This window comes from Sinohyriopsis cumingii, unplaced genomic scaffold (assembly GCF_028554795.1).
Source record: "Sinohyriopsis cumingii isolate HCF-2022 unplaced genomic scaffold, ASM2855479v2 utg001621l, whole genome shotgun sequence".
NCBI lineage: Eukaryota > Metazoa > Mollusca > Bivalvia > Unionida > Unionidae > Sinohyriopsis > Sinohyriopsis cumingii.
Window position 1 is genome coordinate 845423 of NW_028316027.1, and position 144179 is coordinate 989601.

Here is a 144179-nt window from a genome sequence, read left to right on the forward strand (position 1 = left end):
AGTGGTCAACCATGCAATGCGGGAGCTGTATGGATTTTAAGATATAGAAGAAGTTAGTAGGGTTTTAAACTAAGTGTTATACAGTATGTATTTGTGTCTCTGTTTTGTCTGTTTATGTTCTACATGGCGTGTTTTCAAAGACTTTTGATGGGCCTGTCCACTTCGCTTAGCGCCATGTGACTTAGCCCCATGATGTCATCGCTATTTACTTCCCCCTTATATTTTCCCTGTATCCCTTACTATATATGTCTTTAGAATTTTTTTTTCATAGAAAGAAAAAAAAAATAAATTACAAAATTCTTTTATTGTTTTCTTTCTTCCTTTCTTCCCTTTTCTCTTTTAAAAAAAAGTTATATGGGTTTCTTTGAAATATTTGAAATATAATTTGAAATTTTCTTTAAAATATGGCTGTTGTGGGGTGCGAGGAGGGGGTATGGGTATGGCATCAGCTCGCAATTGCGCTACGCGACCCTTCGGTCTGTCATACCTATTCCTCTCTCCCCCAATTCCAACATCAATTGCGTTATATCAGCCTGACGGTAAGTATCTGTTCGTCGTAAGACGTACTGAGTTCGTATTGTGGTTAATATTCTTATTTTTACGGCGTATCCTATTTAAAAATCTTTATCACCTGTTCACAGGATATCATCGTAGTTACTATATAGTCTATACATTTTTAGAACGATTTTGTTTTCGTAGTCTACATCTATGAATAAAATGTTATTTTTGTTATACTTATATTTTTTTTGCAAATTTCCATTATTAACTTTATCCTATTATGTTTAGTTTTTTCACATTGGGCAATCGTATGTAGTTTGGTGAAGTTCGCTGTTTTACATAAAGGGCATTTCGGCATTATCCTGAGCATACGACGTTTGATTGCTTCTTCGTCTGTTAGCCAGGTGTTGTGCAGGTATTTAAAAAATTATACTTTGTGTTTGACAGATCTTATTTTCACCAATTTTTCCAAGTGTTTGTCCAATTTACCCCCCAGTTGTCCTGCTCTCATCTACATTTTATATTTTTGGTTACCTCCTCTCTAATCCAAGCGTCACTTTTACTTATTTCTATTTTCCATAAATCTGTTTTGTCCCTATATTTTAAAATTAGTTCTCTTATATGTTTAAATTTGCGTGGCACTTCAATTTTTTATATTAATTTGTTATTTTTGTATATCTCTGGTCGGTTTCTCAAGGTGAAGCCGAACCAGTAGATGTACAGTGCTTCCCACGCTGTAGCCGGGTCTGATTGCAATTTTTTAATCTATTGATTATGTTAGTTAATTATAGTAGTAGGGGGCTCGGCAACCCCAAGACCCCTTTACTTTTGGCCCTATATAATGTCTCTTTTTTTACATAATGCATTTTATGATTCCATATATAATCTATTATTTCCTTGTCTGTTTTGTTTAAAATAGTATTATCCGTATATATGGATTTAATTATGTAGTTAATATTTGAGTATAAATAAGTCTTGGCCACTTGGGCCCGCTCCATGATATGTAATGGCGCCATGGCCAGATTTTCATATTTTCTCTTATTTTGTTGATAATATGTTCATAGTTTTCTACAGCTTCTTTTCTTTTTTACCAAAGTAAACCCTTAGAGCCTTTACCGTGTCTCTCAGTAGGTGTGTGTGTGTGTGTTGGGGGGGGGGGCAATCCAGGGTGGTTGCCCCTCCAGTTAACTATTTTTAAGATTTCGTGCTTGTTGTGGTTTATTTTGGAACCCGACGCTTTACCAAATTTTTCAAATTCTTCTACTAGATGCATATAGCATTTCCCCTCTCTTATAAAGTTGGTGCAATCATATGCATGTTAGAGCATTTTTTATTCTTTTTTAGGTTTGGTATTTGTATGCCTTGCATTCAGGGGCGGATTAAGGCTCACTGGTGCCCTAAGCACTGACAAATCTTGGTGACCCCCTCCTTTCAACGTACACCTGGGAAGATAACCCTAGGGTGTACCATGATCAAGAAACAGAACATTATGATCAATTGGCACTAGTTTTATCAATTTGTTTTTACAAATCTTCATTCGCTTTTTTTTTTCTTTTCACCCTTTTCTCAACTTTGTGGTGCCTCCTTTGGCCCTGGTGCCCTAAGCAAGTGCTTAGTCTGCCTAATGGTTAATACGCCCCTGCTTGTATTTCTGGGTTGTTTCTTATCGTGTGACTTAGGATTTCTATTGCCATTACGTATTGTAGCATTGATAGTGGACATCCTTGTCTCACTGATCGTTTTATTTCAAATTATTTCGTGCATTTCCCGTTTAATTGTACACATGAAATTATCCCAGTTTGTAGGATTTTGGTCCATTTCAGAAACTGGGTCTGAAACCAAATTTTTTAAAAACATTCTTTATATAGTTTTGTTCAAATCGGTCGAAAGCTTTCTCCTGGTCGAAGAGTACCATAACACTCATCATACATGTTTCATTTATGTAGTTAATTATAGTTTTAATGTTTAAAATTTTGTTTTGTATATCCCTCCCCCACAAGTTTGATTTACAATAATTATTTTGTTTATCCTACCCGTTACTCTATTTGTTAAAATACTACTTAAAATCTTATAGTCCGTGTTTAAAAGTGATATGGGCCTCCAGTTTTTAATCTCGTCTCTATCCCCTTTCCCTTTGTATATAAGTGTGATAACTCCCTCCCTCATAGATTTAGTCATTTTATTTTTACTTAAAAATATATTGTTATACAAAGCGTTTAAGATCGGGGTCAGTTCACCGTGGAACTTTTGATAGAATTCCACGGTGAGTCCATCGTTCCCTGGCGATTGTTGTGAGTGTAGATATACTTTTTGTGATTTCTTCATCTGAGATGACGTCATCACATTGGTCTCTATGTTCTGTTGATGTCATCTCACAGTCGACATTTTTTAAGTAGCTGTCGATTGTGCTGAAGTATATGTTCTGTGTGGTGTATAGTTCTTTATAATATTGGGAAATATTATTTAGGATATCTTCTTTTACAGTATGGGTTACATTGTTTATTTTGATTTTGTTTAAAATTGTATCACCCCCTTTTCTAAATTCTTCTCGTTTATATAAGTTTTTTGCCTTGTTGTAGATCTCTATAAATTTTCCCGCCCTTATTATTCCCCCCTGATTTTCGTCTTCTTCAACGATTATAATTTTGTCTGTCAATCGTTTTTTTTTCTCCATCGTCGTTTGTTGTTTTGCTTAGTTCAAATTTGAGTTCGTGTTTGTCTTTTTTCTGTTTTTCCGCCCTCTATTTGAGTACTGAATATATATTCTTTTCATTATGTTTTTCAAAAACATCCCAATCAATTATTATATTAATATTTTCTTCATTTTTGAAGGTTTCAATTTCTTTTTTTATTTTATTATTTGGCCCATATTTTTCCATTATTTTTTTTTTTTCATTTTTAGGTCAATAGTGAACATGAAATGGTCTGATAGTTTTTGGTTGGTTATTGCAGCATTAATATATATTAATGGATCATAAAAATTCCCGTAAAATTTATAAAACCTGCTAGACTGGTTTTATTTATAGTTAAAGGTAAATTCTCTTCTTAAAATGTTCAGTTTTATATGAATGTCATGTAAATTGTGTTTATTTAATAAATTTACCATTTCAGTTCGGTATATTTTGTCACTTGTTAGGTCAGCCGTTCTGTCAATTTCGTCCCCTACCCAGTTGAAATCTTCCCCTATGATTAGATTTTCCATCGAATATTGTTGTAGGTAGGTATGTAAGTTTTCTTTAAAATTAGTTTCTTATTTTTATTAGCTGGCATGTACACATTTATAATATGGCAATTCAACATTTTAACATGTAGCAACCGTCCCTTAAAAAAATTCCCCCACCTCTAACCTTTACTAGCTTACTGCCTGTTTTATTAAAAAATATTATTGTTGCAACCCACTCTAATATCATTGTTTGTAAAATTGTTGCATATCTTTATTGCGTTAAGTTTGTCTTCTACTAAAATTTTGAATTCTGGCTTAATTCCATAGTGTGTTTCTTGTATCATTATTATCTCAAAGTTTGTTTCTTTGGCTATTTTGTCTGCTTTCGCTTTGTATATCCCCTTGCTGTTGATAGTAGCGATCCGGAAGTTTGTTTCTTCCATTTTTGCTTGACTCCCAGGTGCCGCATCACTTTTAAATATAATTTAATTGTATATATTTCAGTTAAAGTTATTATATTTACACACACACCAGCACGCTCGACAAAGAGCGCTTGAGTAATATACAGTTTGATACATCCTACATGGTAGTGGGCAGGAATATATATATAGGTCGCTATCCTTCTGGACCGAAGTAGTAATATTGTTCCAATGTTACCACTCGACGTCCTCGATTTGTGCTTCATCGTATTTGCAGTCTATACACTTAAAGTTACAATGGAAAAGTGTACATGAACATATTTATACCATAGACAGAGCCTTGAAGTACTATTTATTTCGGTTTAGAAATGTAAATTAAAAAAAAAAAAAAAAAAAAATTATAAAAATAAAATAAAAACCCGGCTTGTGATAGTTCATTTCGATACATTTGCACAAGAGCATTTGACGTTCATTTTGATGTCAATATTATTTATATCGACTAAGTGCGATTTGTTTTCAAAGTTACTTTATTGCTGGTAGTGCTTCTGTTTTCAAGTTCGATATATAATAAAACCATGGAGCAGTAGTAATAAAACAAATCATGAACAGCAACCATCATCATCATCATCGGGATTATTATTATCGTATATGTTGGTCACAGCTATGATCATTAATAAAAAGCGGTTGAAATATGAACAAGATTCCATCTCTTTAAATAGCAAATACCCTAGTAAAGTGTGTGTGTGTGTAATTTTTTACGTAGCTTTAAAAAAATGCAATCATATCGCTACCATGTCTGCATTGTGACAGTTTATAATGATGTGTAGCAATGTGGCATCATGCCACAAACATACAGCATTTTGTCCCACCCAATCCCATTATCCTGACACCTGTCCGACCAATCCGAACACTAACCTCTTAATGATGGGCGCCAAAAGAGGCAGCTGCTAGTGCCATTTTTACAAGTCTTTAGTATGATTCGGCCGGGGTTTAAATCCGCGACCTCTCGCATCCAAGGCGGACGCTCTGTAGAGACACTGCACCACCGGAGCGATCGCTTAACAAAGAATGTACGATATTGGTTCCTGTTGTTCTTGACAACTCGACCTGGAGACCTACCTGAGGGAAAATGAAGGCGCATTATAAGGTTATAATATACGAATCCAGAATTTTTTTGATAATTATAATTTTCAAGAAAGTTAGTGCCTGTTAGAATTTGACAAAGTGTGCTTGCAGTAGCGTACTAAGGGGAGGGGGAGTTTACAACATACTTCGATGCTGACACTACTGATTTCAAGCATAAAATTAAAGCTAAACAACAGCATAACATGTTAATATATTTTATTAAGTACGTCTTCATTTGTCTTACCGTGCGCCAAATGCCTTCCTACACGAACATGTTCCACATAGGTAAATAAGTTGTACCAATCGTAAACGACCACCGATTTCGACATATTTTATATCAATTTATAGGTTTCTCATCAGTTTAAATCGATCTATGCCACACACACACACACACACACAATAAAAAAATATGGCGAAAATGAATAACAAAAAGTTGCTATTTGTGACTCATTGTCGCTTGCGACTTTACCGATCTTCGTATCCTTGATGCTTCCATCCTTGCCGTTTAGGATGGTAGCACATAATTGGATGCTAATACTATAGATTTGAAGCATATAATTAAAGCTGTATAACAGTAAATAATATGTGTATGTATCTTATTAAGTAAGTCTTCATATATATGTTCGTGCGCCCAATGCCTTCCTATACGAACGGTTTCGATATAAACGAATAAGTTATACCAATAGTAAACAAACACCAATTTTGACAAATTTCATATTATTTGATACGTGCCTCTGCCATTGCAGTTTGCCACGGTACCACATATTTCAATTTTAATATTATAGATCTCAAACATATAAGGAAAGCTATACAACAATATATAATATGTGTATGCATCTTATAAAGTGCATCTTTATGTGTCTGTATGTCCGCCCAATGTCTTTCTCAAAGAACTTTTTCATACAGGCAAATAAGTCATAATAATAGTTTTAAAACTCCGATGTTGACAAATCTGATATCAATTGATAGGTATCGCATCAGTCTAAATCGATTTGTGCCATAGAAATGTGTGAAAATGCAAAATAAAAAGTTGGTATTTTTTACTGTTTCGATTTAGACCTTGCCGATCTATATCCTTGATACTTGCTCTACTATTGCCGTTTGCCACGGTACCACATACTTCAACGCTAATACTATAAATTTGAAGCATATAAGGAAAGCTATACAACAGTATATAATACGTGTATCCATCTTATTAAGTAAGTCTTCATGTGTCTGTCCGTGAGCCCAATGCCTTCCTCAAAGAGTATTTTTCATATAGGCAAAAAAGTCATACCAATCATAAACAACCACCGATGTTGACAAATTTGATATCAATTGATAGGTTTCTCTTTAGTCCAAATGGATCTGTGCCAATATAAATGTGTGAAAATGCAAAGTAAAAAGGTTGATATTTTTCACTCGGTGTCACTTGCGACATTACCGATCATCATATCCTACCTACGTGCCCTCTACCCTTGCCGCATTGCGATGGTACCATATAATTCGATGATAAGCATTTGTCTGTTTTGTGCGCCTAGCATTTTACAACACGAACGTTTACCTTAGAGGCGAATAAGTCATACCAATCGTAAGCAAACAAAGATTTTGACAAATTTGATATTAATTGATAGGTTTCTCATCAGTCTAAATCGATCTTATGCCTATAGAAATGTGTGAAAATGCAACCTAGAAAAGTAGGCATATTTTACCCCGTATCCTTTGCAACGTTACCAATCTTCATAAACTGGATACGTACCTCTATCCTTGATCTTTTGCGAAGGCATCGCATACTTCGATGTTTATACCAATGATTTGAAGCATATAATTAAAGCAATACAACAGTAAATATTATGTGTATCTTATTAAGTACGTCTTCATGTGTCTGTCCGTGCGCCAAGATCCGAACGATACATTGTCCATATGGGTGAATAAGTCATAACAATAGTAAATAAACCCGGATTTAGACAAATCTGATATCAGTTGATATTTTCTCATCAGTCTAAATCGATTTGTGCCAACATAAATGTGCGAAAATGCAAAATAAAAAAGTTTATATTTTTGGCTCGGTATCGGTTGCGACTTTAACCATCTTCATATCCTTGATACGTCCATCAACCATTGCCGTTTGCCACGGTACCACCTACTTCAATGTTAATAGTATAGATTTGAAGCATATAGGGAAAGCTATACAACAGTATATAATATGTGTATGCATCTTATAAAGTACATCTGTATGTGTCTGTATGTCAGCTCAATGTCTTTCTCAATGTGCGTTGTCCATATAAGCAAATAAGTTACAACATTAGTAATTTTTTTAAAAACGCGATTTAGACGAATTTGATATCAATTGATAAGTTTCTCATCAATCTAAATTGATCTGTGAAATATATAAATGTGTGAAAATGCAAGTAAAAAAGTTGATATTTTTTACTCGGTGTCGCTTGCGATATTACGGATCATCAACGGATCATCATATTCTACCTATGTGCCTCTACCCTTGCCGCTTTGAGATGGTACCATATAGTTCGATGATAATCATTTGAATGTTAGTGCTCCTAGATCTTTACAACACGAACGTTTATCTTAGAGTCGAATAAGTCATACCAATCGTAAGCACACAAAGATTTTGACAAATCTGGTATTATTTGATAGGTTTCTCATCAGTCTAAATTGATCTATGCCTACAGAAATGTGTGAAAATGCAACCTAGAAAAGTTAATATATTTTACCCATTATCCTTTGCGACTTTACTATTACCAATCTTATATTCTTGTTACGTGCCTCTACCATTGATGTTTTGCGATGGTATCACATATCTCGATGCTGATACTAATGATATGAAGCATATACTTAAGCAATAAAACAGTAAAAGTTATGTGTATGTATCTTAAGTACATCTTCATTTCTCTGTCCGTGCGCCTATATCCTTGCAACATGATCGTTTTCTATAAGGCTAAATATGTCATGTTAATCGTAAAAAAAACCCAAAGATTTGGACATATTTGATATCCATTTATTGGTTTCTCATTAGTCTAAAACGACCCGTGTCAATATAAATGTGTGAAAATGCTACCTTGAAAGTTGCCTTTTTTGTCTCGGTATTGCTTGAGACTTACCGATCTTCATATCTTTGCCACCCGCTTCTACCCTTGCCGTTTTTTGATGGTTTGTATATAATCAAATAAGTCATGCCAATTGTAAAGAACCACCGATGTTAACACATTTGATATCAATTTATAGGTTTCTCATCCTCCAAATCTTTCTGTTTTTAAGAAACGTTTTTCTAATTCAACTAACGGGTCATCACGCTAAAATTATGCTACTGACAAATGTCATCTTAATATCCTACATACTAAACTTAGATAAGCAGGTAGTCTCCTGAATTCCGACCTTTACATGGTGAATTTAGTTAACTCTTTCACGTGTGCATGTGCTTATGATAATGAAGAAGTTGAGCACTTTGTCTATTGCCCCTTACCTAATGCCAAAGATCCCAGCTCTTTCGCTCTACCTTTCAACACACTTCTTGGTTAAGTCTAGATTTATCATTGAAAAGTGACGTGACTACCCAGCTACAATAAGATGTCTTTCTGCTTGTGTGATGACCCGTTAGTTAAATTAGAGAAACGTTTCTTAAAAATAGAAAGATTTGGAGGATTTCGGATAGCATCAGGGAGAGAGTTCTAAAGACGAATCGTATATGGTAAAAGGTCGTGTGAAAATATAAAGTTTCGTAGAGATTGGTGTGATACTTTGAGAGTAACGTAGACGATAATTAGATGCCTCATATCTCCTTTGTGGAAGAAGTTCGCTTAAATAGTTAGGTACTTGAGTATTTATAATCGAATACATAATGCATAATCTCTTCCTTTTCCTTCGTTGTGCAAATCAAAGAGTTTCCGCATAAAGAGACTATCTAGAAGAATTAATGGGTATAGATCTGGAACGATCCGTGCATCTTCCATCTGATTTTCCCCCCTTTATTCTGATCTTTCCGAATCTTCAATAGAGCAATTATCCCAGACTCCAGAAGTATATTCTAAGGTTGGACTTATGAATAGTGTATATAATTTAGCCGAAGTCAACAATTAGTCTGTATTTAGACGGTAGTGTTTTATCTCCTTTCTTATACATCGGTATGTCATACGCTAGCTTGCACTATGTTAGGAACACGCTGGCTGGGAGTGATTTATTTAAAAGTATTTGCAATGGAACATACATTTCTTCAACTATACTTGTACAAGTTTATTACTTATTGGATTGGTTCCAGCGGTTTTGTTTAGGTCAAGACTAGTTATTACATCAATAATTTCTTGTTTATATATAATGATGGCAGAAATAAAAGTTTGATTTCTAACTTCAAAATGCGGTAACTGTTTATCATAATTTTTTAAACGTGTAACATATCAAACTTGCGAGTTCAACAGATCGCACTTCTCCTGATCACTTTTGGCAAATTTAGATGATCATTTCGTACGTTTCAGTGGAAGTAATAGGTTCCATGTCTTTGTAGAATGTACTTGTTATCTCATTATTTTCCAATAAGGTCGAGGATTGATCCGATGGCAGGGGTTGAACCTGCATCCTTTCGGTCGCAGGTCTGAGACGCTAACCACTGAGCCAATGTGGCTCCTCTTAAGATTAATATACCCATATGATATTTTCCAGTATCATACGTAACTATATGATACGTTTAATAACACCCAATAACTCAGCAAATGCCGGCATGACGACATATGAATTGAAGGTGTAATGACGAATGTAATTTAAAGTCAATTATGTAACCTACTTTTATGCTTTTTATTGAATATCATTTCTGTCATGTGATACACATAACATAATCTTACATTTAAGATTATTTCAAATGAAATTTATGAAATTCATTAAATAGTTTCAATCTTTTGCGACTCTCGTAAAAGATCCTTCATTGTTGTTCATGTAATTTTACATGTCATTATATTCCTTTATTGATTTGCACTTTGGTTATACAAAAGAGACAACTTTGTTACAAAAGAGACAACTTTGTTACAAAAGAGACAACTTTTGCAATTTAAAACTTATTTCATCTATACTACACTAGTATAGCTCATGAAATGAAGGCAGTTTACTTGGCCTCTAATTCATCTATAGGGAATGATACCTGCGGGAGACTGCTCTATCTGATCAGTGTGTAACTATGGAAACGGTAATTTAGTGACCTCTTCTCCAGCATCGAGCTTTAGGTTAAGACTGAAATTCGTTGTCTTATGTAATGTTCTGTCTCTGCAGTTTAAAGCTGGGAGAATTATACAAAGAGAAAAGCAAGTAAACCCTTCTGTAAACGGAGCAAACTCGCACTTTTACATTGTAAAACTAATTTCTCTTACAATCATTTATGAATAATTAAAAATTACTGAGTAGTAACTAAGAATATATAAATTCTTTAGATGGAGACCCAAATTTCATTTTTTAAATTATCGTATTTTTTTATGTTTACTTTCCAGATACATTTTAAAAAAATTTCTCAAGAAAATATGAAATCTAACAAAAGATGAACGAAAGTCTTATTATTTTGATTTTTTGTAAAGAGCAAAGAAAGAAAACTATTGATGACATAACCTTTTATCATGACATATACACACTAGCCTCCACAGAAGTACTTTTATGACAGTACGGTTAAAATAGAAATAAATATGCATATCCAGTTGTAAACTTTCCCGATTTATGACTAAACATTTATACTGTGATAGGGTATTCTTAGTAAGTAAAATGTGTATTATACAATAAATGAATAGGAGGTATTCGATGAATGGACTGCATGCATTTCAGGTGCAGTGGCTACTCAAGATTATTTACTGATGCACAAACTAGTTAGAGTTGTCATACTGGTTGTCATTCCAGGGATACTGACAGTCAGTGATTTCCACCTTGTAAAATCTTTCCTCTAGGGCGGACAATAATAATAGTTTCTGAAGCTGATTTTATTAGCAATGGTTTGCAAAACAACAACAAATATCCTTGTGTTTTATCAACTCATTATGGTTCCGCTGCTTTGATAGAACAAAAAGGAATGCTCTTTATTGTTTTATGAATGTTATGCCCTGTGACAATGGCCAACATTATGCAGGTCACGATCACTTTGGCATAAACTTATTTTATGCATGGCAGTTGGAAACTACGAAAATCTTCTTAGAGGCGAGCTGTATAATCGGCAATTACATTGTTATTCTGAAAGAGTTCTGATAACTAAATAAAAAAGTAAATAAATAAAAACACCAACTTTTCTCATTAAAAGTTGCCAAGTGTTGTTTATACATTGTACGTGGCGTAATTCGTAAGTTTACTCGGCATCTTTTCAACTCAGTAACGCCTGGTAACGGTCATAATTTTACCTAAATATGTGGGTCCTTTGAGAGCATCGTAAATGTATGGAGGAAAAGAAATTGTCTTTTATGCTCATCTCAAAAGATTTGTTTGTATTTCTGCGAAATAGTCATGCCTAACCAAAGAACAGCAAAGAAAATCCCCCCCCCCCATTGTAACTACAAAACCTTGAACAAGTGCGAAGTTACCAGTTAATTTTATTGTTTGTTTCTATTTTTCAAGTTGTCTTCGTGTGTGTAAATTGAAAGCTTGTTATTACTAGTCAATATCGTCAATCATATTTGCTCCATTATTCCATGCAGATAAGAAAGGAACTAATTTTGTGTTGAATTTGTGCGCCCACCCCCCACCCCACCCCGGCACGGTACAATAAACAAACACTTGATTGAAAATAAAATAAAAGAAACTAACCTTGCATTGTTATAATGTATTCCTTCTTTTTTTATCATGCGAAATTTAGAGAACAAAATATATCAACGAACTCCGTAAATGTAGCGGATGCCGGCATGCGTATGCATCCTTACTGTGTGTGTATCGCTAATGTCAAATAAAAAAAAAAATATCGCAAAAGAAACGAAAATATCACCAGATTGCTTGAAGGCGCCTGCCATTCACGCATGATAAGTTACAAGGTGCAAACGGACCAAGATTGTATTGTATCCAGGTTAACTATACGACGATATCTCGCAAATAAAAAAAAAAATCATTATTTTAAAGAACATACAATGTGACTGCAAATGATAATCTTTCGCTAGTATGGGTTACGAAAGTATTATTATTTATTTATTTATTTTTTTTGGGGGGGACGCACCAGACAGATGCACCCCCCACCACAAAAAATAAAGTGTTTTCATGTACTCTTGTATACCCCAAGATGTGTGTGCTTGTTTAAAGTTTTAAAAAAGGAATTTTGATCAAACGTTTAGTTTATAATTAGTCCCAGTGTTTTCTAAAGGGTAGTAGTCTGAAACATGGGTCTTATTCCCATTTTCAGATTTCATATCCTTGATTTTTAGTGATCTTTGCCAAGGATTTCCTATGTTCCGTGTATGCTATGTGTATCAATGCTATGGTGTGTGTATGCTACATAGTCTGTGTATAGGGACAGCAATGCTATGTCAAATTTGTCCCTGTTGTCTTAATATATATTTTTCTATGGACTTTTCAAATTTATTTGTTTGTCCTGGTATAAATTTAGTTGCTTTTGAATTAATTTCAATTTAGAATTCCGGCGAGATGAACGGTATACTACCAGTTGAAATTAAAATAAAACCTATTGTTTTATGTGAGTGACTATGGTGTGGCGTTTCTCACATTAAAGTCTATTTTCAAAATGAGGCAGGTTGTATTCGAGTCAGGGTCCGCACTTTCTTTAATTATTTGTGTTTCTCCCAATTCGAGTTAGGCCTCCTCTCTAGTATTTCATTTATAATGTAAAAGAAGTAAATATCCAACCCAAAACCCCTTAGGAAGCTTTATACATTTACGGGTTTGGTTTTAGCATGAAAAACATAAGTGACATCTACAAAAATAATAAACTGGTAAAAAGACTAGAAAAACCAAGGACCTTTAGAAGTATAAAGGAACTTTTATGTAAATATAGGGAAAATGAGGAACTTTGGGGAATTGAAACTAAGGAAACATATAATTGGATAAGGGAAAACTTAACCTCTAAAATTAAAAATAAAGTAGAGGAGGAAATATCTCGGTTAATTGGGACAGACCTTGGAGGTACTGGACCAACATCGGCTCTCCAAAAATACAAAGCTTGATATTCAGATATCTACACGACATATGGCTGACTGGTAAAGTGGCACTCCGAAGGAGAATGATACGCAACATGTAAAATATCTCATGTGCAAATGTGCGAACTCCACAAAATATCATGCGATAGCACAGTGCGAGTTTAGGAAACAAGACAGGATACAATTATTATGGAGATATCCAAGAAATAAGAATACAGAAGAAACCAAATTTTATATCAAGACGGCAACTTTAACAAAAATTTAATAGGAAAAATAACAGATTACATAACTAAAACCATGATGGCATGTGACCAAGTCATAAACATAAAAAAATGAATAGGCCAATTTTTTTGTAATCCTTTCAAATTAATTAGAAAAAAGACCTTCTAGGAAGATTTGTGAATGGGAGGGACGGGGCTGCAAAGGGTGAAAAGAAGGGGAGGGAGATGGGGCAATGGATAGTCTCCCCTTAAAGGGGACCACCACAAAGTGAACCCTTGCCCCCATACCCCCACCCCGGATTGGAATCTGCTGTAGCCGCCACCCTTTTAATTTCTTATAAATTTTCCTAAAAAGCTTCAGTTTCTTTTTATTATCCATTAAAATTAAAATTAAATAATTAAATAGACTTTAATTATATTACGCAACCTATCACAAATCTTAATTATCGGGACAGAGAAACTATATGGGAAAAGTACGAGATAATGACGTCATGGGCTATGAAAGAGTCGGGGAAAACACCCCATATAGGAAACTTTACATACAAACACGAAAACAAAGGATCTAATAAGTCTCTCTTCTAATTCTATTCGCTCTAAATGTGCAGCTCTCGCACTGCACGGTAAATCCCCACTGTGTGTGTGTGTGGGGGGGGGGGGGGAAGAACAACCATTTTTAGAGATTTTGGCAGAAATCCAATGAATAATTTGAGACGGCCTAACTCTAGGTGGGAGAAATACAAGCAAATAAAAAAGTGTATGGACTCCAACTCGAGTACAGCGGATTTCAATTTACAAATTCAATATGTGAATAATGACACAATATATTTGCACACAGAACACATTAAGGTTTTTTTTTTCTTAATTAAATTATAATACACCGTTACTTCGCCAAAATTCCAAAATATATTAAATAAATAAAAATAAACCTTTTCTTGATCCGATTATAAGGTCCTAAGATTACTGGGGAGATTTGGGAAAAAAAAATATAGGATATCCCAACATGGAAGCAAAATATAGCATACACAAACTATAGCATATATACATATAGCACACACGGGATATAGGCGACCTCTAGCCAAGGTCAACCAAGAGTATAGGGAAGGGATTTCAAGTCAGGTGATGGAAAGATGGAAACCTACTCGGAAAAACAACCCTATAGATAAAACTAAGTTTAAAAAAAAATACCCCGTTAAAAATTAGAATTAAATGTTTTTTACCTAAATTCTTTTGCATAATATAAAACATACAACACATGGGGGGGGAATAAATACACATAAAACACCATAATTTTTTGGAAAAGTGGGGGGGATCTGTCTGGTGCCCCTCACCCCCCACCCACCCCAGTACTTCGTCTTGTGGGGATAAATGTACGTCATTTCCTGCTGGCGTCCTCTATAGGTGGAAAATCGTAGCTAAGTAACAGTGATGTATACTTTTATTTCGAGAAATTAAATTATTTTTTCTGTACACTTGATAGTTTTTTTTTTTGGTTCTTTTTGTTCAAGTATAACTACTTTTAATCATGTTATGCAAATCTGATGCAAAAAGAAAAATGTTGGTGCATGGCCGGTAACTTTTATTCGTCATGGCAACGGAAATTAAATTCCGCGCATGCGCATTTTGTGTGGGAGCACAAAAAACCCCACACAAAAACAAGCAAGTGAATGCAAACATCTACTAAAACAAGCCATTATGTGAGAACTTGGCCTGAAAAGAGCAAATATAGGTACTATAAAATGTTGTCTAGTCTCGGATTTGACAATCCTTATTTTTTTATGCTGATGAAACATTTTTCAGTAGAATTTTTTATCCTACAGTTTAAATGCCTATATTTACTGTTTATAATCATACCTGTTCAAATGTACTGGTCACATATAATAATATCGTCGAAATATTAACTAATACCATGCTGGATTTAAATAGAATGTCTAAATAATCATAAAACTAAAGGTGTAATTGATTATAACCAATATATATTTTTTGCAATAACAAGATAATGAGATCCGAACATTGACCAAACAGTACTTAGAGAAATTCAATATCGATTAGTTCATCCTCAACCTCCAACTGATATACTTTATTGCAAGGGGTAAATGGTACCCTATTGAAATGGAACCGTATTGAAAGACGTGTTAGGATAAAAGATACCATTGTTAAAGAATATTCTGACCGACTGAGATCTCAACATCGTACATCATAGCTGAAAACAGTGCAAGCCAGTATACATATTTGCATTATGCTCACGCAAGAAATATTGTATCAACCAAAGGGGTTTCTTGACCGAGCGATGTCAAGCCCTTGCGCGAATCCCGCTACGAGTCATAAGTTTCCCCTGATTCAAAGGAATCCTGTACAACTACTTCTGCAAACTGGAAAGTCCAACGCGTCCATTCTATCAATAATGTTACTCTAATTAATACATGACCACAAATCCCAATTTCCCAATTGAATGTCAAGGTCACAACTGCAAAGCTTCTCTTCGTTAACTTTCCGTAACTTACCACCAGTATTTCACGCCGTGAAACTATACAACTCAACAACCTAATACAGGGAACCGTTTTTACTACGCCACCTTAGGCCATTTAAATCATGATTTTTTTGCTTAATTACGCCTGTAACTTTGTAATATATTTACCACCATAGCAACAATAAATGGCGCCTGCCGACGGCGGAACAGTCCTTTCCTGTTGATTCCATTGTATAATTTACCAATCTCCAGTCATAAATACTGCACCTGGAGTCACACGATCAATTCACGCAACTAGATTTGAATAGGGACTACTGAGTGACAGGGACACTCATGCGGCTCTGACCTGAATTCACCAAAAGTAAACCATGTCATCTTGAAACTCACTTACACTTCACTCCGTAACGTTTGCCCCTAGTAACTGGCTAATTATTTCGGTCTAAAGACTATAATCCCAGCACCGACTTCCCATATTCAAGCAAGTATATAATGAATCCTTAAAATGGAGAGCTGTAAACAAATGCGCATACTCCAAAATATATTACAATATTATACATACTTTGGAATTTTATTAACTATTTTTGTTTATATATTTTCATTGTACTCGTGAATGGGCAATGTGATTTTGCGTTCTGCCTTGCTTATAAAATGTATTGTCTTTGGTCAACAAAAGTTGATTTAGAGTGGATAAGAAAAGAAGTCTTGTTAAACGATGATGGAATTAAATAAACACTGGGGACAATATCGTACGTTGCATCAAAATGATAACACATAAATCGCAGAGATTAACTGAGATTTTGCTTAACGGTCAATCAGTCCGCACTCGCAGTAGGGAAATAAGTGAATAATGCAAAAGCCGACCATTGTCTGATAATCGACGTACATCTGCCACAGCCATATATTGTAAAAATCCCATTACTACAGGGAAAAAAGAATTAACTACAACTGCTTATTTGGGGCGTCATGTGTGACCAGTGTATATTAGTATTGTGTTAGAAAAATATTGCGACAAACCAAAGTAAAGAAAACAGTCACTTTTATCAATCAGTCCATATCGTTTTACAAATTATACTGAATAATTGACTTCAGTAGAACTCAGAAGAATGTATTCCTGTAAGCACATCACGATTGCGGTGTTTGTACATTTATATAAAGTGGGATCATTTTACAAGCAAAGTATACATTTAAAAATTAATACTACAAATGAGACAACACATAAGTACATACGGATTATAATCGTGAGATGGCAAAGAATGGTTCATATGTTGAGAGGTAACCAATACACCAACAAAATAAGAGTTCGTAAGAACATCTTATTTCCTTCTAAGATATACTTAGCCATAATGCAAATTGTTTCATAATATGAAACATTTAAACATATTCCGACCATGCTGGAAACAAAAATAGTAAATTTAATTTAGTTTAGAGTAAAGTGTAAGTTTGTTCTTTCCTTTTGGCATGGTGTCTGAATAAAAAAGTATATTTCTCAAATTTGCTAACCACTACACTGTCATTATGTAATTAGATACCTAATTGTTGTACCATGGTTGTATACATATATCTATAAATATATATAGTTTTGTGGACATGTACAGTTGAATAATACCATCCCGTGTTTGTGTAGGACAATGCGTACATCACAATCGCACTCATAAATTTGAATCAATACCATCTCATGAATGGTTAGGGGCCGTCCATTTAGTATGTACGCATAGAGGGGGGAGGGGGGTAACCCAAATGCATAGGCTTGCGTATGGAGGTATGCTGATAATAAATGTACGCATTTAAGGGGGGGGGGGGCGCTGAAACGTCGAAAATAAGTTGTATAATACGTATCCTGTTCGACTTGGTTCAGTAGGCTTTTGCATTTTAGCGGACACAAGACAAACTTGTCCCACCCAGTCACACTATCCTGACAACAGGCCGGCTAATCCGAACACTAACCTCTTAATGATCGGCACCAAAAGTGGCAGCTGCTAGTACCATTTTTTATGTCTTTAGTATGATTCGGCCGGGGTTTGAATACGCGACCACTCGCATCCGAGGCGGACGCTCTATAGACACATTGCACCATCGGAGAAGTCGCTTAGAAAAGAATGTACGATACTGGTTCCTGTTTTTCATGACAACTCGACCTGGAGACCTACCTGATGGAAAATGAAGGCGCATTATAAGGTTATAATATACGAGTCCACAAAATTATTAAAATTATAATTTTCCAGCAAGTTAGTGTCTCTTAGCATTTGACAAAGTCTGCTTGCAGTAGCGTACTAAGGGGAGGGGGGTTACAACATACTTCGATGCTAATACTACTGATTTCAAGCATAAAATTTAAGCTAAACAACAGCATATAACATGTTTACATATATTATTAAGTACGTCTTCATTTGGCTTTCCGTGCGCCAAATGCCTTCCAACACAAACATTTTCCATATAGGTAAATTAGTTGTACCAATCTTAAACAACCATATATTTCGACATATATAATATCAATGTATAGGTTTCTCATCAGTTTAAATCGATCTGTCCCCCAAAAAAGTCGAGAAAATTAATAATAAAAAAGTTGGTATTTATGACTCATTATGGCTTGCGACTTTACCGATCTTCATATCCTTGATATGTGCATCTACCCTTCCCGTTTAGCCATAGTATCACATACTTGGATACTAATACTATAGATTTGAATGATATAACTAAAGATGTACGACATTAAATAATATGTGTATGTATATTATTAAGTACGGTTTCATATGTCTGTTTGTGCACCCGATGCCTTCCTATCCGAACGGTTTCCATATAGGTGAATAATTTATACCAATAGTAAACAAACACAGCTTTTGACAAATTTCATATTAATATATAGGTTCTCATCTACCTACATCGATTTGTGCCAATAGACGTGTGTGAAAATACAAAATAAAAAAGTTCCACTTTTTACGGAATATCGGGTGCGACTTTACCGGTCTTCATATCCTTGCTACTTTAATACACCCTTCCCGTTTTGTGATTGTAGCACATACTTCGATGCTAATATTAGAGATCTGAAGTATAGAATTAAAACTATACAATATTATAAAATGTGTGTATATATTTTAATAAGCACGTCTTTATTTGTCTGTCCGTGCGCCTAGATCCGATCTATACGAAAGTTTTTCATATTGGCGAATAAGTCATAACAATCGCAAAAACAAGGTTTTGACACATTTGATATCAGATGAAAAATTTGATTTTAATTGATATGTTTCTAATCATACTAAATCGATCGGTGCCAATAGACATGTGTGAAAATGCAAAATAGAAGGTTTTGTTCTTTTTACTGAATATCGGGTGCGACTTTACCGATTTTCATATCCTTGCTACGTGAATCTACCATTGCCGTTTTGCGATCGTACTACATATTTCGATGCTATTGCTATATAGCTAAAGCATATAATTAATGCCGTACAACTGTAAATAGTATGTGTATGTATCTTATTAAGTATGTCTTCCTTTGTCTGTCATTTCGCCTAATGTCTTCCTATACGATCGTTTTCCATACAGGTGAATAACTCATAACAATAGTAAATAAACCCCGATTTTGACAAATTTGATATAAATTGATAGGTTTCGCATCAGTCTAAATCGATCTGTGATAGTAGAAATGTAAGAAAATGCAATATGAAATTTTTGGTATTTTTGACTCTGTATCGGTTGTGAATTTAACGATCTTTATATCCTTGATACGTGCATCTACCATTGCCGTTTGCCTCGGTACCACAAACTTCAATGTTAATGGTATAAATCTGAAGCATACAAGGACAGCTATACAACAGTATATAATATGTGTATGAATCTTATTAAGTACATCTTGATGTGTCTGTATGTCCGCCCAATGTCTTCCAAAGCGAGCGTTTTCCATATTGTGTATTGTTCCACTTCCTATTTTTACACTACCTAATTTTGACCTTGTTTAATAAACACCCATTTCTACAGAGGACACATCTGTCGCAGCCTCGACATTTGTTTTACACATATCAGCATTGAGTCACGCAGACAAAAAGATTTGTCAAAAGTCATATCATTATTATTAATGAAGTGAAACAAGGACACATACGATGAAAAAAATAATACATTTCTCCAATTCACTTTTTTCCAACCAGGAAGTCCTCTTACAATCTTTACCAACTATTCTGACAAGGCAAATACAATTCCTACCATACCAAGCATCCAGTCTGCTACTCAACATGTGTTAGCTATGTGACTCACAGCTGATAACTGCATCTCCAACACTTTTTTAGAATTGTGTTTTGTGTTTTACATGAATATGTCATTACTGATTTTCTGAGGTGGTTCTTGGATATTTTACTTTGGAGTAATGAACATGAAACACACGTTTATGGTATATTTCATAAATAAATCAGCATCCTCTACATTACTGTTAATTTAAATAAAAGTACATGTATTACTATTAGGATTTTTCTCTCAAAAATAGGCAATTTTACTTTAATACTAAATTTTCAAACGTCCATTAAACTAATCTTGATATTTAACTTATTTTGACAAATTAATTCTTTCTAACTGTCTTCTGTCTCCTATTATTTGCACTATTAGATAAATAAGTTATGAAGTATGCAAAACAGTTTTGTACCTTAAACAGTACATGTACATTACTAATTAGCATTATTGAAAACTTCTTAGATATCATAATAAATAGTATATATGTAATTATGTATGGTGCTTTTTGGCGACATTGGCAGATTATTCACTCCACATCCTGGTTCCCGGGCAGTTGTGATCTCTCACAATAATAATCACGGGCACAGCGGCTCGTTACAAAGAAAATCAACAGATGTGGGTTCTAACCTGTAACAATATTAACATATTATATTGTTACAGGTTAGAACCCCATCCCTTGATTTTCTTTGTAACGACCCCTGTCATCATGGGCAGTAAATTTGAAACATACTACTTCCGGGTCAATCTATTTTTACCATGTAAGAAATGCTTGTACATAATGGGAGGTAACTCAAGTTGTGCTATTCAATTCAATTCATTAATGAAAAAATGGAAATAAATAGGTAAAAAGGCAATTATTTATTTTGCAGATGAATATTTATCGAATATTTAACATTCAGCAGCGTAAATATGCATTTATTTTATTTATATTTGTGCCAAGAGTGCAGAAAAGGACGACGTGCTATATATATAAATTGAGGTTTTTTGTTACTTTTTCCAAAAAGATTATTTTATTGCATGCTACTATAATGTAACATTGTATGATGAATATGATCTGGTCTATAACTGAATTTATTTCTGCTTGACCTGATTGACTTTTTTATTTTATTTTATGTAAAGAACTAATGCATGGCTAAATTATTTTCTATGACTACGGGCTAAATAACTGGATCTTTGTTAATAGAAGTAAATATGTTTATTTGGGTCAGGATTGTAGACTTTCCTAAGTGAATTTTACAGGTTATAGTTTTGATTTTGTAAATATGGATCATCTAGATGGTTGTTTTCTATTAGATATTTTTTTTCAATGAAAATGCTAATTGTGACCTGTGTTCAAGTAGAATACTATATAATCTTGTAATTGTGAGGATTTTGTCATTTGTATTTTAACATCTAGCACTATCAAGTTGTATATTATATGTTGTGACCAGTAGTTTTAAGCTGGAATCTTTTTTGTTCAAATTATTGAATTCAAGTAACTATTTTCTCTGGAAATAAAAAATATTCTGATTTAATTCTTAGATAGAGACATTCACAGGAATTTATACTGAATTCAAACCTGGAATTATATTACTGTGATACAACGAAAGACTGTTGACACATCAACACTTCAATAGCTACCACAGACATGTCATCGACTTCAGTTTTAAGATTTCTTCAGGACTTTTACTGAATTTTATTCGGGCCTTTAAATTACTAGGACTTGTGTATGTAATTTTTGGATTTTTGTTGGATTTAATTCGCAATACCGCAAGTTGTTTTTTTCTCATTTCCAGTTGTGTATTGTATAAAAATAGATTATGTGTTAAATGTTATAAAGCTTGTCATCTTTCACTCTTTTTTGTTACTTAATTTAAGAGCATAGAATATATATATATATATATATATATATATATATATATATATATATATATATATATATATATATATATATATATATATGCAATAAACTGACCACGAACAGTGCGAAACTAGTATCTAGCTATCCTCAGTGGTGTCTACTCTAACAAGTCTTTCCAAAGGCAAATACAAAACATGGACAAGACAAACAAATAAAACAGAAAAACGGTTATGTTTGCGAAACTTTACATGTCTGTTTCTACAGGAATTCAACCTTCTAACTATATTATGTATCAGCTAGTTTATTTCAGCTTGTTGTTGATACTGGGAAATGTTTGTTGTTGTTGTTGTTGTTGTTGTGGGGTTTAACGCCATATTTCAGCACACGATAGGCTATGCATGGCGGCCAGTATTAAGAAGAAGAACCCGGGAAAACACCGGGAAGAACCATCGACCCACGAGAAGCTACTGGCAAGCTTTCTCACATTCCAACGTTAGAAAATATTTGTATTTACCTATACATTAATTAATCATAATGACATCTATTATTTTATGTAAAGTTATGTAAGCGCAGCTTATGTCTCGGATATTTCATTGCTACAGTAGTCATAGGCTATTAAGCAAATTTAGAGAATCATTTAAATGAAAATGTGTCGGTTGCAAAAGATTATTTTATTTGTGCATGGTTGTCTTTTTCGAGTCTTCTTGATTTAAACCGCTAGTTTCAATGTTCTAAGTCGGCGTGTCCAGTAAGATTCCTGTTCTTTCCTGGTTTGGGACCCCAGTTTGGAATGTGAGCAATAGCAATAAGTGTTATATCACTGAAAGTGTGGCCAGGGGAAGAGACGTATTCTGCGAATGGGCTTCTGTACAGCTTCTTTGTTATCAAATCAGATCTAAGGAGGTTGATGGCGCTTTTCAGTTTTTCTGACATACTGAAGGCTACAGATCTTACATGAGATGAGATAAATGACATTCTATATTTCGCACATTTTCTTTGGACCATGTATGTTTAATCGTTCTCTAGTCACTGTGCTAGAAAATGTGTTGGTCTCTATCATATATTGACAGGTTTTGCACAGGGGCTAGATTGACTAGGGTAGTCTTGATTTGTGACTGGCGTTAGATTTCCCCCTGACTAGGATATCCTTGAGGTTTTTTGGTCTCTGGAAGGTGACTACAGGTTTGTTAGGGAGGATTAACTTTAGTGCGTCTGACGATTCCACCATGGGCCAGTGTTTCCCGATGATTTTGCCTACTTTGGGGTTATCTGGATGGTAGTACAGGATAAATGGTATCCTTTCAGCCTTTTCCTTCTTTCCATAGTTTAGTAGATCATCGCGGTTTGTTTGTTTAGCCTTTTGGGTTGTCTCCGTAAGCAGGTCTTTGTCGTAGCCTAAGTAAATTAAATGTGTTGACAGCTCTTCAGGACTTTTTAAGAATGTTTCATCGTCAGAGCAAATTATGCGTATCCTCAGTGTCTGACTATATGGGATGTTCCTAATGCAGTGTTTTGGATGACAGCTGCTTGGGAGGAGATTGAGGTGTTTGTTGGTTGGCTTGGAGTAGATGTCTGTATGTTTGTTTTCTACCAGTCTGGTTGTTGTGTCCAGGAAGACATGGTTTGAGTTGGAGATTTCTGACGTGAATTTTGCTGAGGGATGGAATTCGTTTCCCTTTGATATGAAATCATCCAGACTTTCTCTTCCATGTTGCCAGTTCATTTCTATATCATCGATAAAACGTACCCACTGGTATGGTGTAAGTTCAACCAATGTTAAAAATTGAGCCTCCAGTTTTCCTATAGAAATATTAGCATAAGAAGGAACCATTTTTGTACTCATTGCGGTTCCATTAATTTGGAAGTAGTTTCTTCATTAAATTCAAAGTTCTTAAGTTTTAGGACAAGCTGCAGGAGTTGGATTTGGAAGTGTGGAGGTGGATTGTATATAGTTCTAGTTTCCCATTCTACTCTACACGCCTGTATCCCTTCGTTGTGAAGTATGTTAGTATACAATGATGTGACATCTAAGGAAACAAGGAATGTATCTGGCAGTAATGATTCGCTTGCTTTGCTCTTCATGAGGAAATCTGTCGTGTCCTGAAGATATGATGGTTCTTTGTGGACATGTGGTCTCATACAAAGATCCAAATATTCTGATATCCTGATTGGTTTTCTGGGCTTAAGTAGTTTCCCGTTTGCTGGTCTATGTGCCCGATTTGGTACGCCTCGTTAATAATATTAGTGATGGTTTTTGCATATTCCAGTGTTGGATCATGGTCTAGTTTTTGGTAAAACCTACAGTCACTTAGTTGTCTACTTGCTTCACTGATGTAGTCTTCCCTATTCATAACGACCACAGCGGAACCCTTATCTGCAGGATTAATTATAATGTCAGTTCTGCTTTTCAGTGAGTGTAGGACATATGTTTCTCCCTTTGTCAAATCAGAGTATCTGTTACTATGGTTGATGTGTCTGGAAGTATCATTTTCAACTGAGTTGATAAAGGCTTCTACATTTAGAATTAAACTTTTCGTCGGGTCCAATTCCTTTTCCTTCTTATATTTTCCTCTGATTTATTTATTGGCTGCAAGGCGAAATGGGCCGTAAGTCTAAATCCTCGGCTAAACTCTCCGGTCTCCATTTTTAGCTTCCGTCTGTCATATTTCGTTGGTTTCGGACAGAAACTCAAGCCCTTCGAAAAATTGTTTTATTTCTGCCTCCGTAAGTTCTCACTTAGAGCTATTGACCACTGAGTTAGTAACAGTTGAATTAAGTTATGATATGGAGTGCATGCTATTCTTCCTTTTACGGCGATTTTTCTTCTTCCGTTTGTTTTTAGAAGATATTTCGTCAACTGAAGTTTCTTCGCAACAGTGATTTGGCTGTAGATCATGACTTCTAAGTCTTCTTTCTCTGACTTTGTATAGTTCTGTAGAGAGTCGTTTTTGATCCTTATTTAATTTATAGTAAAACGTTTGCAATTTTTCCTCTGTGGAAGCTGAATTCAGCTGCTGTTTTAATGATTCGATGGCCCCTGATTTGACTAGATGTTGATGATTTATGTTTTCCATAAGTAGGGCTGTGAGTGTCTTGGACGCATCGTGAGTTATTTTATTCTATCTCTTGCTGAATCTGTTTGATCTCTTGCCAATAATTTGCTGCTTGAGAGGAATCTGAACCTGTAGTGACTGTGTTTGTTTCGAGGAAACGATAACGATCAGTAAAATATTAATTAGAGTCGAAAGAGCTCAGGCTAGCTAGATACTAGTTTCGTTGTCAGTTTATTGCATTTATTTTAATCAATCCCTGCCACATGTGATCCCTTGCTGGATCCAGTGCACTTGAAAGGATTGATAGTCGCTATATGATTTGTATTTCTTAAATATACATTTATATATACAGTAGACAACTAAGTGCCGGTAGGTTCTACAGAAATCTAGACCATGATGCAACACAGGAATATGCAAAAACCATCACTATATATATATATATATATATATATATATATATATATATATATATATATATATATATATATATATATATATATATATATATATATATATATATATATATATATATATAGATAGATAGATAGATAGATAGATAGATAGATAGATATAGATACACTATTGCATCAGATTAATTGTTTTCTGGAAACTGATTATCATTCTTTACTCAATAAATACATATATAAGATTGCATTTTAGTTCTTTCCATTCTTTCTGTTAAATATTCTTAGGAAACGATTCATATTTGAAATGATGGATAAAAATGGCATGATGTAATACTGTAATATACAGGTATTCATAATAGTGTCAGACTGGAAAAGACAAATTTGAAATTACCTAATACGTCTGAACGTTCATCTATTTATAGAACTGAGGGAGTTAATGTTAGTTTCGCTGTCGTAAATTTGCTGTATAGGCAAACTGTTGCATGAAATATATACATTTACGACATAACCATTTTCAAATACTCAGAAAAACTCGTTATTCACATTATAACACACCTTGGAAATATTTCTGAAACAAAAGCATACTATATAATTGTCTTTCGCACAATATAGCAGAGAGGATCACGACGTCATAGTGTCATTGAAAGTTTCAAACAGTTTCTGTTAAACTTTATTGGCGCAAAATGTAACAAACAACTAATCTGAAAGAGCCTTTCTTTCTTTTGTGTTTTAGTATTTTATATCAATGACAACATATTTACCTAATAATGGGACTTACTTGAATTAATCAATTTTTGGAATTTTTCTAATAAAATTTAAATTATTAGTAGCGTTTGTGCTATAAACAGTCTTATTAAATAAATCATTTCAGAAAGAATAGGTACTGTTGTGGAAAAACAGTTTAGGCGCTTTAGATGCCAAGAGTAGTAAATATATAAACAATGATCAGATTTTCTCATTAAATTATAATTTCATGTTGTCTTATTTATATTTATATTTTTTTGAAGGTTTTCACAGAAACACAGACGGGCAAAGTAAAGGCGATTCACGCGATTTTACCTGGTTAGATGGAAGACCTTTAGTATATTCTGCATGGTTAGATATTTATCCAATAAAATTGCATTGCTCTTTAAAGGCTTTATCTTTAAAATACATTCATTGTTTGTTACTATGAACTATAACACTTTTCATAAGACTTTAAAAGCAATCACAATATGTGTGAATCTTTGCCTTTGTATATATATATATATATATATATATATATATATATATATATATATATATATATATATATATATATATATATATATATATATATATATATATATATATATATGTACGGGCTTGTCTTCGCTAAGCATATAGCTAATTTCTTTCTGACTTGTACAAACACTCATTTCATAATTTCAAGCGGAATGAACAATGAATGCTGGAGAATGCCATCTTTTGAAACATTAGAGCTTGGCGCCATATATGAACATAATAAATGTTGCGGATGGCATACAATTCACGAGCCTCATCTAATCACTAATAAATGCGCACATTTGCACTTGACCCAGTATCTTTACTCTTCATGTATGATTTCACTCGTGGCTGTACACGAATTATCAATTTTTATGTTATGAGTTATTATAATCTATACTAAAGTAAAACAACAAAGTTAAATGCATATATGAGAACACATTCAACCAAGCCGGAAATAACATAGATGCATTTAGACAAAGTGGTGGTAGAGACAGGTGATATTATGGATACTATGAATGTAATTTATAGATATCTGATTTTACGATTTCCATACAGGGGTGACGGATTCCCAAACAGGTTACCAAGCTGGGACTGTGCAATATTAAATGGAGAAAACGCTGATGAGAATCCTCATATAGAGAACACATTATGCACTACACGCGTGACAGAGATGTTTATTTGTGAAATCAATTCATCAAATGCCAGTGCAGGTCAGTACACGGTCTAATGTATTTAAATCTTCAAACCATTTCAGTTTATCTTCATGCACAAATAATCAACAAGATACTTTACACTAAAGTTTCTTGTTTTCAATACAAATGTGGCAATTTACATTATATTTTATTTTCTGATTGATATTTTTGCACTTAGAATAAAGTACTTGTATCTGGTGACAAACAATGGTTATTTTGAAACAAAAACAGTTATCTCAACACACATGAAATCATCTAGTAAAAGGTGACAATTGTCCTTTGCGTGAATTAGATGCACGATCTTTACAGCATATATAAGTGCAGCCGTACACAGTATTCTTTCAAGTGTTGTATGTATAACACCCACTATTATTATATTGTGAACGTTATTACGTTTATTAAGAAGGCATTTGCATGAAAATTAAATATTGCCTGTAACTGAATATTTTCTGTTTGAAAACGGTTTTCACCCTAATAGTTCTTTAAAAAAACTATTAAATGACAATCTTTGCAAGAAACAGATGATCATATTTTATATAACTATATCCTGTAGTACTAGAAACTGTTATACTGAAATAAACTGAAAGAAGTATGTAATAATAATAATCAACCACCTTAAATAACCATACAATATCTCTAAAAAATCATTTCTCTTTGAAATTAAGGGCGGTCTGAACAAATGAACCAGCATGTTCATCCCGGCGAGGAGAGAGGCATGAATTTATCACATGCATGGAAATGTAAATCCGGAGAATATATTTTTCTGATTTACCATTGTAATGGAATTTCTAATTGCTTTGATGCAAGTGATGAGCAGGATTGTATTAACACAGGTATAATATACAAACATGTGCATACGATATTTCTCGCTAACGAATATTAGACCAGGCCAGGTTGTACCTTAAAATCTTATACAGTAATATCTTTCCTTTGTATTATCCTTTTTGTGGCAAGTATTTTTCTTTGACATGTGATCTGTGATGTATTTATATCCATTTTTTAAGTCTGAATGATGGAAGGGTTTCGCTTTTGATCAAAATAATGGGATATCTGTTATACATATTTGAATCCCCAAATATATGTATATAAACCTTGCTCACTAAATGAGAATTTAACAACGAGATACCCATTAAAACAGTATGTTGAACCTGAGCAAAAAGTTAAAATGCACTATGATCTGGAAATGTAAGGCTACCATTGGAGACAACAGGAACACAATTATTACCTAATACCACGAAAGTCATTGCTTAATTTTAGCAGTTTCATTATGTGATGAACTTGTTTATTATCGGAAAGGAACATTGATCTTTATAAGCTACAAAACCTGTGAGAACCATGGTTTATGTTCGATATTATGACAGTATTCTTCTCTTTCAATTCAGACATAATCCTTGTAGACAAAGCTTCATTTTTTTTTCTTGAATATTCTGTGAGTTGTGGAATTGGAAGTTCCTGTTTGATAATAATAAAGCACTTTGAGTATTTAAAATAACCTATTAGTAATGTTAAGCAACATATAACTATTGTATTCGTTTTTATTTCTAAACATTGCACCAATATATTAAAATAAGGCACTCAGTGTTTTCGGATTACAAAAGATGTAATTAATGCAATAAGAAAATGTCATGGCGTTCAAGAAAAGAACATAATGACATAAAATGATTTTCAAAAGTGTATTTTATGAGTTGCGGCACAAAGTAATAATTGGATTAATTCGATTTCCATTTTAAACTATTTTTAAGCAGACGGTAACCACCAATGTCCCGACGATACTTTCCAGTGTTCAGATGGAAAATGTATCAAGGCCAGCCAGTTTTGTGACCATATTACAGATTGCAAAGATTCCTCAGATGAATCTTGTGGTAATACCATTATAAAGAAAATCATGGATACATTTTAAAAGGTCTCTCTTTCAGGTGGCAATGTCACATGAAAATGATTGAACGAATTAACTATAACAGAGCATATGCTGCATACGAGAAGTATATCATTCAAACATTCATAGATATTTTGTAAATTCAAATATAACAATTGTTATCTGTAATATATATATATATATATATATATATATATATATATATATATATATATATATATATATATATATATATATATGGGGGTGTATAATTTCACAGCAAACTGTGGGTAAGTGTTACACAGCATTATAATGGAAGGTGATGGAAAAGTTCCTATATACAGCAACTTTACATGTTCATCGTGTATTTGATTAAATTGTTATAATTTTAATTATTTTATTATATATATATATATATATATATATATATATATATATATATATATATATATATATATATATATATATATATATCGGCAACGTCAAAACACGTGCCAAGCATACAAAACTATTGCGACTTTATCACTATGCCATTTCGTGAACAGGTATTATGCAGTTTACTACATAATCAGCATCAGTTCATATAACTCAAAAGTCATCAAAGATATAACACGTCGATCTATTTGCATTCATGATGCAATATTATTTACATTTAGACTACAGAATATGTGGGACTGATGAGTTTCGCTGCAAAAACGGGCAATGCATATTAAAAGAACAACTGTGCAATGCTGAACGTAATTGTTTCGATGGCTCAGATGAAACGTTTTGCCGTGAGTATATTCCTTTTACTACTACTACTACTACTACTACTACTACTACTATTACTACTACCACTAGTGATAATGAAAGAATGTCATAAAAAGTATCAAAACCAATTTCTATTTATATTATATGTGATGGCATTTTAAACGAGCCTGAAAGAAATAGGAAATACATTTGAAGCTGAAGAATAAGTGGGGAGCATCAATTTGACAACAGAATGCATGGAATTTGAATTTCGTAGAACACAGATCGGAGCAACTACTGATGATACACAGTGGCAGGCAAAAGTGGTTAAAGGAATGACAATGAGATAAAACCTTTTGATGGAAGATGAAGACCAGGTAACGAGATGAAAGTATGTACACAATGTCTTACAAAACTGATCTGACCAATCGAAAAAGTAGTTGTCAACTACTAGTAAAAAAACTTCAAACTGGGGAAGACGTTTATTACACAGAATATTGCGCATATGTCTGTGGCGGAAGAGCCCGGACACGTATTCCTAAAACTCCTCAACTGAAGTGTTTACTCAGATTAGTAATAACCTTTGTCACATATCATTTGATTAGAAAACTATTACAATATATGATATAAATAGTTGACTGATATCTGTAACTAAATATATTCCTTTTATAAAATAGATTTTCTTTCAAAGTTAATGTTTTCATGTGCATTTAGAAAGAGGGGTTTCATTAATAGCAGATTACTTCAGTATATGCAACAATCATGCGAAGATTGAATACCAAAATTGACAAGACAAACGAATCTCGTCGATATACCGGGATATTTCTCAGACATCTTAGTCAGTGCACACCTGATTGCAAGATCTTGTGTTTGACAAGATAAAATAAATTAAAGGAAGAACACTTGTAGGACTTCAACATCCAAGCGAACATGATGATAAGGCTAAAATGGCTAGATTATATACTGTCTAACGGTAACCCGTAATAGATTATATAAATTTCAGCACCAGCGCACTCTGATACCGGGCATAAATCAAGACTCAACAATCTATCAAATGTGGACGACATTGTTGATATTCGGAAAGCACAAACATAAAGGATAATCTAATGTAACTCTGTGTAGTTGGTTGCATTGTGAGTTAATGTATTCACAATAATAATAATAATAATAATAATAATAACAATAATGTCAGAAGAGGAGCACGAATATCTAGAAGAGGTATATTCGTGGATTAGGTCAGATAAGTATTTTGCACTGGAGGCAGTTCACAAAATTTTGCATAGAGAACAGATTTTGTGATTGATTCTGGAGCGAACGAATAGCTGTTTGAGGGTGAGGTGTAATAGGTAATGTATGGTTGACCTTATCAGTTTTGAACGTTTACAAGTTTCCGCATAAAATACTGAAAAACCCAGATGGAAGAGAATTACAATAGTCCTGTCAAGAAAGTAGTAAAACAAACTCAAATAAGTAGTTTAGTGGCATCGACTGAAACTTTTGCGAATGCTGCTGAGGCGTCTTAGTTGCAGATATGCAGTATTTCATATGTTCATGACATTTTCATATAATGAGAGAGTACTGCCGATAGTGAAACCGAGATTTCGTACTAATTGTGCGAACTTGATGTTGGTGTTGCTCATACGTAATTATTGAGATAAAGGATAGAAATGAAAAAGTATTTTTGTGGTGATTCGAATGGCTTCAGTTTTATTATCATTCCTCTGTAACCTGCTGCATGTGAACAGTATGATTATCTATTTTTTTAGCACAGAGATATAATGTGTATGGGTGACACTGTACTAGATCATTTGAGATCATTTCTTACCCGACAATTCTGTCAGCGTTGTAAATTATTCATTGTTATAGATTTATTTTGTTTATCAGTTGTACAGCAAGAGGAACAGACTAGCTCTGATCCTCCACTTGCATTTGTTTTTTGACGTTAGAGTAAGCACGGCTGACTAAAAATTGTTGATTTAGAAGAAATGGTTTGTTTGGTATTTTTTACAACATCATTACTTTGACTAACTTGCTGACTCTATCGCTCTCTTTCTAAAGCTTTTGCTTGGCACATGAAAACTTATCCAAAGTTAAATGTAAAGGCAGAACAAATTCTTTTCTCAACAAGTACAAACAATCCATGTACGATGTGCTGAAGTTCTGCAGTTTTCAAACTCGAATGTAAAATTTCACGTTCTCCCTCTCCCAAAATATGGTTTACGACAAAGTATTATATCCATATATTACTGTGTAACGAAAGAAACTGACACCGTTTGAGCAAATGTGTAACAGTGTACCCTGGCTGGGACGGCAATACTTTACAAAATATTAATTCTCGTTCCTTTTCATGCAATTAGAATCACGTTTATAGAAACAGCGAAAATGATTTCTTTACAACGTCAATTAGTCCATTACAATGTCCTTCAGCTATACGTTTTCAAACTCAAACAGAAATATTCAACTTTCCTCTCTCTTTTACTCCGGTACGGTGTATATTGGTTCAGCAGTTTCCAAATTAGAACAGAAACATGTACTTTCTCTATAGCGTATCGGGAAAGGAGTGCAATGTTTCCTTTCCAAATCGTTGTTGCATTGATGTAAGTCTTCCTAACGCTCTAAAATAATCGAAAAGGATTATCACTTAAACTATCCACGATAAAAATAGAGTCTAAATTTTGAATGATATCTAGAATCTCGGTGACACAGGATGTAGGTATATCTTTGTGTATGTATATTTCTAAACTTTCATATTTCTTTTGCGCATTATTGGTATTGTTATAGAACTAATAAGGGTGGTACGGAGTGTTAGTATTGTCAATGACGGATGATATAGAAGTTAACGGTTAATAGGGATTTGTTTTTGTTAATAATGGGATAAAAGGAGCGTTGAATGGGGATAGGAAATTAAGTTTTGTTTAAAAAACCAAAAGTCTTGCGTATACCACTTCTTCTAAATCCTACCCTGTGTGGTCAGACGTTGAATGAGTGTTGATCAATTCAAACTGCGTGTTGTAATCTTATATTGTTCCCAAAGAGTCCCGTTCACATCAGTTGTTCCCATGTCGCCATAAAGGCCCATAATGTGAAACCTATGAACGTTTCTAACGGTACTTTTTCGCTTGTCGCCAGACAGATTATTAATGTGAAACTAATGAACATTGTTACATTACTTTTACATTGTCCCAAATCCCCGAAATGGCTGACTAATATAAAAAGAACGTTTCAGCACCTATGCGTCATTTTTGAGAATTGTTATAAATATAATACATTTTTTCAGCCCATAACTATGATCTCTACTCGAGTATGCAAAACTACATGTTCCACCGTAACCATGTTTTAACAGTTACAGAATGTACAACACGATCCAAGCAATTTTCTTGCAATCTTTTTTAGTTAGGAATTCTGCCACATTGCGTGCCTACCATAAATTGCTTTACTTGTTCTAATCTCGTTTAAGTAATATATTATTCCTTATTAAGTTATATTCTGATAAACAACAATTTAATGGCTCTTATTCCGTTTATTAAATTTAGTTTGTCAGGATAAACATGTTTCATCATTGAAAAGAATAGTGTTGATAAAATCATTATATTGAACATTCAGCATGGATATGTGCTTATTGATTACAGTGTACAGCGTTTCATGTTTGATTAATGTTTGCATTGATTTTAAAGCATAATGTGTAATGTTGTAGGCAGCTGTTCCGAGGAAGGCAAAACAACGTTTAGATGTGCTGATTTCACATGCATAAGCTTGGAGAGGGTCTGCGATGGATTTGATGACTGCCCTAACATGGACGATGAGAAAAATTGTACAATTGAAGCAATAGGCTGCCAGGACTGGTGGAAAAATGGCAAGCGCGTCACGGGAATTTACGCAGTGAAGTTTAACAATTCATCTTCACCAATGAATGGTAAACTTTTTAGATGCAATGTAACAAATTCATAAGAAAAAGAAATTAGAATGTGTTGGTTAAAATAAATATCGGATGCTTTACCTAATATTTTGATTTTATGATTGCTAAACATTGCACTTTTCACATGGCAATAAATATGAACTCTTCTGTTTGACATATGAAACATAAGATTCTTCATTTAAAGTTTTTATAAACTCTGAACCATCGGAAAAAGGTTAATAATGAAAATTATACTTCCGCTTACATAATTTTCAAGGATCTATTTTTATATTGAAGAGACCAAGTAACCAGAATATTGTATTAAGTCAACCAAGAGGTACGAACTAATTATTCCCGTAACTTATGCAATAAAGATATCGACAATTCAGCCATGTCTTCATCAAGGACATCGATTGTCGCTTCAAAAAGGTTACTCGGGTGATCTAATGTATTTCTTGAACTTATTCAATCCGTTTGATATGCACACACGTATTTTCCTCTTTTATTCACATTAAATTTCCCATATTGCGATTTTATGTACGGTTTGCAGTTAATGCGTCAAAGTAAATGTATTCTAGATCAACAGAAAATTGTCAATACATAGAAGAATGTATTCAATAATAGTTGAGACATAACTTGAATATTTTTGTTTTACTTACAGTGGAGTGCAACTTCAACCATATAAATGAAAATGTGCTGCTAAGTACAGTGTATAATGTAGACTATGTGAGGATATTTCGTCGGTTTATTAAACACGACGGCAACACATTTCGAATTCATCCATACACCTACAAACTTATATACCCATCGGACGAACCGGAGGTTTTCCGATACAGTGTGAATACGGGGAGAAATTGCACACAGTCGATCCGGCTCGAATGTACTGTAACAAGACAAAAAATAGCCGATACCATAGGAAATTCCGTGTATCCTGAATGCATATGCAGGAAATGGACAGGTTACACAAGTATTGTATCCAACGTCATGAGGCAAGGCTCTATATACAATGCGAACTTGGAATTATTTTAATGTTACCATCCTTTACTCACTATTAGATATATTCTGACGTTGTTCAAGTAAGATGCAGGAAACGTCTACACAATTGTAAATGTTATGTGACGTTTCCCTTCTATCGAACCTCTACCTAATTATAATAATGTTTGTATTTCTGTTTGTGAGGGAGTGAATGTTCTCAGCTTAATGATTTATTATATCCTATATATTTGTGTATTACACCCCAAGACCAATGAACCAACTTATGCTATTCAGCCACATTAATACGAACCATATTTTTTCATAGAAGGCGTGTGCATATGGATAAGAAGTGTTGAACAACGCCTTCTAACTGAAAAATAATGATTTGTTTATCATCAATGTCTTTTCAGTTTGAAACAAATCGAAGGGCCCTGCTCTGAATCTGGTTCAGATTCTTCAGGTGAAGGATATCAACGCGTCATATATGGAATCATTCATCAGGGTATTAACGACATAACTAAATACCCGTGGGCTATAATTTATCTTTACATAGGCTCTGCTTACAGACAGAAAAGAATAACAGTGGGACCTTTGGTATGTAACGAAAGTGAGTATGGCAGTTTCAGTTGTACTTATATGTATGTGCGCATAATCATTGTAATAACTGATAATACTTGCATTCATCTAGCCAGTACCCAAATTAACAGACCTTATGTTTAAAGAATAGAATGCAGTTTGTGCTATTTCGTGATACTATTTCATCGAGGTTCCATAAAGTATCACAGATGATATGTTTGAAGATTCTGTCTCCAGTACATGTAGCTTGCTCGGTATTTTTTAAAATTATCTTGAATTTTGTTACAGCGTCTAATTTATATAGATTGTTGCATAACGCATGGCAATGTGATTAAAAGGCCCGAACTAAACATGAAAGACCTCTAAATGTTGATACATTACGATCTTCCAATGAAGAGTATAGTTTATAAATGATGTGAAAAATATAATTTTGATTTATGTTCAGTGCCCAATGATCCTAGCGAATAAGTTTAACCTCTAAAATGTTTGATAGTTTCCAACCATTTAGCATTTTATCCAGACGACGCAAGAATACCGTGTGACACGGGGCACCCTGTATTGAACACAACACGTTGCCTTTATGACGAGGATTGTTTTGGTTCGCCAGTAGGTTGCGCTGATATGTCTCATACCAAGCATTGTGGTAAGAAGTACTTCACTTTTATTTGTTTTTATATTTTGCTCCAGACGTAATAATGATAACATATGTGGTTCGTTAGTTCTACACTTACCAGTGTTATAAATGAGTATACATGTTGGATATATCAACATTTTTAAATGATTATCATACATAAGTACATATATTTAATTGTCAATGCACATATATATGCTTATTAAGTTATTATTTCACTTTTTATTGATATTCCTTTTTATTCATCTGCATTGTTTTGCTATCAATATTAAAGTGGATGACAGTTGTGCTATCATAACGTTTATAGTGGAATAATATCGTTACACCATGATGTTCTAACATATCTTTAATGTCCAATGGTAAATATAATCATCCTAAATTCGAAACAAATATTTCTTGCAATTCCTCGCACATAGCAGTTTAGTGGCTACTATTAAACAAATTCATTTTTGATAATGAGAATATTGTAAGTGGCAAATTCTTGTAGAAACTCAAAATTATACAAAGAAATCTCTTTCAGAAACGTTCATTTGTCCAGACAACTTCATGAAATGCCCAGGATCATATTGTTTGGCAGTACGATTCTTGTGTGACGGTTTGCAGCAGTGTCCAAATGGTGAAGACGAAGCTGAATGTGGTAAATCCATTGTTTTTAGTTGTGTCTTATAATACAAATATAGAAATATTCATGACAATGATCATCACCATTATTAAAATAAGATGTTATGGGTCTGATTTTTATAATTTTCAGTATCTCAAGTGCTCTGCTTGCCTTAAGAGATGGTAGTAGTTTCAAACAGTTCTGCGCATGCCAATTGATACGTTAGCACCGTATATGCTCGCTTGAACGTCCAGTCCATACGCAAACTGTACAGACCCATATATGCCGTCACATTACGCGATAGCAGATCAAAGTCCATGTTGTTTCTAGTTGGGTACCACTTATAAGCGAGGATAGGAGGTAAATGTTTTCATCTTAAGTGATGAAAACGTCTGATAAATTTACTTTCACACCTTTGATCACAACACATTACGGTAAAGCATACAATTTTCAGATGAATTTTATTCATGGCACAAAAATATATGTAATATTTCCTACAACTGTGTTCGTCCGTCATTTTTAACAGGTTTTCTTGTGACATATGTAGTTTTTTCACCTTCTCAACATGTCAATCTCTACGTATGTAAAAATGTTTGGTTGAAAGAATTTTGCAAATTACTTTTAAAATTAATAGTAAAATATCTATACTTATATATACCAATTACACTTATTTCTATAATCTTCCTGTTTGCATATAGGATATCGAGGAAGAGACTGCCCTGGATATTTTCGATGTAATCACTCTAATATTTGCCTTCCTCCGTCTCAAGTTTGTGATGGGTTTAAACATTGTTCTGCGGGAGATGACGAGACATTTTGTAATATAAGCTGCCCTAGTGCATGCGTTTGTAAAGGGACCTTCGTGGATTGTAGGGATGGTCGAATAAATGCTACAGAAATTGCTTTACTATCACAACAGTCAAGAAAAATATTCTTCAGCAACTCCACTATCGGACAAATAACTGTACCTTTCATCCTACCGATGGCGTTTCTAGTTAATTTATCGGACAGTGGAATCGATGAAATACAACCTGGGCTATTCGAGTCCATGACGAATTTGAGGACTTTAGACATTTCTTACAACACACTTACAGTCCTTCATGAAAATACTTTCAAGGGATTGGCAAGGCTTCAAGAATTGGTACTGGACAATAACATATATCTGAAGAAGATAGAGAGAGGAGCTTTTCGAGATTTAAACAACATGTTGGAAATCAGCATCACACATTTACATATTTCATTCCTAGAAAGCAACACATTTGAAGGTCTTAACAAATTGAAGATACTTGACTTAAGATTCAACAGAATATCTCATGTAGAAAATCGCGCATTTTATGGACTTGAGAAGTTAGAAAGTCTTTTGATAAGTTACAATAAAATAAAGGTCTTTGAGAGTGAAATATTCGGTGGACTGACATCTCTCCATTATTTAGAAACGGACGAATATGAATTATGCTGTTTGAAACCGAGCAGTGTAGACGAAGATAATTGTCATCTTTCACAAACATATGAATTTTATTCATGCAAGGACTTGGTGCGGAATGTAAGCTTGCGAGTACTGGTATGGATAATAGGACTCTTATCACTAGTAGGTAATCTTGCCTCATTCATATACAGAAAATGGAAGTTAGGTCTGCAACTGAAAATGGGCTATGGAATGTTTGTAACAAATTTGATAGCCGCAGACGTTCTAATGGGAATATATTTGTTGATTTTGGCTGTTGCTGATACATATTTTCGAAACGAATTTGTCTCAAGCAATGAATGTTGGCAAAGCAGTGCATATTGCAGAGCAGCAGGAGTTTTATCGACATTATCAAGTGAAGCGTCCATCTTCTTCGTAATGTTTATTACATTAGACAGGATTTTAGTGGTTAAGTTCCCTTTCGGACAAGTGAAGTTGACGCCCAGTATGTGTAAAGTTGTGTCATTTCTTGCTTGGTTGATTGCCATTGCATTATCAGTGTTACCAATGGGACTGAACGTGTACTTTAAAGGGAAATTCTATTCTAGAACATCCATTTGGTTTGTTCTTCCTCTAACAAGAGACGATGCGCCTGGATGGGAATATTTATTTGCAATAGTCATCACTTTAAACTTCCTCCTTTTGTTTCTGTTAGTCTTTGGACAGATTCTGATTTTCAAAGCGATGCGAACAAAGAGTCCACTTTTAGATAGGCAGAAACATTCACGTGATCAGACTTTGACTGTGGCCAGAAATCTCTTACTGGTAGTGTTTGCGAACTTTCTCTGCTGGTTTCCGATAGGAGTAATAGGTAAATGTTTCTGTATTCTAGAATGAACACAAAACAGATAGACTTATCAAATTCTAGTTATTTTATTAATTGGAAGATATTGTCCTCAAATTAAACTTTTAGGCCCACTTTCTTATCTATTAAAAGAGATATTAATAACTTTTTATATTTTAAAGTAAAATACAAATTTAGTAATTTAGTGAATAAAACACTACGAAGAGACTTGGCAATGAAAAGGGCTTTTCAATATTTTATATTAGACGGTCCTTAAGTGTTTCAAAGTATAGTATTTTTTAAAGTAAGAACGGACAATTAAGTTAATTACGGTGTTACAAAGACACATTTAATTCTTTACACATCATGGAAACTAATAAATATTAAAATATTAAAAAGTATGTAGTGTCCATATTATGGGAATGATTAATTGACATACTTTATTATGTTACATTTATATTCATGGAAAATCGTCAAAGGTATTATTATCTTACTCTGTGTGTGTGTGTGTGTGTGTGTGTGTGTGTGTGTGTGTGTGTGCGTGTGTGTGTGTGCAAAGAACACCGATCATATGGCGAATAACATCCATTCAGGTGTACTTGATCCAGCTAGACGCATTATGTGTCAGAAATTGACTAAAATAATTGCAAGAAATTGACAACATAAAGTGCAAACATTGTTAATTAATTAATTTTAATTACCCTAAGCGCTATTGACTCTCATCGAGTCATTGTCAAAGGGAAAATTACGACAGAGAAACAAATTAAATAAACATTAAACATCAACAAGAACACTGACGTTACAAAATTTTACACGTTTATGAAATTGACAGAAGTATTATCTCAAACTTTTGAAGCTTTACAAATATACGGCGTTATATCCACAAATTTTTAAATAATACTTATATTAAATAATACTTATATCAGATCCATAATTACTTAAAATCGTATAAATTCAACGTTTTCTTTGCAAGTTCTTTGTCTAGTTTGTCTCTGTTTCGTAATTGTGACTCTAATAAAAAAAACTCATCGTGAATCGAAAGCGCTTATACTAGTTAATACATATTCTTTGCACTGTTTGTTGTCATGTCTTAGTTCTGAACTGGTTTCATAAGTACGTGCAATTGAAAAAGTCCCATCTGAAAAGATGACTAATAGTTTTCCGTAGAGACATTCCAATGATTTTAAACAGTTGATGTATTTATTAATTTGTTTTATCTGTTAATTTGGAAGGCATCCTGGCTTTAATGAACTACACCATTCCCTTGGATGTGTATGCATGGACATCCGTCGTTATTCTACCTATCAATTCTGTGCTGAATCCGATCCTATACACGCTTTCTGCTGTGATCAAGAGAGAGGTAAAATCACTTATTGTTTGTGACATAACTATAACAAATTGGCATGAAGATTTCTCTTTTTCTTCATCTCAAAATAATGATTCAGTTATTTGCAAGCTCAACAAATTATATAAACATTTGTTTAGGTTCGTATCGTGGTCTACTTGGAGCGTCCATGTAACTGTATGTTTTCGTCATTTTACATTTCCTTATATTCGTAATTCCGTTCTCACGTTGCATGTTCTTATTCTCTAGAAATTTGTGCCGCCAACATCCGAACAAGACATGATTTCAAAAGAAGGTAAGCTCTCGACAATTAATTAGATCATTTTAAGAGTTTTATATTACATTCTAAATCACTATGATTATAATATTGTTTCTCAAAACGGTACAATTTTAAACGCTCTAACATAAATAATGAAACAAAAGATGGTGTAAGGTTCAATAAAATTTTCAAAATACATTTTTTAACTTACAGAAGATATTCAGTTGATACAAATCTTTGCTTTAAGTGTGTGTATCCCATACCATAAAGAAGATAAGATACTGTAAATATTTATTTTTTTCGCATTAAAATTGATCTACCTGTATAAATATCGAACGTTCCCAGATAGATATATGACAACTTGTCATCAACATCTAATCATTTTGTCTACGACAACTTACTCCATGTGCATGTTTCTCTCTCTGTCTCTCCCTCTCTCTCTCTCTCTCTCTCTCTCTCTCTCTCTCTCTCTCTCTCTCTCTCTCTCTCTATATATATATATATATATATATATATATATATATATATATATATATATTGTAACTAAAAATGTTATTGTTATGCCCTCTTCTCGTTTAACCCAGATATTAGAAGACTTGATGAATTGTTCAGTTATGATGTTCTACATGCTAACGATGTTAGGAAGCTGACATGCGCATTAACTTGCATCGAGAATCGTACCTTGAACTTGAACCAGATAGATCTTGTTACAAGGAAAATCGCAGAACGCGTTGATCTCCTGCACAAAAGAATGATGTACTACGGCAATCTGACAACGGACAACATATGGATTTTCCATGATAATGACGTGAGATAATATTATTGTTATTATTTTTATTATTATTATTATTATTAGTAGTAGTAGTAGTAGTAGTAGTAGTAGTAGCAGTAGTAGTGGTAGTATTACTATTATTAATATTAGTAGTAGTATTAATCTGAATTCTTGTATTATAGGCCAACAACCCAAATTCCATACATTTATGAAAATTATAATTCAAACACGAAACAATAATTATGGCGCTAATACACGGACTTAGTAACTTTTAAAGATTTTTGCTAGATAGAGAGAAACATTATGTAAGATATTAATATATGAATAATTATCTGTGTCAGGGCATAAAACTTAATTTATTTTTATTAGATTAAACGTTTGAAAGTAAGTAATCATTTCTCAAAAGGGACATGTACCAAAAACTTAAAACTCATCTTCTTTATCTGCGCAGAAAGGGAAACATTTATTGAATATAGCTGATATATGAAAGGGAACTTTCTATTTTTGAAAATACGTAGTAAGCGAACACTACGAAAGAGTCTAAATAATTTATATAGTATTGGAAACGCCCGGTCAACTATATATTATAGACTTTCTCTATTGGGAATCTTCAACAGTAACCTTTATTAACATGTACCAGTACTTAATAATTCTGCTATATCATAATACTTGCAATTTGCATTCTACCTGAATGAGTGTAGATAAAAACCTTTGGTGTGTTTTTCGTAATGACAAAAACATATTTGCAAAGTTACATAAGCACAGCTTGCTTTCTACAACGTCAAACGTCTGACCCATAATTCAAAGTTGGCCATATTTGTTTCAAATACTTTGAATATATTTTTTGTAGACAGTCTACCGAAACGATCGAATATGTTCTTTAGGCTATAAAGTGTCTTTTCTGCTTATGCTGCATATACGACGAGGATGTAGAAGCAAAATTAGAAAACCGATATATTTATCATGAGATGAAGTACCAGTGAGGCTATCATAAACATATGAACTTTTGTATCCTCTCAGATATCATCTTTTCAAAGTGCTATGATTTAAGTCTTTTCTAAGTTTCACCATAACTTTCATGAACCTAGTTAACTATTTTTTATTTTATTTCAAATACGTTACTGATACATGTCCTTTTCAATATACAACCAATACCTGGTTTGGTTTGGCAGATCACGCTATAAGATTTGTTACCCTCACAGCCTTTCTGTTAGTCAGAAAGACATTAGTGAAGTAAACATCCTCCTGACAAACTGGTTGTGTTGATTTCAATGAGAAGTAAATACTCTGCTGAGGACTGCTAAAGGCTTACCACTTTGTAATTTACAGACATGTTTATATTCCCTTTTTGTGAAAGTATGCGATAAATAAAACAGCTGTTCTTCACAACTTCGGACAGTGTTTGAGATCAAATATGGTATATAAAACAAATCTTAAGATAGGTCTTAATTGTTTTTAGCTGCCTTGAAAAAGATCACAAAATAACACCAATGCCACCATATTTTCCGGGGCCCCGAGTGGCCGAGTGGTCTAAAGCTCTCTCCGTCATGGATCACTGCCATCTCACGTCTGTCTGCGTGGGTTCGAGTCTCGGGCTTTGCAAACGTGGATATGTGAGAAAGCTTGCCGGTAGCTTCTCGTGGATCGGTGGTTCTTTCCGGGGTTTTCCTGGGTTCTTCCTCCACCATTAATACTGGCCGCCATGCATAGCCTATCTTGTGCTGAAAAATGGCAACAACAACTATAACAACCATATTTTCCGTCTTTAATCTTATTAATATATTGTACTTCTTCAGTGTTATTACCATTCGGGATTTGCCTGACGAGTGGCACTTGCTTGATATGACCTGAAATTAGTATCTACCTCATGATCTATATCAGATAATCCTGAAAAATAATGGTATCATCCGTTCAGTTTTTTTTTTTCCTGTCAACGTAGCGTTATGACACATTGAAGATCCCCAGAAGAGGTTCGCATCTATCCATAAAAGTGCTTTTTCAAAACATGCTCCCTCCTTTGTTTTTATAAGTTGCTTTGCAAAGTGTAACAATAATATGATTATATACCAGATTGACACGATAAATAAGCTATAAATGTTCTTTTTCAGGAAATAAAGGGTGTGTGGCTTCAAGGCAAGCCAAAACGTGCTGTCAACAAACAAATGCAGTCCGCAGATATTCAGTTTCTGGAATCTGTCCGTGGTGCCCTTCTGCAATCATGCAGACATATCGCGAACGAAATCGAAGAGCAAGAATGATATTTAATTGGGATGTTTTCATATTTTCTTTTTACTGTTGTTCAACTCTTTGGCAAGTCTATGAATATTACCATAGCCTTTTGATTCTTCGAATTGCATTTAACGTATATGGCTTTCTAAGTACAGTATAAGTGTATGTGTCTATGTTATCCTATTATCGTCGTCATCAGTGTCGATGATATTCACCTGATTTGATTATGCAGTTTATCTATCTTATCCAAAGTTGAATTATATTCAACATACTGAAAAAAATTCCCGCTCACTCAAATATCACAACCTTGTATCAATTGAACAATGACACGTTTAAGATACAATTTTTTAAATGTACAGTGGTCATAAACACAAAACAGTATGTTCACAAGACATAATATTATTCTTTTTGCATAAAGGAAGTTAAAAAGATAATTCAATCAGTCACAATTGAAAAACCTGAGTTTTTTTACTAGTATGTAAATAAAGATAGGTAAGGTATGCCCTTATATGCGTACTAACACACTTTGTAAGAGTCTTAATATGGGTAGGTAGGTAGATATATGTTTTATTGGCAGGTAGGTATATATGTTCAAATTCATTTAGTGCATTGCTGTACGTTTTCGTTGTTATTGAAGTTAAGGTGAAATGTAATAATTGCAATGAGTGTAAATCAATTATAATGAACATGCAAAATACACAGACATGTTATCCAAAGTTAAATTGACACATTATTAGAAATTGTTTCAGTCAACAATTCTATATAAAAGCTCATATAAAATTAAAACTTGATCAAAGTAATCATTCATTATATTTGTGATCCCATTATTTAGAGCAGCACTTATTCCACTGCATGTGTATGTATATGTTTCTCTTCAGTAAAATAAACATAGATCATTATAGAAAAAAGTTAAATGAAAACTTCAGACGATATTTGCAAATCATTTTCCAAGCAGTTTCGACATGTTATATTAACTAAGAAAATAACTTCTTTAACAATTTTACAAACAAACATAGGTATAATATAGTTTCTAAGCCATTGCTTTCAATAAGACTGAAGAACGCATCAGCTCTATAAATTAAAGAGGCTTTGCAGTGTTCAGAAAAGCATAAAATGAATAACCAGGTTATAGAATTCTCATTTTAAAGCGTTGCGTTAAAGAAATCCTTGCACAGAATTAGTATTATGTCCAGCTCACCTAAATAAACATTTCCAACATGACAAAATCACTCCTGATAAAATCCCACAATAAAACACGGATATAAAACACAGGTAAAATATAAGCAAACTTAGATCAATGAATTTATAAGTCTTTATTAAACATAATTAATGCGCAGACGCTGTAAATGTTTAGTTTAAATGCATTATAGTGTAAACATTTGCTACAAATAAAGAATTTTATATTTATGCAATATAACAAATTACAACACCTTAGCCATGTCATGAAAGCTAATTTTACACTCTGCTTAAAATAGCTATTGTACCAATATTATCAGAAACAAAAATGTATTACACTGAAAAAGATTATTTTACATAAAAACGATTAAACTTTTCCTTTTATAATTACATTTTCAGATATGACTAACTTGGTTGTATTAGCAGACAGAGAGCAAAATGATAGATTCGATTTAGGCAGAATCAGATTTAAAGGGCAGTGTGGACTATTATTCCTTGGATGTCAAATATCTTATTCATATCTAATATATATAAATGTACCAGAGTTAGTCAAATCAACATGTTACTTTCACTTCTACATTGAAATATACAAATTCAAATCAGCGTCAGAGTATCTGTAATTAATGCTAATGCATATTATTAGAATATAAATAATTTTATCTGAAACAATATACCTGATTGATAATAAATGTATCATTCCGCCTAGTGTTGATTGGAGATAAAACAAAACGAGGAACATATTAAAATTAATAATTAGTACAGGAAAATCAATCGATGCGACTAAAGGAGACAAGAATTATAAAATGTATGAATGCATTTCTACCTGGTTGCGTTGATATAGTAAGGTGTAAAACAAAATCATACTTTGTTTTACAATAATACTAATGATACCAATATAGTTATTGGATGGACATGTGTTGTTTATTCACTATACCAGCTAAGAGACAAATGACGTTATACAAATACAGATGAGGGAGAGAATATGATTCCATGAGCTTATGCACAATCTCAAATAATTCGTTAAATGCTAGGAAAAAAAATCAAGGGTGAGTAAGAAATATGCCGAAACGACGGACCAAGTTGTGACCGTATTATAAGTACAAATACATGTGCGTTCAAAGACAAAGATTAGGAAGCAAACAACAGAGGCAGATTGAAATTTGGGGCAAAAAATTAACTTTATCATAATTTTGGCTATTAATTCCTTAAGCGACTGAGTGTGCATGTGGCAACACCTTTGCATACAATTGTAAACAAAGCAACTAACACATTAGGAAGTTAAATGTCACGATCAACTGGGAAAGAAACAACCTGTCCACATATAGGAAAACAGAGCTTACTATATTAACAATTATGCCTGAAAAATATGCTGTTGTATTATTTTACAGGTTGAACAAATAGAAATATTAGTATGCCGCGATTAACAGTATCATCTAACGACTTTGTATCACGATAATGTCATATATATACCAATACTAACAATGGAAAATGTTTTCTACTTTATTTAATTGATAGGTTAAGACTTTCTTCAAGTGGGAATTTACTGTTAATTTGCAATTCCTTTCACATTTAAGAAACAAATATAAATTAGGTGTGACCGTAACGCTTTTTTATTCACACTGTTTTCATCGACATCACTTAAAACATCATCCGCAATGGCACATGTTTTATTGTATTTGTTGTGTTTGTATCACAGTAAGTTCTTATTGACATTTGTTGTCTTTGTATCACAGAAACGCCAATAGATATGTGTTGAATTTGTATCACAGTAAAATCTAATAGATATGTGTTGCATTTGTATCACAGTAAGTTCAATGGATATTGGTTTTTAATGTATCACAGCAAATTATAATGGATATTGTTTGTCGTTGTATCACATAACTTTATAATAGATATACGTTGTCCATGCATCACAGTAAGATCTAATGGATATTTAATGTAGTTGTATCACAGTAAGTTCAAATAAATATTTTATAGGTTGTCAGTTTTCTGTATCCACATGATTATCCACATTTCCCTGAAATTAATTTGGTATGAAGGAGTGGAAACTATCTTAGTCTTGGTTACAATTTAAGTGATAATTAGGAAACAGGTTTAGCAACTTTTTAAAACTAATTTGTTTCTTCAACTGCACATCAACCGCTTATCGAAAATTATTTCTTTTCTTTTCTTCTCTCCTTTGCGATATTTAAACCGTGTTTTCACTACTGTCTTAAATTATGTGTTTTCTTTAATATTAAATATTATTATCAACTTATGTTGTTGTCGAGTTGTATTTAAAATCTCTCATTATACACATTATTATCATTAAAGGTTTGAAAAAATTCATCAAAATATTCTCTATAATGTTTAAATCTGCAATAGTAATTTATATATAGTCATTTATAATTATATATAAGTTATTAATTACTAATGCATCTTCCGCCACATTTTGCTATTCTGAAATTATTTGAATGTTAGATTAAATCAATCTAAAAAGTAGGTTTCATTGAAAGATCAAAAGCAAGTTAGTTTACCATGAAATATATAAAAAAACAATACAAGCATTTTAAATCAATATGGTAAGTCGAAAACACGATACGTTCATGGTACGCTTTTGATTGATAACGTGCTGAAAAAAGGACATATATATATATATATATATATATATATATATATATATATATATATATATATATATATATATATATATATATATATATATATATATATATTACCAATGGCAACGATGGAAGAGTTGAAGTAGTACAAAAGTCGCAGGGAAATGTCTTGCGGAGACGACAGGAAATCAACTCAGCTAAGCTAAATTGAAGGCATCCTCTTCTGAAAGAAGAATACAAGCTACAGCGGCAGTGTTAGTCGTATCCATCTTACTATCACCCGAAAACAATGCATTCTTTTTCTCAGGTATTGGACTCAGACTGTTCCGCAGTGATAAGCCGTAGGAGTGCTAGACGCATATATATTGATAGTGACAAAACACTTTCCCTCTAGTCTGATTGGAAGAATGACCCAACGCTCTTACTGAATTTTGTATCGCGTTTTATGATTGGTGGAACATCTCAATCAGTTTTAGTTCATACTTAGGCTAGATATCCAATCGCATTATCCTACGTTGATTCACCTGTTCTGAAGATAACGCAAGCAAGATCTGGGTATAACTAAAGTCATTGACCGCCATTTCCAAAGTGATTTAATCTTGTGAATGTGAAGGCGTCTAAACTGGAAATGGCTTTATCGTTTCTTGCTAGTGAAAGGTGCTTATTCAGTTTGCCTGAAAAATCATCTCCACAATAATAAGAACAAACCTATACTGCATTGTTAAGTTTCTGACGAGGCTCGGGTGGCCAAGTAATATAAGACGCTCATTTGTATTGATCACTCAAGTCTCATCTCTGTACGCAAGGTTTCGAGTCTCCGCTAGACCAGCGTAGGTATGTGCGAAAGCTTGACAGAGACTTCCCTTTATTTATTTGTTCTTATCTTACCTGCTTCTTCCTCTAAATGTATTGGCCGACATGTATGTACTCCCGACATGTACTTATTCCCGATTCGATAAGGAATAATTAACCAGTTACTTATTCCCGATTCAAAAATGTTCACGTACATTTGATTACTTATTCCTTATTCGCACCGAGTTTTCTTTCATTATTCCCAATTTAGTATGTTATTGGTTACCACTTAATGCAGATGAAAGCTGTTTAGGGCATGCATTGGTGTAATTCTAACCTGCTTGGAGAAATACGAGCGTTATATAAAGCTGAATATAGACTGATGTAGGACTGGTTTAGGATATTGACAGGAATACGTGTTTAGTAATTTGATATAGGATTAATTAGTTGTGTTAATGACTCAAGTAAAACGGAAACCACAAACAACCATACAAATGTGAAATTGGAGATTTCTCTTGCGCGGTCGTCTTGTCCTTAGAGGAGTCTTGACGAATTTCTTCGTGTGGTAAGAGCGAAAAAAAGAGTTTTGCGACGGGTACCGGTTGTGAAAAACACTAAAATATTCATAGATTGTATTAATAGTTTGTACTATTTGATTTTGACTTAAATGCCTCTTGGACATTATCTAGTTGTGGACCCGTTCTAACAGCAGGAAAATACAGATAAGGTTGCTCAAGCTAAATTTGAGAGATCTGCGACTAAAAAATGGAGATCGAGAACAACACATGCAGTAAGATTTTATATTACGTTACCTTTGGAACACTACGTAACATTTTCATTGAGGCTTGACATAGACACTACTTTGATATTTTATATCTCGGGGATAGAGGCCACCCACAAAGGAAGTCCTGATGAATTTCGTCGAAAGGAAACAGCGAAAATGGGGCGCCCTATGGGTACCGGGTATGAAAATTACGAAATGTTAATATATTGTATCATTACTTTGTACTGATTATACTCCAGTTTGATATGGATCATTCTTTGATATTTTACTTCTTTACGATAGCGACCACCAATGATGAAAGTCCTGGTATATTTCACTGAGACGAAACAGCGCAATAAGGGGCGCCCTGTATGTCCTGTGTATGAAATATACGAAAATGTTAATACATTCTATCACTAGATTGTACTAAGAGTACTCCAACTTAAATGAATTTCATTTCTACGTCCCTTGGTTGGTATTTTAATTGGGACCAGTTCCAACAGTAGGAAAGGTTTGAAGAAAATTCATCTCTCGGATTTTGAGAATTTTTCGTGTAGATAGGGGAATTCGAGTACAACGAATGCCTTCGAAAGATGAAATCATAAATATATTGTTGGGCCATAACGTCCACTCTTAAGAGTTTTGACATGGACCTTTCTTTGATATTTATTTCTAGGGGACAGAATCCATCCACGACAGGTGTCCTGACGAATTTGTCAAGAAATCGGAACAAAATAAGGGGCGAACGATAAGTACCTGGTATAAAATCACGCGAATGTTAATAGATTGTATCACTAATTTGTACTCATTGTACTCCAGTTTAGAGGATTTTGATTTCAGTATCTCTTTTACAGTATCAAATTAAAGACTCATTATAACAGTTAGAAAAGTTTGAAGAAAATTCGTCAAGCCGATTTCGAGAAATTAGCGGCTAGATAAGACAGGTCAAGCATAACACGCGCCTAAAGATCATATATTACGTTTACTATTGGGCCATTACGTCACCACTTTGTACTGTTTTTACATGGACCTTTCTTTGATATTCTACCTGTATGGGTTATATTCCACCTACGAAGGATATCTTGACGAATTTCGTCGAGAGTAAACAACGAAATAAATTAGTGATCCAGTCTAAAAGTAGCAAAACTTAAAAGAAATTTCGTATAGCCAGTTTCGAGAAATTCGCAACCAGATGAAGGATGTCGAGTACAATACATGCCGCAAGAAGATGATATCTGACGTATCCAGTTGGGCTATTATGTCTCCTCTTAAGTACTTTGACATGGGACCTTTCTTCGATATGTTATCTCTAGGGAATAGAGTCCATTCACGATGGAAGTCCTGACGAATTTCGTCGAGAACAATCATGGAAATAAGGGGCGTCCTTTGGGTACTAGGTATGAAAAACCTCAAATCATAATATAAATGTATCAATAGTTTGTACCAATTGAGTTTCTACTTAGAGGATTTAGATTTCAACGCATCTTTAACCTTATCTAGTTAGGAACCCGTTCTTACAGTACGAAAAATTTGAAGAAAATTCGTCCAGCCCATTTGAGAAGTTCATTGCTAGATGAAGGAGGTCGGGAACAACACATTTCATAAGAAAAATTATATCTTATGACCACAGTTTGGCCATTACGTCCCCTTTTTAGAGTTTTGAGTTTTGACATGGACCCTTCCATGATATACTATCTCTAGGGGATAGAGTACATCTACGAAGGAAGTCCTGACGTATTTCGTCGAGAGGGATCAGCGATATCTGTTGGAGAAGGCTGTACGAACCGTGTATAAAAAACACAACAGTTAATTGATTGTATCATTAGTCTAATAATTGAACTCCAATGTCAACGTCTCTTATATAGTATCTAAATCGGGACCCTGTCTAACAGAATGAAATGTTTGAAGAAAAGCCGATTTTGAGATTTCGTGGCTAGAGACAGGAGTTCGAGTGATATGTTGTCTCTAAAGGATAAAGACCACTAAAGAAGTATGGTCCTGACGACTTTCGTCGACAAGAAACAGCAATATAAGGGACGCACAATGAATATATATATATATATATATATATATATATATATATATATATATATATATATATATATATATATATATATATATATATATATATATATATATATATATATATATATATATACGTGCCAGTTCTTGCTGCTTATTGGTGTGTTATTAAGCGGTATTGTGCAAAAAAAAGTCCCTTTGCAAGTGAAGCAGCATAACCGCCCGCCGGAGCAAGTACATTTTGTTGTACTTCGTCGAAAAGTAAAGGCTAGGCTGATGAATTTAACAAGTGTAAGGACAAAGACTTTCGTCCACCAGGATACAGGCGCTACAAGGCTTTTCCAAGAAAAGCAGAAATCTGATGACCATACATATTTTAACTGATGATATCTCTTGTCTCAGCATTTCGCACTTTTTCGTCTCTCTATGTGTCGATCTTGATCGACTAACGACGCGCTACCACGACCCTGCAGGCAACAGTCAGCGACTGTGCGACCCAGTCAAGGACACAGCTGATGACTCTGCGACTCACTCGGGGACCCAATCGGAAACTTTGCGACCGAGTCAGCGACATAATAGTTTACTCTACGACCCAGTCTTCGAATCTGCGACCAAGTCTTAAGACCCTGTCGGAAACTATGAGACCAAGCTGGCGAACAAGTCGGTTACTCTGCGACATAGTCATCGACACAGTCAGCGATGTTGCGACCCAGTTGACGACCTTGCGACCAAATCTGCGACCCAGTCGGCGCCTCTGCGACACAGTTAGCAACACAGTCGACGACTCTACGACCTAGTTGGTGTATCCGAGATCCAGTCGGCGACCCGACGACCACAGGACACCCAGTCAACGATGATTCTGCGACTCACAGGTGACCCAGTGGCGACTCTGAGACAGGGTAAGCAACGCAGTTGACGACTCTGCAATCCAGTCTCGACTCTGCACACAGCCAGCAACACAGTTGACGATACTGTGACTCACTCAGAGACCAAGTATGCTACTCAGCGACCAAGTCGGAGACTCAGTGACCCTGTCAGCGAATAGTCGGTGACTAAGCGACCCAGTCAACGACTCCAAGACCCAGTTCGAGCTCTGTGATCAAGTCAACGACCTGGCGATCCAGACGACGGTCAAGTCGACAATTCAGCGTCTCAGTTGACGACCCAGTCGCCAACCACTGGACACCCAGTAAGCGACTCAGCAAATCAGTCGGCGACAAGAAGCCAGAAATAAGACGATATCCCGCTAGGGTACAAATCTGTCGCACGCTGGAGCACCAATCTTCAGAGAGATTCAACGGGGTATCAATCCAAATAAAAAGACATTTCCTAAACAAACCCGAGACAGCTAGACTCGGTGTATTGTAGACGAGGGAGTTTCTGCTACAATAATTTGACCCAGTTGAAAACCTACTTAGAGGATTTTTATTTCAAAGTTTCAAAGAATCTTAACCGTTTTCTAGGTAGTTATGTTCCAACATTAGGCAAAGTTTGAAGAAAATTGGATGAGCTGATTTAGAAACATTTGCAGCTGTATAAAGAGGGTCGGGTAGAACACATGCTGTTAGTCGATTTTACATTACATATTCTGTTTGTAAATTACGTACATCTCCCCCCCCCTTGAATAGTTTTGACTTGGACCCTTCATTGATATTTTATCTCTAGGAGATAGAGTTCACCTACGAAGGAAGTTATGACGAATTTCGTGGAGACGAAACAGCGAAATAAAGGTCACCCTGCGGGTGCAGGTATGAGAAAAACACACATAATGTGGATCAATTGTATGAATACATGTTTACTAACTGAACTCCGACTGAGATATTTTTATTTCAACGCCTCTTCGGGAATGTCTAGCTAGGTATGTGTTCCAACTGTAGGAAAGTCTGACGAATATTTGTTTAACCGATTTCGCGAAGTTGTCGGCTAGATAAGAAGATATTTATATATTTTTGACATGGACCCATCTTTGACATCGTATCTCTAGGGATCAGCGTCGACCCAGGAGGAATTTCTTCGAGAGAAATCAGCGAATTACGGAGCACTCAGTGAGTATCTGGTGTGAAAAACACGCTCAATGCACATCAAATATAGCAATCATTTGTAGTACTTTGACCACTACGTACAGGAATTTAATTTCAACGCCTCTTGGACAGAATCTATCTCAGGATCTGTTGCAACTGTAGATAAACATAAAAATTAATTCGTCGAGCCGCTTTCGAGAAATTCACGGCTAAATAAATGTGGCCGGGTACAGCATATGCTGTGAGAATATTGTATGTTACGTATGGAGCTGTGCCCTTACGTCCCCTCTTTAGGCATCTTTGACATGGGGTTTTCTTTGATATTCTATGAATATGGAATAGAGTCTAGCCACGACGGATGTCCTAACTAATTACTTCGAGAGGAATCATCGAAATAAGTTGCGCTTTTTCGATACCAGATATGAATAACAGACACTGAGGATAGATTATCTCAATACCTTGTATTAATTGTACGCCTACTTAGAAACTTCTGATTTTGGATTCTCTCAAACAGTATATAGATAGAGGCCCATTTTAACAGTAGAATTTTTATGTGAAATTTTTGAGCGGAGTTCGATAAATCCAGAGCTCAATACACGGTCTTTATAATGATGACCACTAGGAACTAGCCTCTTCTGTCCTGATGTGGATCCTACGGTTCTCTCTTAAATGCATCGGGATCGATCTTTCATTTGAAAGTTTGTCCATATGGATATGTTTGATTCCTACAAGATGTATTGACAGCATTGATCGAGAACAATGGGATAAATAGGAAGGTTGTTATGGATACCGGCAGTATTGAAGTGTTACAGTTCTTTAGCAGATTTTCGTAAAACTTTGTGAAGGTGAGAAATTTGGGGGTAAATATATGATGGGGGGAATACCTCTATAAAAAAATTGATGTCTACATATAGCTTGTATATGCATGTGATGCCCTACAAAAAAAACATTTTAAAGTCCTCACCCTCTAAGAATTGGAGAAACTTGCTACCAGGAAGATTGGCCGGGGTGACAGTTTGCGGTCCAGTTCTTACGTCCAATAATGCTTAGGGCCACCCAGGACACACATATACAGGTGGCCCGCAAAGCAATTGTCCATGCCGTCTTCGATCGCAAAGAAGTCGGTATCTTTTTCTATTTTCCTTTTTGCTCGTCTCGCGTCCTTGGCTATTTCTGCTAGGACAGCGGTAACCACGGAGTATTTAGCTACCATCAAGGCCGCAACTATGCGCCCTAGCTGGACTGGCCCTAAAGTTCATCAACCGCAGCGTTGGGGGCAAGGACCTGGGTTAACGGCGAGCACCATCTCCAACTTTAACAGGCTCCGGCTAGCTCAACCCGAAAACAATTTTTCTGCATACGCGACGAGCTGACGCGTATGCCACGGCGAGGTGTACAAAGGTCGGCATTTTCAACCACGGCAACTCGCAAAACTGCGTGACCTATTGGATGGTTTTTGCTCGTAGAGATGGTCGCGTGCCTCCGCCTTTCCCGCGGCGCAGCTGTTAATTGAAACAGGTCGGATCACGGCATGTAGGCCATGCCGATGGACAGCTTCACATGCTCGCACATATATAGACTAAGCTCTCCTAAGCGCTCTGGCGAACCTTGCTCAGTACGTGAGAAATGTTGAGCTATTGAATTGCGCAAATCTTTTCGACACCATAGACATAAATGACCTTATTGTGTTCACCGAAGCCGCCAGTAGACCAAAATTATCTGACAGATTCTCTTCACTCCTACTGAGGTCTGGCGTAGTGGTGGAGTAAAGACTGCATAAAGAGTGGACCTAATGGCCAAAATGTGAAAATGTAAACTGTACAAAAAAATAACATGGACAAGACAGGAATGTACAGTGCACAAGCACAAAGTAATAACTTGACAGGGATTTTGGGTGGCAAAGATCTTGAATTGGGAGACTTTGTCACGCCAAAGAAAACTGGAGAGCCCGTACTAAGCGACAATGAAAGTGGCATACTAGCACTTAACCCTTTCAATCTCCTAAATTTAGGAGAAGATGATATCTCATCGGAAAACGATGAGGAAGAGATTCAAAGTTCCTCCCAGAGAGGATAATTAAGCTCACAAGAGATATAGAAGAGAAATAAAAGAACACAATCGATAATTCATCAAGTAATGGCAACGATACCGTATAAGAAAACAAAGAGAAAAAAACAGACGGACCGAAGACACTGAGACGCAAACAAACGACAATGACAATGACACAGATTCTGAAAAGGAAATTGAAAGAGAAAATAAAAACGAAATGGAAAGTGAAGATAAACAAGGCAGGAATGCTAAAATAGAAATAGAAAGCGAATTGACACAGAAATTGAGGAAATAACGGAAAAAGAAATCCTAAACTCAAAAGTGGCTCTGGAGGGACTCCGGAGCCCTGCTAACATATAACTAAATAAATAACTTTAAATAACAATCTATCAATTAATTAAAATTTAAAAGAATTAAGTGATGCGACAACATGGTCTAGTGTGGGAAAAATGGAAGGAATAAACTTCCGGATAGCTAGGATAAACAGCAACGGGATAGTGAAAACGAAAATAGAAAAACTAACCAAATAAACGAATATGATATAATAATGATACAGGAAACACGCAATGGTATTAAAACGGAAATAAAACACTTTACAGAAGAAAAAATATATTCAATAATTATTATCAAGAACTACGTAAATGATGATATAAGAAGAGGAGTAACGATGATAATGAAATATGACCGGGGAATGAGCTGGGAAAAGTTTGATGAGGGAGAATTTTTCAAAGGTAAATCAATACACATAAAGATAAAACAATGGCAAACAGAGAATGGAAACAACCTTTTATTGAGAACCTGAATGTATATTTACAAAATTACTCCATGGAAAATGTAATCATAGGAGGGGATTATAATAGGATCGAGAATGAAATAGATAGAACAACCGAACTAACACCAAATGATAAATTATTCAAAGAAGTAATAACAAATTTATGATAACAACATAAATTACATCATATAAACAGAAATTAAACTTATTAAGATGAGAATTTACCAACGATTATAAACAAGGACAGGTACCAATTATAATGTAAGAACTTACGAAAATGTAAAAATAACATATTTAAAGTTGTCGGGTCATAAAGTGGTATATATCGAAATAAAGATAGAAGATAGAAATAAATGGGAATCGGGACAATGCAAGCTCAACAACAAAATTATAAACGATATATAATTCACAAATACTATAAAGAATGAAGTAACAAAATGTATTAACGAAGAATGGGATATCCTAAAAGGTATAATAAAAAGAAAAGCCATTCACTACTCAAAAATGAGGATGTAAAAATTAAAGAGAGAAAAATATGAAATCAAAATCATGTTAAGTAAATCGACAAATGAAGAATTTAATAAACAAATGACAAAAAGAGTTAAAGAGATAGAAGAAGAAGAGAGTCAAGGAAGACTAATCAGAGCTGGAAAGTTCACAAATAATTATAAAATAAAAGCTCAAGGTTTGTATAAAAGGGAAGAACTAAGAAAGGGGGGGGGGGAGATCCTGGATTTATTTTATAGGGTAAACGATATAATCCATACAGAAAAAGACGATATGCTAAATAGTATCTATGCAAGCTATTACACAACGCAAAGTATTGAAACTAATATAATAGACACTTACTTACAAGACGTACAATGTGAGGTGATATCAACAGAACACAGAGACAAAAATTCCAGGGTGTATAGCTAATGGAAAAGAGTTTATGGTACCACCCGACCTTCAAGAACGAATATAGAATTATCCACTTAATGTATTTTGTTTTCCTGGCATCGTCAGACTGGCATTACGTTGTCAGAAATCGCCTGAAGTGGTTGAAGTTAATGACAAGAACTAGGATATGCAGAAAACTTTTCCTAGTATGATAATATTTACCACTAAAAGCATTGCCCAATTGGTGAATGGCAAATATAGGAATGAAAATAGCAATGCTTTCTTCTACATCTAGAGAGAGAGAGAGAGAGAGAGAGAGAGAAGTTAATGGCAGCTGATACACATTTAGAAGCTATCACTTATAATTCTTAATTTACCCGCCAATTCGTGTTTCATTATTGTTGGAAAAAGACCTATATCAATTGTATCATGTTTAAACACATACTTACAGCAGCAAGTCATTAGTCATGTTTAAACACATAAAAGAAAATTATAAATTTTGTGTCAACTACGGACTGTCGAACATTGCAGCTTTCCCTGTTTTGTCAACACGGATACATTTACTGGAGAAAAAATCCGGACACTAAAAGAAATTAGGTGGTCGCAATATGTTAAGTTTCTTATCTTGCATGTTTTGATTGATATTGTTTATCTTCGTGTATGCATTTATAAAGAAGATTTGGTCTAAATTAATTGATGTGCAGTTCAGTTCACCTTTTTCGACCTTTACTTTAAGAGGGCACCATATATCCACTATTGTGCAGAGGTGTCGTAAAACAGGAATTAATTTATGATATGTCATTCTTATTTTTCCCTCGCTTTCATCTATTTTCAGGGAGTTTGGCCTGATTTTATTATGGATGAATCTTTCTCTTCCTCAGATACAATGACGTAATATGTCGAGAGAATATTTTCCTATTAATTAATAACTGACAAAATCATAAATACGATATTTCATTAATGCAGAGAAAACAACTTGGTGGTGAAAACTGCAGTCTGTGAAGAAGATGTGACTGCAAGATTTATTCCCCTTACTATGACAGACGCACACGTCAAATACAAACCTTTGCCAGACACGCTATCGATTTAACGGTGGTATATTCAATGACGATTAAAAAAGGTTATATTTAAAAAGTCAAAGATGTGGTTTATATTTGGAGCCTATGAACTTATAGTGTACTAAATTGTCCACTCTCATAACTACACTGGCTCTTCAGCTTTCCCCAAGCTTTTGACATTTGCAACTTCATTCAGTTAATTTTACTGTACGTTCTGACAACAAGGTATGACACTCACAACTTTATTCATTTAACCTCGATTGTAATACTCAAACATATTCCGTATGTTAACCTTATGTTCAGGACAACGCCTATGTATACACGTATGTATGTATGTATGTATGTATGTATGTATGTATGTATGTATGTATGTATGTATGTATGTATGTATGTATGTATGTGTGTATGTATTTATGTGTGTGTATGTATGAATGTATGTATGTATGTATGTATGTATGTATGTATGTATGTATGTATGTAAGTATGTATGCATGCATGTCCATCCGTCCGTCCGTCTGTCTGTATGTATGTATGCATCTATGTATGAATGTATGTATGTGTATGTGCAATGTGTGTATGTATGTATGTAAATATGTATGTGCGTATGTATGTATGTGTGTATGTATGGATGGATGGATGGATGGATGGATGTATACATGCATGCATGCATGCACACACGCATGCATGTATGCATGTATGCGTATGTATGTATGTATGTATGTATGTATGTATGTATGTATGTATGTATGTATGTATGTATGTATGTTATTCTCTTCAGGATGCTTTATTTTACCTTGATATGGGTATTCTCTTCAGAGTGCTTTTCTTTATCTTTACATGGGTATTCTTTTCAGGATACTTTATTTTACTTTTATATGGGTATTCACTCTAGAAATTCATCTTGTTGAATTTCGTATCAATATGTACCCTCAATAGAAGCCAGTAGTAGAAACCAATTTTTGAAAGTGCAGAATCGTAATAACATCACCGTAATTAATTTGCGAATGAATATGCTTGTAATTCAGTTTGTCATGTAATAGTTTATTGTAACATTAACAGATAGGATCCAAAATAGTTCGGATGAATAAGTGTGTGTGTGTGTGTGTGTGTGTGTGTGTGTGTGTGATTTGGGTTTTTAACGTAGCTTTAACAATTTTACAGTTATATCGCTACGATGTCTGCAGTGTGGTAGTTTATAGTGATGTCTATCACTGGGACATCATGCCATAGACATGTAGTTGATGTCCCACCCAGTCACATTATTCTGACAAAAGGCCGACCATTCCTAACACTAACCTCTCAATGCTGAGCGCCAAGCAAGGCAGCTGTTAGTACAATTTGTATAAGTCTTTGCTTTGACACGGCCAGGGATCAAACCAACGACCTCCCGCATCGGAGGCGGGCGTTCTAACCACTAGGCCAGGCCACTGGGGCGGTCGGATGCAATAAGAGACCCGTAAAAACAGATACACGTTAAATTGTCGCTTTCAGGTAAAACAGTCAAAGTGACTAAGTTAAGTGATATGTCAAACCATAGTGTTTACCCTCTAACTGTACTTTTAATAAAGAAATGTTTAATTGATACATGTATTTAAGATATATACTATAATAAATAAAAAATGAAGAAAAGAAAGTACTTTATAGATATGCTAAAATATTTTATTTGTGAAAAACACAGATTTGAAAAACGAAAACAACTGAAACGTAACAATAAAGGCTATCTCTTGAACTGGCAAATGTGACTCATCATTAAACTTCTTTTGTTTCATATTCTTTAAATGCTTTTTTATTTTTGCATGAATTGACGATACGTGTCTTTTTGTATTTGTTTGTTTGTTTTTATGCCCTTGCTTTTGTAATTGTATTTCAGAAATTTGCCTCGGTGTCTGTTTTTGTAAACCTATTTCAGTGCAATGAAATATTAAATTTATAGAATTCAATATATTGTTCTTTGGCAGAATGAATCTTTCTCCCAGCTTCTCACAAATTTGGTTGATATTACGCGATCCCCTTCGCACGCGGCCTGTTTAATATTTTCTCCTCGTCCTTGACTGGGTTCAATTTGTTCTGCAGAAGAATCCTTCCAGCCTGAAAGCTGTACCAGTTGAACCAAAAGGCACCTAGGGCCCAAAAGAATGGATTCCCATTAGCCCTTGTGTTTCCTAAGCGTTGAAAATTTTAAAAGGCATTGAAAGTAGAATCAACAGGTTTGCTAACTTTTCAAAATACTATGGTTGTATTGTTCTAAGAATTACTCAAGATGAGAAATTATATATTTACTTGTACCAATGTACCAAGTAACCTACACTAATCTGGTTCGTCGTAATGGTATGTTTACGCTTTCCTTGGGATCTATCTACTGTGTTCATTATCTCAATGACACCTAAATGCAATAGCCAGTCGACACTAGGTCTAAATGTTAAATTGTTGGTTACGAGGCACACATGATGTAGCGTATTTAATGCTTTGTTGTTGTTGTTTCTTAAACCTATCATAATGTTCTAAAATTCGATTATAATTATTAAATATAAAAATGTCCAAATGGTCGCCACCGCCACCCCACCCCACCCTCTCTCTCTCTCTCTCTCTCTGAATTATCGTAGCAATGGAAATAAGAGAGTTGAGGATTTTCGCTTGTGTCATACGACAATGTATCTGGACCTATGAATGATGGAAAGTTTAGTCAAACTGTCAAAAGGCGGTAGAGAGAGAGAGAGAGAGAGAGAGAGAGAGAGAGAGAGAGAGAGAGAGAGGGAAAGAGAGAGAAAGAATTTTAATATCTTTCGAAATGTTAATTAAAGCAGAATAATGACTTAGTTGAGCTGTCAATATATTAAAATATTTTAATTACCTCTTGTTGGTTCGTCAGTTTGCTTATTTTTATTCCACGCTATTTTCCATAGGTCAGTACGTGAATGCCTGACAATTCAGATTCAGTGTACAAGAAGCTAACCGTGTTTGTAATGAACTACTTTCTTCATAAAAAAACATATTTTATGTTTAAATGATGATGAGTGTGTCTTGTATTGACTTAGTAAATGTGAATAAAAAAGAAACTCAAAAAGAAAACAATCAACTTATCAATTTTCATATGTGACTGTGAACAAGAACAATTTTAGATGTACATTTTGTAGCGGACACACTCGCAGGGATGTGAGGAGTTCATTCACTCGGTCAAAACACAGGTGCCAGAAGCATATCGTAACTCCATTCAAAGTGCAAATATGTGTATTTGTATGCGAGATAAAAAAAATATATGTATAGTATGTACGATGTATCAATGATATACCATTCGCTCCATATACATATATATATATATATATATATATATATATATATATATATATATATATATATATATATATATATATATATATATATATATATATATATATATATATATATCCCCGTGTAGTCGTGTACCATTAGGGGATTTGCGGACGGAAGTTGAATATTGGTATCCAGGGGAAAATTAATCATAATCTAGGCCAGGTTTGTGCATGTCAACCGGCCAACTCTGAAATTCCGGATACCATCTGCCCATATTTTGGATGGGTCTAAGATTAACTGACCATCCCAACCGAGGGTTTTCTCACTCAGCTTGATTAACACAGACATAAGCACAGACGTTATATAATTTGAATATCTACAGTCAGTTTTATTTATTTATCAATGACTTTGATTAAATCATAATGTAAGAGAGGAAATCACGGTTGTACATGTAATAATGAATGTGGAAAATATTGAAGACGGATTTTTAACAAAGGTTTCTGTCGTTAGTGCTGTGTAGTGAGGATCGCTTGTGATAATTCTATTGAACGTTATCATGTCTTTCGATCAGCATTCAATGTTTTGACAGGTTGAAAGAGGCACACACGTTATAGCAGAATATTCAGAACGTAGAGCATCATGATTCTTATTATTTCTCTAAAAGAGACAACAGAGACGTATATAACATACTATCCGGATTAATAAATATGGAACGGCACGACTGTTTTATGTCGTTCGTACTTTTTTATTGCATTTTTATTTACATGTGGTAATTGTATCATATATGCTTTTGTTTGCTTATTATTTGCAGTAGTTTTGGCATTATAAGCAGTCGTTTCGTCATTATATGTGAATGATAAATAAATGCACAGTTTCGTAATGCGTGCATCTCAATCCAAGGGAAATATATATTTGATGTTTTCACAGAATACGATAATGGATGTTAAAATCAATGCATACAAAACTGAAACGTATGAAATGAAAATTAAAGTATTCATATAGATGTAATGTGTATTTATATTGAATTTGTATAAATCTGGCGTGTCAGTCTTGAAACTCTACCTAAAACTGTTTGCAAAATGCTTATAATGTGTCGTACTTTTTGCATTGAGATAAGGAGTAAGTCAGGTGAGAGAAAGAGTCTGTGTTAAAAACAATTAATCAAAGCTATCACAAATGACTCGATATATGAACTGTTGCACACATTTGCATTCATTTTGATCCTCTATACATATATGTGGCTATATTTATCTTGCAAATATTGGTGGCTCTGTAATGAATAGTTTATATGTAGTTAACTTCTGGCTCCAGTCGTTTCTTCGGTTAGTAGAAGCCCTCTCAAATCATCTACCCACCCAAACATTCACCTTTTTTCCTTTTCATTTATGATTCAGTTATGAAATGAGATTGGGTATAGTAGTGTCTTTCATAAACTGTAATGTAAATCACATATTAAATCGAATTTGTCCTTGGTGAACGGACGTAAGCAGTTAATTAATGTGTAGGTACCGAAGAAGAACATATAACTGTTATGCATGACGGTAAAGTTATTTTGCTGCAAAATTATTCGGTACAGACTATTGCCATCGATACCTTTGACTAGCATCTTGCAGTGGAGAATTCATTCATTTCACATTCTGCACGATATAATTGCTTTGGCCAATGATGAGCAAGGTTCTCAAACACTTCCGAGTAATATAGGAATACATACCTAAATGTGGGCAACACAGATAGAGAAAAAAGACAAATACGTGAATGGATACATTTTTGAATTATTATTTTTTATTAACGAACTTCACAAAATCGTTATACAATCATTGTTACTTTTATTGAATAAGCCAATCATACACTCAATCAAATAGCACAGCTTAGTTTAAATTGAGCTGTGATAGCATTCCCTAAACTAAAGCTTCTTAGTCATGCATTTTCCATACCACATGGTTAGATTCGTGTTATACATTCTTCGACATGCTAGGGCTTGATGTGAATGATAAATACCTATCCACAAGATCAATGACTCAATTATCTCGTAGCTAAAGACCAGGAAGAGTTGATTTAAAACACATCGTCCTCGATGACAAATGTATACTTTAGAAGCAGAAAAAAGCCCTGAATTGGAGGTCTTCCTATCACACGAAAACCAAACTTTGCTATCAGTTATTTATCCGAATAAGTCAAAATACTGAATGAACAGTCGAAAATGGTCTGTTAATGATATGCCCAGCTGGCAGTAACCTAATGGCATTGAAATCAAGATGTATAAATTAAATCATTTCTCCAAAAAGACAATATCAGTGACCAAGGCATTCAGCCAGCGGTATGTTGTGGCACCACGTTCTCGCATGTTTCGCAAAGCTCATTAAACAGTGACATGCACTACAGGCATGCAAGTGCCCCATGTCGACCTATGGAACAAAAAGAGAAACACGTTATCTATACAATGTACTTTAAAAACCGTCAACATAGATATATTTATATTTAAGGCGAAAATAAACTCATGGTATTTGTCAGTGTTTAATCCTTAGTAAGACTGTTCCGTGTATCAATTTGTCGTTTTGTGACTATTGCTAAATATACCTCCAGATAGGGTAAAAGTTCAACAGTGGCGCGTGAATAACCTAATTTTGGTGAGTGATAGCCTATTCTAAGTTACTCCCGGACACTGCGGTTCCAGCCTCAGAAATGTTTAAGCAAGCTATCACCGTCGTTTTGAGCCGTTTCTTGCTAAGAACAATTAAGTACCAAATTGACTGGTGCATGTCACCGTTTATGCAGTGAGTCGGAATTCATTCAGTGAGTAGTCCTTGGATCATGCATTGCGTATGATATGGCAGTTTCTATAGTGACTGCATGACCCGTTTTGTCCATTATCTTCACGTATCTGAAAACGCTTAAAGGTATTACGCAAATACATAGCTAAATGTGGGCAACACAGATTATGAGCAAGTACAGTATATATATGAATGGATGATTCTTAGGATGAGTCATCGTTTTATAAACCCCAAGACCACCACCAAGCAAAGAAAACCCCGACCATCACAAACCCATAACAAAAATGGCTTCTTAGTTACTTTCAGCCAACTTTCTTTTAAATAACTAACAAACATTCATTCAAACATAGCAATATTTTCTTTACACTGAGTTAGCATTATCTAAACTAAAGCTTCTTAGTCACACATTTTCCAGGTCAGATATTGTCATCTTGTCATATAGTCTGTGCTGAGATTTCCTTGTTTTCGTGATTCCTCATAAACAAAAATTCGTCGTCAACAACAAATTGTAACAATCTCATACACATCAATGAAACTGTCCATATTATCCATCGATATGTGGATGCCCGTGTTAGAGAAACTTTGATTGGCCTCTTACAAAGCAGTAGCTGGTTAATCAGGTTTATGCATACTCGTGACAAAATGAGGATATATCCTCACAGGCGAAGCAAAAAATGAGTTTAGAGGATGATTGCATGCTACTTGCTACGATTTGATGGGTGGATATCCATATTTGACAGACTATTCTTACATGCCTGATTGCATTTACGTCCTATGCCGCCTATTGGCATGCACGACTCGTAAATTAATACGTTTAAGAGCTATTTAATGTATGCAATTAACCGCCATTCCCATGCCACTAGAGCAAGCCGCATCAAACAAGTGTGCCTCGAAATTCTTACACGTATAGTCAATGGATTAGCTAATGCAGACACTCTTGTTACTGACCTTGAACGTGAATGCTTTTCTAAATCATAGAGATTAAGACTATTGATGCTACATTCAGAGAACTATGATCGTCCATTGGATATTGAGAAGACAAAGATTGAATATATATATATATATATATATATATATATATATATATATATATATATATATATACACGTTTTAGGTGCGTTGTGGGCAGTCATCCCGAAAGTGGGTTTACGGGAAGGACATGATATAGTTTACATTTCAAATCAAAATACATATACATAGGTTGTATTTCTTACATAGTAATTATGTATATGTTGAAAATAAGTATATACACTTATGTTATAGTCCTATTCATGTTTTCGGTTCGTGGGCAGATATATATATTTCATGGGCAGTTTTGACCTTTAGGTTGAAGATGACAAAGTAACTGCCCAAAAATACGTTCACGAAGAACAAACATATAGCATTCTGCCCGTGAATACGGTCACGGGAACAATATATAGCGTACTGCCCACGAATACGTTCGCAAGTAACAAATATATAGCATGACTTTCCGGTGTGCGCGCGCAAAATGGTTGTCAAGACACGACGATAAACATTAATCTATTAAAGCATCCTTTGCAATGGCCAGCGTACATATAGCGGACGTGAGGTTCGTTTTTCACAGCTTGTTTGAAATAAATGGATGATTATATATCCAGTGTAACAACTTGTCTTGACAGCTTATGGATGCTAATGTTTGACATTTATTGTGAAGATGATTGTTCACTGCTTGTTGATGAATTCGTAGCTTCTGTTAATCGATGCTATAGCTCAATTTAACTGTCATACACTGATATGTTTAAGTCTGCTTGCACAGTTAACTATGCAGAGTTATGGAAATATAACAAATTGGTTTTAATAACTTTCAGAGTTTGTTTTACTATTACTCAATATTTGTTTCAAGTACTATAAAGGCTGTGATAGGTTGGGTGGTTTAGATTACAAATCAGGCCCTTCTCACTTGGGGGTGGGTGGGGGGTGGGTACTGCCCATTATGAATATTACTGGTCCTAGATGTCCAACCTGATATTTATGACATATAGGTTCAACATCTTACTGCCAGCAGAAATGGTGTTCTGTAGTATTTTTCCCAGTCAATAGTTTATGGATATATTATGTCATGTACTATGCTTGTTTAATTCTCTCATCTCAGTTCTGACGTTACCATTGAATGCTATAATGTTCCCAGACATCCGGTATTCTTGGTTATTAAAATTATATATATACACAGATAACTGAAGGTGAGTTCTCATTATTCCCTAACAATTGTAATTAGTGGGGCTGTAGCAATTGATGGTCTGAGAATTCAAGTTAACTGGTTCAAAACTTGGGTAAACAACAAACTGTTTTCTTCCTTTGACAGGCATCATAAAGTTTTGCATCTTTGTCTCTCTGATGACTGTGGTACACAAGTTACAGACTTTGCCTTAGAATGAGCCTGATTTTTGATACTTGTTACTGAATGGGGTGGGGTAGGGAAGTAACAAAATTATTAAAGGTGGAATGTATGCAAACCATGCTGGAAATAGATATGTGCCAGCAACTGCAACATGTAAGCTTCAATCAATTTGGAATCTATAAGCTTTATCCTGTAAATATTAACAGTTCACACCCTGTATAAAAGATGATTTTGTGTTTGATTAACTGGAACTGTTAATTTATTATGTTAAGGAATTTATTGTTTTAACCCTAGTAAATGTAATATAATTAGGTCAAAAGTTCCAGTTTGTTTATTGTTTCCAGAGTTGATTATTGTAACTGGAAGAACCTGTTTCTAAGTGTTAAATGAAACGAAAGAGATATTGTTTACTCAAGTGATATAAAATAAAAGTTTAAAATGAACTGAAAGAAATATTGTTTATTCAAGTGATACAAAATAGATGCAAAAGTGTATATTCATTAAGAAGTGTATTGTCAATTGCAAATAAATGAAGATTTATCTTATTTTGTTCTTTACTTGTGTACAAAATTATACCTGGATTGGGCAATAATTACTTGGACTCCATTTGGAAAAGAAAAATCTATATGTCCTAAATACCTAATGTTCATATCATAATGCTCTTTTAATGGATGATTATGCTTTTCAGCTGACGTTACCATATTGCCAAGTGAACTAATAGTATGGCCTTCGGTGTGGCCCACCAATCACATTTGTAAATGAATTATGCATACAATAGAGAAATAGCTCTTAAAATATCTTATGAGTTGAACAATGTGTGTACACAAATAAACATGAAGCAAATCTTTGAACTTGTATGCCACACATGCAAGTGAATTGGTGGTTTTCATATGTAACTTGTGTACTCTTATGGCTTTTGTCTATATTACTTTTAGCCATTTCTATTCACACACCAGAACACAACCTTTTTTGTCTGATTCAGGTACTAATGCAAAACTTATTTCAGCTGTAACTGAAGTATACAGAATTTTTCCTGACGTTGAGGCCTACTGTGTAGACAGTATAGCTGTAAGTCATCAAATCAAATGGAAGACAACAGTGTGCAGTTGAAGAAAATGATATATACCCAGTACCATTTAGAGTTATCTTAAAGAAAAGTCACAATGCACACTGATACAAGTAGTTTTAGAAAATGCATTTGTTCCACATACATTTTAACTTAACCCAAAAGTTCAGTCTCTTGCCTAAAATTCAATCAGATGTATGCATTTATTCCATAAAACACAAAGATATAATGAACCAAATCATTTTCATTATTGAGTTAGGTAGTAGGCTATGTTAAAGAGTGCAATCACTTTATCGATTTTTTTTTCCATTACATTTTTATTTATTATAAAATGACATTTCTTAGTGGAGTGCTAGCAACTGTAACTTGAGGAATATTTTGTACATGCTGGCCTAAGTGTCATGAATATACTGTGCTACATTTTGCTTTATTAGGTATAATACTATCATGAGACTTGCTTGATTAAATCCTGAATTTGTCAGTTACACTTACAAGTCCACTGGTAGAATTTAAAATCTGTGACAGTTTGGGAACTTTTTTTGCAGTAACTGCAAATCACTTTGCCTTCACAGTCAATGAATTCAAGCCATTGATAATTGTCAAACCATTGTGACTGAAAATGTGATTGTCTCTTAGTTGTGTCCTATTTGATAATTTTGCTGCCACAGAGTCTGGATTGTGTCTCTGAAGAAATAGTTCATCTAGACTCTGTTGCAGTATAACATTTTATATGTTCAATTTAATGAATTTTCTTTCTTTGAATCATTCTTATGTCATAACTTGCGAAAATAGTTTAGTTAACAATATTTATTCAAACAGAAAAGATAACCTCACTTGACAAATCATCCTACTAAAGTGATCATGGCATACACTTTTATCTTTGAAATTCAAATATTGCCCACTCGTTAATTAACATAACTAATATTGCACATTGAAGGTGATCATATGTATCATCAGTTTTAAAAAAATAAAGACATAATACTATCATTTAATCACTGCATACAGGAAACAGACACTTGTGTCTGTAAAATGCCTTTCATTGGATTACTTTGGTTTATTAAAACCAAACAGCAATCCACTCAGGATTTTCTAGGATAGATACAGAGAATATATTATGGTCATTCAGAACGCTATCAATACATCAGACCAGATTGTTTTTATTATTATTTAGGCAAAATAACTTAGTAAGTCAGATGGCAAACATGAGGATGGTGATAGGTTATGTGGAATTTGCATTGAATCATCTGATCCCAGAAGATTTGATACAATGTCACTGGCTGTGGTAATCATCAAGTGCAGTTGCACGGCACCATAAGACTTATCAAGATACCATAAGCTAGAAAGATGAAGAAAAAGAAAAACGATGACCCAAAGACAAATCCTGCAAACTGTGTGCAAAAATGATTCCACAGATGATAGATGAAAACTTTACTATATTTAGCTTCAAGATATTAATAAATTCGGATTACTTCCTCCAGTCTGCTACAGTAATTCATGCCCATTGCACTCATAAATTGATTATAGTCCTTGCAGTATTTTGTGTGGGCCACAATATTTTAATTGATGCAGCTGATGCTCCATTCTTCAGTTCAGTGTTGATTCAAACATAGCAATGTCCCTTTGGGATGTGTGCATAAATAAAGAATGCCTGTCCCTTCATTACCACACTTGTTGAATTTATCGTGTCTCTCTGAAAACTGTACCATGTGAGAAAGAATTTTATAAACAAACTGGACATAAGTATTGCTAGACATATACTCAGACCTGAGACTTCATAAAAGACTGCTTACTTGTGAGGCATTATTAGTGCTAGGGCTTGAGGTAATAACTTGCTATATGTTTGGTAAGGCAAAATAAGGGGCCTTATGACTTAAATTGAAACTGTGAAAAAACAAAAGGTTCAAATGCAATAAACTTTTGTTTTTCCTCATTTGTTATATTACAGTGCCATGAAAGGTCATTTCTTTTATCTTTTTAATCCCTTGCCAATTTTAAGTCATCATCACTAACCAAGTCTCTAAATCAATTCTTGGCATATTTAGCTAAAATGGTGTCTACTGTTCCATTATATCACTGATTGTTTAGCTTGCTTGTATGGAGCTTAACACCATTTTTCAGGACATCATAGACTTTACATGGCAGCCAACATATTTATTGGAAGAAATCAACACACATAACGCTACTGGCAAGCTTTCTCATATACACACATTGGTTGGACTAGAGAGAGTTGATTAGTGATGTGTATGCCTAGACCATTCTATAATCCAGGGCCCCATGATTGAATACAGCTTAAAGAAATTAACCCTAATTCAATTTCCTTGTTGCATTTAAATCATAACACCCACCATGCAAAGTGACACATGTCTCAAGATTTTCAAATTTGTATATGTTTTGCAACTTTTAATTCTGAGTTGATGCATGTGGATGTGGAAATTCAGTTACTGAATACTTAGCTACTTATATAAGGAGCTCTCACACTGGTAAAAGCATGCAATTGGGATTGTATTTGCAAGAGGGCAATTAATTGTTCAAAATACTGTTTTAGCTAACTACATATGCGAAGGGTTGATGTATAAAAAAGAGGATCAAGAAATCCTAGCTGGTAAAGATAATTGTATCCAACTTGACAGAAAGTGAGAAGGCCTTTTAATTTTGTACAGCAGTTTCATTAAGGAACCAACTATAATACCATTAGAAGTTTATGAGCAGCAAAAACCACATTTAGGACCAACTAGACATCAAAACCATATGCATAGTTCCATTTACGGCCAACCAGACATCAAATAGGTCATCTAGTGAAAGCACAATGTCAAAATGACCAGCCATCTAGGAGAAGTAGCAAGGAAGGGGTTTTCCAGATGCCCATTAAAACAGCCATATTGGAGGTTAGATTGGCACTATTTTCATTTACGTCCAACTAGACATAAGAAGTCTTTCACTGATTTGACGATTCATTCAGGAGAAGTAGTTATACCAAGATTTTCAGGATGGCCACATTGGTGGCCTTATAGGATGTCTGTATAGCACCATAATTCTCATTCAGGACCTGCTAGACATCAACATAAGTATTTTGTACACATGTTGACACGCTGACACAATTATCCATTCAGAAGTAGCGATAAAAAGTTTCTTAATATGGCTACTGTGGCAACCACATTGTATGTGTGAGTGGCACCATCTTGTTTTTTCTTCCAGATATTTTCACACAAATATCATATTTAAAGATAACATGAATTCATACAAGATCTTGTCAGTTTATTTCATAACAGATTTTTCCCTCATATTAATATAATCTTTTGAAAACATTTATACATTATAGTTCTAGAAATTTTTCATGCTCTCAGAAACTATTAAAATCACAGCAGAAAGTGTTATGTTATATCTTTATTCAGCACTGAAAAATATTTATGAACTCTTAAAGTTTTTTCCCCTATATTAACTTAATTTAATGAAGATTTTCAGACTATAACCTTTCCATTGGATTTATTTTTTCAAACATGGCGTAAAAAGTATGTTATAGTAACCAATTTTTACATTGCCTTCACCATTGCAGAAATCTCTATAATCAATTTCCTAGTAAAGAAAAGCCAAGAAAATAAATGGACAGTTAATATTCACTTCAGGATCACAGACCTGAGGCAAATATGTCATTGTTAAATCAAACATTTTTATTGTGTTTCCTTAGACCTAAATATATATATATACTTGCTGTTACTCTAAACGAAGGCTGGTGATCCAGTTGATAACCTTTTGGGGGTTTTAAGGATGTCTTTAAAATTAAGGCCTTAAAAATGTTGAGATCTTATATTAAAAATGACAATTTGAGCCTTGCAGATTCATGTCCACAGGTGCCCAAATAAAAAAAAAAAGGGGGGGGGGTGCAAGGGGCAAGCTTGTTGGTGTGTTATAAAATAACTGACTTATCATCGGTGTGCTGACAGGTGATGTGTAATTAAATCACTGTTGTAATATTAATAATGAGTGAGTCTGCACAAAGGAATTTCATACAGCTAAACTAGCTCAACAACTAGAGGCAATTAAGAAATATATCCACATTCGTGATTCTGTCAAATGGCAGATACAACAGCATCAGGAAGCTCAAGTGGCATTTACAGAAGGTAAAGAGCCGCTATACTTGTTATCCTTTTAGGGATGTGCTTGGATTTTGCCCTCAAGCTGGAGCAGTCATAGGATATATAATAAATCGCCACGGTCGGAATTTATCCCCAAGCTGGGGTAATCGATGGGTAAAGTCTTATCCACAGTCGGGGTTTTATTCAAGCTTCAGGTGTAAGTTTTTGTGCATCTCCATGCCCTTGCATAAAACACAGTTACACGTTTTTTTATATAGATATTTTTCAGTTGTAGACAGGAATAATAAGTATTTGCGAGTGTTTGAAATGAATGGGTTCATTATGAATTGAGTGGCACTACATTTCAAAAGCAAAATTGGATTGAAATGCAAGAACTGTAGTACGGAATTAGTGTTGGTTCTGGATCGTAGAATGGAATTGTGTGTGTGTGATTGGATTTTTAACGTAGCTTGAATAATTTTTCAGTCATATTGCTACGATGTCTGCAGTGTGGCAGTTTATAGTGATGTATAGCACTGGGCATCATGCTGCAAACATGTAGTATGATGTTGCACCCAGTCACATTATCCTGACACCAGGCCGATCAGTCCTAACACTAACCTCTTAATGCTGAGCGTCTAGCGAGGTAGCTGTTAATACCATTTTTGTAAGTCTTTGGTATGACTTGGCTGGGGTTTGAACCCATGACCTCCCGCTTCTGAGGCGGACGCTCTAACCACTAGGACACCGGAGTGGTCAGAATGGAATTGTAACAATTACAACGGAAGCAATTTGTATTATGCTTGTTGGGGCATTCCTCACTGATGGCTGTCAGTGACATCATCATGGGAATGTGTAACAGCCACATTTTGTAAGAACAAGGTGTAGTTGGAAAACAATACAGACACTTTTCTGCCATTTCCACTGGCATCATCTCATATGATGTTATTTAAAAAAAACTTCCTACAACATACTCACAACATATAAAACCTTTATGCAAATCTGATGAAAGCTGCTTGTGTTTCTGAAACACATATTCCATACTGGTGGCAAGAATGTCCAAATCTACATTACAAAAATGAAAACATTACCATCCATCTAGGAGTTGCAAATGTATGAAATCCTCTTGTTGGGTAGTTTTACTAACAGGCTTTACAGCAGGGCCTTCCATTAGATTTAAATGTGGCAGGTAAGTTGACAAAGTAGGGTGGGGGGTTGGGGGGACCTACCCCAATGGGGATAATTCATTTTTTTTTTAAAGTAGCATGGTGTAAAGTAAAAGTAGATGGGCTGATAAGGAATCCACTGAATTTACAGACTAAAGGTTCAGACATTTGTTTTTAAGAGAAAAATGAAAGAAGGAAACAATACAACAGATATTTTAATATGACTTTAATGTTTATTTTCTAGATTTAATTAAGATTATGAATCAGAATCAGTCTCCAACTCCACTGTAAAGTTTATCTATTACTTCTTCTGCTCAGGCACCTGCAAATTAAAACAAAATTGTAATGCTTAAATAAAGTCATATCATCTCAGCACTAGTTACATATGCAGAAGTCATGTTAATCAGCATTATAAAAATGTATGAAATTTTCTTCACTGCACTTGTGCTTCCCTTACTATCGTTAAGCCATGATACAAGATAACTTTGCACTTACTTGTCATTTCTGGCAAGTGGATGGTGCAATAAATTTGCACAAAGATGAATTTATTTCATCCAAATATTTCATGTGAATAAAAATTCCAAATGGAGGCACTTGTCCGATCAGACAAGATATATGCATATTGTAGTTAGCTGGACTCTAGCTCTGATAGTCCTGGGCAATAGGATAAGCTGATTTTGTTATCAGTTTAGAAATGCATCCGCTTTGCAAATACTATGCTTTAAAAGACGAAACTGAATCCAATATTGATGAAATAAGAGTCATTTGGATTACCTTGTTTTTTATCATTCTGCGTTGGTTGGGTGCATGTTTGAGGGTCTCTGATATGGTCTCTTCCATTCCATTTGCCTTTGCTTTGCCATTAGTTTTCAAGCAGGCTTCTGCATGAGTAATACAATGTTTTAAAATAAGTTTCACAACAAAGGATGCATTGCATTTTTCTAAATGCCAGCAATAATCAATGGAATATTTTTAAAACATGTACTTTGAAATGTGTCTCAAGTTACTTTATCAATTCATTTAAAAATCTCTGGCAAGTCACATGAAAAACACAATTTAAATCAAGCCATACTTACTTATCAAAGACTTTCTCATTCACATCCTTTACCTCACACAATAAATATCAGCAACACCAACATTAAATTCACACAATCAGTACAAAACCTAGGTGTTACTCTGGACAGTACTCTCACATTGCACCAACATGTCATGAACATATGCAAGGCTGCGTATCTTGAGCTGAGACGCATCAGCTCCATTCTCAGATATCTTTCAGTTGATGCCACTAAAACACTTGTGTGTTCATTACTGCTTTCAAGACTGGACTATGGTAACTCAATTCTGTCTGGTTCATCTTAATATCTACTGCAGAGACTTCAAAAAGTTCAAAACATAGCTGCTTGGATCATACTTAGAGTACCACAATCAGAGCACACCTCCCCGCTGCTCTGTACCCAACACTGGCTATCCATTCGATCCAGAATCAAACACAACATTAGTTCTCTGTGCTACGTTTCACTGACAGACTCTAGTCCAACATACCTATCCGACCTCACCTATGTGTACACACAAGCAAGATACTTACACTCCTCTTCCGACAATCATATACTCATTATTCTCACTATGAAAACAAAGTCACATGGACAGCATTCTTTTGCATACCAGGGCCCAGCAACATGGAATGAATTGCCCACTGAACTTAGACACAAAGACGCAGTGATCCCATTCAAGAGTGCTCTCAAAACTACTTATTCTGACTACAAAAACAAACTTAATGACTTAATAATGTTAACTACCTTAAATATTCTCAGCATGTTTTTTATGTTTTCTAATTTCATGGTGTTTGTTTTTGTAATCATATCATTGTGTATGTTTTTATGTTGTCTAATGTTGCAAAGCGCTTAGAGCTTCTAAAGATTAGGCGCTATACAAAGTCCTCATTATTATTATTATTATATTTAGCTTGGATGAATATTTTTTAAATCAGTGGCCATAACTAAAAAATGGGATTTTGTTTTATGATCATAAAAGTATGTTGGACACCATCCATGATGTACAATGCTGTCTGACATTTCTATGCACCTAAGGTTTCCATCTCAAATATTAAAGCAAAATGCATACCGAATTTGACAGATTGATGAAAATAAAAAAAAGCAATGCTTACCATTTGAAAAGAGGCAATTTTCACTAGAATATTCTATTCAAAATGATATTAATTTTGGACACAGGGGATACCACCCCCATGTTTTCCTGACTCGTGATATGTCGGCCTATTCTGTGCACTGCTTTAAAAGATGTAATGTTTATCCATCGAGCTATAGAAATGAAATACATTTACTGTAGACTGTTTCTGTCAGCAGTTAAGTTGAGTAATTAGGTCAGGTTTATAGCTAGTTTACAAAATTCAATGTAGAATGCCAATAAATGACAAGATGTATTTTTGCAAACTAAAGTGATCTTGAAAAAAGATTAGTAAAGTTTAACATTTTATAAAAAATAAGCTATTATGTGGAAAAGAAACAACAATGAAATAGGATGCAATGTGTTTACGTCTAGTTTTGGAAGGTACCGTCTCTAAGGTACCATCATAATTGTACCGTAGTTTAATGGGTGGAAAGGCCATTGAAAGGTAAGGGCAGTGCGGAGACCATCGAGTATGTTCCAGAATAGCTGAATCTTTGTAGATACATAGATCCATTCGTAACTTCAGTCCGCAAGCGAAACACTGTACTTCGTATCCCAATCCTGACTCGGGTCCGAAGTAGACAAATCCTGTTCTAGCTAAAACATACGAAGAAGGTAATCCTTCCCTATCCGTAGGCCATTTTTGAAACATGTCCAATCGACGGGCACAATCACAATAGTCAGGTAAGAAGACTGGAAAATGGTAGGGTTTGAACTTGGAGTTCTCACTGGATTTCTCACTCGATTCTTGCTGCGGCGAATTCATCCTTCTGATGGGTGGCTATCCTCTTACAACCAATGTTTTATACCGACATGTCCATACGGCAAAGTAAAGTGGGTGGGAAGCCGCACTCGCTTCTGCTACACGATTTGATAGACTTTTTCCAAGGGTCGACTGACGATGTGGTGTGTGGGTAAACGTACAATCTTGTTGGGTTGATAGGTGGTCACTATCTCTAGACTGCAAGGCTTCTTTCAATATGCCAAAGTTGACCACTCGACTGGTACGATAATTCAGAGTAAGTCCTTTCACTTTACACTTCGTGTGCACTTCTCCTTGTTTGGCCCAGTATTCGTAGCCGTAATTTTTGGGACCACCACTAACGAAACTTAGAATCTTGTCATCGGGGTGCTTGTCTGTCCAGGCTCCTAAACGGTCTCCTTCGATGTCAGGGTGCTGTTGACTCGGGTGATTGATATAAATGCAACTGTCCATGTCAAAGTACAAGACACGTTCCCCTAACAGTTCTAAAGCTTCGTACAATTTTAAGCGAGCATGAGCTGTCATGTAAGCTGCAATGATGACATTTCCAAAGGGGTCATCTTCTACAAAGTTCAGATCTTCTTCGTAATTCACCAAGATCAAATCCTCACGAACGACGTCCACGTGTTTCATGAATTTGGCTTTGTCGTGAATCATCTGAAAGTAGCGGGAAGGTTCGGTCAAATACTCCGTCTTGGGTAAACACGGTCATTGTGCCATTTTACCCCACAAGCAATTTAACATCACTTTGGCAAACGATCGCCTGCCTTCGTTTTTCTCAATGTGATCTGAAGTAATGCCTTCTTGTGCCCAGAATTTCTCTCTGAATGTCTTTTGGTCTTCGGGAGTGTGACACCAGGACAGATAGCCACTGGCTTCTTGCTCAGTTTCAAAAAGGCATCCACGTAGTCTGCGAAAATGCCTTTCTGCGTGGGGTCACCCTTGTGGAATTATTGTGTCTTGGGAAAGTGGCAAATTTCGTACACTTCTAACAGTTGGTATCCCATGTTCAGAGCTTTGAACAATTCTACGCTGACCCATGTCCCCGTCAAGGCCCGTTCTTCCTGGGTGTGATGACAAGGTTGATCTTGGTTGCACGTTTCAGCACAAGTACGGCACAAAGGAAACATAAGTTTGCTTTGGCAATGGCGAGGTAAGACGGGATGGTATAGGTTCGTGGGAGGCAAAACTTTGCACTTGATCAAGCCTTCGTATTGTCGAATGTTTTTTAGGTCGATGTGTTCGGTGAACAATTGTGGGTGCCCTGCAGGAAAGCAACAATATTTGCACACGTAGGGATACAGTGAACACACGTCCAAGTATATGATTTCTTCTCCTTTCTCTTCGTCAGCTTGGTACAGCAAACAGGTGGCATTGGTCCTTCCTCCGTACAAACTATTACTTGGGTTCAGGGGGTCCATGAACTGGTAACTTTCCATGAGGCGTTTAAACTCGGGATCGGTGTTCAAACGGTGATTGTATTTGTGTTCCCACATTTCCACCACTTGGTATCCTTCCTGTTCTAACTTTAGGCGTGGCTGACAAATGGCCTGGTACAAGTCTTCCATGGTTCGTTGTAAGAACTGATTTTTAGTGCCGCGGTCAGGGTAACAGACGGGACATCCGTGAAATAAGCAACCGTTAAACTCGTACATGATCTTGGGGTTTTCTAAGTCCCAGCCATTGACCGAATGCATTCCGATGATCTTTCGCCCTGTCCGTTGCGGGCATGCTGAATCCATTTGTCTTCCTTGTCGCACAAGTAATGCAACCAGCATGGGGCTTTGACCGAGTATTGACGTTTGACATAGTTGGTCGTTTGAGGACTGATGACAGCCACAGTGTTTTCAAGCATGAATCGTTGTCGGTAGACTAAGGAACACGCTTTGGCAATGGTGCAAGCCTCTTTTAAATGATCAACCCCTCCGTGTTCCATGAACAGTTCTCGAAATTTTCCACAGCATCGCCGTAAAATGTCCATGTCGGAACGACGATACTTTAGCATTTCTTCCTGAAAGTCGAAAGGGTCGGAGGCGTGAGCCTGGTACCAAGCGTAGAAAGTTTCTCGTTCGGTACGCATGTTGTCAGGGTCGTAATAGTGAGCCTGAGGCAAATGGGGTAGAACGGCGTGTTGATTGGCTTCTGTATTGAAAAAGTGTGGAAAGTACCCTTTAGCCATTTCTGTCATTCCAAACATTTTAGGCATTCGACTCAAAGGCATGGCTAAGTAGCTCATCGAATCTTTAAACTGCACTTGTCCCACTTGCATGAAAATGATTTTGGCTCCGTTCAAAGTGATTTTAGGACGCTCGATGCCACGTTCCGTATAACATCTCAAAAGAAACTGTCCATCATATCCGGAGAAATTGTGAGCCATCACCGTGGCATGACAATGACAATCTCCATAATAATGTTCGATGTCCTCTTGGCTCCACGTCTTGTCGATGGGGTCTAAGACCCATTGTGTGAAATCGGCTAGTGTGTTCGGTCCTTGAAAGATTTTTTCACGCCCTCCAGGAATCTTACTGCAGTGAGGGCAATAACTCAAGATAGGTTCTTGAATCACTTCTCGCACGCTCGATGAGCCACGCAGAAATTAGGAATGTGAATACTGATCTCTTGCATGCATTCGAAATCGAAAAAGATGAAATTGCCTTTCTTCTTCTTGTGACCATCCTCTTTCTCTGGTTGGGATTGGTATTTTTGTATGTAGCATTGGTGTTCCAAGTCCACAATGCAGTGACAAATGTGACATTTTTTCTTTCCTGAACATACGTGTGCCTTGGTACTGTTGATACATAGACCTTGTCCACACATTGGGCACAATCTCAGGAGTTGACAAGCACATTTCTTCTGTGAACCTTGCATCTTCAGATGTTGTTGGTAACAGGCAGGGCTGACAAATGTGCGCAGACAAGCAGGACAATGCACTGGTTCTTGCCCTTCGCTCAGACAGGGTTGAGAGGCCAAACATCCTGAGCATTTCGATCCACAATGTTTGTGTTGCTCTCGATTATTATAACCATCATAAGTCACATTTCTCACAGTAATATTTGTATCCCAGGAATCCAGTGATAGTGGTAATGGTATCGAAATGGTCATCGTGATGATAGAGGTGAATGTATTTTCCATCCTTAAAGTCTTTCCCTCGAAACAACAGAGACCCGCGCACTTCTTGAGGGTGCACTTTCAAGGTGTATCGTGGAGCTAGGGCATCTTGCAATTTTTGCATCTCAGGAATGCCACAGGATGTGTCTTTGGACAGGCATGCTTGTTGTAACAGAAGTTCTGCTTCATTTCGTTGTTTGGCTCGGTTCGATTTTCGAATGTTCTCCCAGGCTCTTTTCCATTCTACCGTGTCGTTCTTGTCGGCATAGGTTCATCCCACCACGATGGCTCGGGCTAAACACATGTGGTCTTGAAAATTGTTAATTTGGACAAGACTTGTTTTGGTAATGCGAAGGTTGTTGACCAATAAGGTCTTTCTGCATTGTCCGGTCCCTTGAGGAGGAGAGACGTGGGTCATGTCCAGTGTGGCTTTTCCATCGGTGATGTCAAACTGGTCATTAGATTGTTGCACGTGTTGAATCTTGTCCATGACTTTGGAAGTGGTCAATTCTGCAGGGCTGCTAAACTCGATCCAAACAGGGGATTTCAAGCCGTCATGTTGTATGGAAAGTCTCAAGCGATCATCTTCTTTGGGTTGACATTGTCGCTTGAGTGTGGTGAGCAAAGAATCCCACATGTCGGTGATGAACCCTTTTGCTTTCTCTAACAGTACTTCAGACTTGAAATCTTTAAACTTCACTGTGTATTTGTAAGCCGTAGTTCTAAATTTTCTAGAGGGACGCTTTTCCGTCTCTCGAATGTCATAGTACTTTTCAGGGTTGACTAAGGGTGGTAAACTTTGTTTAGAGGGTTTGGATTCTGGTTCACTCATGTCCTCTTCAAAATCACTGGCATGAATTTGTGCCAAGACTTCAGCCCTAGTACGAGGCGATAGATCACGTTTCTGCCTCTTACTTTGTTCTTCTTTCTTCTCAAATGAATTGGATCATTTCATCTCGATAGCAAAAAGTCAAATGACTAAAGTTTAAACACCATGGATTAATTTATAGTCATAGCAGACCAGCGTATATAAAGGGTATGTGTCTTGTCCTTTCACTATTCATTTCACTCTCAAACTGAGCACAACAATGGAAGAGACTACCAAGATTGAACGTTTCATCAGAGCTTTGCGAGGGGTCATTAGAAAATTCTCTTCAGACCAGCCGAGGGACTACTCTCCTTCCTTTCAAGATAAAAGTCAAGATACTTGCTATATCTGTCAGAAGAAAGGGCATTGGTCTTCAGAGTGTCCAGACCGTCAAAAAAGAAAAAAAAGGGGTTAGAAGAGACAAAAGTCAAGATACCTGTTATTATTGTCAAGAAAAAGGACATTGGTCACCAGACTGCCCAAAAAAGAAACAAGAGGAGTCAGAAGAAGAGAGGGATTCTTCAGAGGAAGAGGAAGAAGAAGAGGAAGAAAACAGACAGGTGAAGAAAAAGAAACAGGAGAAGAAAAGAAGGGAAGAAAGTGAGGAGGAAGAGGAGGAAAAGACTATGACGGTGAAGAAATTAAAAAAACAGAGAGTGAACAATGAGACAGAATAAGTCTATGAACTTTTTAAAGTGCTCTGTTGTGAATTGTGAATTGTAAATATTTATAAAAGAATAAATTAATTATAAAAGGTAAGTGTCTTTGGGTTTTGATTTTAAAATAAGAACCTACACTCACGCACACTCATACACAGACAGGTACTATTGGGTAAAATGTTTTTTTTTAGTTATTGGCAATTGAAAGCCTATCTCTTTTCGAGAGACGTGGATGGCCCTGAAAAGGGCCTTTTTTGGTGTAAGGGGTGAGTTTAAACAATCAACTTTAACTGTCTTAAGCCTTTGCCATGGCCAAGGCCTACTTCTGGACTGCGTACTGTTGATGATGATTTCGTTGAAATCACTAAGGATGGTGCAGTAGGCGTAGTCACAGGGTTGGAGTGTTTAGCTTGGGAAGGTCGTATTCTCTTCGGCCGTAATAAAGAAGTCTGATACATCTGTTTCAGACTTCTTAACTAAAATGTCTAACAGTACCGTGACCGTTTGATTTTGACACCCTTGTTTCTTTGCTGCTGCGTCTTCTTCTTCTTGTTTTTTTCTTACCTCTTCTTCTTGCTGCTGTTGCTGTAGGAGAAAAGCTTGTTCCGCTTCCTTTTGCTGTTGTATAAATTTCTCCAATTCTTCTTTCTGTCTCTGTCTAAAATTTTCCATGTGCGGTAATGAAGGAGAAGGTGACGAAGGTTCAGGAACAAATTCTTGCAAGGTAAAAAAATCCACAAAATCCCAATTCACCTCTTCTGAAAGTAAGTCTGGGTTCCCTTGGGTAGTCTCCACCATCAGTGCACCCAAACTGATCGTTTTCTGAGTTTCCGTCATGTTGAAAAACTGTCGCTTAGATTGACTACGCACAGGCGCTAGCGAATCTATATAGACTATGTGACGTCACAGACTGCTCTCTTCGGATTGGACGTGGGCTGACTGAATTTTGTAACGCGTGTTTGGATTGGTCAACAAACTCAATCCGTTTCAATCCTTCCTCCCCCTATAAATAAGTACAGTTCACTGCATTCCTTCACCTGTTACTCAGCACCCCAACATGTGGACCGATGTACAATTTTCAACGCTTGTGTCTTCGATGATGTTCCGGACGGACATATCAATGTATGTCCGATCCAACTGGACAGTTATCCACAGGACAGACACCAGCCTGTGGATGCGAAGAATCTTATGTGGAGCATCAAGGATGCCTCAAAAGAGTCTTAATCTATGGTCCTGCAGTCAGGCACAGCCTAAGGTCAAGAAGAAGATGTCACAGATGCCCTTTATGTTAAGGGTATATTAACATAAAACCAAAGGCCCTTTTCAGGGCCATTCCTATCTCTCGAAAAGATCTTGACTTTCAATTGCCTACCCCTTTTTTTATTTTTTTGTTTAAAAAAATAATAAAAAAATAGAGACCCCTCCCTGTTTCAATTTTCGCCTGTTCCATTTTCATAGACCCATCAGGTCGGGACCTTATTAAAATAGGGTCCCGACCCTGTTCCATTTCCCCTAGTCCCAAGACAGTCCCACGATTTATTCCCCATGTTCAATTTCCCTTGTCCCTAGAGTGAATAGTTTTTTTTCTTTCTCCCATGTTAAATTCCCCTTGTCCCTAGAATGGATATTTTTTTTTCTTTCTCCCATGTTAAATTACATAGTCCCCAGAGTGGATATACCCTTTTTAACATGGAAGTTCCCTAGTCCCTAGACCGTCCCTATTCACTACTACCATTGTCATTACCAGCCTGAAACCCAATTTAATGCCATTTGTATAAATTCATTTCAAATAAATATTATGATATAGTTGAAGTGTAAAGTCAAGCAAGTATTCTGTTTGCAGATTTTACATTTTAGATATTATAGTAAAGTCATATTTTCTCTTGTTTAGTAAACTTTATTGCAACTGGTTCCAAAATAATAAATCTTATTTAATGTTCATTCACCAGAATAGGTATTAATACAATCCCGAATTAACTGTATGGTACTAAAATATACCCTGATCTTGTGTGAGATTGTAATATACAGAACTATACCTCAAGACAACAATAATATATTGAATTTATATTGTATCAAGACTGTCATGGTTATGAACTCCAACTTTATTCAGGTTTTTTCATAATAAATGATCATCTTGTGCTATGGTTGAAAAGAAATCAAAGTTCAGTTTAACTCCATTCTCTCCACATTTGTAAGTTGTTAAGAGGCATACTCATCCTCAGTGTTATAGTAAAATGTAATCTTATTTGGATCAATCTTGGTGGTGTAATATATGAATGGAGAAAGAATATTATCATCCAGATTAAAATATGTTTTATTCAGACTCTACTAAAATTTTTAGTTGGATATGGGTTACGGAGCCTGATGTGTACGAACAAAGCAATGTGTATCATGACCTTTTTAATTTAACATTTTAAACTCCTGCAGAAGAAAGAGATTTTTTAGATCCATTAATCTGTATTAACAAAAACATTTCTTCAGTATGATTTTCAATTACTTAGTATTGACAAAACTCATATTTTAAAGTTGTTGTTTTTTTGTGTTTTGGTTTGGCCTTTTATGGTAAACCAACACAAGTAAGTTATTTAGTGCCAAGGCACTTTAAGTATAGTGCCTTGCCCAAGGACACACCATGGTAGCTAACCCAGGTTGGTCTGATGGTAGAATTTGAACCTACCTTATTTCACAGGTCCAGAAAGCTAACCACTGAGCCACTACAGCTCCCCATCTTATAGTGGAATGCTGGTATACTTTATGATCAAGAAGGATGGGTTGGGGTATGCATGTTGCATCTGAAAAAAGTGATGGAATTTTTGTTTACATAATATTTTAGTCATACAATATGAATCATTTTCTATAGATTTAAGATGTATCAGATCAAGTTAAGAAAAATCATATATTCTGTTTCCTGGGAATGTACTAAAATTCACTGTTATTGTTTGATTTTTTGGTAGTAAGCTTACTTGGTATTTTTTTCTTTTTAACTTGAATACCTAATTTGTTAACATCCTATTCTAAATCTTCAGAGTTCTGTCTATTAAGTGACAACTGTTGATACATGTAGGGAAGTTTTTGTTTATATCTTTTGATTTTTGTGATTCTGGAAGTTGCAGTATTTGTTGTTGTATTATAACCATTTCAGTAATTTAATGAATGCAGAGTATACTGCTCTATAAATGAAATTTAAGTGAAAATAATGTAAAAGTATGTTTCACTGCAAATATAAATTGTTTAAAATAATATATCATTTATCATATGACTATTCAATTGTGGTAACTAGTATTCCATCCAATATCTATATATTAAAATATGTCTTTTCATACAGCTGGTGATCATTTAGATACAAGTCCAATTGAACATAATCAAATTATCAATGCAGGTGTTTTTATTAGTAGTAGTATTGCAAGTATAAGTGTTAGTATTAAGATTTCATATACAGGTATGATAAGTGTATCATAATGTTTAAATGATGCTCCTTGTTACAACATAAAATATGTTCATTGAAACAAATGGTTCACTGGTAAATTGGCAGCAAAGGTCTTCACTGAATTATGTTGCATAAACTATTTTACAATAAAACATATATGATGCATCTCAATTATGATGAATGTGAGGAGAAGGATTAATAATAATGCAATTTAAGTTATCTTCATAACATAAGTTCTAGCAGATGTGTAATTTTTATGTGGTTCATCATCAGTTTGAAACTGGTCTGTGATTTCTGGATCTGGACATGCCTGGTCCCCTGCTGTTGTGCTGCTATGGTCTTTACAGTTCATTAGGATATCAGTTACACTTGGTTTACATTTAGAACCCCATGGGATGGAATGCCCAGTTTGAAACTGAGAGAATGGTTAATTATCCATAATATAACTCCTGCAGTTATTATTAGGTTTGATATCAAGGTCTTTCTTTAAAAGCTTTTCAACTCAGGTTCTGTTCTACCATACAGATAAATAAAGTCAAATTCAAGGCTTTCAGATTTGTCCAGTTTGTTTCATGTGTTGCGGCAGACAGACTGTATATTGCCACTGTACCATATAAATATCAGTGCTTAGTCTGCTCTCAGTTGCTGTGGTTTGATTAGTTACAAGTGTCATCACATGTGACTAATTATTGACCAATGTAATGAAACTTGTATAATTAGAAGGCTGTATTTGAAAACTCTAAAGATCTTAAAAAGAAAATTGGATCGGGGTAAGTAAAACCTTTTACTTTGACCATTTGGCTAGAAAATAATTTTCAATAAGTTTAAATTGGATAATAGTAATATAATAATTAATTACACAAATCAGAATAAAAGCTATTTGCATATCCCCTTACAGCTGTTGCTTTTTCATAGTACTAAGTAGAATAAAGTATAGTTAAGACAGATAGCTTTAAGCTAGAATTAAACTCAAATAAATTGCAAGAAATCAAAACAAACCCAGGATTAAAACTAAAGAAATATCCCGTCATATATACCTTACATCAAATAAAGAAACTCAAGATGGATAACAACAAAATTAATGTCACATCATCAAATAGTTATCTCAGCTGCCTGGTCAACCTAAAGGCAGATAAACTAAGGCAAACTTACTCCGAAGCAGTCTCATCCCCCCTAAGAGAAAAACGACAGATACAGTTCTTAACGCCAATTTTCAACTCGACCCCAACTGACTCGATGAGTAGACTCTACCTGTCACCAAGCGTAAACGAGAATGTGGACAATCTACCGAGTAACCGCAAAACTACATCCGACATGAGTACCTAAACTGAGGAACAATACTCAACAAGCACAAAAACAACCCAGACCACGCTGGTTAAAAACACTAGCAGCCAGGGGACTCAAACTGAGAACCTACTAGATGAAACAGAACGCCCTCACCCTACCACAAATAAAGCAGTCATACACGACTCAACAAAAGGTAAGAATAATAGGAAAACCAAATCCCAAATACCAGTTAGAAAGAATAAGGAACACACTAACTGTCAGAATACAAGACCCAGCAAGCCGGTTATGGACAACGAAACAAAGTCAGCTAAAGAGACAAACACCAGGGAAAAAAAGACCAGTCTGCAAAATATCCAAAACAAGAAACACCCCGCTGAACTGACTCTCTTCGTCAAGGGAGTAAATTCCAAAATAACGAAGTTAACCTTTAAAACCATAGCATGGCAATTGAACAAACATCACCAAGGAGAATTCACGCTTAAAAGCACTAGAGACGACTTGCTGATAATCAAATGCACCACTGAACAACAGATTGCCAAATATATGGAAATTGAAAGAATAGACCAAATAAATGTTCAGGTCACTAGACACAACAGAACAAAACAACACATAGACCCAAACCCCCCAAAAACACACAACAAAGGAGTCATATACGTATCAACTCAAAATAAAACCAATGAAATAGTAGACTACATAAGGAGTAAAGGACAGGAAGTAGAGAAAGCAATCCGCCTAAAAACAAGAAGGGGAAAGGATAGCACTGCAGTGGTACTCTTTTTTAAGGGCGCCACCCCAGAAACTATCAAAATAGCCGAAAAACTCGAGGCTAAAAAAATGTTTGCTTTCAAAAACAAACCACGGTTCTGTGGCAACTGCAAAAATTGGGGGCATTACTCTAAGAGTTGCGGAAACCTATTCCGGTGCAATCAATGTGGTCTTCACCACCCAGACCGGAAAACATGTAGCGCCACCAATCAGCACTGCGCTAACTGTAGTGGTAACCACAAACCAAACCACGCAGAATGCCCCAGGGCTCTTAGAGAAGCCCTAATAGTCGAATATATGATCTCCCATGGGGTAAACTATAAGCAGGCCAAAACAAAAATCAGGATACCAAAAACAAAATAAATAGGTAGCACCCTCACTGGTAGGAAACACGCATAAAACGAAAACAACAGTAAATTAAACAAACTATTAAGACTTTTTGCACTAGAGATGGATTCCAGAGCAGAAATCAAAATATGGCAATGGAATGCACGCGGCCTTAGGGCCCACGCTGACCAACTAAATAACAAAATACTTGAACAGGAAAGAAAACCAGATGTTATATGCATACAGGAAACCCACCTAAATGATACCTCACGTATCCCAAACATCATAGGCTACAACACCAAATACCTAAAGCATCGATCCCCCACAGCAAGAGGAGGGGGGTTAGCAACCTTTGTTAGAGATGGAATTACATCAGAAATGCATAAATTAACAGATAGTAGACCGCCCAATGACTTCGAAATACAGATAGTCAAAATAACCGCTCAAACTAAGCAGGTACTAATCGTTAACCTCTATGAAACAAATGAGCAGCGCAATTTAAGTGCAGACGAAACAATCAAAATGATTAAAGACTGTGGAGAATGGGTGGTAATATGCGGGGACTTCAATGCGCACAATGAACTATGGGGGAGTCAAAAGACGGACATTAAAGGAAAAATTGTAGAAAAATGGGCACAAAAATGCAACTTAGTTTTTCTAAACAACGGAATGCACACCCGGATAGATGACAGAACAGGCCACACATCAGCAATAGACCTATCTCTATGCACACCAAGATTAACAGGCATTTCTGATTGGCAAGTTGATGAAAGCGACCCTATGGGAAGTGACCATTACCTTATAAATATAGAAATACAAATTAGAATACCTCAAAATAAAGCGTCCTTCACACCAAGATGGAAATACGAACAGGCCAACTGGATTAGGTTCAAACAGATAGGTGACTCAATTGACCCAGAAACCATATATCACCGGGACATTGACACCTTTAATGACAAATTAATAGAAACCATTAACACAATGGCCCAAGAAACAATTCCTAAAACTAAAGGAGTAGCACCCAAACCCACGGTGCCCTGGTGGAATAATGAATGTAAAATAGCAATTAAAGAGAAAAAAAGAGCTCTAAACAAATTCAAAAGAACTAAAAATAATAGGGACTTTAACTACTACAAGGAAAAGGAAAAAACTGCCAAACAAACTATTATGATAGCTAAACAAAACTCATGGAGAGAATTCTGCTCAAAACTAGATATTAACACAAAATCGAAGGAGGTGTGGCAAAGAATTAAAAAAATGAGAGGCAAAACTAAATCAATAACCCCCAACATACCTGGACAAAACAACAAACATAAGGCAGAATTATTCGCAAACTATTTCGCCAACATGTGTAGCAATACCAACTTAGAGGATAAGTTTAAAAATCATAAAAGGCAATTTGAGGAAAGCAACTCTGACAACATAAAGGAAGCAGGAAATAATGACGGCCCACTAAACCTTCCGTTTACAGAAGCCGAATGGAGAAAGGCCCTCGCCGGCAAAAAGACCACATCCCCCGGGGAGGATACTTTGGGGTATGAAATGTACAAGAACCTACCCAAAAAACTTGTCACAATTGCACTTAACCTCATTAATAAAATATGGGAAACCGGTACCATACCTATAAGATGGAAAAAGGCAGTAGTGGTCCCGATTCTTAAGCCTGGAAAACCCTCAAGCGATATAAAATCATACAGGCCCATATCACTAACAGACAATATATGTAAAATAATGGAAACTATGGTAAACAACAGGCTGAAATACCATTTAGAAAGCAAAGGACTACTAGCTAATACACAGAGCGGGTTTCGCAACTACCGAAGCACAATAGACCAACTCATGAGACTAGAAACCGCTGTCAAATTAGCATCTAGAGAAAAATTTTAAAAATCCAGATATGTTACAGCCATCTTCTTAGACATGGAAAAAGCATATGATCTAATGTGGACTAAGGGACTGATAAGTAAACTTAAACCATACGGAATAACTGGCAATATATACAAATTTATTGCTAACTTCCTAACCGATAGAAAGATACAAGTCAGACTAGGACAAGACTACTCCGAACGATACAAACTGGAAAATGGCACGCCACAATGAAGCGTAATCAGCCCAACTTTATTTAATATAATGATAAACGACCTGGAAACAGCGGTAAAACCCAACCACCTTGACTTATCCCAATTCGCCGATGACAGCGCCGTATGGAAAACTGGCAACCCAGCCAGCAGAGAAACGACCAAGCACTTACAAAAAGGACTAAACGATATAGGAAATTGGACAGATAAATGGGGATTTAAATTGTCACCTCTAAAAACAGTAGGCATAGTTTTCAATCCGGGAGGTGGCCACCCCCCACCCACTCCAAACTTAACCCTAAAGGGGGTACCCATCAAATTCGAAAAACAAGCGACCCTCCTAGGTATGGTATTCGACCACGAACTCACGTGGGCAGCTCATATCCAAGAACTCGTAACGAAGTGCAAACGAGACATCAACCTCCACAGAAACCTCAGAGGGGTGAATTGGGGGGTTGATCAAAAAACACTCGTTACCCTATATAGAGCACTTATAAGAGCAAAATTGGACTACGGTTGCCAGGTATATGGAGCGGCGAACGCCACGTTACTAAAGAAACTAGACACAGTCCAATCAAAAGCGCTAAGGGTATGCACCGGCGTCCTAAATGGTACCCCCACACAAGATATCTTAATAATAGTAGGAGAACCCCCGCTAGACCTAAGGCGGAAGGAATTGATGCTGCGATACTCGACTCGAATATCAATACACCAACCCAACCACCTCACGCTACAAGCCCTCTTAGCATGCGACAAACCATTCGATACAAAAGGAAAAAATAAAAAAATACCTAGTGGGAAAATAATTATAGAATTAAAAAGGAAATTTCAAATCGCAAATATCAACCCAGAAAAAATAAGGTACTACCCAGACCCCCCGTGGACCTGTTCCACACCACAAATAGATCTTAGCTTACGTAAACTAGGACAAAAACAAAATGACCCGATAGGACTAAGAGCATCAATACTAACGTACATTGACAACAAATACGAGACATACACGCAAATCTTCGCAGATGGATCAAAAACCAAAAATCCAAATAAAACTGCAGCAGGGATAGTGATCCCAAAATTAGATGTCGCCGTTGGAAAAAGACTCCCAGACCAATGCGCTATATACACGGTAGAATTCATGGCAATACTAATGGCATTAACATACGTAAAAACATACCCCACAACTAAGGCAGTCATTCTAAGCGACTCTTACAGTGTACTACAATCGTTAGCAACAGACCAATCCAAGAGCAGACCTAATATGATTAATCATGCAAGATCGCTACTTAAAGAGATTGAAAAAAACAACAAACACGTTGAATTCGTATGGATACCCTCTCACATCCATAATCCCAGGCAATGACAAAGCAGATGCAGAAGCAGAAAACGCCACAAACGAACCAAAAGCCCAAAATATAGCATACAGCGTCACTGAAATCAATAACATGGGACAAGATCAATGACATGTGGCAAGAGCTATGGGAAAAATCGGATGCAAACAGTCTAATACACACGATGATGAAAAAAGTAAGTAGAAAAGTCGAAAGTCCGACCTTCAAAAATCCATACGATATAACAATAATAAATAGAATAAGAACAGGTAAAACACTATTGGCAGGATGCGCAGGGAAACACATAAAAAGGGGACCAACCGAAAACTGCCCCTACTGCCCAACTCCAGAAACAATCGCACACTTAATAAATATATGCCCCAAATACAACCAGGAAAGGGCCGAACTAAAATCTCAACAGGAACAAATAGGAGAACGGTGGACATACCCGGAGTTACTTGTGGCAAAAAACAATAACATAGGAATGACCTATAATAACATCATGACATTCATTAACAAAATAGGCAAAAGGGGACAAATCTAAACCGAATGAAGGGTTGGGTATAAAGAGAGACCATGTAAAGAAATTAAAACCAATAAACCTAAAAGATCGAACCAAAAAAGAAAAAAAACCAATCAAAATATTACAAATCACTGTTTGGGAATTGTGACGGCCGGCTCGGGCTAGTGGGTTCACAGACTGACACCGCCGCTCATAACCCGAACAATAAAAACCAGATAAGGACGAATATTACAAAATCACTGTTTTGGAATTATAATGGCATGCTAGGCCCCGTAGGTTCAAAAAAAAATAAAAAAAAGAAAAAAAGGAAAAAAAAAAAAAAAAAACAAAAAACAAAAAAAAAATATTAAAAACTAAATCAAAGACCAGTCAAAATATTACAAATCACTGTTTGGGAATTGTGACGGCCGGCTCGGTATCGTGGGTTCACAGACTGGCACAGCCGATCATAACCCGAACAATAAAAACCAGATAAGGACAAAATATTACAAAATCACTGTTTCGGAATTATAACGGCATGCTAGGTCCCGTAGGATCAAAAAAAAATTAAAAAAATATAAAAAAATAAAAAAAAAAAAATATACATTAAAATAAATCACAAATAGCTAAGCTAAACAAAAATAACAGGTAAATAGCCAAGTGGTCAAAGCGAAGGGAAACAAAGGCAATCAAACCACCTCCCTCGAAGAAAACATCTCAGGCGAACATGGCAGTATCAAAAGGACGAGAAGACCAAAATAGAAACGGACACGGGATAAGGCAGAAAGAGCTGAAATAAAGAAGAGCAGGAAAAGGCACAGGATGAAGTTAAACGTCCTAAGGCAGTAAAAGAAGAAAGAACAGGACACTTGCAGACCTTGGGGAATGAAGGCAGAAACAATGAAAAGAGTATGCCTCAAATAATCAAACCACCCCCACCCCCCAGTATGAAAAGAATTGCCTTCCCGAAATCAAACAAAAGAAATAAGGCCACCCCCCCCCACATCTACTTATAAGTGTGAATGAGAAAGTGAGCGTGAATGTGTGTTGTCGGGATATGTGGGAAAAGCAGAAAAACGAACAAAAATGTCTATAGCCATCACACAAATATAGCATACACACTCCCTACCCACCTTTTTTTCTTTTCTTTTCTTTTTTTTTTTCTTTTTTACAAACAAATTTTACCACATAGGGCTTTCATTCTGACCCACGAAAGCCCTCTTTTGACCAACAACTTACTGGCCCTGAAACACACTGATTGGTTTAAAGCCACACGTACGAAATACTTAACCAAATTGAGATCTCCAAAACAAAATAAAGGGCTACTAAAAGCCTACTAGATGTGAAAAAATTTTCGGAAAATTCAAGTACGCAAAGTACACAAAATTTAATAGACCTTACAAAAGATAGGAAAATTCACAACTCAGGAATATCTGAAGCGTATGTGACAATCACATGTTTGGCAAGATAGTACAGGAATAGCCCAATAAATATAGGGAACTGGGCATTGATTGCAACGAAAATTTCATAATACTGCTGCTGGTGTGCTTCGGTTACTGCCTGAAATGAGAGAGGAAGGAGATGCAGGATGCAGAAACAGACCACCAACGGAGTACAACGATGGAGAAGGTTGCAGCGATGAGAGCCTGGGCGGGACCTTTTGGGGCACCTGGGCTTCGGCTTGCTTGCTTGGGGGCATTGTATAAGTTAATCGCTAAATTCAAAAAGTACACAAACGTGTACAAACTAAACAGTCGCACATACCGAAAGGTGCACGTGACTTTAATCCAATGAATGAATGAAATGTGTGCTAGAGGGTAGGGTTAGCAGTTATACTCCCAATTATGTTTGTGATGAGCAAAAGCAGCTGCACAAATTTGAGCTTTTAGTTTGGTTCTGGTAGGGTCACAGGATGCAGGTACATTTTACATTCATTTTTTACTAGAAATAGCTATTTTCAATATTTTTCTGTGACAAGGCAACTAAAAGAATCAGTATGTGCCTTATGCATGAATAAAGTTCACTAGTACTATAACAAATTAGCATACTTTTCATCACCCCTCTACCATCAAGATTTTTTTATATTTACCTCTGTAGCAGACACAAATAAAAGTCGGCAGCTCATTTGCAGACTAAGTTACGCATATGATCTCCAATGCTCATCTAACTGTGACAGGCAGTCACCAACAAGCCAACCTATTTCCATGCCTAACTCAAAGTAAATCTGAACCACATTATAGATTTAGCTTATGTGTAAATTTATAAATGCTAGGCTTGTGATAATTAGGTTCATGCCTTCTACCTTAAAAATTAGAGGGATGTCAAAATACGAAACTATCCAGTGAGACCTATGATGTTAATTTTAATCCCTATGGGATTTGTGACATGAAAAACCCAAATGCTTTATGTATTAAAAGGTAACTAATGGGGGCAGGATCTGCAGTGAATCAATGGTTAGTATGCTAGACTCCTGATAAAAATGTTTGTGTTAAAATCCTGTTATCAAGTCAACCAGGTTACCTACTGCAATGTACCCTTGCCTTACTCCAATTCCCTCAGTACTCAGTAAACAACTAGTGTTGCTGTACATAACAAAACCAGTCCATATTGATTTTACATATTTTACTAAATCCTGACAAAAATAATTCTCTAAATAAAGAATGATTAATATGTGATGGTCTCACATGTAATCAAACTCTTCCAAGCTTTTAATGATATGAACCGATTTATCAATGTTTATCAAATTTGCATGAAAAACTATTTCTTATTTGTCATCAAATATGTTCAATGTTTTGATCATATAAGCATTTCTGCTACATTAGATCAAAATAATCTTTTTGTCAGAAATAGAGCCCTTATAGTATTTGCAAGGTCAACCAATCAGATGCAGAATTTGAGTTTAATATGAATGAATATTTTTTTTACAAAATTGCTCTTTTGCTATATCTTGATGAGATAAATCTATTCACCAAGTCTGATGAAATTAATGAGAAATAGTTTTAAGAGCAGTAGCAAGAATGGCTAGTGAGATGTAGAACCACCACATTATATGCATAGATTTTGCTTATAGCCTCAGACATACAAGCAAATAATTAAACAAGTCAGATCTAAATTGGATCATAAACACTGTTGTGCAAATCATAAGAAACTCTGCCAATCAGATGCAAGGTCACTTCACTACCATACCTTTATCACACTCATAATAAGCATCATTGTGAAACTTGACTCTATAAGCCCAATGGCCAAGCATGATCAAACTTGAATCAGCAGTAGTGGTTATAACCTCATGTATTTGTATGCATCTTCACTTCTTCAATCTAGATCTCATTTATATAAGCATGTATTCTACGTTTAGTAAAAACTGCACTACATGTATAAATATTGCATGCGGTGGTAACATACTCAGATGAAAGATCACCTTATTATTATTAATGGTTAACACTCATCAAACTTCAAGGACAACTTAATGATTTTAGCCTATATTGTGGAAGTATGGCTTTTAGGCTGGTTAAAAAACTCAACTAATCTTATACATGATCACATGTATATACTTGGATTTTGCTCATTATTAGATTTATCCAAGATGTTGATTTAAGCCCAAAACCAAGTTTTATATAAACAAATTGATCAGAACTATGGACTCCAAAGTAGCTAATTTCTTACTGTTGAAAGACAGAAGGGGATGTGAAATAAATAACACACTCTGGACCATTACATAAACCCACTTAGCCTTTTGACCAGTTGAGATAAAATATCAACAATAATGTTAAATAAGATTGATAAATTATGTTTTCTCACATTACCTCTAGCCCTTTTCAACATGGATGGTATTTTTCTTCCACATATGTCAGCTCTTAATTAGTGGCCCTTTCCCATCATGAATGTTGTAGGTGAAACTCTCAGAATTAGGCTTTTTAATTTATATCTGTAGAAGAAAAAAACTATTGGTCTGCATATATCAATGTCACCATTTCTGTATTAGATTAAAATACCATATGTGTGTGTGTGTGTGTGTGTGTGTGTGTGTGTGTTAATTTTAGAATTTAAGCAAACTTGTCTCCATGTGTTTATTTTAAAACTGATGATGATAACACATAACAGGTTCAATGGATAAAATGTTATTTCTTACTTCTTACAACTGCTCATTATATCTGAATTTACATTCAATATTTGTTTTAATTAACATATTTGGGATATTGGGCAAATTATTTATTTTGTAGTTTATCATTATATCATTTACCAGTCTTTTATCATTCAAATATGTAATATAGTACCATTATACTGACTTCATATTCTATATGATATCCCAGCAATACATATTAAGCAGATAAGTGCAAATAAAAATGTTCAGAATGTAAAATTTACTCCAAGCTCAAAGAAGATCAGCAAAAGATAATATCCAACAAATTACCAAACAAAAAGCGAAGTTAACGCAGTTACCTTTATTATGACGTCTCCAACACCAACGGTACTGTACAGCTACGTCTTCTGAGTTTTACCGTCATCTTGTCTTTCAAACCAGAATTAATTTCTTGAGCTCTTACAAAATGAAGAAACTTTTAAATACTATAATTTAAGCAGCTTCTTTACATGCCATCAGATAAATTATGGCACAGTGTTATGTCTGTCAGCAAAACGCAACTTCACATTTGGACGGCGCGCTGTGTGTGCATCGCCGACACAGCAACTGACATGAATTCTCTATTAGCAGACAATGATTCGGAATAAATCCTTCGCAAATCTAACATTCTCGATTTTTCATAGTTCCACTTTTCATTGTTGCATCTGTTTGATTGTACAATTGCTAATGATGTTCAATGAATCAACTTCAATTCATCTGCTGTCTGAAATCCCGGTTCAGTTGGTATTTTCTTCCGCGCATGATGCCGTGTAAATAAAAGATACGGTCGACATTCAAAGTGGTTTAGGTTAATTTATTATTTTTCTTTATTAAGGTCATTTGCAGAAAGTGTTTCGCTAGGGTAAGAAAAAAAAATATAACAAAAAGAAAACTTTCTTTTCCAACGCTAATACTGTATATATTTCAATTTGTGATTGATGCTATAAATAAAAAAAAAATGATAATAAAGCATTTTAGCCCGTGGCTTCGGCACGGCACTCGTTTTTGTGGGTTTTTTAAAATGTTGTTAGTGTTGTTTTGGGGTTGTTTTTTGTGTGTGTACCACACTAAAAAACATACCAGGTATTAGGCCTAACGTAGGAAAAGAAATTATCCTCTATTTATTACTATTCTTACTGTCAAATGACGCAAAAGTGATCAAATTGCTATTAAGATTTTGTTTTGTATAACACTTACCGCTCGTTTTCCTCGAGATAAAGCAGCCACTTCAAAATGATTATAAAATCTGTGACAGATGAAAAACGTGGTTTAAATAATTCGTAATCGCCTGCCTTAAAATACTGTAGGAATTTGCTAATGTATTTCATGGCCCTCGTTTGAATAGATACCAACGATCATGTATATCGACCAAATTTTGTATATTCCTGCCCACAATCATGTATTTTGTATTAAACCGTATATTACACGAGCGCTCTGTGGCAAACACGGGGGGGGGGTCTCTATTATACCCAGAGGCGTAGCTATGATATTTTGCGCCCGGGGACGAACTATAAAATTGGCGCCTCAGCCCCCTCCCCGTTTAATCACATTTTTGAATATTACCCTTGTTTACTTATTATAATGTAACGTTGTAAGCCTCATTTTGGCGCCCCTGTACCTTGGCGCCCGTGGACATATGTACTCCCCTTCCCCCCCCCCCCCGCTACGCCTCTGATTATACCTGCTGTATCAGTTGAGAAATATATTGAACAGATCAGGCCCCAATACTCTCGCTCTGAAAAACATTAAAATAATTATATGCAGAATATCGGTAGGTCTCCCTCTTGCCGAAAATGTCAGCACCATATATATTTTGCAAGTAATGTAATGGGTATAATAACACACACACACACACACACACACACACTTTTTTGGGAGGGGGGGCAACGGACAGATGCCCCCATTTCCCAAAAAAAATAAAAAGTATTTTATATTTGTGTATTTCCCCCTCAGATGTGTTCTACGTTTTATTAAAACAAAATTTTATATAAAAAATTTAGTTTTTAGAATTTTTGATGGGGTATTTATGTTTCCATAGTGTTATCTAAAGGGTTGTTCGTCCGAGTCTGGTTTCCCTCACCTTGCTCGAAGTTCATTCCCTTGAAATGTTTTGTAACCTTTGCTATATGTCGCCTAGGTCTCAGTGTTTGCTATATGTAATGGTGTTATATTGTGTGTATGCTATATTTTCTTTATGTTTGAGACAGCAAGTATAGATCAAATATCTTTCCCAGTTGTATTTCTTCCTTTATGATGTTATATTGTATCTTTTAATTTGTTTTATGGTTTCCTAATTTTGACGATGGAATGGTGTACTATTTAGACTTTGTTTAAAAAAAATAATTTCCTATTTTATTATTCGAGTGATAATATGTGTCGTTCCTCATAATAGTCTTTAAAGATGTTGATAGGTAGGTTACGCTCGATCCAAGGTTCACGCTTCTTTATTCTCTATGTGTTTTTCCTGGGTCGCGTTAGGCCTCCTTTATTTAGTTTATCTGATTATGCTTTATTGAAAGATCCAAACGTATTTATGAGACCACATTATTCTATAGTGGTCAACCATGCAGTGCGGGAGAAGTTAGTAGGGTTTTAAACTAAGTGTTATACAGTATGTATTTGTGTCTTTATTTTGTCTGTTTATGTTCTACATTGGGTGTTTTCAAAGACTCATGATGGGCCTATGCACTTCACTGAGCCCTGTGACTTAGCCCCATGATGTCATCGCCATTTACTTCCCCCTTATATTTTCCCTGTATCCCTTCCTATATATGTCTTTAGAATTTTCTTTCAGAGAAAGAAGAAAAAAAATTAAATTACAAAATTCTTTTATTTTTTTCTTTCTTCCTTTCTTCCCTTTTCTCTTTAAAAAAAAAAAGTTATATGGGTTTCTTTGAAATATTTGAAATAGAATTTGAAATTTTCTTTGAAATATGGCTGTTGTGGGGTGCGAGGAGGGGGTATGGGTATGGCATCAGCTCGCAATTGCGCTACGCGACCCTTCGGTCTGTAATACCTATTCCTCCCTCCCCCTCTCTCCCCCAATTCCAACATCAATTGCGTTATATCAACCTGATGGTAAGTATCTATTCGTCGTAAGACGTATTGAGTTCTTGTTGTGGTTAATATTCTTATTTTTACCACGTATCTTATTTAAAAATCTTTATCACCTGTCCACAGGATATCATCGTAGTTACTATATAGTCTATACATTTTAGAACGATTTTGTTTTCGTAGTCTAAATCTATGAATAAAATGTTATTTTTGTTATACTTATATTTTTTGCAAATTTTCATTATTAACTTTATCCTATTATGTTTAGATTTATCACATTGGACAATCGTATGTAGTTTGGTGAAGTTCGCTGTTTTACATAAAGGGCATTTCGGCATTATCCTCAGCATACGATGTTTGATTGTTTCTTCGCCTGTTAGCCAGGTGTTGTGCAGGTATTTAAAAATTATACTTTGTGTTTTGACAGATCTTATTTTCCCCAATTTTTCCAATTTTTTGTCCAATTTACCCCCTCAGTTGTCCTGCTCTACTCTACATTTTATATTTTTGGTTACCTCCTCCCTAATCCAAGCGTGACTTTTACTTATTAAATTTTGCATAAATCTGTTTTGTCTCTATATTTTAAAATTAGTTCTCATATGTTTGCGTGGCACTTCGATTTTTTTATATTAATTTGTTATTTTTGTATATCTCTGGTCGGTTTCTCAAGGTGAAGCCGAACCAGTAGATGTACGGTGCTTCTCACGCTGTAGCCGGGTCTGAGTGCATTTTTTTTTTAATCTATTGATTATGTTAGTTAATTATAGTAGTAGAGGGCTCGGCAACCCCAAGCCCCCTCTACTTTTGGCCCTATATAATGTCTCTTTTTTTACATGATGCATTTTATGATTCCATATATAATCTATTATTTCGTTGTCTGTTTTGTTTAAAATTGTATTATCCATATCTATGGATTTAATTATGTAGTTAATATTTGAGTATAAATAAGTCTTGGCCACTTGGGCCCGCTCCATGATAGGTAATGGCGCCATGGCCAGATTTTCACATTTTCTCTTATTTTATTGATAATATGTTCATAATTTTCTACAGCTTCTTTTTTTTATTACCAAAGTAAACCCCTAGAGCCTTTACAGTGTCTCTCAGTAAGTGTGTGTGTGGGGGGGGGGGCCGATAATCCAGGGTGTTGCCCCTCCAGTTAACTATTTTTAAGATTTCGTGCTTGTTGTGGTTTATTTTGGAACCCGACGCTTATAGCATTTCCCCTCTCTTATAAAGATGTTGCAATCATATGCATGTTAGAGCATTTTTTAATTCTTTTTTAGGTTTGGTATTTGTATGCCTTGTATAATCAGGGGCGGATTAAGGCTCACTGGTGCCCTAAGCACTGACAAATCTTGGCGCGCCCCTCTTTTCCACGTACACCTGAGAAGATAACCCTAGGGTGTACCATGATCAAGAAACAGAACATCATGATCAATTTGCACTAGTTGTATCAGTTTTTTTACAAATCTTCATTCTTTTTTCTTTCTTTCTTTTCACCCTTTTCTCAACTTTGTGGTGCCCCCTTTGGCCCTGGTGTCCTATGCACGTGCTTAGTCTGCTTAATGGTTAATACGCCCCTGCTTGCACATCTGGGTTGTTTCTTATCGTGTGACGTAGGATTTATATTGCCATTACGTATTCTAGCATTGATAGTGGACATCCTTGTATCACTGATCGTTGCATTTCAAATTCTTTCGTGCATTTCCCGTTTAATTATCCCAGTGTGTAGGATTTGGGTCCATTTTGGAAATTGGGTCCGAAACCAAATTTTTTAAAAACATTCTTTATACAGTTTTGTTCAAATCAGTCGAAAGCTTTCTCCTGGTCGAAGAGTACCATAGCACTCATCATACCAGTTTCATTTATGTAGTTAATTATAGTTTTAATGTTTAAAATATTGTTTTGTATATCCCTCCCCCACAAGTTTGATTTACATTAATTATCTTGTTTATCCTACCCTTTACTGTATTTGTTAAAATCCTACTTAAAATCTTATAGTCCGTGTTTAAAAGTGATATAGGCCTCCAGTTTTTAATCTCGTCTCTATTCCCTTTCCCTTTGTATATAATTGTGATAACTCCCTCCCTCATAGATTTAGTCATTTTATTTTTACTTAAAACTATATTATTATACAAAGCGTTTAAGATCGGCGTCAGTTCACCGTGGAACTTTTGGTAGAATTCCACGATGAGTCCATCTTTCCCTGGTGACTTTTGTGAGTGTTGATATACTTTTTGTGATTTCTTCATCTGAGATGACATCATCACATTGGTCTCTATGTACTGCTGATGTCATCTCACAGTCGACATTTTTTAAGTAGCTGTCGATTGTGCTGAAGTATATGTTCTGTGTGGTGTGTGGTGTATAGTTCTTTATAATATTTGGAAATATTATTTAGGATATCTTCTTTTACAGCATGGGTTACATTGTTTATTTTGATATTGTTTAAAATTGTATCACCCCCTTTTCTAAATTCTTCTCGCTTATATACGTTTTTTGCCTCGTTGTAGATCTCTGTAAATTTTCCCGCCCTTATTATTCTCCCCTGATTTTCGTCTTCTTCAACGATTTTAATTTTGTCTGTCAATCGTTTTTTTTTTTCTTTCTCCATCGTCGTTTGTTGTTTTGCTGAGTTCTAATTTGAGTTCGTGGTTGTCTTTTTTTCTGGGGTTTTTCCGCCCTCTATTTGAGTACTGAATATTTATTCCTTTTATTTTGTTTTTTAAAACATCCCAATCAATTATTATATTAATATTTTCTTCATTTTTGACGGTTTCAATTTCTTTTTTTAATTATTATTTCGACATATTCTTTGTCATTTAAAATCTTATTATTTAGTTTCCATAGTCCTGACCCACATTTTTCTATTTTTTTCATTTTTAGGTCAATAGTGAGCATGAAATGGTCTGATAGCTTTTGGTTGGTTATTGCAGTATTAATATATATTAATGGATCATAAAAATTTCCGTAAAATTTATCAATCCTGCTAGACTGGTTTAATTTATAGTTACCCAGTTGAAATCTCCCCCTATGATTAGATTTTCCATCGAATATTGTTGTAGGTAGGTGTATAAGTTTTCTTTAAAATTAGTTTCTTATTTCTATTAGCTGGCATGTACACATTTATAATATGCCAATTAAACATTTTAACACGTAGCAACCGTCCCTTAAAAAATTCCCCCCTCCTCAAACCTTTCCCAGCTTTTTAAAAATATTATTGTTGCAACCAACTCTAATATCATTATTTGCAAAATTGTTGCATATCTTTATTGCGTTAAGTTTGTCTTCTACTAAAATTTCGAACTCTGGCTTAATTCTATAGTGTGTTTCTTGTATCATTATTACACCAAAGTTTGTTTCTTTGGCTACTTTGTCTGCTTTCGCTTTGTCTATCCCATTGCTGTTGATAGTAGCGATCCGGAAATTTGTTTCTTCCATTTTTGCTTTACTCCCAGGTGCCGCATCACTTTTATATAGAATTTAATTGTATATATTTCAGTTAAAGTTATTATATTCCATTTGTTTTTGTACACACACACCAGCACGCTCGACAAAGAGCGCTTGAGTAATATACAGTTTGATACATCCTACATGGTAGTGGGCAGGAATACATATATAGGTCGTTATCCTTCTCGACCGAAGTAGTAACATTGTTCCAATGCTAACACTCGACGTCCTCGATTTGTGCTTCATCGTATTTGCAGTCTATACACTTAAAGTTACAATGGAAAAGTGTACATGAACATATTTATACCATAGACAGAGCCTTGAAGTACTACTTTTTTCGGTCTAAAACTGTCCCAAAAAAAAAAGAAAAAAAAACCAGCATGTAATAGTTCATTTCGATACAGTTGCACAGAGCATTTGACGTTCATTTTGATGTCAATATATATTGATATCGATTAAGTGCGATTTGTTTTCAAAGCTGCTTTATTGCTGGTAGTGCTTCTGTTTTCAAGTTCGATATATAATATACCCAGGTAGCAGTAGTAATACAGAAATCAGAACAACAACCATCATCATCATCGTCGGGAGTATTATTATCGTATATGTTGGTCACATCGATGATCATTAATAAAAAGCGGTTGAAATATGAACAATATTCCATCTCTTCAAATAGCAAATAACTAAGCAAAGTGTGTGTGTGTGTGTGTGTGTGTGTGTGTAATTTTTAACGTAGCTTTAAAAAAAAATGCAATCATATCGCTACCATGTCTGCATTGTGACAGTTTATAATGATGTCTAGCAATGTGGCATCATGCCACAAACATACAGCATTTTGTCCCACCCAGTCACATTATCCTCACACCAATATCTTAATGATGGGCGCCAAAAGAGGCAGCTGCTAGTACCATTTTTATGTCTTTAGTGTGATTCGGCAGGGGTTTGAATCCGCGACCTCTCGCATCCAAGGCGGACGCTCTGTACAGACACTGCACCACCTGAGCGATCGCTTAGCAAAGAATGTACGATACTGTTTCCTGTTGTTCATAACAACTCGACCTGGAGACCCACCTGACGGAAAATGAAAGCGCATTATAACGTTATAATATACGAATCCGGAATTTTTTTTGATTATTATAATTTTCAAGAAAGTTAGTGCCTTTTAGCATTTGACAAAGTGTGCTTGCAGTTGCATACTAAGGGGAGGGGGAGTTTACAACATACTTCGATGCTGACTACTGATTTGAAGCATAAAATTAAAACTAAACAACAGCATAACATGTTTATATATCTTATTAAATACGTCTTCATTTGTCTTTCCGTGCGCCAAAATGCCTTCCTACACGAACATGTTCCATATAGGTAAATAAGTTGTACCAATCGTAAACAACCACCGATTTCGACATATATGATATCAATTTATAGGTTTCTCATCAGTTTAAATCGATCTGTGCTAAAAAAAAAAAAAAAAAAAAAAAAATAATTAAAAAAAATGTGTGAAAATGAATAATAAAAAAGTTGCTATTTGCGACTCATTGTCGCTTGCGACTTTACCGATCTTCGTATCCTTGATGCTTCCATCCTTCCCGTTTAGGGATGGTAGCACCTACTTGGATGCTAATACTATAGATTTGAAGCATATAATTAAAGCTGTACAACAGTAAATAATATGTTTATGTATCTTCTTATTAAGTACGTCTTCATAATGTATGTTCGTGCGCCCAATGCCTTCCTCTACGAACGGTTTCGATATACACGAATAAGTCATACCAATAGTAAATAAACACCGATTTTGACAAATTTCATATTAATATATAGGTTTCTCATCTGTCTAACTCGATCTGTGCCAACAGACATGTGTGAACATGCAGAATACAAAAAAGTGTACTTTTTACTGAATATTGGGTTCGACTTTACTGATCTTCATATCCTTGCTACGTTCATATACCGTTCCCGTTCTGCGATGGTAGCACATACGTCCATGCTAATACTATAGATCTGAAGCATAGAATTAAAGCTGTACATAATTATAAAATATGTGTATGTATCTTATTAAGCACGTCTTTATCTGTCTTTCCGTGTGCCTACATCTGACCTATACGAAAGTTTTCCATATGGGCGAATAAGTCATACCAATCGCAAAGAACGATTTTGACACGTTTGATATCAGTTGATAAATTTTTATCAGTCTAAATAGATCTGTGCCAATATAAATGGGTGAAAATGCAAAATAGAAAAGTTGGTATTTTTCACTCAGTATCGCTTGCAACGTTACCGATCATCGTATCCTTGCTACGTCCATCTGCCATTCCCGTTTTGCGATCGTATCACATTTTTTCGATGCTAATTCTATAAACCTGACACATATAATAAAAGCTGTTCAACGGTAAATAATGTGTATGCGTCTTATGAAGTACGTCTTCATTTGTACGTCCTTGCGTTTAGTGCCTTCCTAACCGAATATTTTCCATATAGGCGAATAAGTCATACCAATCGCAAACAACCAACGATGTTGACAAGTTTGATATCAATTGATACGTTTCTCATGATTCTAAGTCGATCTCTGCCAATAGACATGTGTGAAAATGCAAAATAAAAAAGATTGTTCTTTTTACTGAATATCGGGTGCGACATTACCGATCTTCATATCCTTGGTACGTGAAACTACCATTGCCGTTTTGCGATTGTACCACATATTTCGATACTAATACTACAAATTTGAAGAATATAATTAAAGCTGTACAACAGTAAATAATATGTGTGTGTATCTTATTAAGTACGTCTTCATTTGTCTGTCTTTTCTCCTAATGTCTTCTATACGATCGTTTAACAAACAGGTGAATAAGTCATTACAATAGTAATAAACACCGATTTAGCAAAATTTGATATCAATTGTTAGGTTTCTCGTCAGTCTAAATCGATATGTGCCAACAGAAATGTGTGAAAATGAAAATAAAATAGTTTGTATTTTTGACTCGATATCGGTTGCGACTTATACGTGCCTCTACCATTGCAGTTTGCCACGGTACCACATATTTCAATTTTAATATTATAGATCTCAAACATATAAGGAAAGCTATACAACAATATATAATATGTGTATGCATCTTATAAAGTACATCTTTGTGTGTCTGTATGTCCGCTCAATGTCTTCCTCAATGAGCGTTTTCCATATAGGCAAATAAGTTATAACATTAGTAATTTTTTAAAAACGCGATTTAGACGAATTTGATATCAATTGATAGGTTTCTCATCAGTCTAAATTGATCTGTGAAATATATAAATGTGTGAAAATGCAAGTAAAAAAGTTGATATTTTTTACTTGGTGTCGCTTGCGATATTACGGATCATCAACGGATCATCATATTCTATATTCTACCTACGTGCCTCTACCCTTGCCGCTTTGAGATGGTACCATATAATTCGATGATAATCATTTGAATGTTAGTGCTCCTAGATCTTTACAACACGAACGTTTATCTTAGAGTCGAATAAGTCATACCAATCGTAAGCACACACAGATTTTGACAAATCTGGTATTATTTGGTAGGTTTCTCATCAGTCTAAATTGATCTATGCCTACAGAAATGTGTGAAAATGCAACCTAGAAAAGTTTATATATTTTACCCAGTATCCTTTGCGACTTTACCATTACCAATCTTCATATCCTTGTTACGTGCCTCTAGTATTGCTGTTTTGCGATGGTATCACATACCTCGATGCTGATACTAGTGATATGAAGCATATACTTAAGCAATAAAACAGTAAAAAATTATGTGTATGTATCTTATTAAGTACATCTTCATTTCTCTGTCCGTGCGCCTATATCCTTGCAACATGATCGTTTTCTATAAGGCTAAATATGTCATGTTAATCGTAAAAAAAGCTACAAAGATTTGGACCTATTTGATATCCAGTCATTGGTTTCTCATTAGTCTAAAACGACCCGTGTCAATATAAATGTGTGAAAATGCTACCTTGAAAGTTGCCTTTTTTGTCTCGGTATTGCTTGCGACTTACCGATCTTCATATCTTTGCTACCCGCTTCTACCCTTGCCGTTTTTTGATGGTTTGTATATAACCAAATAAGTCATGCCAATTGTAAAGAACCACCGATGTTAACACATTTGATATTAGTTTATAGGTTTCTCATCCTCCAAATCTTTCTGTTTTTAAGAAACGTTTTTCTAATTCAACTAACGGGTCATCACGCTAAAATTACGCTACTGACAAATGTCACCTTAATATCCTACATACTAAACTTAGACAAGCAGGTAGTCTCCTGAAATCCGACCTTTACATGGTGAATTTAGTTAACTCTTTCACGTGTGCATGTGCTTATGATAATGAAGAAGTTGAACACTTTGTCTATTGCCCCTTACCTAATGCCAAAGATCCCAGCTCTTTCGCTCTACCTTTCAATACACTTCTTGGTTAAGTCTAGATTTATCATTGAAAAGTGACGTGACTACTCACCTACAATAAGATGTCTTTCTGCTTGTGTGATGACCCGTTAGTTAAATTAGAGTAACGTTTCTTAAAAATAGAAAGATTTGGAGGATTTTGGATATCATCAGGCAGAGAGTTCTAAAGACGAATCGTATATGGTAAAAGGTCGTGTGAAAATATAAAGTTTGGTTGAGATTGGTGTGATACTTTGAGAGTAACGTAGACGATAATTAGATGCCTCATATCTCCTTTGTGGAAGAAGTTCGTTTAAATAGTTAGGTACTTGAGTATTTATAATCGAATACATAATGCATAATCTCTTCCTTTTCCTTCGTTGTGCAAACCAAGCAGTTTCCGCATAAAGAGACTATCTAGAAGAATTAATGGGTATAGATCTGGAACGATCCGTGCATCTTCCATCTGATTTTCCCCCCTTTATTCTGATCTTTCCGAATCTTCAATAGAACAATTATCCCAGACTCCAGAAGTATATTCTAAGGTTGGACTTATGAATAGTGTATATAATTTAGCTGAAGTCAACAATTAGTCTGCATTTAGACGGTAGTGTTTTATCTCCTTTCTTATACATCGGTATGTCATACGCTAGCTTGCACTGTGTTAGGAACACGCTGGCTGGGAGTGATTTATTTAAATGTATTTGCAATGGAACATACATTTCTTCAACTATACTTGTACAAGTTTATTACTTATTGGATTGGTTCCAGCGGTTTTGTTTAGGTCAAGACTAGTTACTACATCTATAATTTCTTGTTTATATATAATGATGGCAGAAATAAAAGTTTCATTTCTAACTTCAAAATGCGGTAACTGTTTATCATAATTTTTTAAACGTGTAACATATCAAACTTCCGAGTTCAACAGGTCGCACTTCTCCTGATCACTTGTTGCAAATTTAGATGATCATTTCGTACGTTTCAGTGGAGGTAATAGGTTCCATGTCTTTGTAGAATGTACTTGTTATCTCATTATTTTCCAATAAGGTCGAGGATTTGATCCGATGGCAGGGGTTGAACCTGCATCCTTTCGGTCGCAGGTCTGAGACGCTAACCACTGAGCCAATGTTGCTCCTCTTAAGATTAATATACCCATATGATATTTTCCAGTATCATACGTAACTATATGATACGTTTAATGACACCCAGTAACTCAGCAAATGCCGGCATGACGACATATGAATTGAAGGTGTAATGACGAATGCAATTTAAAGTCAATTATGTAACCTATTTTTATGCTTTTTATTGAATATCATTTCTGTCATGTGATACACATAACATAATCTTACATTTAAGTTTATTTAAAATGAAATTTATGAAATTCGTTAAATAGTTTCAATCTTTTGCGACTCTCGTGAAAAGATCCTTCATTGCTGTTCATGTAATTTTACATGTCATTATATTTCTTTATTGATTTGCACTTTGGTTACAAAAGAGACAACTTTTGCAATTTAAAACTTATTTCATCTATACTACACTAGTATAGCTCATGAAATGAAGGCAGTTTACTTGGCCTCTAATTGATCTATAGGGAATGATACCTGCGGGAGACTGCTCTATCTGACCAGTGTGTAACTATGGAAACGGTAATTTAGTGACCTCTTCTCCAGCCTCGAGCTTTAGGTTAAGACTGAAATTCGCTGTCTTATGTAATGTTCTGTATCTGTAGTTTAAAGCTGGGAGAATTATACAAAGAGAATAGCAAGTAAACCCTTCTGTAAATGGAGCAAACTCGCACTTTTACACTGTAAAACTAATTTATCTTACAATCATTTATGAATAATTAAAAATTACTGAGTAGTAACTAAGAATATATAAATTCTTTAGATGGAAACCCAAATTTCATTTTTTAAATTATCGTATTTTTTATGTTTACTTTCCAGATACATTTTTAAAAAAATTCTCAAGAAAATATGAAATCTGACAAAAGATAACGAAAGTCTTATTATTTTGATTTTTTGTAAAGAGCAAAGAAAGAAAACTATTAATGACATAAGCTTTCATCATGACATATACACACTAGCCTCCACAGAAGTACCTTTATGACAGTACGGTTAACATAGAAATAAATATGCATATACAGTTGTAAACTTTCCCGATTTATGACTAAACATTTATACTGCGATAGGGTATTCTTAGTAAGTAAAATGTGTATTATACAATGAATGAATAGGAGGTATTCGATGAATGGACTGCACGCATTTCAGGTGCAGTGGCTACTCAAGATTATTTACTGATGCACAAACTAGTTATAGTTGTCATACTGGTTGTCATTCCAGGGATACTGACAGTCAGTGATTTCCACCTTGTAAAATCTTTCCTCTAGGGCGGACAATAATAATAGTTTCTGAAGCTGATTTTATTAGCAATGGTTTGCAAAATAACAACAAATATCCTTGTGTTTTATCAACTCATTATGGTTCCGCTGCTTTGGTAGAACAAAAAGGAATGTTCTTTATTGTTTTATGAATTTTATGCCCTGTGACAATGGCCAACATTTTGTAGGTCACGATCACTTTGGCATAAACTTATTTTATGCATGGCAGTTGGAAACTACGAAAATCTTCTTAGAGGCGAGCTGTATAATCGGCAGTTACATTGTTATTCTGAAAGAGTTCTGATAACTAAATAAATAAGTAAATAAATAAAAACACCATCTTTTATCATTAAAAGTTGCCAAGTGTTGTTTATACATTGTACGTGGCGTAATTCGTAAGTTTACTCGGCATATTTTCAACTCGGTAACGCCTGGTAACGGTCATACTTTTACCTAAATATGTGGGTCCTTTGAGAGCATCGTAAATGTATGGAGGAAAAGAAATAATTGTATTTTATGCTCATCTCAAAAGATTTGTTTGTATTTCTGCGAAATAGTCATGCCTAACCAGATAATAGCACAGACCCCCCCCCCATTGTAACTACAAAGCCTTGAGCAAGTGCGAAGTTACCAGTTAATTTTATTGTTTGTTTCTATTTTTCAAGTTGTCTTCGTGTGTGCGCGCGTAAATTGAAAGCTTGTTATTACCAGTCAATATCGTCAATCATATTTGCTCCATTATTCCATGCAGATAAGAAAGGAACTAATTTTGTGTTGAATTTGTGCCCCCCCCCCCCATCCCACCCCGCCCCGGCACGGTACAATAAACAAACACTTGATTGAAAATAAAATAAAAGAAACTAACCTTGCATTGTTATAATGTATTCCTTCTTTTTTCATCATGCGAAATTTACAGAACAAAATATATCAACGAACTCCGTAAATGTAGCGGATGCCGGCATGCGTATGCATCCTTACTGTGTGTGTATCGCTAATGTCAGATAAAAAAAATATCGCAAAAGAGACGAAAATATCACCAGATTGCTTGAAGGCGCCTGCCATTCACGCATGATAAGTTTCAAGGTGCAAACGGACCAAGATTATATTGTATCCAGGTTAACTATACGACGATATCTCGCAAATAAAAAAAAAATCATTATTTTAAAGAACATACAATGTGAGTGCAAATGATAATCTTTCGCAGGTATGAGTTACGAAAGTATCATTGGGGGGGGGGGGCACCAGACAGATGACCCCCACCACATAAAAAATAAAGTGTTTTCATGTACTCTTGTATACCCCAAGATGTGTGTGCTTGTTTAAAGTTTAAAAAAGGAATTTTGATCAAACTTTTAGTTTATAATTAGTTCTAGTGTTTTCTAAAGGGTAGTAGTCTGAAACATGGGTCTTATTCCCATTTTCAGATTTTATATCCTTAATTTTTAGTGATCTTTGTCAAGAATTTTCTATGTTCCGTGTATGCTATGTGTATCAATGCTATGGTGTGTGTATGCTATATAGTCTGTGTGTAGGGACAGCAATACTATGTCAAATTTGTCTCTGTTGTCTTAATATATATTTTTCTATGGACTTTTCAAATTTATTTGTTTGTCCTGGTATAAATTTAGTTGCTTTTGAATTAATTTGCAATTTAGAATTCCGGCGAGATGAACGGTATACTACCATTTGAAATTAAAATAAAACCTTTTGTTTTATGTGATTGACTATGGTGTGGTGTTTCTCACATTAAAGTCTATTTTCAAAATGAGGTAGGCTGTATTCGAGTCAGGGTCCGCACTTTCTTTCTTTATTTATTTGTGTTTCTCCCGATTCGAGTTAGGCCTCCTCTCTAGTATTTAATTTATAATGTAAAAGAAGTAAATATCCAACCCAAAACCCCTTAGGAAGCTTTATACATTTACTGGTTTGGTTTTAGCATGAAAAACATAAGTGACATCTACAAAAATAATAAACTGGTAAAAAGACTAGAAACAACAAGGACCTTTAGAAGTATAAAGGAACTTTTATGTAAATATAGGGAAAATGAGGAACTTTGGGGAATTGAAACTAAGGAAACATATAATTGGATAAGGGAAAATTTAACCTCTAAAATTAAAAATAAAGTAGAGGAGGAAATATCTCGGTTAATTGGGACAGACCTTAGAGGTACTGGACCAACATCGGCTCTCCAAAAATACAAAGCTTGATATTCAAATATCTACACGACATATGCATACATGTAAATTATCTCATGTGCAAATGTGCGAACTTCACAAAATATCATGCGATGGCACAGTGCGAGTTTAGGAAACAAGACAGGATACAATTAATTATGGAGATATCCAAGAAATAAAAATACAGAAGAAACCAAGTTTTATATCAAGACGGCAACTTTAACAAAACTTTAATAGGAAAAATAACAGATAACATAACTAAAACCATGATGGCGTGTGACCAAGTCATAAACATAAAAAAATGAATAGGCAAATTTTTTTGTAATCCTTTCAAATTAATTAGAAAAAAGAACTTCTAGGAAGATTTGTGAATGGGAGGGACGGGGCTGCAAAGGGTGAAAAGAAGGGGAGGGAGATGGGGCAATGGATAATCTCCCCTTAAAGGGGACCATCACAAAGTGAACCCTTGCCCTCATACCCCCACCCCGGATTGGAATCTGCTGTAGCCGCCACCCTTTTAGATTCTTATAAATTTTCCTAAACAGCTTCAGTTTCTTTTTATCATCCATTACAATTAAAATTAAATAATTAAATAGACTTTAATTATATTACGTAAACTATCACAAATCCTAATTATCGGGACAGAGAAACTATATGGGAAAAGAACGAGATAATGACGTCATGGGGCTATGAAAGAGTCGGGAAAAACACCTCATATAGGAAACTTTACATACATACACGAAAACAAAGGATCTAATAAGTCTCTCTTCTAATTCTATTTGCTCAAAATGTGCAGCTGTCACACTGCACGGTAAATCCCCACTGTGTGTGTGTATGTGTGTGTGTGTGTGTGTGTGTGTGTGTGGGAAGAACAACCATTTTTAGAGATTTTGGCAGAAATCCAATAAATAATTTGAGACGGCCTAACTCTAGGTGGGAGAAATACAAGCAAATAAAAAAGTGTATGGACTCCAACTCGAGTACAGCGGATTTCAATTTACAAATCCAATATCTGAATAATGACACAATATATCTGCACACAGAACACATTAAGTTTTTTTTTTTTCTTAATTAAATTATAATACACCGTTACTTAGCCAAAATTCAAAAATATATTAAATAAATAAAAATAAACCTTTTCTTGATCCGATTATAAGGTCCTAAGATTACTGGGGAGATTTGGGAAAAAATAAAGGCTATCCCAACATGGAAGCAAAATATAGCATACACAAACTATAGCATATATATATATAGCACACACGGGATATAGGCGACCTCTAGCCAAGGTCAACCAAGAGTATAGGGAAGGGATTTCAAGTCAGGTGATGGAAAGATGGAAACCTATTCGGAAAAACAACCCTATAGATAAAACTAGGTTTTAAAAGAAATACCCCGTTAAAAAGGAGAATTAAATTTTTTTGACCTAAATTCTTTTGCATAATATAAAACATACAACACATGGGGGGGATAAATACACATAAAACACTATAATTTTTTGGAAAAGTGGGGTGGGGGGTCTGTCTGGTGCCGGCCCCCCCCCCAGTACTTCGTCTTGTGGGGATAAATGTACGTCATTTCCTGCTGGCGTCCTCTATAGGTGGAAAATCGTATCTAAGTAACAGTGATGTATACTTTTATTTCGAGAAATTAAATTATTTTTCTGTACACTTTATAGGTTTTTTTTGGTTCTTTTTGTTCAAGTATAACTACTTTTAATCATGTTATGCAAATCTGATGTATAAAGAAAAATGTTGGTGCATGGCCGGTAACTTTTATACGTCATGGCAACGGAAAATAAATTCCGCGCATGCGCATTTTGTGTGGGAGCACCAAAAAAAAAAACCCACACAAAAACAAGCAATTTACTAAAACAAGCCATTACGTGAGAACTTGGCCTGAAAAGAGCAAATATAGGTACTATAAAATATTGCTAGTCTCGGATTTGACAAGCCTTAGTTTTTTATACTGATGAAACATTTTTCAGTAGAATTTTTTTTCCTACAGTTTAAATGCCTAATTTTACTGTTTATAATCATACATGTTCAAATGTACTGGTCACATATAACAATATCGTCGAAATATTAACTGATACCATGCTGGATTTATATAGAATGTCTAAATAATCATAAAACTAAAGGTGTAATTGATTATAACCAATATATATTTTTTGCAATAACAAGATAATGAGATCCGAACATTGACCAAACAGTACTTAAAGAAATTCAATATCGATTAGTTCATCCTCAACCTCCAACTGATATACTTTATTGCAAGGGGTAAATGGTACCGTATTGAAAGACGTGTTAGGATAAAAGATACCGTTGTTAAAGAATATCCTGACCGACTGAGATCTTAACATCGTACATCATAGCTGCAAACAGTGCAAGCCAATATACACATTTGCATTATGCTCACGCAAGAAATATTGTATCAACCAAATGGGTTTCTTGACCGAGCGATGTCAAGCCCTTGCGCGAATCCCGCTACGAGTCATAGGTTTCCCCGATTCAAAGGAATCCTGTACAACTACTTCTGCAGACTGGAAAGTCCAACGCGTCCAATCTATCAGTAATGTTACTCTAATTAATACATGACCACAAATCCCAACTTCCCAATTGTATGTCAATGTCACAACTGCAAAGCTTCTCTTCGTTAACTTTCCGTAACTTACCGCCAGTATTTCACGCCGTGAAACTATACAACTCAACAACCTAATACAGGGAACCGTTTTTACCACGCCACCTTAGGCCTTTTAAATCATGATTTTTAGCTTCATTTCGCCTGTAACTTTGTAACATATTTACCACCACAGCAACAATAAATGGCGCCCGCCGACGGCGGAACAGTCCTTTTCTGTTGATTCCATTGTATAATTTACCAATCTCCAGTCATAAATACTGCACCTGGAGTCACACGATCAATTCACGCAATTAGATTTGAATAGGGACTACTGAGTGACAGGGATACTCATGCGGCTCTTGCCTGAATTCCCCAAAAGTAAACCATGTCATCTTGAAACTCACTTACACTTCACTCCGTAACGTTTGCCCCTAGTAATTGGCTAATTATTTTGGTCTAAAGACTATAATCCCAGCACCGACTTCACATATTCAAGCAAGTATATAAGGAATCCTTAAAATGGAGAGCGGTAAACAAATGCGCATACTCCAAAATATATTACAATATTATACATACCTTGGAATTTTATTAACTATTTTTGTTTACATATTTTCATTGTACTCGTGGATGGGTAATGTGATTTTGCGTTCTGCCTTGCTTATAAAATGTATTGTCTTTGGTCAACAAAAGTTGATTTAGAGAGGATAAGAAAAGAAGTTTTGTTAAACGATGATGGAATTAAATAAACACTGGGGACAATATCGTACGTTGCACATAAATCGCAGAGATTAATTGAGATTTTGCTTAACGGTCAATCAGTCCGCACTCGAAGTAGGGAAATAAGCGAATAGTGCAAAAGCCGACCATTGTCTGATAATCGACGTACATCTGCCACAGCCATATATTGTAAAAATCCCATTACTACAGGTAAAAAAGAATTAACTACAACTGCTTCTTTGGGGCGTCATGTGTGACCAGTGTATATTAGTACTGTGTTAGAAAAATATTGCGACAAACCAAAGTAAAGAAAACAGTCACTTTTATCAATCAGTCCATATCGTTTTACAAATTATACTGAATAACTGACTTCAGTAGAACTCAGAAGAATGTATTCCTGTAAGCACATCACGATTGCGGTGTTTGTACATTTATATAAAGTGGGATCATTTTACAAGCAAAGTATACATTTAAAAATTAACACTACAAATGAGACAACGCTTAAGTACATACGGATTATAATCGTGAGATGGCAAAGAATGGTTCATATGTTGAGAGGTAACCAATACACCAACAAAATAAGAGTTTGTAAGAACATCTTATTTCCTTCTTAGATATACTTAGCCATAATGCAAATTGTTTCCTAATATGAAACATGTAAACATATTCCGACCATGCTGGAAACAAAAATAGTAAATTTAATTTAGTTCAGCGTAAACTGTAAGTTAGTTCTTTCCTTTTGGCATGGTGTCTGAATAAAAAAGTATATTTCTCAAATTTGCTAACCACTACACTGTCATTATGTAATTAGATACCTAATTGATGTACCATGGTTGTATACATATATCTATAAATATATATAGTTTTGTGGACATGTACGGTTGAATAATACCATCCCGTGTTTGTGTAGGGAAATGCGTACATCACAATCGCACTCGTAAATTTGAATCAATACCATCTCATGAATGGTTAGGGGCCGTCCATTTAGTATGTACGCATAGAGTGGTGGGGTGGGGGGAACCCAAATGCATAGGCTTGAGCATGGAGGTATACTGATAATATATGTACGCATTTAAGGGGGGGGGGGCGCTGAAACCTCGAAAATAAGTTGTATAATACGTAACCTGTTCGACTTGGTTCAGTAGGCTTTTGCATTTTAGCGGACATAAGACAAACTTGTCCCACCCAGTCACACTATCCTGACACCAGGCCGACTAATCCGAACACTAACCTCTTAATGATCGGCACCAAAAGACGCAGCTGCTAGTACCATTTTTATCTCTTTAGTATGATTCGGCCGGGGTTTGAATACGCGACCCCTCGCATCCGAGGCGGACGCTCTATAGACACATTGCACCATCGGAGAAGTCGCTTAGTAAAGAATGTACGATACTGGTTCCTGTTTTTCATGACAACTCGACCTGGAGACCTATCTGATGGAAAATGAGGGCGCATTATAAGGTTATAATATACGAGTCCATAAATACATAAATATTTTTAAATTATAATTTTCGAGCAATTAGTGTCTCTTAGCATTTAACAAAGTCTGCTTGCAGTAGCGTACTAAGGGGAGGGGGGTTACAACATACTTCGATGCTAATACTACTGATTTCAAGCATAAAATTAAAGCTAAACAACAGCATATAACATGTTTACATATATTATTAAGTACGTCTTCATTTGTCTTTCCGTGCGCCAAATACCTTCCAACACAAAGATTTTCCATATAGGTAAATTAGTTGTACCAATCTTAAACAACCATATATTTCGACATATATAATATCAATGTATAGGTTCCTCATCAGTTTAAATCGATCTGTGCCAAAAAAAGTCGAGAAAATTAATAATAAAAAAGTTGGTATTTATGACTCATTATTGCTTGCGACTTTACCGATCTTCATATCCTTGATATGTGCATCTACCCTTCCCGTTTTGCGATAGTAGCACATACTTGGATGCTAATACTATAGATTTGAAGCATATAATTTAAGATGTACAACATTAAATAATATGTGTATGTATCTTATTAAGTACGGTTTCATATGTCTGTTTGTGCACCCGATGCCTTCCTATCCGAACGGTTTCCATATAGGTGAATAATTTATACCAATAGTAAACAAACACAGCTTTTGACAAATTTCATATTAATATATAGGTTCTCATCTGCCTAAATCGATTTGTGCCAATAGACGTGTGTGAAAATACAAAATAAAAAAGTTCCACTTTTTACGGAATATCGGGTGCGACTTTACCGATCTTCATATGCTTGCTACTTTAATACACCCTTCCCGTTTTGTGATTGTAACACATACTTCGATGCTAATATTAGAGATCTGAAGTATAGAATTAAAACTATACAATATTATAAAATGTGTGTATATATCTTAATAAGCACGTCTTTATTTGTCTGTCCGTGCGCCTAGATCCGACCTATACGAAAGTTTTTCATATGGGCGAATAAGTCATAACAATCGCAAAAACAACGGTTTTGACACATTTGATATCAGATGACAAATTTGATTTTAATTGATATGTTTCTAATCATACTAAATCGATCTGTGCCAATAGACATGTGTGAAAATGCAAAATAGAAGGTTTTGTTCTTTTTACTGAATATCGGGTGCGACTTTACCGATCTGCATATCCTTGCTACGTGAATCTACCATTGCCGTTTTGCGATCGTACTACATATTTCGATGCTATTGCTATATATCTAAAGCATATAATTAAAGCCGTACAACTGTAAATAGTATGTGTATGTATCTTATTAAGTATATCTTCCTTTGTCTGTCATTTCGCCTAATGTCTTCCTATACGATCGTTTTCCATATAGGTGAATAACTCATAACAATAGTAAATAAACCCCGATTTTGACAAATTTGATATAAATTGATAGGTTTCGCATCAGTCTAAATCGATCTGTGATAGTAGAAATGTAAGAAAATGCAATATGAAAGTTTTGGTATATTTGACTCTGTATCGCTTGTGAATTTAACAATCTTCATAACCTTGATACGTGCATCTTCCATTGCCGTTTGTCTCGGTATCACACACTTCAATGTTTATAGTATAAATCTGAAGCATACAAGGAGAGCTATACAACAGTATATAATATGTGTATGAATCTTATTAAATACATCTTGATGTGTCTGTATGTCCGCCCAATGTCTTCCACAGCGAGCGTTTTCCATATTGTGTATTGTTCCACTTCCTATTTTTACACTACCTAATTTTGACCTAGTTTAATAAACACCCATTTCTACAGAGGACACATCTGTCGCAGCCTCGACATTTTTTTACATTTATCAGCATTGAGTCACTCGGACAAAAAGATTTGTCAAAAGTCATATCATTATTATTAATGAAGTGAAACAAGGACACATACGATGAAAAAAATAATACATTTCTCCAATTCACTTTTTTCCAACCAGGAAGTCCTCTTAAAATCTTTACCAACTATTCTGACAAGGCAAATACAATTCGTTCCATACCAATCATCCAGTCTGCTACTCAACATGTGTTAGCTATGTGACTCACAGCTGATAACTGCATCTCCATCACCTTTTTAGAATTGTGTTTTGTGTTTTACGTGAATATGTCATTACTGATTTTCTGAGGTGGTTCTTGGGTATTTTACTTTGGAGTAATGAACATGAAACACACGTTTATGGTATATTTCATAAATAAATCAGCATCCTCTACATTACTGCTAATTTAAATAAAATTACGTGTATTACTATTAGGATGTTTCTCTCAAAAATAGGCAATTTTACTTTAATAGTAAATTTTCAAACGTCCATTAAACTAATCTTGATATTTAACTTATTTTGACAAATTAATTCTTTCTAAATGTCTTCTGTCTCCTATTATTTGCACTATTAGAAAAATAAGTTATGAAGTATGCAAAACAGTTTTGTACCTTAAACAGTACATGTACATTCAAGAATTGGGGTTCTGCATATTCACAATGCCATTTAATTATTGCAAGGATGTTGTACACTAAATCCAGTATTCTTTTATTATAAGTAAACAATTGTATTATTATACCATCATGATTTTCCCCCAATTTTATTCTTTCAGCTTTTCCAACAAAATATCTGTTCCAAAACAAATTTTTTGATAAATATAGGAACAAATTCTGAGTAAACACCATTTTTCTTTTGTTGTCGTTGTTAATGGTAGACTGAGAGAAGAAAATGCAGCAGCATATAATATGAACTTAAGTGAAGTTATGAACTTACTAAGCCTGGATTTAAATAAATGGTATCACTTGTATTTCTAATGACAGCCACAATCCTCTTAGTTTGGGCTCAAGACCAGCAATAGTGAATAGAGGTATTTCGAAAGACATATAACAGCTCACTCATTATAATGTTACTAATTAGCATTATTGAAAACTTCTTAGATATCAAAATAAATAGTATATATGTATGGTGCTTGTTGGCGACATTGGCAGATTATTCACTCCACATCCTGGTTCCCGGGCAGTTTTGATCTCTCACAATAATAATCACGGGCACAGTGGCTCGTTACAAAGAAAATCAACAGATTTGGGTTCTAACCTGTAACACTATTAACATATTATATTGTTACAGGTTAGAACCCCATCTCTTGATTTTCTTTGTAACGACCCCCTGTCATCATGGGCAGTAAATTTGAAACATGCTACTTCCGGGTCAATCTATTTTTAAGGTGCAATATATACTAGTACATAATGGGAGGTAACTCAAGTTGTGCTATTCAATTCAATTCATTAATGAAAAAATGGAAATAAATAGGTAAAAAGGCAATTATTTATTTTGCAGATGAATATTTATCGAATATTTAACATTCAGCAGCATAAATATGCATTTATTTTATTGATATTTGTGGCAAGAGTGCAGAAAAGGACGACGTGCTTCGTGGGCAGATGGAAATCTGCCCACGAACTTTTATCTGCCCACGAAACCGTCTGAGGACGACAAAACTGCCCACGACCCACCTTAAATAATAGTATATATATATATATATATATATATATATATATATATATATATATATATATATATATATATATATATATATATATATATATATATATATATATATATATATGTATGCATGCATGTATGTATGTATGTATGTATGTATGTATGTATACAGATATATATGACATGTGTGTGTGTGATTTGGATATTTAAAGGAGCTTTAATAATTATTTAGTCATATCGCTATGATGTCTGCATTGTGGCAGTTTATAGTGATGTCTATCACTAGGTCACCATGCGCAGACATGTAGCTTGATGTCTCGCCCAGTCAAATTATCGCGACACCAGGCCGACAAGTCCTAACACAGCCTCTTAATGCTGAGCGTCTAGCGAGGTAGCTGTTAGTACCATTTGTACAAATTTTTGGTATGAGTCGGCCGGGTTCGAATCCGCGACATCCTGCATTCAAGATGGATGCTCTAACCACTAGGCTACAGGAGCGGTATATTTGACATTCAAATCCTTAATCATATCCACTTACCCAATTGCTAATTTTTCTTGCAAAAGTCTCCACCGAATATATATATATATATATATATATATATATATATATATATATATATTTATTTATTTATTCATTTATTTATTTATTTATATTAGACTCTAAATCCAATTAATTAATCTCTCCAAAACCATATAAATGCATATATCTTAATTTATGGGCAAATATCAAATTACACCAAAATGACAATCGAAAACGTCCGTTTTTCCTTTTGTGGGAGCGATAACAAGATTTTCAAGCTTTCCACCGTTGTTCATGTGACTTTCAATTTAGGACCTACAGAACACTCTAAGTACTTTGGTTTAAACCCCACGTCAATATGACCATTCATCAATTGATTAGCGATGACGAACGACAAGAATGTCTTGATGGCCGTAGTTGCAGCAATAGTGGATAAAAGTTTGGCACTAATATTACTTAGGACCAATTGTATATCATGGGCATTTATAATTATCAATTTATCAATTTGTCTATGGAAAACTGTTATAGCCAGCTTCAAAAACTTCAATCCTGAAATATACACATCACATCACCCAATAACTTAACTGAACCGATATGAGGATTGAAACCTGCTCAAAGTTGCCACATGTACTGCTCATCAAACAAGTTTATTTTCCATCTGATCCTCTGTATGGCAGTTGATATCACGTGTTGACCCCTTCCAATACCCGACCCTGACAAATATAAAACCACGACATGAATAAGAGTTAGCATGTATCATGCTATCATCAGATTCTTTTGCTTCCTGGATGATTTTTCCCACCTTGGGTTAACATACAAGAGACACTTTCTCAGATTTGGACGTTTGTTGTTGTAAGTACTTCACGATAAGGTAAATAACATCGAAAACATTAACCACCCAAAGGAGGGGGCATAAAACATTTATTGAACGTTTCGAAAAAGGATGTAAAATATGTATTAGTCCAATAAATTATAACAGCACCATTATACCTGATAAAGAACATTTCTCGAGTGCAATTCACAACTCAAGTAACATTGAAATGTCAAAGAAGGAGGGATGTAAAATATTTTTTTATCAATAAAGTTTAATTATACTAATGTCCTTGAAAAAGCATCAACCCATCCATCCATCGAACCACGTGCGGTAGAATTGTCAATAATATAGGATTCAATATTTGTATTTGTAAGTCAATTCCTTTAGAACTTTGCGAATCCTCTTGTAATAAAGATGCGTTGTTTTGGACATAGTTCTAATACATCCTGGTCCTTCAAAAAGACCCGGATGTGACTCTATTCATGATAAATATGTATGATTGAGAAGCAAACGTTTTAAATGTTCATACAGCTTATCCAATCCGATATTTGTAGTGGGTTTATCGTGCTCCATACTATCTGATATTACAAAGCTCTTCAAGTGTAGCTCTCGCGTTTTCTAAGGTTTTATTGCGGGGTTTGGTTATATTTATTTATGTAATGATTATTAATAGGCATATAATTCTTCCTGGTTTCCTGAAAGTTAACTTTTGTCAGTTTGTGAAGGATTGATATTGTACATGTTTCAAGCTGTATGATTTTACTTCTTAAATCCTAATTATTATACCTCCGTTTCCAATACTAATGTTGCCCACAACATCGCAGCAAGAAACTGCAATTACTCCAGCTATCAAAGCAATATTCTAAACAATTATATATATGGACATATGCAATTATTACATAGCTAAAGGTATGCAGATTGAAATCCAATATATTGCTGATGTTATGTAAGACATAGAAAACAAAGCACTCAATATGGAAAAGGTTACAGAAATTAAGGCATTCTGAAACTTGTAGGCTATTTCTTTTATCTGGCAATCTCTCCACAATCTTGCAGTCTATTTTAAAATCCGACAAAGCGATAAACACAAGTGATATAGTTATCTGCGCGAAATAATTTCCACTGTAGCCCTATTGTACAGCCTTGCAGTTTCTGTAACATGTTTTCTAACATTGTTTTATGTATATTTAATTTAATTGTTTGTTTGTTACTTTTAAAATATTTTTCTTTCATTACATGCTATTGTAATGTAACATTGTATTTTGGACTTGACCTTGTTCAAAATTGGGTTCATTTCTGCTTGACCTGCTTGACCTTTTTTATTTCATTTATGTAAACAACTAGCAGCAGAGAGGGTGAACAGACCATAGAATTCCGACAAAACAAATAAAACAAACAAATAAAATCATCTCGTAGAAAGGTCAAGATTTTACAAATGAACTTTTCCTTGAGATGTTTTATTTCTGTAATGGACGATTGTACTAATAAAACCTCAGTTCGAAATAGTAGCTGAAAAAATAAAGTACTCTACGTGTTTATTTATTTTTTGTTTATTTTTTTGACGACCAACGTTGGTAGGTACCCTCTCTGCTGCTCCCCTTCTGCTGATATTAATTAAATTATTATGTTATAATAAAATGATACATCCAGAATCTCATACTGCAAGAACAGCACGAGAACGATTAGAAACAATTAAAAAATTTCTTCCTGTCAGAGACTCATTTAGAAAAAATCTACAAGCGCAGCAAGAAGCACGAGTTGAGTACGAAGAAGACACTAAAAAACTGTTTAAGCCCGTCACTGCAGCTACTGAGAAAGTTACAACAGTCATCAAAGAAGATCTTCTTCCGGTATCAGAAAAAATAGCAAGAAGAACTAAACAGGCAAAGAAGATTTTACGAGACCTTCCAACTGACATAGCTGCAGCTCAACCTCCACCTGTTGGCGAGGAAATACTTGAAGGTATTGGAGAACTTCGTACTGAAGTTGCCGATGTGAGAAAAAAACTTGCATCTAAATCCAAATCAGCAGGAGAGAGCTTAAAATTAATTGCAAGATTTAACGAAGGAGTTGTTGAAGATATTAGAAATACTGAAAGAGAGAAATTACCTAAGATAATATTAGATAATATATCTAATAAATCTAATTTTTTAAAACCCTTTTATGAAAAAACAGGTGATGATAATTTCATTAAATGGATATATCGCGTATATTACAATAAAAAACAAGCTAGAGGTTCAGAATTTGAAAGACTTAATGAAGAAGTAAAAAGACTTAGAGGGAGACGAGAACAACTAGGACAGGGGGAGTCCTCCCAGTATCAGCTTCCTCCACCTCTGCAACAAATAGAACAACAGCAATCTTCTTCGCCGCAGCAAAGGTTGAAGTCGGAAATTAAGAGGGCTAAAGAGTCACTTAAATCACCCCAGCGGAAACTTCCTTCACCTTTACGTAAAATTTCTGCACCGGATATAACATTTGCACCGATAGATTCACCACATGGATTTCGAGAAGGTGACTCACCCCCGGCCACCACTGAAGTACTTACTCCGGTAATGCAACCACCAGTATTTAAAACACCTCAAGATGAACCTAAAACAGGATCTGGTTTATGTCCTGATAATATCATCAATGACGTGTCACGGTTAGAAGTTCTCATAGGAGGAAAACGAGCTGGAAATAATTCACCAGAAATAACCAATGAAGCAGCTGATATTTGTCGGCGACTATTTCAAGGTGGTATCATGGATATTGGCGTTTACCGAGAACTTATCGATGAGCTCGTTGATGATTAGTCACCGCGATTAGATAAATGGTAAATAAAATAAGATGATTGTGCATGATAATCATCTTAAACCCACACAGGTTAGAGCGGTAAACTCACGATTACCAATCTATAGTGTTATTTACGGAAATGGACTTGGTGATGTCATTCAGGGATTATTTACAAGGATAGCTCCAAAAGTAGCACCTGTAGCAAAACAATTATCGATGAAGGCTATTGATATTGTTCGTGATAAAGCTCCTGGTGCAATTGTCAATGTTGCTGGTAAGGCGTTCTCGGCGATCAAGGAAAGACTATCACGATTATTGCGACGAAAACAACAACCACCGGTGAAACTGGCAAGTACTGAGGTGATGCCTGCAGATGTTAGTAAAATAATAAATCAAGCTGCAAATCAAAAACTAGCGGCGATATCTGAAGAAGCAGAAAAAAATATAACAGCAAATTTAATAGCAGGAAGCGGTCTTCGTCGACGATGATCATCATTTGAAAAATGGTAACTATAATAAAAATGTTCAGGCGCGAATCAGACCCAGCATTTGATATGGAGGCACCTGTCCTTAAGTATGAATCTATACGTGATTATCAATTTTATTCCTATGACGCAAGACTACCAAATCAGCGAGGGAGAATCGAATTACAGGTTCATGATACAAGTAGATATTTCTTGCCCGCTGAGGCGTTTATTGAAGTAGAAGGTAGACTTGTAACGGATGTTGTAGCTAATACGCCATATGCTGCTAATTTGCGTGTTGGTTTTGTCAACAACGGGATTATGGCATTATTTAGTGGCGCCACATACATGATTGATGGAAAAAATATTGAATCAATTCAGAATGATGTCGACGTTGCTACAACAATAATTGGTCTAGCGAGATATTCTGACGACTTTACAAGATCGGCTGGTCCAACAATGATGTTTGCTATGGATATTACCAACAACGCTGATCATGTTCAGTATATTAAGTTACAGACACCTCAAGTTACTGCATCTAATCCACAACCGGTTGATTTTGAACACGAAGACAGACCGGGTGCTGCTTTTGATATTATAAAAAGTGTTAGTGCGACTTACAACCTGGGATTTGCAACACGCCGAGCAGCTCTGTCGGGAGATAATAGAAATTTTTCGTGTGCAATTCCATTATCTCACATCTTTGGATTTTGCAGAAATGTTAGAAAAGTCATCTTTGGAGCTAAACACACAATTGTGCTCGTAAGAAAAGGTGATGATAATGATGCAATCTGGCGAGGTGCTGGTGTTGTTGCTGCTGGTAAAGTAAATACATCAAAACTTTTATTGTGGATGCCAGGAATAACTCCATCTATTACTGAGGAACAAAAATTACTATCTTTTATGGATCAAGGTGGTAAATCATTGCTATCATGGTTAACAGTAACCACAGATGCTGCTCAAAGCAATATTAATGGTTTATTTACATGGCATATAGCATCACAACAGGGTGTTTCTGCACCACGACATATTTTTATTGCACTGCAAAATATTGACCGGATAAATGATCAAGAACAATCACATATGATATTTGATAACCTTGGAGTTAATGAAGTTTCCTTACGGATAAATGGACATCAAGAACCAACAGAAAATATACAACTAAATTATGCACAAAATCATGTAGCGCGCGCATATCATCGTTTAATGTCATTCATGGGACGTGATCAAAATATAGATACCGGTTTGCAAATATCACAATTAGATTTTACAGGTCTATATCCGATTTATTATTTTTCACTAGAACATCTTGATTTATCCAAACAATCTGTTGTTGATATACACTTTCAAGCTCATGTTACTAACCCACCACCTGGTGGTGCCTTTTACAGAGCGATCGCGGTCGTACTTAGCGACAAGGCCATGTTACTTGAAGGTGGTAGTGGTCGAATGAGAGTTGTTGATGCACCAGTGGAAAATCTTTAATCGTGTTATTTAGAAAAATATATTTTATATAAAAATGTCGTATGGCCATGTTAATGTTACTCTGACTCCCGGTCAGGTAAAAAAGCTTCAATCAAAAACCGCCAACAAATGCGGAACTAAAATATCACTAAAACGAGATCAGATTAGTGGTGGTCCAAACAAATTATCGTTGACAAATAATCAGATTAAACATTTCAATAAAGCCCTAGAATCAAAAACTGGAGTTCAATTCCATCTCTCCCCGAGCGCCATCAAAGACATGGTTAAAACGGGTGGTATATTCCCACTTCTCGCGGCCATTCCGGCATTAATAGCTGCAGCTGCTCCAGCCGTAGCAAAAGCAGCCGCGTTAGGTGCTGTTGGAACAGCTGCTGGAATGGCACTAAAGAAAGCAACAGGGCAAGGATACAAAAAAAGGGACGTGGCTTAAGATTGCCAGGATCTCGTTGGGGGAGAGGCCTAAGGCTTCCAGGATCATTTCGTTAGACGTTCCAGCATCAAATTTTGATTTACTTAATGCCGCTAAAAAATTAAAAATATCTGCCTTTAGAGGTGTTTTTATGCGAGATCAATTACCGAAACAACCAAACAAACTCGAAACAGGTATTATTAATCTCGATGAACGTTCTGGACCTGGTACTCATTGGGTATCATACGCGGTTGATCCACGTGGAATTGTTTATTTTGATTCGTACGGGTTAGCTCCACCTGTTGAATTTATCAAGTATGTCGCACCACTTCACGCAGGAACCTCTGGTTATAAAGTTTGGTATTCAACGCTACCCACACAAACAATGACAGATCCGCCAATATGCGGCCGTGAAGTAATTAATGTACTCGACGCTATATCAAAATCATCCAGGCCGCCACATAAAGTCGTGCACGATTATACAAGCAACCGATTTGTTGCGCGTAAGGCGTTTTAAACAACAGGTCTTATTATAATGGTTGACATCTACGGAAGATCTTCTACTAGTAAGAAAATAAAATCCGACGTTGATCTGTCGAAGTATGCGACTAAGGATGACCTCGCTGATATCATGAACCTGGCTGGAGTTGACCCAGATGAAGTTGTTATTTTTCAAGATCGATATGGTAAACTAAAAACCAGCAATATCAAATGGAATGATATAGTTCGACGAGTACTTGGTGCAGTTACAGATAATATTCCCGTGTTTACTGACGGTGGTAGAATCAGAGATTCAAGTATGTCACTTAAAACCATCAGAGATGAAATTGCAAAAAGTGTTGCTAATCGCGTGAGAAACACCGGTGACACAATGACAGGTGAACTTAGCATGAACGGAAACAAAATAGTAGCTGTAACAGCTCCAAAATCTGACAACGACGTCGCAAACAACTATACGTCGACGACGTGGATGGAAAACTATCCACGCTGCGGGCCGAGTATGATGTTCACGTAACCGGTTTTATAAGACTTCGAAGAAATTTTCAGAAAATCGATGATGCCATAAATAAGTTCTTTGGAACTCCTCCCGTCATTGACATGAAACTCGTTGATATCAAAACTGACCTAGACACGATCAAACAAACACAGCAAGACATCGTAGCGGGAATTCCTGAGATTGTCAACAAAACAAATTTGATTAAAATTTCAGCTGGAATAACTCCCGGGCATATCACAAACATCGTATGCACGGTATCATCGGGATTTGCAACATGGTCGCAGCAAAATAATACTATCAAATATACCGCAACAGTCACTGGCGTGTACAGGCTGTCTGTGTTTAGTGCTGCAAAATTTGAAATATTTACAACGTTTCCATGGCGTCATTCCACCGACAGGTTTTCCGGGGTTGTATCTGTTGTATTAAATAGCGGAACCGAAGAAATATTTATTCTGGAAGCAGCTGATAAGGAATTAACCGCAACATCTTACTGGTGGTGTTTGGAATTTGTAGCTGAAACACCTCAATTGGTTACTGCATAAAAATATATGGATGGTGCACAATACAGGTACAATCAAGCGCGTGAATGGCAGGCGGCGCTAAAAGATCAAGTCGATCAATATACAGTAAAAGTAAAAAAATATCGACGACGATTGGTTATCGTTGATGTGATTGTTTATTCAGTATCCGCTGTTGTTGCTGGAACCGGTATAATATTATCAGCGTTGACAACGATGGCACCAGTAGCTGTAACTATTTGTATTTCAGCAGCAACAACTATTGCAGGTGTGCTTAATATCATCACAAAAATAATATGCACTTGCACGAACGAAAAATTATCCGATTACAAAATAAAATTACATACAGCGACGGTAGCATACTCGAAATTATCCTCGTTGTTATCAGCGAGTCTCAGTGATGGAATTATATCTGATTTCGAATTTTCAATGATAACCAAAATATACGACGAAGGTATCGGTATTAAAGATACAAGTATCAATAATGACAGAATTACTCCAGCCGATCGTGACCAACACAACTCCGCCAAAGATAACGATGATCTCGGTAAGTTCAATTAATCCTGAATTTAGTGTTAATTTTCCTACTGCAATTCCAGTAAAAGAAATAGCACTAGCACAATTACGAGTATATTACAGCTGGCCAAATATCAGATCAAAATCATTTAATGGTACACCAGCAAATAATTCGCTTATATTTGCTAACAACAACAAACCCGATGGAACACCTGACTGGGTTGTTGTTGGAATACCAACTGGCAGTTATGAGATTGAAGAGATCAGTGAGGAATTTGCGCATAGAATAAAATCAATAACGGGAAAAGAAGCAAAAATATCAATTAATGTTCATGAACCCACCCTGTCCTCGACGATTGAAATAAACTCGCCTGATTATGCCGTTGATATTTATCAATCCACGATAAGATCCGTACTAGGTTGGCCTGAAATATCACCACCGATAACACCGATACCACCAGAACCGAAAAAGTCTGATTATGTCAAGGATAGGCAATCATATCATGAAATTAATCCATCATACGGGGAAGAACTACGTATTTTAAAAAATAAATCAATGCTCAGCAAGGTTTTAATTCACGATTTTGATGAGTTATGGGCTTTTAAAAATTCCGGGGAAAGAGCAAATAGTTTTGCTATTTATCGGAGTGATATTATTAAATATTTTCAGGAAATCAATCAAGAATGTAAACAACAACTAGATCAACTAAATCAATATTTTAACGAACATATTTTTGACATATCAGCGTCATCGCGTGAAAAAATCATCACGCGTGTGGAAATATTAAATCAGCTTATATCAGATATGGAATATATTAATAACCGAATAGTTCAAGCGATGCTTAGTTTAGAACCATCTGAAAATTTTTTTGGAGATAAATGGTTAGAAAAATATAAATTAACAGAAGCCGATGTACCAAATTTTAAATTTCCCGGGTATAGTGTAACCGAGTTAAGAAAATCTGTCAGTGATGTCATTGATGAGTTTTTTCCTAAAATACTCGATGCATGGAGAAAATTAATTCCACCAGCAGTTGTTCTTAGATATGATAATGATCCACATGGCGGCGGAAGACACATATCTCCGGGAATCGTTAATATAACACCGACGGTCGCGGTCAATCTAGTTTGTGACGTAATCGATGGCAGCTATCAAATAGATCTCGGAAGATCAAATCAGGCTCAACAAGGATACATCCTGTACACGTTCACACCACAAGTTCCCCCTGGAAGTTTAATCGTGCAAGAACCAACTAATCATGTGTATCTGCGGTGTCACAATAATATGTTAACACGAATCAATTTTAAACTCACAGACCACCTTAATCGCTTAATTGACATACGTGGAGAAGAACTTGTGATAAATCTGTATGTAAAGTCGTAAGACTTTATCGTAGATCTTTGATTTTAAAGATCCAGTAATGTACCAGCACGTGAGGGTTTTTATACACTTGAAAACGCGCGTTTTCACAAAGCAGAACAATTTAGTCATTGATGAACACGGAAACGAGGATTTCTTATTAACACAAGAACAGTTAGATGAACTCCGGCGCACTCCTGCATCAAAGTCGAATAAATATATCTGATGAGGTAATTCATCTTTTTTAAAATGTTTTTTTTTTTTCTGAAAATTTGATCATTTTCGCATAAATAAGAATCGTCGATTCTAAGTACCAACTCACCCATCAGAGTTATAAATTGCATAAATAAGAATCTTCGATTCTAAGTACCAACTCACCCATCAGAGTTATAAATAAATAATAATTCAGAAATAAATAATTTGTAAAATTAAGAAATTTGTACAATTTTGTAAATTTGATGGGGTAAATGGTACTCAAATTAAGAAATTTGTACAATTTTGTAAATTTGATGGGGCAAATGGTACTCAAATTAAGAAATTTGTACAATTTTATGTTTTTGATGGGGTAAATGGTAGTCAAAATTAAGAAATTTGCACAATTTTGTTAAATTTCAGTAAAAAAAACAAATTAATTCAGTAAATAAATAAATTAATTCAGAAATAAATAAATTAATTCAGTGAATAAATAATTTGTAAAATTAAGAAATTTGTACAATTTTATGTTTTTGATGGGGTAAATGGTAGTCAAAATTAAGAAATTTGTACAATTTTATGTTTTTGATGGGGTAAATGGTAGTCAAATTAAGAAATTTGTACAATTTTGTAAATTTGATGGGGTAAATGGTAGTCAAAATTAAGAAATTTGCACAATTTTGTTAAATTTCAGTAAAAAAACAAATTAATTCAGTAAATAAATAAATTAATTCAGAAATAAATAATAAATAAGAATCTTCGATTCTAAGTACCAACTAACCCATCAAATTCAGAATAATATTTCTGATCAAAGATCTCAGTCATCTTCATCGGAATTACTACTCTGGATCGTTTCACCAGTAACGAAGTTACTCTGGATCGTTTCACCAGTAACAAAGTTACTCTCTGACATAATTTTTCTTAATAGTCTTATACGGGTACTAATCGTTTTCTTTGCCTCGTACTCGTGGGATAATAACGATTTAATTCTTTCTACGGCGGCAGAGAGAGGAACAAACTCCTTCACATGATCATCTTCTACGGTAGCTAGCGACTGAAACATTGCCGCCTGAATCCGCTTCATGAGCCTGTATTCAGATGATAGTGTGTGTGTCCCCTGGGTTTTACGTTCTTGTAAAATCTCAAAGTCAGAAACTATTTTTTCAGGATTAAGTTCATCAGATATATTAATTCCATCTTTTTTCAATTTTTTAATAGCAACAATTACATCATTGATATTTTCATGGTTCATTATATAATATATAAATCTTTAAAATAAAAAAAAATATCCCTAGAACCCCTATCGAGTGTTTAGCGAGTTCGTCGGGATGTTTCAGGGACAGCACAACCAAGAACTCGTAGCTTGCCACCGCAATCTACCAAGTTCATTAGGCAAATATTCCCTCTACGAGAGCCCCTAACCCGCCAAACAACGGTCTAGAAGGCCCAAGAGGGAGGACGGCACAATCCTCATTAAACTCGTAGCTTGCCATCGCAATCTACCAAGTTTAGAGGATATACACATAACATATAACTAGCTAAGGACGGCACAAGGACAGCACAATCCTCATTAAACTCGTAGCTTGCCACCGCAATCTACCAAGTTTAGAGGATATACACATAACATATAACTAACTAAGGACGGCACACTCCTCATTAAACTCGTAGCTTGCCACCGCAATCTACCAAGTTTAGAGGATATACACATAACATATAACTAACTAAGGACGGCACAATCCTCATTAAACTCGTAGCTTGCCACCGCAATCTACCAAGTTTAGAGGATATACACATAACATATATACAATGAAATGGTTATATACAATGAATGAAGAGCCCCTATCGAGTGTATTAGCGAGCTCAGATTATGAATGAAGAGCCCCTATCGAGTGTATTAGCGAGCTCAGATTATGCATGGACGGCACAAACATATAACCTAACTAAGGACAGTACAAACATATACGCTCAGCAAAATCCCACCCACAATAATTAATCCAGTGGGTGATACGAAAATATGTATCAACCACAAGTCAATATTGTGGTTGAATTTTGCTGAGCGGGGGGGGGGGTTTGCGGTTCTCCCACTATTATAAAAATCGCAATTATGCGCACACCACCGACAAATTGTCAGCCATGGGGGTTCGATCCTGGACCGCGAGCGTCACAGTCCAATACCATACTGATTGAGCTATCAAACCTTGTTACGAACATATGTTTCGGAAGTTAACATATAGTTAAGCTATATAGCTAAGGAACCAATATTTACACTAAAACAGCGGTTTCTGAATAATAACAGTTTCTGAATATAAAACAGCGGTTTCTGAATAATAACAGTTTCTGAATATAAAACAGCAGTTTCTGAATAATAACAGTTTCTGAATATAAAACAGCGTTTTTCCTAAGCAGACTGCGAATCAATAATAACAGTGGCATGAACACACCTGCAGATCGATTACCATGACAACGGTTTCATTTCTGTACCTACACACTTCCTTGCGGATCAATAACATTATCATGATTTCTCGTAATGTTGTATGATGGGAAATATTTAAAAACCATAAATAATACTTCTACGAGTAATTAATTACGATGTAATTAGTTAAACTGACTAATTACGATCATAAAAAATCAAACATCTACGAAGAAAACTATATATTACAAAGTAATCTCCCTTTTATATAATCAAAAATTCAGTAGTGTATGGAGGACATACTGTGACATAAATTAAAAAAATTAATTGAATGTGGTGATGATAGTTATTGATACTGAAAGGTAATTTTCTGTTTATATTTTTTCGAGAAAGTGGTTTTATATATATTTTCTGCCACTCTTTGTACTGATTGTGGGTGAATATCAAAATATTTCGCAGCAGAAGATATTGAACGAAATATAACTTTTTCGCCAGTTTCTATGTTTGTGGAAATTACCGCCCTCTTTCCGATTGTCTTACATCTTCCTGTATTACCACATGCAGAGTTCACGCTTCGAGTGACAACACGAAGGTTGTGTAGGGAGTTATTTTGAGTATCCCCGTCAATATGATCAATAACAAGACCGTCATTGATCATCCCATTATGACATTCATACGTAAATCTATGACATAGATAATGTTTTCTCCCCCCAGCAGTAAACCTTAGATAACCATGATTATTAATACAACCAGCTTGTCCCTTCAACTTGCAGTGTCTGATGACACCATTAATATTTGATTCATAGTTTGTTATGACAGGATGTGGGAGAAATATATTTTGCTCCATTATAATAATATTATTCGTTTAAATCATTGTTTGTCTGAAATCTTGATATATAATCCTCCACGGATTTTATAGCGTTTTCACCGCTATTATTTTTTTGTCATAATATCTTTTAAGTTCTCTGAACCGTTTTCCGCCGCACTTTCCACATATTTCTGTTTTTCCTCGCACTCCAATACCACACCGCAGACATGGTATTGGTCCTAGACTTCCTCGTCGTATGTTTTGTAAGTGCATCCAACAAAATTCCTTTCTGCAGGATTTGTTGCATCGATTTACTGAGCCGATCATCAACCATCTGCATTGAGACATTGTATATATATATATATATATATATATATATATATATATATATATATATATATATATATATATATATATATATATATATATATATATAATTTTCTTTATTTAAATATTTGTTTTAATTATATGAACGAGTTTGAGAAATTATCCCAAACTCGGCCTGTTGAATATAAATTCAACCTTGACAGATTATCTTCTGACTTGCCAGTGCGAGATTTGGTTGATCCGAAAAATAAAAGTCTGATCTCGAAAATTCACGACGCCAAGAAAGAATTTTACACGGATGGTGCATCTCATACATGGTCAACGTTCAAGATCATACGCAACACTGACAAAGTCAGTGTCGACAAAGTCACGGACGCCACAATGAACGTCAAGCGAGCGGCAACTATCATTAACTACATCGCTGAATACGAGGGCAATCAAAAATATTTCTTCAGAGTAAAATTTATTGTATTAACAGAAACAGGTAGTTGGATTATCCGTGACAAATATGATCCTGTCCTTGGCAATAATAAAACTGTCATATTAAGTAAAAATTCCAGACCGGGTCTACTGACGGGTATTGACAAACCGTATTATGAGCGAGCGTATCCTGTAAAAGCGGTTATTTATGGAATCTATGAGATAAATAAAAAACCCAACGTTGATAAACTAGCGCCGATGAAATTTTCAAGGTTAAATTGTGTAGCCGAACGAGTAATAGAACACTTTACAAACGCGATGCGTGGAAATGGATTAACTGATTTAAGGCGTGAAAAAATAAACTCGTGGGCTGATTCAGTTAAGGATACCGTGCTACAATAAAAGATGTTGCTGAGTTAGAAAAGATATTAAAATTTCCAATAACTGTGGCGACAATAACGGGAGAAGTACTGTACCAATCGAAATATAAATCGAAAGGAGCTCCAATAAATATTATCGATCATAACGCGCACGCATGGACTAACGCAGTAACAATATTTCCACGTGATCGAACTGTTAGATTTTACCCCACAGATATGTTTGATTTTATCAACGAAATAAGTAAAACCGATCCTGTATCGGTATGGTTATTTAAAAGTAATGAAGAAGGTGAATTTGATCAGTTTGTCAAACCAAACGGTGAAATATATCGCACAGAATCCCTCCATGACGAGATGAAAAATCTCGCGAAGTTTTTACAGTGCAAGCACGTGGAAAATACTGACAAATTACTAACTAATTGTTTTACCGTTCCATCTGCCAGAGAACGAAATTCATGGAAACCAACACGATTTGATTTACTCGAGGACGTACGCGCAAGTTGCGTCGAATATGGACATGGCGGATTATGGAATACCAAATACAATTACAATGATGTTATTTCGGTTGATATGGTTGCATGTTATCCAGGAAGTTTTCTAGGATACGGAGATTGTTCTGTGTACTTTGAAAGATTTGGTCACCCAACAAACGAGATGACGCGAGTGGCAATTAATGGACCATTACCTGATTTTGATCTGACTGGATTCGCCTGTATTGAATCATTCGAGTTTAACGAAAATCTTCACAAGATTTGTTATGTTTGGTTTGGTAGACATTTTTGTGAAAAACGTTGGGCACCTATAGTTTTGTTACGATATATGGTAGATTGTGCGATACTGACATCGTTGGTGGTCAGTGAGGCAATTATATCATATCATGCACAGACCAAAGTTTGGTTGCCCATGTCAGATTCTGAAGTTATCAGCGAGTTTAAGGAAAAATGTCCTGATGTTTCCGAAGATGATATTCCTAATAAACTCAAAACCGCAAAAGATCTCGGTAGAAAAATTATAGGTAAATTTACTCAAGGTGGTACATATGATTATAAAAGACATCACGCACGATTAATTTTAGATGATGCCGAGTACGATTTTATAATCGCTGACACAACAGCGAAAAAATATTTGTAAATCTAGAAAATGTTTATTTATCCGACGGAACAAAATTAGGTACGATCGTTAGTTACATAAATGACGTATCCCCACAATATACTCATCTAAGATCTTCCATGTTGGCTTATGTTTCTATAAATTTATTATCGATGATTAATAGATTTCCTGAGACCGCAGTCAGAGTCGCAACAGATTCGTTTTATATTTCAAGTAAATATTTAGAATCTGTTATGAAATTTACAAGTAATGATGAACGATGGGGTTCGTGGAGAATAAAAATGGAACTATTACACAATTATACAGAATCAGCAGATGTTCCAATGAGAGATTTTTATCGTAGGGGTAATAAAATATCAGAAATGTCGAAACCACCATCGTTGAGTGATCCAATAACCAGATATAAGACAGTATATCTTAATGGACCTGGTGGATGCGGCAAAACAACTCGAACGATTAATGTTTTTAGAAATTCAGATATAATCGTGCTGACACCCACACATAGACTTGCACGTGAGATGAAACAGCGGCAAGTACAATCGTGTACGTATCATAGTTTCTTTCGGTGGCGCGGAGATACATGGACTCCTGAACGGATGGGAGAAAAATATATACCTAAAATAATTATTTGGGATGAGATATGCACGGTGTCATTGGATACATTAAAAACGTTTCTTGATTGGTTGTTGACGAAAAATACCGCTATAATAATGTGTGGCGATCATGGTCAACCGCCGCCTTTTGTTGGACCATCTCCACATGATTGGTTAAAAAATTTCGTTGATTATTACGAAGAAATAGATGATGATCATAGAGCTCTTGATGCAAATTTGAGGGAGTTTAAAAAATTAATCAGATTACAATCAAACAAAATTCAGTGTGAAATAATACGTGGAGTGATCTCAGAGACATCAATGAGTGATTTTTTGAAATTATGGAGACCCACCGATTTGATCGTAGCAAGTAGAAAAATAATCAGAGACGCTTTACAACAACAGTTATTTCAACTACATAAAGAAAAATATTCAGAACTACCCGTACCGTTGTGTTATAGACCATCAGATACACGAAAACAAAATATTAATGTCGATATTCCAGGACCCTTGACAGAGTCAAGGAAACAGAATCTCGTATTAAATGATATTGTCGCCGTTGATATCAGTGTGGTCGAAGATGCAATACACGCTGACAAATCTCCATGGGTGTTGGGATACGCTATGACAATCCACTCGTCTCAGGGATTAACTATTTCTGATACACGAGTCTGGATTGTAGACGATCGCATCGAGTGGTCAAATTTAGTTTATTTAGCGGTATCGAGGGTCAGAAATATATCTCAATTACGTAGAATTATAATTCCTGAAATCGGTGATAAATTTAACATCATCGATGATGATATAATAAGAAAAAAATTAATCGGATACAAACAATCTGATAAAAAAATAAACACGACTTTGATCTTGATGTTGAATGTATTATTGAGTTAAAACAGCAGCAGAACAAGCATTGCGCAAGTTGTAATTGTATAATGTTATGGCGATATTCGAGTAATGATTCAAGACAATTCACCGTAGATAGAAAAGATAATAGTCGCGGTCATACACGAGAAAATACCATGTTAACCTGTCTTGAGTGTAATCGACGTAGAGGCGCTAGCGCCTTGGGTGCTAGTTAAGTGATCGCGGTGGTAGTTGTGTATCCGCGGGAATTATTTGTAGTTGTTGACGTGTAAATCCACGTTGAGGAGCAGCCGAATCTAGTCTGTAGATTGCAGGTCTGGAAACGCCTGCGTTTCTCCCAGTGGATCTTGTCACGGTAGATATTTTGTGTGTGGTAACACTCCAAATAGGATCAGTCGCTCTTCGTTTACCACCTTCAAGTTCACCAGGCTCATATAAATATCTGACTGTGACATCACCTAATATTTTTTGTTTTCCAACATCTTTTCGTTGTGTTGGTATATTTTTTTTTGTGACCGCGCTAATGGGTTTCATGTTGGTTGTTCGTGTGATCTCATTATTTAATGCAGCTATCACGCCTGGTAATCTTGCCACCCATTCGCGAGATCTTTTATCCTGAATAAATTCCCTCGCGTATTGATATCCAAATAACCGCTCAGCAAGTGTTCGATTAAATCGCTCAACAATTGCTTGATCACGGTGAATTGCAGTATGACCTCGTCGTATTTTGGTATTATGTCGTTTCATCAGCGATGATACTGGACCAAGAAATTCCTTACCAGGATCAACCTGTAGTAGCTGTGGTCATCGCAGACCACCTTGTGGTCCGAGTCCTCGTTGATAAATTCGTTCAAACGCATCGGCTACTTCAGATGATGTTTTCGCTGATATCGGCTCTGCTTCTTTATATCTACTTGCAACATCAACTACGGTTAACGCGTACTTGTATGTTTTTCCACGCACAGTATCATGCGGTAAAAACAGAATATCAGCTTGATGAACTTCATTAGGAACACTGACATCGAAATACGCGTACTGAATTTGTTTAGGACGTGGTAGATAAATTTGCCATATTGCCTGCCTGGACAACCACGCTTTAGCAGTAGAATGTTTAACCGCTGCTGCATCAGCGAGTTTACCAATTGCTGCTTTGCCTCTCCAGTATCCTCTTGGTGAATAATAAATTAATTCCATTATTAATTACCAGCTCCAAGCGCTAATTTACCTTTCATCGAGGATCTTACTAACCAATTAGCTAATGATTCTCTAATATTTTTATTTATTATAGAATTTAATGCATGAATTAATTTCACATCTGCAATATGCCTATGTTGTAGATTTTGACTTTTATAAGCTACATCATGAGCATGACAAGCTCGATCAATAACATTTATTGGTTCCTCGCCTGGTTTTGGTTGATCCTGATTATCGAGCCTGATATCAAGTCTGGTACCAGGACCGCAATAATTATATCCTGGTAGATGTTTTTCTCCGCTGTATTTAGCCCATGGAGCACCTGGAAACTTTGACATCAAATTAGCAATATCACCACCGCGCTTATTAGGTAAAAACGAAAATTTCTTTCTACCGCATATAGAACATTTTCCACCGTACGCTATTTTTTTATTTTTTGTTGTAACCGTAGCTAAATCAGTAGTTGGAGTTTTAACTTTACAGCGTAAACAATATAAATTCATGTTATAATATATATGGATATAATTGATTTCTCAGCAACTCGGCAACGAGAGCCAGTTAAACACCATCCTGCGCTACCGAACTCCATCAGAATGATTATCATAGGACCATCTGGATCGGGTAAGACGCAATTATTACTTAATCTGATAATGAGATGGTTGAAATGGGATAAATTATATTTAGTAGCACCATCCGTTGATGATCAACGATGTTATGATGTACTTAAAGATTTCAATGAAAACGCACGATTACTGGATGAAGATAATGATGTTATAGAGTTTATAACCGATATTAATGAAGCACCATCCGTAGATTCCATAGACGGATTTATTAATAATTTAGTTGTATACGACGATGTGATGCTAGATAAACAATCAAATCCAGCCAGAATATTTTCCCGAGGTAGACATAAAAATACAGACGTGATCTATGTTACTCAACGATATACACAAATTCCGAAGGTGATCAGAGACAACTGCAACATTTTAGCTGTGTTTAATGGCGTAGACACACACACGTTGCGAAATATTCATCAAACTTGGTGTGGTGGTGACATGGATATAATTAAATTCAAAAATTTCTTCTCACGAGCGCAAGCTACTCCGCATGGATTTATAACAATAAATTTACATGATCCAAGAACAAGATATCGTGTGGGTCTTGATAAAATATTTGGGTAACAGGGGTGATGATAAAATTAAATTTAATTAAACAGATATCATTAATATAATGAACAACTGTGCGTGGCTGCGTCAAGGAACAACAGATAAATGCAACAAAAGGTGCCGTGGAGAATATTGCAAGAAACATAATTATCTTATAAAGAAAAACCTTCATGCTGGTCCACGAAGTTGTGTTGGTTGTAACAACGGTGTTAGAGGATTATATCAGATTTGCAAAAATTGAGGTGGAGATCGATATCGAAGTTTGATGATATAGTATAAACACAGAAAGAACATAAATCCAAAAATAGAAAAACCACCATCAGAACTTGAATATTACTTGAAACATAGAACAAATAAAGATGAAACAAATAAAGATGAAACAGATGAGGAAAAACGACAGCGAGAACGCGTTGAAAAATATTCATCAAACTTGGTATGGTGGTAAATTAATAGCAGCAGAGAGGGTACCTACCAACGTTGGTCGTCAAAAAAATAAACAAAAAATAAATAAACACGTAGAGTACTTTATTTTTTTAGCTACTATTTCGAACTGAGGTTTTATTAGTACAATCGTCCATTACAGAAATAAAACATCTCAAGGAAAAGTTCATTTGTAAAATCTTGACCTTTCTACGAGATGATTTTATTTGTTTGTTTTATTTGTTTTGTCGGAATTCTATGGTCTGTTCACCCTCTCTGCTGCTCAACTAATAATAGCCTCATTATTTGCATTGTGCATGAGCTTAATATCAGGATTATTAATCAGGTAAAAATGATGGAGCAAATATTTATCTGAGTCGGGCTTTTAGAGTTTCCTAAGTGAATGTTATAGCTTATTGTGTTGTAAATAAACAAAGCTCATTAGATCATTCTAGAAGGTTTTATTTTCATTAGTTAATGGTTCATTTTAGGAAATACTAATTGTGACCTAATGGGTAACATTACTCTTTCTTGCTCCGTAGCAAAACTGCTGCTAATCCTCTATTTGGTGCATCAGTTCTCAATGCAAATTATTTATCCATATCTGGCAACATTAGATTGATGCACTGATCTATTTTTCATTACGATTCTTCACACTATTCCCCAAAGCCTTTATTGTGTTGCCCTTTGCTAGTTTAGTCTGTTAACGGACTAGCTATAGCAGCGAAATTCGAATATATTCTCAGACAATTGGGGCCTTAAAAGGGAATCTCGATACTGCGATTGAATTCCGGCTAGTCACAAAACTGTAGTACATAAAAATTCAAAACGCACTTTTTAACAGTTTGAGGTACACATCGCTTGATCGACAGAAGCGTGATACATCGGTATTCACGATGGGCTTTTACAATTCGGCAATTACCTTGTTATTCGTCAGTTTCCTACACAAGTAACCTAAAATATTGGATCTATGTGCTGGAACGTTTTCCCCTCAAAATATGTAAATTGCCGATACATAATCACTTCCTTTCGCACAAATTTCAAGCTCTTGTCCCATATTTTTTTCTTCAGGGTACTGGATAGGATTTTCTCGGCGGTCGTGCACAAGGACGAGTCATTTTCTTCCTCGTGCAAAAGTGCAGCGCGCGAGATATCGGCCACGGCTTCCGGAACCATCAACTTAGGCAGCGGTATTTTCGTTTTCCGCGTCCAAACCCTAATAATGCATTACAGTGGAGTTTTATCTTAGATATACAATCCTTTCATCGGAACTACTGTGCAAGTTTATCATTATTATCTTGTTGATATGTGAATCTGCATTTGACAAGAATAATCTTATAGAACTTGAAGATTTCTAACATTTTTTCATCCTTAATACATGCAACATTTAAATGAATTAAGTTACTCGTGATATTATACATCAACACAATTCCATGACAATACCTCCCACCCTAAAAAGGGACAAACCTTTTTAGAAATGCTATTTTAAATACTCGAGAGGTTGGTGGTTCGTTTGAAGGACAAATTCACTCCTTAAAAGTTAGGAGCAAAACATTCCTATTCCCCACACCTATGCCAAATAATATTTTTCGATCATGGAGTAGAGTTGCTCGCGAGGAAGCTATTGTCTAATTGTATAAGCAATGGGTAACATTGCTATTTCTTGTTCCGTAGCAAAATTGCCGCTAATCCTGTATTTTGCTGCATCATTTCTCAATGCAAATTATTTATCCATTTCTGGCAACATTAGACTGATGCACTGATCTATTTTTCTTTACTATTCTTCACACTATTCCCCAAAGCCTTTACTGTGTTGCCCTTTGCTAGTTTAGTCTGTTAATGGACTAGCTATAGCAGCAAAATTCGAATCTATTCTCAGACAATTGAGGCCCTAAAAGGGAATCTCGATACTGTATTTGAATCCCGGCTAGTCATAAAACTGTAGTACATAAGACATTCAAAACGCATAAATGCACATGTTAGCGTGCGTCCAAATTCGTTGAATAAAATTGTAAAAGAACATGTAATAACGTTTCTTTCAACGAGACATTAAAACCAAGTGTTTTATTCAAGTATAGCACCGTTTTCTTTAAACACAACTATATAGTGACATTTACTAAATGCTTCTTAGTCAAACATTTTTCACGTTAAAATATGGTTTAGACACGTGTTTTTGCATATCTTTTATGTTACGTTTTCATGCGAGATAGAGATAAGGACCAGGAAGAGTTGATACGAAAACACATCGTCGTCAATTACATATATTTTCTTATAGTTAAAACTCCCCTAATTTTAATGATGCAATTTAAAAACATATGTGTGATCCAAATTAATAGATCATTAACCAACGAATCTTTCCTGCTAAGGTTCATGCCATCTGTATGTAATCCAATGACATTGAAACCAAAAGGTATGAATCATTTCCCCAAACGACACAATACAAACATTTGCCTGCAAAGCCGATTTAAAAAAATGCTAATCTTAAATATAAAACTACCCTCCTTAAAAATAGACATACGTACATAGTGTGTACTGAGTGAACTTTTGTAAATGACAGCATGAATGTTTGCAATAGAAAAATAGTTTTACAGAATTGTACAGACACAATGAGATATTGCAAGTTTTGTTTTGTAGATGTGGGCAGACTCGTCGTTAAGGATCTCTATTACCAAATTTGAAAAGTATTACACTGTGTAAACACACACACACACACACACACACACACACACAGTGCTTCTATTATTATCCTTTACAGAACTGTATTTTAAAATAAGTTGGTGTGTTGTACTAGTAATTACTTGTAATGCATAATTATTTGCTTTAATGATTCTTCTTAGTTTTATCATTTCTATGATTTCTAACATCGTGATAGTATGACAAAGCAGCTCGACATTTTTATTTCCTGTATGTCTGCTATTCAGATAAGCATGCATGAAATATTCACCTATAAGCATTATGTAAATAGAGGATATTTGCTTGCGACGAGTGAATAATGGATACATTTCATCGATTGGTTGGAAAAGCTAGGGTTTTTTATTCACACGTGGCGAAATCACCTGTTGAAAATCCTTTTATTTTTCACCCACGATATCAAATGAATAAGTTATTCGCTCGATATCAAGCAAGTTTCCTTTTCTTTTGCAATTAAACGCACTGGTTATCAAGAAGTAATGCGTGTGTAGTCTGTATAACATATGATAGTTGCAGATTTCTTACTGAATCCACCGCGTTGACCACGGTTTACCGTTTATGTTCTGCTGTGCTTTGTGATTATTCACACAGAAAATGTAAATAGTTACATAATTTTGCTTCCCTATTCTAAGCATAATAGCGCATTGGAAAAACAAAAAGCATTCGCGGCTTGATGAATTTCATCTGGAGTCTGCGTACACACGAGGCAGCCATTGTACAATTCGGCCGCGTCAGCATATAACAAAGACTGTGATTTTTTGCTCCAGTGTATTATCATTATTAGTTTACTTGGATTATCCAGTAACTCACGGCCTACCATAAATTAATACGTGGCATAAAATTACACAAGCCAATATGTTCATAAACGTCTGGTTTAAAGATTATATATAGGATGCCTAAAATGTCCTTGATTGGAGATTTCGTTTTCTTGAATAATATATTTAGAAAATGTTTATTGCTCTCAACGCCTATATTTAATGATCCACATCTGAAGCTGATAGTTTTGTACTAAGTAACTTAAAAGAGTGAAACCCAACACAGTTAGTAAAATTCAGCAAAGGCATTTATTTCCCTAGAATACAAAAATGTAAATTCAAAAGGAACTTACAGTCGTGTACATTAAATCCCTAATGAGTTCTATCGGACGTCCAAATGTATAGAATATTCCAAATGAATTCCAGTGATGCTCCGAATTAATTCAATTCTTGTATATACTGATGTACCAATAGCCTTAAATAGTGTTGATGTGCGAACAGTCTTGATGCATGACAATGATATAATCCAAAATGTCTTTAAACGATTTTAAAATAATTCTACGATAGTGACTTAGTCCAAAAATATGAATGGCCACGTTGTAATTCCAATGAATGATTTAAATAAATAAATCATCCCTCAAATTATAACTGAACACAAATAAAATTGATTCCACTAAGACCAATATCAAGATTTGGAAAATTAATTCTAATCTAAACAACTTTATATCCCCACTCGACGTTTGTCGCAGTAACATTCACCCATTTTATTATGCTGGTATTGTTGCTATTCTTACGAGTGTTTGCTTAAAGAGGCATAAAAAATATATACTGGTCTGCAATCTGCGCACAAGTACTTATGATACAACTTCTAATCGACGCTAATATCTTGTGACACGAAACAGGCCCTATGATTGGTATACACTTTAATAAAAGCTAGATAATTTTAAACTGATAAAGAATTAACGAAGAAAATGTAATAAGGAATTTCGTTGTCTGTTAAATTGGGATTACAGATACACATTAGAATTTAATAGCTTTAACAATATGAAATCGTTTTCATCAAAAAAGATATACTGTTGCATGATGTTAAGAAACTAGACATCCAGGGATGTATTTAGCCTTATACATCATTTCGAGATAAATTATGCGACAACCAGCATCTGGTCTGAAGTGGGTAATTTCTGAAAAGTTTGTCATGCTTTAGTCTTCTCAAACATTGAAAGAATGTCCGCATTTAGATAAATCTTGTTTGCCTGGTATGCTCTTATGGGGCTGAGCATTGCTAGATACCAAACAAGTTAGCATTTTTGTTTTTTTACGAGTAATAATTTTTGTTGTTGTTTTTAATAAGTGTTTACAAGTGCAACGAATACTGTCCTTTTAAAGCCACTAGGGGGTGCTGGTAACACGCTAGAAACTCAAAATACAAGGGTTTGCAGACGGAAACAAAGGTTGTTAGATGGAAAGGTATGGAAATGTGATCATAGCCCCAAAATAGGTTACAAATGGTAATCTGCCATTTTCTGTAAAGTCCTCTTTTAATGAAAATACTCTTATTCTGAAATTAGAGTACGACTTTGTTAATATTCCTCTCCATTGTGCCAATTTGGCATCACACTTAGTCTCAGGACCTATGACGAGTGACCAGTGGTCCGATATGTATCAAATTGTTGTTCTGAAATCATCCTGACATTACTCTCTAACTCTAACGCATGAAAATCCATTTGCTGGTCATTTAGGAGTCAGTAAGATTTATCACACGATCTCGAATCAGTTTTATTGGCCGAATATTAAAAGTGGTAATTGTAAATACTGCAGATGCTGATGCTGTCATACTTGTCAAATAGTAGAAAAACCCATTTAAAAGATACCGAACGATCATGTTCAACCTATTTCCTCATTTGACGAACCATTTAGCAGAATATTGATACACTGTGCCTAGTCTTTACCTAATATCAAGTCAGGCAACAAATACGTGTTGAACTAAATGTGTGAGTCCACAAAATGTCCAAAATAAGTTACTTTGAGAAATATTATTTCTAAACCCATAATAAAAGCTTTGAGAACGTTACATGTTTTGGCCATCCTAAATTTGCCCAGTCTGATTAATGTTTCAAAATGTTTAACAAATTATGCATTAAAAAGGCAATCAACAGTTTAAATATTCCGTCTATCACTCTGAAAGTCAAAAGGCTTTGGAAATATTTCATCAAACTTGAATATAATTTGGTCACATTGGTTTCTTACAAGAATAGATTGGGATGAGGGTGTTCATTTACTATGTTTGGTGTTAAGGAATCTGTTCAAGAATCATAGGGTTTTAATCCTTTCGCGCTAAAAGTCTTTCAAATGATGACTTCAAGATTAACCTTCTTGTCAATGACTCTGAATTCAAATACAAGTTGTCGAAGGCTTGAGAGGTACCCTACTCAGTCTGAAATAAAATTAAGCTATGAGAGAGATAGAAAGTACGTGATGTTTTAACCTTTTGTTTGAATTCTGTCTCACGTGCCCATACCTCAAAATCTTTTGTGATCTTTTACAATTGAAAGAACGAAAATTACTAAATGATATCATCAGCACTCCTGGAAAGAAGGAAAACAAAACAACGTTTTCATATAAATATGTTAAAAGAGTATTGTAGCAAAGACAGCACAATTAATCATTCACTCAATGTATTTACATCAGTCCCAGACAGTGGGGATCTAAATGATGGAATGCAATCTGACTGTTGCTGCTTTCCTTTAACCAATGTTCGAAATTTAGAAATATTGGATAATCTTCATAACAAACGTTCTCATGTGCAATGACACGAACGGGGTTAATTAAAGCAACTATTAATCGAATATGAGCACATGTTTCCAGATGTTCCAGAGCGAACGAACATAATCTCTCATGACGTGGAGATTGTATATTATGCATAATCCTTATAGGATGAATAATCTCAAACTGGAAAACACAACTTCAGTATTTACCGGGGAATGGGTTTATAGGACCAAGTAAAAGTAACTAGACTTCACCATGTATTCTTGTGCCTAAGCCGTACAATACATTCCGTATGTGACTGACTATAGAAAAGTCTACCGTGGCACAAAACAGACCCATTTCCAATGCCAAAAATAAATTAATAAATCGATACAAGTGTAAATGCAAAATATGTCGCCAACGTTGTGCTCTTAAAAGGATTCTGGCAAATTCCACTCAAGTAAAGAACAAACAAAATTACGACATTTGCAACTCTGTATGTACTTTATCAATATAAAGTAATGTTGCGCGGTATGAAAATTTATCAATCAACATTCTAGTGTTTAATAAACATGTTATATTTTGTGTAGATAATTTTGACGCGGTATTATCCACAAAGATATCTAAAGAATCATTTGGTAACCATTTGGTAATTCATAGATTGACTCAGTGATGCAA

The 144179-nt window shown here is 35.2% G+C and overlaps 1 protein-coding gene and 1 long non-coding RNA gene across 3 annotated transcripts; one reads left to right on the plus strand and one right to left on the minus strand.

The window, feature by feature from the left end:
* The first annotated feature begins 27206 nt into the window (after window positions 1–27206).
* LOC149771866 (uncharacterized) lies at window positions 27207–40778 on the plus strand. Its single transcript, XM_089948112.1, has 6 exons — window positions 27207–27453; window positions 33714–33932; window positions 36584–36733; window positions 37792–38973; window positions 40179–40306; window positions 40764–40778. Exons 1-6 carry the CDS (start codon window positions 27207–27209, stop codon window positions 40776–40778), a joined length of 1941 nt encoding a protein of 646 aa, XP_089804238.1.
* Window positions 40779–72599: 31821 nt separating this feature from the next.
* LOC149771867 (uncharacterized) lies at window positions 72600–94645 on the minus strand. Of its 2 annotated transcripts, XR_016418155.1 has the most exons (5): window positions 94122–94645; window positions 93485–93606; window positions 82648–82762; window positions 73163–73269; window positions 72600–72710 (listed from the first exon to the last, which is right to left on the minus strand). It is a non-coding gene; the product is annotated as an uncharacterized LOC149771867 (long non-coding RNA). The 2 variants fall into 2 exon arrangements; XR_016418154.1 differs by lacking the exon at window positions 94122–94645 and having other exon boundaries at window positions 93485–94056.
* Between the last annotated feature and the right edge of the window lie 49534 nt (window positions 94646–144179).

Excerpts from the sequence above, each read along its gene's own strand:
- LOC149771866 (XM_089948112.1), top strand. The coding sequence starts at position 27,207 with ATGCATTTAGACAAAGTGGTGGTAGAGACAGGTGATATTATGGATACT. Across the intron at positions 33,933-36,583 it reads TTCATCTTCACCAATGAATG|AAACTCAAAATTATACAAAG; the intron begins GTAAACTTTTTA and ends AAATTCTTGTAG. Across the intron at positions 38,974-40,178 it reads GTTTCCGATAGGAGTAATAG|GCATCCTGGCTTTAATGAAC; the intron begins GTAAATGTTTCT and ends TTAATTTGGAAG.